We start from the raw sequence: 104,547 nt of genomic DNA on the forward strand, positions 1-104,547 counted from the left end.
AAGTCTGTTTCCTTACGGGAAGTGGCTTTAACATCATGACTTAGCCCAAGCAGTTGCGCGGATTAAGTGAGATCCTGTGCATAAAACCCATAGCTCACAGTGTCTCTCACATGCTAAGTACTTAAAAATTACTAATTGGAGTTTTGTTTTCAGTTCCTGGCATTTCAGTTGGTTAAATGAAAAAAAAAAATGAGCCATGAGCCAGGTTATGGGTCAAATCTAGGAATACATTCTGTGCCACAGAGCAGTGTGGCAATTCGATAGTTTCCAATGACCTTGTCCTCATTAGAGATTTTCTCTAACTAAAGGAGCTAGAAAGCCCAAGGGAAGAGCTGCTGAACACCACTGACCCTGGATAATTTTCTTTCCTATAGCCCGTTACAATCCCATTTAGAACCAGAATTAAAAAAAAAAAAAAAAAAAGAAGAAGAAGAAGAAGAAGAAAAAAAAAAAGAAGGTTCAGAGAATCCAATTTCTTTCTAGCCCGAGGGTGGTCTTTGGGAGGTGGAGAAAGACCTCTGGAAGGGCAGTGAAAAAGATCAGACTAAGCAAGTCTAGTTCTTTATTGTAACGTGAGGCTGGACGCAATAACACTTCAGTGGAAGGAGGCACAGAAACTCGCCCAGACTCTGCAGCTTTTAATGTGCTTCTCTACAGTCGAGGGAAACAACAACAACGCTGTGTGGACACAAAAAGGCAGCTTTCAAATTTTGATTATTCACTACCCTAAGAATAAATTGGTCTTCCGGAATCCAGATGCCCACCGAAGAGCATTCAATATTATTTCTACCCTTGTCTTTACAGCAGTAGAAGCAATTTAGTGGTACAGTTGTGCCATCGGACTGACCCGGTTTAAAATTCAGATGGAAATGTCACTTTTTTTTTTTTTTAAAGGAGTCATGAATCACAGAGGTTTTAAATCTACTTTTTAGGGGCTGACAGTTTGATGGCTGAAGTCACTTATATGTCCTTAAATAGAGGGAGCTGAAACAATGATAATTTTTTTTTTCCTGAGACACATAATTTTAGAACTTGAAGATTATTTAGTCACTTTCCAACTATTCAGTAAAATTGATTTTTGTGTATTGACCTTATATTCTAGAACCTTGCAACATTCAACTATTGATTCTACTATCCTTTTTGCATATTCGTTAAAAAGTTCTACATACACAGTCATGCCATCCACAAATAAATACAGCTTTATTATTTCCTTTCCAAACTCTATGCCCTTCATTTATTTTTTTTATTGCCTTATTGCACTGATTAGGACCTTCAGCATGTTGAATAGAAGTGGATTAAAGCAAAAACCCTGGTTTTGTTCCCAAAATTTTCCCCAGGTCTGATGTTAATGTAGTTTTTTGTTAATTCCCTTCATCAAATTGTAAAAATTCTCTCTCATTACCAATTTGCTGAGAGTTTTTGTCATGAATGGGTGTTGAATTGTTTTTTTTTTTTCCCCTCCAAAATTTTAAGCAATGTGATTGCATGATTTTTCTCCCTTATTGTTTAAATGTGGCTAATTATTTCAATGAACTTTTAAATATGAAACCAACTTTGCTTTGCCACTTTGGGATAAACCCCATTTGGTCATGATGTATTGTAATATTTGTATGTTGCTGATTTGGTTTGCTAGCATTAATTTAAAGATTTTTGTTTCTATTTTTGTAAGGAATATAAGTCTGTGCTTTTGCTTTCTTTTAACATTTCCTTTTGATTTTGCAGAGTAATGCTGGCCTCAAAAAAATGAGTTGGAAGCAACCTCTCCTTTAAGTCTTTGGATAGACAAATAGATACTAGATATGGAGATATTAGCCAATTTAAAGTCAATGGCCAGTAATTTAATCATCTCTGTCCCTTCTGCATCTGTTTGTGCTGAGTATTGGCTTCTTGTTATGGATCATAGTTTCCCACTTCACTACGTGTCTAATAATTTTTTTATTATATGCTGAGCTTTGTAAATGTCACACCGTTGCATGTCTGGATTTTTCTTTCCTCCTTTGAAAACTGTTTTTGAAATGCAGTGATATTATTATGAACCCATCTGATTCTTTCATGACTTCTTTTTAAGCATTGTTAAGTTGCCTTAAGAGTAGCCTATACTCTAGGGCTAGTTTAAATCTCTCTCACATGAGACAACTCTAAGGTGTCATACTGAGCTGTGGCCTTCCTGGGATCTCTACGGATCATCACAGGTGTTCACATGTTGTTCTTTCCACCATACGTGGTCAGAACTCTGCCTTTCCCCAAACCAACAGGAGCTTCGAGAACTGTTCAGCTGATAGCATCTGGAAGTCATTCGCTTGGCCTCACACAGAGTTTAGCAGTTGGCAAGAGAATCAAGGGAATTCCCATGCACATCTCTGGAGCTCCTTCTCTACATAGGCCCTTCCTTTCCAACAGTCCGTCCTGCAAACACCTGGATCCCAAGTTCCCTGAGCTCCAGGATCTGTCCCCTCCAGTCAACAAGCCCGTCCCTGCTTGGGCCTCCTTTCCTTACTATTCAGCCTTGAAAGTGCCTCCAGGCAGAGAGCCAAGTGATAGGAGAGTTCTCCTCATTCCTTTCCTTTCTCTCAAGAAGCCCAAGCCAATGAGGTCCAGTTATCTACTCTTGGGGACAAGTCCAGGACCAGTTACTCTGACAGGCCAGAAGCAGAAGTGCACTTCACAGGGTCTTAATAACACATGAGTATTACATTGGAATTTAACTCTCATTTATGTGAGTCCTCTAGCACGAAGTCCTGACTAGTGGTGCTGATAATTACTCCTCTCCCTCACCTGCCCACCCTTCAGTTCACAGTAGCAATACATCCATGTTTAGGAAATTATTTCATTATCACGTATCTGCAAATACACCAAAATCCACTGAATTGTACATTTTAATTTTTTTTTATTTTTAAAATGATTTTATTTATTTATTCATGAGAGACACACAGAGAGAGGCAGAGACACAGGCGGAGGGAGAAGCAGGTTCCATGCAAGGAGCCCGATGTGGGACTCGGTCCCAGAACCCCTGGGATCACGCCCTGAGCCGAAGGCAGACACTCAACTGCTGAGCCACCCAGGCGTCCCTGAATTGTACATTTTAAATGACTGAATTATTTACGATGTATTTATATGTATTTATATTTCAGTAAATCTTTATTTTTTTTTAAATGCATTTGGTTTCCATTTGCAAACCAAGAGCTAAGCTTAGAAGTGTCACCCAGAGAGTTCTTTCAGTACAGAGAAAAAACTATCTCCGTTTGCTATTTAAAAAATCTTACGCAAAAATGATTTAGTACTGGGGAAAAGCAATGTATGACAAATGGGAAATCTCACTGCTTTGGAGGATGGTGACAGCAAGATGAAATCAAAAAGAGGAAAGCATGTTAATTAGACATGAACTTCAATTTCCCCTTCAGCCCAGAGAGGAATGTGCATTCTAATAAGGTGAGGGTGGGGTGGGGGGGGTAAGCAGATGCCAATGGCACCCTACCCATTGCCCCTCACTCTCCTAGAGTTTACCGCGGCTTCGGCAGACAATTTCCATAAAGACGGTGGCCATTCCACCCCCAAGTGCCTGCATCTCTTTCCCTTAATCAGAATGGTTTTCTGGGCTGCTGGAGTGTTCTTGGCTTGCGACGACAGGTGGGAAACTTCACAAGACTCCTTCCTGGAAGCAACCTTTAATCAGTGAATGATGGGAGTTGGTGGATCAAGACCCCTTCTTGTCCCTCCCTCAGTGTAAGAATTCTCAACTTTGTTTCCAACAGGGTCTATGGGGATGCTCGGTAAGGCCGAGCTCTGGTTTCCCTATAACGGTAGGCCCCTGATGAGCCCGGTTTTGTTCTCTGTCTCCTCTTCTCCCTCCTTGCAATCACATCCTCATCCTTACTGCATTCCCTGCACCAAGCAGGGGGACACTGCAGGCAGGAAGCACGTGCCTGATACCCGGTTGAGGTCTCAAGGGGGGAAACTAGGAAGGTAGACAGAGGACTCTGCGCTAAGACGGACCAGCCTAACGTAACAAAGCATGGATGGGCGTCATCGGACCAGATACCCAGTTGTCCTCCTCAAGCCTCCTTCACTTTTTGTGCATTAAGCTGATAATCCACAAAACTGCCACTTAGTGCATTGGAAGACCCCCAGCAGAGCTTGCTAGCAGGCCACTGGGCCAGGGGGCTAGATGGGGCCGTGACATGAATTGGGAGGCAGCTAGCTAGGAAAACCTGAGGGCAAATAGAGCTAGCTGGCAGGGGTAAGGTAGTTGCTCCCCCTGAGGTGTATCATCCAAGCCAATGTCACAGGTTGACTTGCCATAGGATGCCACCAGGGCTCCAGGGGCCAGACCCACAGGGCCATCTGCCAGAGAATGGTGGGGAATGGTGCCCACACACACCTTCCAAAATCAGTGGGAACCAGGGACCCTTCTCCCACGTTTCCCTCCACTAATAAATCGCAGCCCCATCTTTGCTGTAGGAGAGGGAAGGTAAGCTCCCTGGGGGCTGAGCATCTTTATCCAGGAGTGACTGAGATGAACCTAAGCACACGGTCTACTTCTGTGGGTCCCACTAACTTGGCGACCGGGTGATGGTTAAAAATTCTATTTCTCCTTGCTACCAGCAGGCGGCGACCAAGGTAAGAGGATTCCCACACAAAAATCCTACTCTCCTGGCTTAACCTGTTTCCCACCTGAGTTACATGGTGAACTCAACTGTGTACAAATGGAACGGCTGGTTAGTAGACTCTCCATTTAATTTTAACAAGTAGACTGTGCTATCTCCCAAATGTTCGCTTATTTTGACTAATTACTTTCAGGTTATTTCCAACACTTACCTATTATAAACAGTGCTCCGGTGAGAAGAACATACCTGAACTATCAACTTTCTACACAAATTTCTCTATCTGCAGTTTACAAGGTTGTTGTTGTTGTTGTTGTTGTTGTTTTTTAATTTCTGTAACATAAATTTCTAGAGTTACATTGCTGGTCAGTTTGTAGTTTGTTGTTTTTGACTGTTAACTGTGAAAAATTTCAGACATACACAAAAATAGAAAGGATAGATCTTAAAACCTGTATGTCCCCATGACTGAACTAGAACAAATGTGAACACCTGGCAGCCTGGGTTTATATCTCCTCCCGTTTAACTTCCCCTCCCCATCAGGAATTATTTTGAGGATATAATCACTATGCCACTTCAGCCACATATATTTAGGATGCTTCTTTAAAAGATACATACTCTCAAAATTATAGCAATCATGCCATTATCTAAACTTTGAAAATGATTTCATAATCCATTTTGAGATGAAATAAGTAGTTTTCTGAACTTTTTTTTTTAATATTATGAATGGGTGTTGGATTTTGTCAAATTCCTTTTCTACTGATATGATTATGTGATTTTTCTTCATTAACTTGTTGGTCTGATGGATCAACTAATTGACTGTGAAGACTGGGCCAGCCTAGCGTTCCTGGGACGAGCCATTTAGCTGTGGTGCATAATTCTTTTCCTGCATTGTTGGATTTAATATCTTGTTGAGAATTTTTACATATTTTTTTAAGATTTATTTATTTATTTATCAGAGAGAGAGAGAGAGAGAGAGAGAGAGAGAGAGAGGCAGAGACACAGGAGGAGGGAGAAGCAGGCTCAATGCCAGGAGCCTGACGTGGGACTCGATCCCGGGACTCCAGGATCGCGCCCCGGGCCAAAGGCAGGCGCTAAACCGCTGGGCCTAAACCAGGGATCCCCAAATTTTTACATCTACGATCAGGAGAGATATTGCCTGCACACCAATTTTCCTGCATATTAATGAAGCTGAGCACTTTGTCAACTTCATTATGTATTGGCCATTTGGATTTTTTTTTTAATATTGTGTGTTCAAGCCTCCTAGCCATTTTACAGTAATAGGTTGTCTAGCTTATAAATCTGTAGCAGTTTCCAAAAATATTGTGGATATGTCTTTGTCAGAAATACACATTGTTGTAAATACCTTCTCCTATACCATGGTTATAATTTCAACCTTTTATTGATGCATAATATTCATAGAGTACAGTGAACAGATATGTACGGTCTAATGAATTCAGAGTTATGTATGTACCTGTGTAGCCACAACTCAAACAAAAATATAAGACATTTTCAGTGGCACAGGAAATTCCTTCATGTATCCTTCCAAACGACAACTCCCCCTAGAAGTAACCATTATTCTGACCTTTACTGTCATAGGTTCATTTCGCCATAATTCTTAACTTTAGGCACATCAAAAACATGTACATGCAAATATACTCCTTTGTGTTGAGCTTCTTTTCTGCTCTATGAAATTTAATCATGATACTTCATTATTTCACTGCAGTTAGCATTCATTTAATTAATATAGCGCAACCTAATTCTCCATCACATTGCAGTTGGATTTTCAGATTGGAGCTAGCTTGGAGTATAGTAAATAAAGCTGCTATCGATATCCTTTACATGTCTTCTGATGGAGTTGAGTATTTAAAAGTTGTTCAGTCATAGGGTAAACTAAGGCTTAGACTTAGTAGCTCATATCAATTTTCAAAGTGTTGGTAATAATTTTCAGTTCCATCAGCAGTGGATGAGAATTCCACTGGCTTCTCTCCTTTCTAGCACTATGTATTGTCAGTCATTTCATATTTGCCATTCAGGGAGGGGTGTACTGGTCTAACGGGCATCCCTCTTACAACTAATGATGCTATTTACTTTTCCATAGTTCATTGGTAATTTGGACTTCTTTTGAAAATGTCTATTTAAGGCCTTTTGCTTGGGCTCTCTTTTTTATTTCATTTACAGAACTTATTCATATATTTTGGGTATGAGACATTTTGGAAATGCCTTTTTTTTTTAAATCTGTGGCATATATTTTCACACTTTTAAGGTTGTCTTTTATTGAATAGAACTTCCTAGTTTTAAGGAAGTTAGTGTATCTATCGTTTTTTTTAATGGTTATTGTGTTGCCTATCCCCAGCCATGAAGATATTCTCCTGATTTGGGTAATTTGTGATTTCTCTTTCTCTTGATCATTTCTTGCTAGGCATTTTGTTAGCTTTTTCAAAGAATGAGCTTTTGTTTTTGTTAATTTTCTCTATTGCATGCTTGCTTTCTATTTTTATTATGTACTCTTTTATCCATCCTTTGGATTTATGCTGCTAATTTTCTTCCTATATATTTGAGATAGAAGCTTAATCTATTTTCATAATTTCATCTAATATATGCATTAAGATCCAGATGTTTTTTCTTAAAACAGTGATTTAGCTGCTTCCCACTAATCATTTCAATATTCATTTTCATTTAAAAATGTTATCTGATATCCACTGAGGTTTCTCCTCTAATCCATATGGCATTGAGAACTGTATTACTTAATTTCCAGGTATTTTAAAAATTTTCTAATTATCTTTCTGTTGCTGAGGTCTAGTTTAACCCACTATGGTCAGAAAATAGACGATTTCTGTCCTCTGAAATTGTATTTGCTTTATGGTCCAGGATACATTCCATTTTAGTAAATGTTTCATGTGCACCTGAAAAGAATGTGTATTTTGCTATTTTTGATGTAATTTTATCTATATATCAGTTCTCATGTTGATTGATTGCATTGTTAAATATTCCATATTCTTGTTGCATTTTCTTTTTCCCACTTACTCTATCAGTTATGAGAGTGTGTTAACATGGTTGTGGATTTATTATCCCTTTTAATTCTACCAACATTTTTAAAATATATTTTCTTGTATGTTATTAGATATACATCTTTAGAATAGCTAGGTATTCTTTTTAAAATTAACATTTTTTTCATTATAAAATATCTCAAACTCTTTATTGCATCTTGCCTCACTCTCTACTTTGCCTGATATTTGTATAGATCTGTATTATTTCATTTAAGTTACTGTTTCCGTGGAGTAGCTTTTCTTTCCACTCTGTGCTTTTCAACCTTTCTGTGTCCTTATATATAACGTCTCACAGATAGACTTGGGATTTTACCCTGGCTACTTATCCTTGGTGTCCCTGGAACTTCAATATTTTCCCTAAGCCCGAAATCTGTTGAATGCTCAGCTCAGCTTTTCTCCCTTTCAGCTATTACTTTTGCTTTTGGAATTTCCAATTCCCTCAAGAAGAAAAATCATCACAAACACAGGCTTACCTCACTCACCATGTTTTTCTCCCCTTTCCTGGATACTGATTCCAAAAGGCTACAAGTCCCCATTTAGTAATTTTCTAGTATTTTCAACTTTTAAAACATTTTACCCAATTTTTCTAGTTGCTCTCAGAGCTTCCATGATCTGAACAGAATCCAGGCAATTATTACTGAAGTGTGATTTCTTGTTGCTGATTATTAAAGGGGTGAGTCCAACGTGTTCCCATTAACAATGTTTTCTGTAAGCTTTAATTTCTCCTCTTAGATTCATTTCTCCTTCCTTTTCCTTTCTTTTTGTTTACATTGCTGTTCTCTAACTTCTTTGGATGCTTAGCCTATTTTTTCTTCGTTCTGTTTGAATAGCCTAACTGAAGGCTGTACACTTCCCCTAAAAGCAACCCACAAGTATTTAGTACAATCACAAAATTTGAGCTGCTCAGTACTTTTGGTTCCATGTAATTAAATTATATTTTTGATCCATTGGTTATTTCAAAAGCTGTCACATAATTTCCTAGTTATCTTATTATTTTCTAGTTTCATTTTATTGTAGACAGAAAAAATCACCTTCTGATTTTAGTCCCTCGAAATTTTCTAAGCTTTTTTAATGGCCTTGCATTTGGTCAGATTTTGTAAATGTTTAGAACATACGTGAAAAAAAAATTCTATTATTATTGAATATAGCATTTTATGAAGGCAAATTGGCTCCATTTTTAAAATCACTTGTTCAAATGATCAATAGTTTCATTAGCCCGGTAAAATTTTGTTTATATGGTAGTTTTGGTTAAGCTGGAGCTATAATTCCCAGAAGTCTTTTCCTTATACGGTGTCCGGTTAGATTTGCAAAAGAGACAGAAATGAAGTTGCTGCTATTTCTCTCTGGAGTCTTTGCAGCCTGATAGATGAGGGACACAGACAGGAATCTTATCTCACTCTTTGCCACTTCATGTCCCGATCTTCCTGACCAGGAAGGGGCTACAAACTCACAGAAATCGCTATACAGAATCAATGGCTTTCCAAAGGCTTCTTCATTTGTCCTCCTTCCCAGTCTCATTTTAGCTGCTGAATATCCATACGTCCTTTAATTTGTCCACCAATAGCAGTGTTCCAGGAGAGGTGAATACTTCCTTTCTCTGACCCTCCAAATCTCTCTTCCAAACCATTGCTCCCCACTTTCTTCCACAGTTTCAAAAGGCCTATTTCCTAGATCAAATTCTTTACAATATTTTGTCCTGATTAAATCCTGAAAATCTGTGTATTCCTCCTACAATGTGTCTTTCATACATAGAATGTGATGTATTCACCTTAATTTCTAGCCAGTATGCACTTTTCTTGAATATACTGGTAAAGGAAAATATATTTTATTTCATCCTCTTTCTCTTTTTTTAATTAAGTAGAAACTACAAGTTTAGGGCTTGTAGTTTTAACATATAAGATTACTTCTGCACACTGCAGAATTAGAACAGTTATACAAACTTGGAAATCCTGAGTCTATATGCCCTGACACATGTCCTTGAGGAGTTGGAATGACAAGTTTGAGAGTTGTTATGAAAAAAGTGCTTTAGGCTAGGGAAAGTGGCATTCTTAGGAAATTCTTGAGACTTATACCCACAAAAATGTAACCTGAGAGATTTTTTTAGAGCTCCTTTCCCAAAGATTTTGTTCCTGGAGATCTGGGATAGGACCAAGGGTTATGCATTTCTCACAAATATCCCAGATAATTCCAATGCACATGGTTGTGGGTTTCTTGTTCAGAAAGATGAGATTTTATTTTGAATATATCTCAACATACTATTTTCCTCCCTGGGGCTTTCTGTTCACCTTTATCAACCTTCCTAAGTAATAAAAAAACAAAAAGGCAAAAAATGAAAGTACAGTTTTCTCCAAATTTTCTGGACCATGCAGTCTCTTACTTTAAGGAATTTGCATCTTTAAATGTGATAAACATGTAATCTGGTGAATTAAACATGTTACACATAATGCATTTAATGCTTCTAAACAAAAAGAGGCTTAAAAACCTCTTAGAGCGCTATAATTCAGACAAATTATATCAACATTTTACTGTAAGAATAAATTGAATTCATGTCAAAGTATTACTTTATTCATGGCATGAGTCTGAATCTCTTGAGATTTATGTACATGTTACTAAAGAGCAACTTTCCCTGCATAACCCCATACACATCTCCTTGGCGGATGAAAAAAACAAAAGAAAGAAAAGAAAAAGGAGGAATTATTTTCTTGGTTAACGCCATGGCACAAAATCACCCATAGGGAATACATTCCTAGTCAGATATTTTGGGGGGGATGGAAAAAGGTATCTCATATACATTGAACCGTGCTATTCTTTTTAATATTCTCATGAATTTTTACATAATGCTGGAATAATTGACATACTTGAGTTATCACACATAAGGCAGAAGAGTAAAAATTTGTCTAGAAAAAGGATAACGTAATAGTTATAGTGAATCATGGTAGCAGACTTCAAAGACTAGCCAATGGGTACTTCTGGAAATGCTCTTTTCCTTATTAACATTCTTCGATAACATAATAACTATTGCTAGTTAAAAAAACAACTATTAAAGAGAGGATCTGTCAAAACAACAGATTCCCCTTTTGAGCGAGCAGCACAAACTCTTCACCCTCAACTGGAGGCAATCAGCAGAGATTCAGGGCTACACATAGCACCGGACAGTACAAAAGCACTTTGGAATCAAAGTTTTCTTTCGACATGTGTCAGTTTTCAGCTTGAAACTTCTTTGGCTTTTCTCTCATCCTAAGATGGCCTAGGACAGACACTCCTCTTACTACCACTCTGCACCAGGCTGCCTCACAAATGCCTCTCCCGGTGGAAGCATGCATAGCTTAAGGAGAAAACTCTATCTCCTTCATCTTTTGTCCTCTTCTTAATCTTCTTCTTTCCATCTTCTCCTTGATAACTTGCTTAATGGCTTAGGTGAAGAATGTTAAAGCCAAGAGGAGTCATGAGATGCAGCAAAAATAAGACAGTGTCCCATCTCATTAAGATACCCCCTTCTTGATGGATTCCTCTAAAATAAATGTTTTGAAGTAGATTCTGCTTCTTGTGTGCAAAGGAAAACTGATGGAGGCAAGGGTTAGAGATGACTTTTGAAAGAGTTATGTCTTCTTTTTTTTTTTGTTTTTGCACTTGAAACTATTTCAAGTAAAATCTCAAATGTGTCCTGGAACATTTCTGAAAAAATGCGTATGGGTTTTATCAGATGATAAAAACATCAACTTATATTTAGTAGTTAGGTGCTCTTAATGCAGCCCTCCCACAATAACATGAGTTTAATTAGATAAGCCAAATCTACCTGAATTAATTTGGCTTTAGATTTTGATTAGCAAGTTTTTAGGAAAGTGAGGAATACTTGTATTTCATTTTAAAATCTTGGTAGAAACAAGGAGAAATTTCTTGGTAGAAAACTGAAACATGAATACAAAGTATTTGCCAATAACATTTTAAAAGGAAATCTATACCAATCAAAGGAACTGTTTGTCTCAAAATTATTTCCTCTTTGCTGATTTTTCCATACATTCTAGAAACCTGAAACTTGAGTTGGTCTAAGATTGCAGTGTACAGATAGCTTTGTGACTTCAATGTGTCTTTATTTATTTTAACACTCTAGGTATATAAATACAAACTAAAACTTATATCCAAGAAACCAATTTCCACACCATTCCCTATTTTTATTAGCACCCAGGAAGAAAGCAATACGTATGAGCTGTGCAGAGGGACAACACTGTAGAAACACAGAGTTTGATATGACAAGCCAAAGATACTGCATCTGTGGCTTATTTCGTAGTAACATTGACTGGTGTTCTCAAGCCACATAGGTCTCCTCCTCCTATGAAATCATTCTTTAATAATGAGATCATTTTAAATTACACAAACATGTTTTTTTAAATAAAATCTACCCAGTGGAAGACAAGTCATTACTCCCAATATTGGGAGTCTGTCTCATGGTTTTATAAAATTCATAATCCTCATTTCTATATGCTTACTATTGACCATTAGTTAATACTATGTGCCAATACTTAATACTGGCAATTCTACAAAAATGTATTAGTATCAAATAATGAAACTACTTTAAAAAATATCTTGTGATAAAGTTTCTTCTTTTGTATGCAATTAAAAAAACACTGTTCTAAAAAAAAAAAACACTGTTCTTTTGGAACTGAAGTATAATTTGAAGCTGGAGATGCAAGTACTATATCTGAACGTTATCTTTCACTTTATAGTGTTAAAGATATATATGAAGTATTTTTTAAGAGAAAGGGGAACTGATGGACATGTGCCATAGGCCTAAGTATGAGAAAAATAATGCAATTTTTTTTTTTTTTTTTTTTTTTACTTAGCTATCAAATCCATTATCCCTTTCTTATTTGGTTGATCTACTTTTGGTGTTAAACTCTGTGACTGATGTTAAATTGACAAAACAAGCTAGTATTTGAGATGTTACATCACATAGATGGACAGCACAACCATTTCTTGTGTGTCAAAGGCATAGGGACAAGGCACTGAGCATTGTATGAAGTGATGCATCAATAAAAAACAGTGTAAACCCATTAAAAGATTCAAGATTACCTGAAACAGAGAAATCTAATTTCATAAATAACTTGTACCTAACTTATACAAAGAGCTAATAATGCTCAAACAGGCTTCATGATGCAAAATACGCATTGTAGAAGAAAAATGATTTTTAAAAATAATTCAACAATTTTTTTTTTTCAGATTAAGGTCAATAAATTAATCAATATTCATTGTCCTGCATTTGTTAGCTACTAAGAAAACACATGGACTTCTCTATAACATCTTTCATTTACTTAAAGAAACGAAGCAACCTAACAACTTCTTAATGTGTTTTCCAGATAAGGAAATCCAGCCTTGAAACTACTGTTACCAAAATGTTGTCTTTAAAGAATAGAGTTAAAAAAAATAAAAAAAAAATAAGGAACAGAGTTGTTAGTCTTTTGTTGAAACCCCAATGTTCCGTCTCTTGAAAAAAAAAAAAAATCAATTCTGCCTTGACCTGGAAGGGGAATCTGGGATTCTGATGGAAGTTTAACTTAGGATGATTTCAGGAACAAACCCCTGCCATGATATTTATCCAACATTTTTTTTAAGATGTGAGTTTTCTTAAGTCATCTGATTTTGGTTTTTCATTCACATAGTCTATGATGGCAGGATATACATGGCTCAGTAGGCCTCTTCACTTCCTTTCTTTTTGTCCCAACATTTTTTCTTGATGGGAAGGAGTTATAAAACAACCCAACAGAAGACCATGAAAATGTGCAGATGCCCTGGAATGTGATGGGACAGCCCAAGTTCAGTGTTTAATTCTAAACTGCAACATTCCATGATTTCCCAGTATTCTGATTCAACATGCCTTTCACAATCATTTCTAGAACTCCAGAAGACAGTATCTGGGGAGAGCTCAGCCAATGAAGTAGACAAGTGGTTTTCTTCCAACCTCACAAACTTGGCCTCTGCAAAAGTGTACAGAAACTCTGAATGAAAAAAGGAGGAGGAGGAGGAGGAGGTGGGGTGAAACTGACACATGCCTCTGGCCTCTGGCCCAAAACCCAGGGAAAATTGTGAAGCCAGACAGGCAACCAGTTGCTTGCTTCATTATGTTGATTATACTGCTGATTTAGCCAGTTGTACTTTGTTTTCCTGAATTATGACTTGTTTGGCAAGTTCACTGGAATTAATTCTCAAGTTCTCTTTTAATTTATTAAGCTCAAAGTCATGGAGAATCTTGATAGTCATTAACTTTTCTCGCTTAATTCTGTCCAGAACATCTTTTGGAACATCAGGGATCATCCAGGCCAACAAAAATTTAACTAAAAACACAACATGCTGGAAGAAACATAAGAGAAAATCAAGAACACTGTTAGAATTATCAAATGTTTAGCAGGAAGTTCTTATAATTCATTCATTCAATAAACTGTGCTCAACACAGAAGGTATGAGGAAAACGCAAAAAGATACAGTTCCTGACCTTGAACTTTCCCAAAAAGACAAACATTAAACAAATATATACTAAAATGTGTAATTACAGAAATTTCAGTTGATCAGGATTATTGAATATGCTCTTTATCTATGCTCACTTCTGAAAACCTAATAAAATATTTGTAAGGGGATTTTAAAAAATCGTCTAACTAACAAAGACAAAAGAAAGGAGGGAACAGTGGTAAAAGACTCAAGAGAGGGGAAAAAAGCTGACACTTTGGGGCCCCTGGGTGTCTCAGTGGTTGAGTGTCTGCCTTCGGCTCAGGTCGTGATCCCGGGGTCCTGGGATTGAGCTCTGCATCAGGTTTCCCGCAGGGAGCCTGTTCTCCCTCTGCCTAAGTCTCTGCCTCTCTCTGTGTAAATAAATAAATAATGAATAAATAAATGAATAATAATTTATTATTATGAATAAATGAATAAATAAATAAAATCGTAAAAAAAAAAAAAAGAGAAAGCTGGCACTTAAACTTCAATTGGTGATATGATGGTGGTAAAACCCAGTAAGTCAAAAGCCAACTTTGTTTTAGATCTCAGTAAAGCTCAGGAAAGATGGTCCTAAGGACTTTGAAGTGGTTGGGTGGAGTTGAAAACAAGAGGATTAGCCAACATTTGGCAAAAGGAAAAGTTGAATTTTCAGGAATTCTCTTCCATCATCATCCAGGTATTACTTATCTCCAACCTTCCCCTGGCAGCAACTGAGTTAATTTACTTTGTGCAGAAATCAAAACAGAAAGCTGTGAACTCAGGAGCATCAGAGACAGTGGAGGATGGAGGAGAGAAACCAAACTGAAAACAGGGCAACTAAGTGAAATTCAGTGACTCCTAAGATCCCGAGTTTTCTTCTATCTTGCTCAGCTCTCAGAACACAGACATAGAAAGGAGTTCGGAGGCCTTTGGTCTGGGGAAAGTAAGTAGTCTATGAAATTAGAACTGCAGATACCAAAATTTTGTAGGTTTCAAATGAAAAGGTCCCCTCACTACCTCATCACTCTATGGTGAAAGCCACCAAGTGACATTCCTCCTGTATGCACACAAAGCCTATAATCAGTTTCATTCATTCATTCTTAACTACGAGCAGATTGCCTATAATCAGCAAATACACAAGAAAGTCTCTAATGCAAAAGAAAAATATTGAAACAGACAAATAGAAACTAAAAGGAGACAGATAATAAAGGAGCAAAAGTACAGCAGAAAAAAAGACAAAAATATGGGACTCCTGGGTGGCTCAGCAGTTGAGCATCTGCCTTTGGTTTAGGACATGATCCTGGAGTCTTGGGATCTAGTCCCACATCGAGCTCCCTGCATGGAGCCTGCTTCTCCCTCTGCCTGTGTCTCTCCTCTCTCTCTCTGTGTGTCTTTCATGAATAAATAAATAAAATCTAAAAAAAAAGAGAAAATATGAGTTCATATGAGTTCATCTATTTATAGGAGAAAAAAATAATTACAATTTCAAAACAGGAAGTGTAACACCTGAATAATAGATCTTCAGAAAGACAGAACAGAGAAAAGAAGAATATAATAAAAAATAGTATGTATAAGCAAATTTCCTCAACTTGAAGGGTAGGCATGTTTTCAGGTTCACAAGGGCTCAGAGAGGTGTCCAGAAAAACGAGTATTATCCAATAACAAGAAACAGTCTTGTGATGTTTCATAAAAGAAGGACTAGTGAGAGAATCCTTAACTCATATTGATTAATAAAAAGATCATAAAGACTGGGGAATTGGAATGGTGTTGCATCTTATAACAACACCAACACTGACAGAAAATAGAGCACTGTCTTCAAAAATGTCAGAAATACCTAAATCAGGTTGGTTGAAAAATTTTCAGGGAAAATGACTTTCAATCTTGAACTGTAAACCATTGGGGATCCCTGGGTGGCGCAGTGGTTTGGCGCTTGCCTTTGGCCCAGGGCGCGATCCTGGAGACCTGGGATCGAATCCCACATCGGGCTCCCGGTGCATGGAGCCTGCTTCTCCCTCTGCCTATGTCTCTGCCTCTCTCTCTCTCTCTCTGTGACTATCATAAATAAATAAAAATTAAAAAAAAATTGAACTGTAAACCATTTACTCATCTATGAGGAAAGAAAAGAAATGTTCAACATTCAAGGTCTCAACAATTGACCACCCGTAATTTTCCTCAGAAAATTACTGAAAAATGAACTTCATCAAAAGAAACTCGTAAAAAAAAAAAAAAAAAAAAGAAACTCGTAAACCAAGAATGGGAGAAACACAAACTGCAGAAAATAGTTTTCCCAACAAGAGAAGGTAAAGAGAAGTTCTAGGATCCTGGTGAATCAGACCCTGGGATGACTGAAGACATTAATAAGAATAATAAAGAAAAATCAAGACAGCCCTGGTGTAACTGACCAGACTGAAAGGTGATCTAAAACTTATGATGGAAAATATGGGAATGGAAGAGCGATGGAGTCGAACAGAACTGAGAGAAAGAGAGAGAGGAAAAATATGGGGAGGGGTACACGTAAGACTGCTCTCTTTTTCATCACGTAGAATTTGTGTGTGCTTGCATTAGACTTGGCTATCACTGAGCCTCGTGGCACAGTGAGAAAGGGCCTGACCTTTATTTCTCTCCCTTTCTGGACCTCACGTCTTCTGATACGGAATGACACTATGAAACTTACCCAAATCCCCGCTCTGCATTTGTTCTCTTTTAATGTGTACCTTATACACTAATAAGACTAGATATTCCACAAAAGGGGAAACACTATATAGTGGACAGAGCAGAGGCTTGGGAGTGAAACACCTAGCATTGAAACCCAGCTCCAATATTGGCTGATTATCTTTAAACCCGCTGTAATTCTGTTGAGTCTCAGATTCATTTTTTTTTTCAGATTCATTTTTCAAGAGTGAATAATAAAGTTTAACTTACAAGGTCATTATTATAGTGTCTGGAACCAGTATGTAATAGCTGTTCGGCAAAATCAGTGAGTTCTCTTATCCTTTTCCGACCCCGAGGGAAGAGGCTGTATTTTTTCTGTTCTCTCTATTACCTTTGTATCTTCAACAATAGTAGGTGAGTAACAGGCAACAATCCATTGTGCTGAAAACATCCCTAAGTTGCTTTTCAGGACAATGAATCCTTCCTTCAAAACAATTCGCTGAGATAATACTACTTTTCTGCTGAGCAGATACCTTTAGAAATCTGAAGGGAAAACACAGACTAACTGGAATGCAAGTTAAAGAGAAGCTTACTTCCATAACGATGATGAAGGTCATCTTGGCAGCGAGGACGTGCCAGTACTGCATATTATGAAAATATTTCTGTTCATGATCAGGAGGGTATCTGTAATCTCTGTACCTGAAAAAAAAAACAGAATTAAATGCAAAAAATTAACTATAGCTTCAAATAGAAGACCTACCATAAATTCTTATTATTTCTTGTAAGAGACACTTTTAATTGACTACAAAAGTAAAGTCGTAGGAAGTAACTGCTATTATGATACATTTCTTTTTTGTACAGATAAAAATCATGGCCACATGTTACTTATATATAGTGGTTTGGTGCAGCAGGAGACACAAGTGAAACTTCTCTCCTGCCCTTCAAAGTCAAATTTCCCAAAAGAATTAGCAAAACTCCACTCCCTCTCTTCCTACTCTTTAACACACTTAACTGAAACACATTGTCTCCTGTCATTAAACTGAGGAAATATGCTAATCCTCATCTTTTTTGGTCTTTTGAGACTAAGACTTGAAATTGTTGACCATTTCTGTTTTTTTAAAACTCTATTTTCTTTTGGCTTATCTGACACTGCATTGTTTTCATTTTTCTTACTATTCTTCTGGACTTTTCTTAGTGCTCAACTTTGTAAGCTCACTGTTCTCTACAAAGTTGCTAGGCATTGATTTCTTCAGAGATTTAGTCCAAAGAGGAAGTGATGAAATCAAGAACTGACACCTGTCCATGCTCTTACACACTATACTATGACTTCTCTGTCTGCAAATCTAAAAATTTAACAATGGTTTGGTCTACCTGTGTGTCCACCAACATTGTGCTGTCTCTTTGCTGTTTTGCAGATGAAGTAGCTCATTTAAGGTTTACGTGGTCTTGATGTACTCTCTCTACATATGTATACGTGTATATATATCTATATATATGTTATGATCTTTATGTATATATATAATCTTTATATCATATATACTTATTATATACAATCTTTGGATCATAGAGAAAAAAGATCCTCACAGTGTATAAGACGTTGAGTGTTGAAACAAGTTCACAAATCTAATCACATGCTTCCTGCATGGAAGAAACCCTTTAAGTGGGATGGGTAGTGAATTTATCATCCTACTTCTCCTTTTCTCACTCTATCTCTTTTAAGAACTCTAACTCTTTTTAAATTCAAGTATGTTACATGCATATATAATAAATCTCTCCAGTAAATTTAGGAAACAAGAAACAATTCAAAATTGATATTATCTTTATCCATAATACTCTCTTACTTTTGTTCATTCTACTTTTCCAAATAAGATCCATATGATGAGTGAATTCTAAAGCTGATGCATTCTACCCTGGATATTTATTGCCCCAAGTAAACCCTTCACATTGCAAGACATGGAGGAAATGGAGAACTTAAAAAATACATTTTACAAAGCAAAAGTAAAAGCTAAGAAAACAAGAGGAAACCTGCAAGTGGTGAAGTCCCGTTTTTCCCAAGGTGCAGTGTGGTTTGGAAAATCAGCTATCAGGAATGTTGACAGGCTATCATTGACATATCCTCTCATGGGCTCAGTGGCATCCTTTGAGTAGGCATAGTAGTAAACTAAACGGGGAATGATGTCCGATGTAAATGCAACAATAAAAGCCTAAAAGACAAGGCAAGAGGGAAACCTTGAGCTAACAATTTGGTTTTTAAAATCTGTGATTTGCATATCTCTCAGTCCTATAGGGATGCAAATGCAAATGATTAAGATGCTATTACAAATCACGTTTATGTATGAGTCTCTCTCCTAAAACATGAACTAGTCCTTTTAGAGTGTTATGATTTGTATTCCAAGATTTCCCAGCTAACGAGTGGCCTAGTTGAAAACTGAACCTAAATGCATGTAGCTCCAAAAGCTATTCTCTTTCCACCATGGCTTGTTATTTCTTATTATTTGTTTCACAGCACATTTCTACTGTCCTTAACCAAATTTATTTGCCTGAACCAACACCTTAAGCTAGGACAGTGTGTGCACATGAGTCCTTGCATGCGTGTACAAATGCACACACTGGTAGGTGGCTGGTGGGAGGCAACGGAGACAGAGAAGATCATGCCATGGTAAATTTCCCACAGTTCACTGCAATTAATTTCAGTATTTGATCCTATAGGAATGCTATTTTCCCATCCTTCCCTAAGCTCTGGAATAGTATAAAGAGCACATTTCTTTTAGGTTAGGTAATTCCACTTAAAACCATCTGGTGGGGATCCCTAGATGTCTCAGTGGTTTAGCGCCTGCCTTCAGCCCAGGGCGTGATCCTGGAGTCCCGGGATCGAGTCCTACATCAGGCTCCCTGCATGGAGCCTGCTTCTCCCTATGCCTCTGTCTCTGCTTCTCTCTTTCTGTGTATCTCACGAATAATAAATAAAAATCTTTAAAAACAATAAAACCATCTGGCTCTGCCTTCTACATTTTTAGTGGTAGGTTTTTAAAAAAACTTTTAATATTACATCTACAGCTACTGGTCCATTCAGGTTTTCTATCACTTACTGAATAAACAGGCAGTTTTTATTTTTTGAAAAGGTGACAATTTCAAATAGATTTTAAAATTAATTGGAATAAAGAAACATAATGGTCTCATAATTTTCTCACCTGTATCTTATAACTCTTTTTTTCTTAAGATTTTCAGAGTTTTGTTTACTTTATATGTCTTTTCAATAAGCCAAATCTTGATTCACTTAGGAATTATACTGCTTTTTATTTATTTTTCAATTTTATTATTTCTGATTCTATCTGTATTAATTCTTTCTTACTACATTCTGTTGATCAGTTTTACATTTTTAAGTTTCTGAACTCATGCTCATCTCATACTTTCAAGTTTTCTTTTTAATAATAAAGGCATTTATTGCTATGAATTTTTCTGTAACTGTGGTTTTAGCTAATTCCTATAGGTTTTCATCATTTTAATTAAGTGCTCTTTATAATTTCAATTTTGCCTCCTCTTTATACAATAAAGCTTACTTAGAAGTGAGAGTGTTAGGTGGTTAGATTCTTTTATTATCTTTATTATAAACTTAATTTTTATACCATTATTGTATGTAAATATATATTGTAAACATTTCTGCTTTGGGGAATTTAGTTTTATCATCATTATTTATCATCATAAGTGCTCCATAAACATAACACATAAATGTTGTATATTCTCTATCTGTAGCATACAACTTCATGTATAATCAAGCTTTAACTGTGTTATTCCAATCTTTTTATACCACTACATCTTTTCTGTCTCCTTTGTCATATGCTGTCAAACTGTATCGTGGTTATTTCAAGGAGACAGGTTTTACAATTTTCCTTGTATTTCAGAGTTTGCACGTCATAAATTTCTCTATGTTGTTTAGTGTACAAAAGTGTAGGGAATGGGGGCACCTGGTGGCTCAGTCAGCATCTGATTCTTGATTTTGGCTCAGGTCATGATCTCAGGGTCATGAGATCAAGCTTGGTGTCAGGCTCTGTGCTGGGTATGGAATCTGCTTAGGATTCTCTCTCTCTTTGCCTCTGCCCTGACCCTGACCCCCCATTCACTCACATTCTCTCTCTCTCTCTCTCAAAAAAAAAAAAAGTATAGGGATGATTTATTGTTATGGATGTCATCATGAGGAAATCAACATAAAGACTGAGTTAAACACCATTCACGTCTCCCCATCCCCAAGAAAACAAAATAAAATACAAGGCCATCCAAGCAAAATAGGTCCACTTACATTAGTTGCAACAGAAAGGACAGTCATTCCATAAAGAATGTCTTGCCAAACACCTATGCTATGAGCTTTAGCAGCTACAGGTCTCCTGTACTGAGTTGTAAGTTTCCAGGCGTCCACACGGATCTCTATAATATTATTCAAGAGAGCAAGGAGAGGAGCCAAAGGAAAAGAGGCCACAAATAAGGTAACAAATCCAAACTGGATAACTGTAGGGAAAAAAGAAAAATTACTGAACTCATTATTGTGAAGGAGAAAAAGGAGAAAACTCTGCCCAAATCCTGCAACATCCTCATTTTGGAGGGATCTACACCACCAAAATGCTCCAGGCCTCCTTCCATTTGCCCACTTCCTCCTCCTCACTGGAAGCAATAGTGACTTAGCTGCTTGCTAGAACAGAAAGGAGAAACTGGGCACATACAGCTCAGTTCTGTCCTTGCTTTCTTTTGACATCTACTTGCCTGAGGAAAGCATCTCTTCCTGTTAGATAAGAGATTCTCTTTACTCTTCTTAAACGTAGCCTTTTATTATGGGCTACATTTAGATCAATGTTGGTCTAGTCTTTACACTGGTATTGGCCTATTAGTGGGGTAATCAAGTTTTTCTATCCTGCTGAATCTTTGAGGTGAGGGATAATGACTGATTCATTTGTATGCCTCCAAGAGCCAGATGTGTTGGGTAGATAAACATATTCAACTACAAGCCTTATGAACAAATACACTGTTTAAGGTTTGAAGACACTAACAGGTGAAAAGGCAGTGCAAAGGAAGATACTTAAGAATAAATCAGAAAATGAATCATCTAAAGCATTAGAAACATATAAATTATATGTGGGCCAAGAAAGTATATATTTTTCTGCAATGAGGTGTTTGTTAAGGTCCCGATCCTCTATACTATCTTGACATCTTTCTAAAGAAATGTTATTCTCTTTCCTCATTAAGACCTAACACCAATGTAAGTTAGCTTCTCTTCCCATTTTATATAGTCCTCTATTTTTAGATGAATCTCAACTGTTTCTGGATTTCAGCTTTTCTCACAGGAATTTCTCAAAAGAATTAGTCTTGCCATTTACTAAACCAACTGAACACCTCTAGTAAACTAAAAGAAAATTCAGAGGAAGTGTTCAGTAGAAACAGCTTGGTTCAAATCCTACATTTGCAGGTTCAAATCCTACATTTTTTATTTATAATCTTTGTGGCCCATGGCACAAACTGACCCATTCAAATTTCAGTATTCTTTAAAACAAAATGCAGTGAATAAGGATTACTTGTGGAATGTTTCAAGATTAGGGATAATGTACATAAAGCATCTAGAATAAACTAACTCAGCTATGTCTCAGTAAATGGTAGTTAATTTTCTTATGAAAACTTTATTTTGTTATTTAATTTCAGTGATAATCCCAAATTCATTTATGCACAAGTAGATTTGATCCTTATACAATTAATTAAAAATTGCATCCCATAAAGCAAAGACTACCCAATTTTACAACCAGCTATATGAAACAGACTTCTCCTGACTTGTCCTATTTATCTATTTCAATCCAGGCATTATGTGTATGTATCACAGTGGAGAATCAGTAACAATTTTAGGTCATTTTTTCATTCCACCATGCTTCTATGGGCCTTGAGAGTAAGTTGAGAAAATTATCCTCCTTAATTCACCAGACAAGCAGAGAAATAACTAGAGAGGAAATATTTAAATGGACTTTGTAAGCAGTCTCCATCATCATCCCTCCTAAAATTCACCTCAAAATCTCTTCTCTGTTCAATCTTTAGCATTTTTTATGCATTTCTTGTGCTCAATGTGAACTTCCCCTGCACAACTGTTTTTAGCCTGGTTCTTTTGAGCCTAAATGTATGTCAGGAAATGTCCTTCAACTTATTCTCTCTCTGGACTGTCAGTGAGGCGAACAGGAGAGTTATGCAAGCTAATTTGAGACAGGGGTTGAGAAGTGAACCTTACTTTATTTGGTTCAATAATATTCACATTCAATTGATAGGAAAAATATCTCTAACATTGGTGTTTTGAAACTAAACTTTATTCTGCATTCTATCTAGTAAGAAATATGTCCATCCACCTGTCTTTTCATCCACCATCCAATGATTTATTGGACACCTACTCTGTGCAAGGCAGGAAGATACAGTAGGAGCTGAAAAAACACTTAATTGACTCAGCCTGACTCTAGGTTTCAAGACAGTGGTTAAAAATTACCTGTTTCTAAGTACTCATAGAATAGTCCAAGAGATCCAAAAGTTTCAAGGTCATGATCTTGCTCCCATCGACTGTACAGCTTTTCAGAGTTGGTCCGAGCTTTTCGACGTCTCCACCAGTTCAGAACCATACTGTCAGAAGTGATAAAAGTAAATAAATGATTAGAATTTAAAAGAGAGGGGTCAGATAATCAAAGTGTTAGATCTAGAAATTGGCAGTAAGAGAGGTTAAGTAACTTAAGGTCACAAAGCAAGGAGAAGTATGACTACAGCTAAAGTCGAAATAAAAATCTAGTTGTTCTTCTTACAACACCTGCTGAGGTCAAAGTTCTTTATTGGGGTGATAAGAAAATAAGACAACCCTAACTCTCCCCATGGAAATATATTTACTCAGATATGGTTTTGTTAAAAAGCATGAGGAGGAGAGGGTCATCATAGGACTGCTTTTTTCTAATTTACTAACCTTTATGTTGCCATGATACTCAGAAGGATGCTCAAGGAAATGAGAAATTGGTTACAAGAGAAAAACATAACAAAGGACATATAGAGGCTTATCAAATATGTGAAAATAAATGCAGTAATCCTAAACAAAATGTCGCCTAACTTATTTCCATATATTTATAAAATGATGTATCATGATAATGCTGGATTACTTTAAGAAACAAAAAGACTTTTTGATTAGAAAATCAATGTAATAAATGAATTAACAGATTGAAGTAGAAAAACATACGAACATGTTGACTAATGCAGAAAAATAGATTCAAGTACCTATTAAAAACTATTTACAATAAAAGAAGGAAATTACCTCAGTCTGATCAAAAACATCTACCAAAATCCTGAACATCATTCTGAACAGGGAAAAGTTAGAAGCATGTCCTTTAGAACCAAGAACAAGGTAGGTCTGTGCATGATCACATTCAAGAATCTATTAGATTCAGCAAAGGAAACCACCAACAAACTAAAAGATAACCTACTAAATAGGAGAAGATATTTATAAATGACATATCTGATAAAGGGTTAATATCCAAAATATAGAAAGAACTTTTACAACTTAACACCCAAAAAACAAATATCCCAATTTTAAAATGTCAACATGAATAGTCATTGCTCCAAAGTAGACATATAGATGGCCAACAGACACATGAAAAGATGCTCAACATCACTCATCTGGGAAATACAATCAAAATCACAATGAGATATCATGTCATACCTGCCAAAATGACTAAAGTAAAAAACAATGAGGAACCCTCTTGCATGGTTGGTAGGAATGTAAACTGGTTCCGTCACTGTGGAAGACAGTATGGAGGTTCCTTAGAAAAGTAAAATGAACTACCCTATGACCCAGTAATTGAACTCCTGGGTATTTTCCCAAAAAACACAAAAATGCTAATTCAAAGGGATATATACTTGTACCCCTATTTTTATTGCAGCATTATAATAGCCAAGTTATGGAAGAAACCAAAGTGTCCCCTGATAAATTAATGAATGGATAAAGAAGATGGGGTAGGGGTGCCTGAGTTGGTTGAGTGCCTACCCTTGATTTTGGCTCAGGTCATGATCTCAGGGTCCTGGGACCAAGCCCTGTGTTGGGTTCCATGTCCAGCAAGGAGTCTGCTTGAGATTCTTTCTCTTTCTCTCTTTCTCTTTCTCTTCCCCCCTTCCTTTTGTCCAATATACCCACCTTTTGTGCTCTTTCTCTCTCTAAAATAAATAAGTCTTTAAAAAATATGTGATATGGGGCAGCCCCGGTGGCCCAGCGGTTTAGCGCTGCCTTCAGCCTGGGGTGTGATCCTGGAGACCCGGGATTGAGTCCCTCGTCAGGCTCTCTGCATGGAGCGTGCTTCTCCCTCTGCCTGTGTCTCTGCCTCTCAGTCTCTCTCTCTCTCTCTCTGTGTCATGAATAAATAATAAACTCTTTAAAAAAATGTGATATGTGCACACATGTGCACGCGCGCGCGCACACACACACACACACACCATGGAATATGAGTCAGCCATAAAAAGAATGAAATCTTGCCATTTACAACAACATGGAAGGATCTAGAGAGTATACTGCTAAGCAAAAGTCAATCAGAGAAAGACAAATACCATATAATTTCATTCATATGGAGAATTTAAGAAACAAAACACACAGATAAAGGGAAAAAAGAGAGAGAGAGAGACACACACAAAAAAAACCAGACTCTTAACTGTGGAGAACAAACAGATGGTTACCAGAGAGGAGGTGGGTGAGGGGATGGGTGAAATAGGTGAAGGGAATTAAGAGTACACTTATCTTGATGAGCACTGAGTAATGTATGGAATTGTGGAATGACTATATTGTACACCTGAAATGATTGTAATACTTTATGTTAACTACACTGGAATTAAAATTAAAAAAGAAAAAAGAAAAAAAAAAAAAAGAAAAAAGAAAGACATCTTACTTGAATAAAGTAGCACTATGCAGAGCAAACTACAAATTCATGGTCAATTTAATAAATAATTTTCCACAAACAAAAATAATCTATGGGAGATGTTAGCACAGCAAACTGAAAAAGAAAAAGGCCAAACAATTGGAAATGAAGAGAAGAAATCTCTGACTCAGATTATTAACAGTAATGTGAATGAACTGTCTGCTCAGAAAACCCAAATGAAGTTAAATAAGAATTATTAGAAATAATAATGGAGTTTTCAACATATTTAATACACACAAAACACAGGTAGGAAACATAAGTTTTAAAAAGATACCATTTACAATAGTAACTAAAATTGAAAGTACCTTTAGATGGATTTGACAAAAGATCTGCAAGGCCTATATGCAGAAGTTTAAATCTTTATTTAAAGCCATTAAAGTCCAAAATAAACGTTCATGAAATAAAAAGACCTCACATTATAAAAATGCCAGTTGTTTTTATTGAAACAACTGAAATGTCATTTCAAACAAAAAAAATTTTTCCATATGGGGTCTGATAAGATATTTCTAAAATTTGTAGAGAAAGAGAAAAGACAAAAAGATAGCCAAGATATTTCTATAGATGAATAAGCTGGTAAGACTTGGCCCACCGGAGGTCCAGACTTATTACAGAGCTGTATTCATTAAGAGTGTAGAATTGGTCCAAGGATAGACAAATCCTGGAACAGAATGGAGACTTAGTAATAGCCCTGCACTTGCTACATGGCATAAGTGGCACAGTACACCATGGAGACTGAAGAAGAGGAACTTCTCAGAAATTGGTAAACACAATTACATATATGTGTGTATGTGGAAAAGAAATTAAATTTGAACATAGCAAACAGAAAAATCTCTTCCATGTATAAACAAACTTCAAAAGAAAAAGACAATGTTAAAATGTTAAAAATTTAGAAGCAAATGAGAATACTTTTTTGATCTTGGGGTAGGAAAGGATTTATTAAATAAGACTTAAAAAATGCTAACCCTAAAAAAAAAAAAAAAAATGCTAACCCATAAAAATTGGTAAATTCTGCTGCTTTAATAGTATGTACTTTTGTCCATCTACACCACAGGTTCCACAGAGAGTGATTTAGCCCACAAGGGTATATTTGCAATGTCAGAGACTTTTTTGGTTGTCAGAGCTGGGGAGAGGGTGGGCTACTGGCATCTAGTCTGTATAGTGTCTAAAGATGCTGCTAAACCACTTGCAATGCAGAGGACAGGTCCCCGACAACAAAGAATTATCTGGATCAAAATGTCAACAGCGCTGGGGATGAGAAAAAAAGACGAAATTTACGTTGGGATAAAATATATGCAACCCATATGACCAAAACCCAACCAAAAATACAGTTATAAGGTATTCCTAGAAATCATTTAGAAAAAGATAAATCGGTACAAAAATGGCTTTTCACCTCTTCACTGAAGAGGAAACACTTGTGCCAAAAATGCTCGTTTGTGTTATCAGTCAGGGACAGGCAAAATAAGACCAAAGTGAGATTATCATTCATACCTTCCAAATCTGCAAAATTTAAAAGACAACAAGAAGTACTACAGCAAATATATATTAAAATGAACATGTAGGATGCCTGGGTGGCTCAGCGTTTGAGCATCTCCCTTCTGCTCAGGGAGCAATCCCGGGGGTCCTGGGATCAAGTCCTACATCGGGCTCCCTGCATGGAGCCTGCTTCTCCCTCTGCCTATGTCTCTGCCTCTCTCTCTCTCTCTGTGTCTCTCATGAATAAATAAAAATCTTCAAAAAATAAAATAAAATGAACACTTATTTGCTGCTTATATCCAAACAGAAAGACAAAGAGGAAGGGCACAGAACCCCTGAGAATTTTCAGACCATATAAAAAAGATGGGCATTCATGGAACTGGAATCACAAAGGAAAGGGGATCACCCAGTTCAAGCAAGAGGCATCTGCCAGGAATCCCAGGAGAACTTCCCTGTGCTCCATTCGGATTCCTAACTCCTCAGTCCCCGCACAGTAACCAAGATCTTAAATTTAACAATAATCACTTCCCTGCTTTCCTAAATATGGTTTTGCCATCTATGTGATCCATTGTCAGTTAATTACTAAATGAGCTGTAAGGTTTACAATGGGGTTTGCTATTTTGCAGATGGAGGTCTAATTGTTCCAGCACCAGTTGTTGAAAAGACCGCTCTTTCTTCAATGAACTGCTTTTGCACCTTTGTCAAAAATAAAATGGCCATATTTACGTAGATTTATTTTTGCAATCTGTTTCATTAATCCAAATATGCATCCAGTCAGCAATCCCACCGTCCTGATTCACAAAGTTTTACAGTAAGCCTGAAGATCGAGTAGTGCAATTTTTCCAATTCTATTATCAGAATTGTTTTGCCTATTTTAATTCCTTTCCCTTGTATATAAATTCGAGAATCTGCTTGACTATATATATATAGAAAGAAATTCTGCTGATGTTTTGATTGGAACAACAAATCTATAGATCAACTTGGGAGATAACCAGCATCTTTATTAAATTGAGTCTTCCGGTCTGTGAACACAATATTTTTCTGCATTCATCTAGATTATTTTTTTTTCCATGAGGATCTGTAGTTTTTAACATACAAATCCCATATATTTTTTTAGATTCATATCGAAGTATTTCATTTTATTTGGGGTGCTAACTACTTCTGTACTGATCAATGTTTCTTGCAACCCATAATTTTGTCTTGTGTTCTTTTCTTGCTCAACTACACCTTTCAGTTCTTTTTCTAGTGAGGGCCTATGAATGTTAACTCTTGTTTTTCATGTCTAAAAGTTGTCTTTATCTCACCTGCTCTTTATACAGTAGTTAAACTGGTTCTAGACATCTAAGGTACACATTTATTTTATTCAGAATCTTGAAAATACTGTTTTCGTATCTAATGCTAAGAGTAAGAAATCTGTGGACACTGTAGATAATAGTCCTTTTTTCTTCTGAAATATTTTAAGATTGTTTAGCACTCATGAAATCTGGAGTTTCACCATAATGTAGCTGGGTGTAAATTTAATTTTATTTACTTTACTTTATACTATGAATTCTTTTCATTTCTAAAACTCATGTTTTTCTTCATTTCTGGAAAATTTTCAGCAATTACTTATTTGAAGATTTTTTTTCCTCCACCATTTATTGAATTCTCTTTTTTTGGAACTACTAGCAAGTTAATATAGAAATATCTTAATATACCACAAAATAGCTTCCTGTCCATTAATTTTTAAAATTTCATTGTCACTCTGTTGTGTTGTACAATGTGAGAATTTCTCAGCACTATTTTCCAATTTTATAATTCATTCAATTGTGTCCAGTCTCTAATTGATATCATCTATTGTACTCTTTACTTAAAACACCATGTTTCTTTTATGTGTAACTGATTCTTTTTCAAATTAATTTGCTCTTGTTTCATTTATATCTGTTTATATTTAAATCATTTCCTGACCATTTTATTTTTATTTTTATTTTTTTTAAAGACTCTATTTATCCATAAGAATATACAGAGAGAAGAGAGAGAGGCAGAGACACAGGCAGAGGGAGAAGCCGGCTCCACGCAGGGAACCTGACGCGGGACTCCACCCCGGGGTCTCCAGGATCATGCTCTGGGCCGAAGGTGGTGCCAAACCACTGAGCCACCCAGGCTGCCCTTCCTGACCATTTAAATGGCATTATTACCTCCTTTTATGTTTTTAGGCTTTGCCAGAATCTTTCTAAAGATCACTTTCTAAAAATTAATTTTGCCAGCTGCCTTTGTAGCATGAAATCTCATCATAAGTTTTGGAATTCTGGTTTGTAGGCTTAATTTTACTTGCTTCTTTCTTCTTTTACTTCCCTGTGTGTCTGTCTCTTTTTCTCTCTGTGCATATTTACTCTCACTCTTGTGTTTGGTTTAGGGGTCATCCCCATTCTGCCTCCAGGTTCTCAATCTAGAGCTGGGACTTAAAATAACAGCTTAGTTATTTCTGTACGGCAACTGGGATGTGGTATATCAGATACTGCTTGCAAAGATATGTCATTTTCTTCCTTTGTCAGCACATGAAATAGAACCCTGGTGTGAGCTGTGGCTGAGCTGTGGGGAGAGGCAGAAGCTGACCTGTGAAGGAGGCAGGAGCAGGGGGTGGGGTGGGGGGTGTTTTCAGCCTTCTTTCATGGAGAAAGGAGAACAAACCCAATCCCTAATGTCAAGAACAGTTACACCGGCCAAGCCCCGATCTTAAGTGGAGCACTTTAGTCCACTTGATACTTGTAGGTGCTAAAACCTGATGCTGTCATTTCCTAACTAGGAACCCTGCAAGACGACAGGCTTATGATTCTTTCTCTTTTTACTTCTGGAAATTTTCAACTTAGATTTGATATCAACTATCATTTTGGTTTTCCCTTTTGAGAATGTGTTCATTATTACTATTCTTTTGGAACAGGGAGCAATCCCTTCACATAATAAAACTTTATGCATGACCAATTTTTGTGCCTACGTGTGTCCATGTCATGTGGACAGTTTTATAGTGTTCAACTTTCAGCAATCTTGAGAAATAATATGCAACACATAGAATAATGTACAGAGGATATAACATTTAGATTTCCCAATGGAATTTCCTTTGGAGAGGGGGATAATACTTGACACTCAGCTTCACTGAAGCAATAAAAATCCATATCTATAAGCCTATATTACTTTAATGCATTCCTGACTTGATTAAAAGTGAGTTTTTGCTCTGGGCTTAACCATTTGTTAACAATGATACCATGGGAATCAAAGAATTCTATCTTCTTCTGAAGGAAATCCCTCATGGTTACTTAAATCAACAAAAATTTCTAAACCATACATACGGATAAATGGCTTCTTTAATGTTTCCAAAGATCTGTTTTCCAGTCATGATGATGGTCAACTGGGTTGTCAATTCTATTAGACAGCCTCCAGGGTCACACTAGTCAGAAGCAAGAAGAAAAAAAAAATGAACGATGGAAGATAGACTTTTGCAACAAAAGAGATCTCAGACCTGAAGACTACAATCTGAAGATTTTAATGGGAATGGATACTAAAGGGATATAAAGAGATCCTTGACTCAGTAGTTTCAAGCAGAATCACTAACCAGTTACGAGATAGCTGCATTAGATTCAGATTGCTGGGTCTCGTTCTTAGAAAATCCTAAATCTTTCTGTCTGGGCCAGGGCTAGCAGTTGTTATTTTCTCCATGTGACTTGGATGCACAGGCAGGTATGGAAACCACTGATGTGGTCTAGTCTAGGACTCATGGTGGAGCCCTTGTTATATTTCTGGAACGCTGTCACCTATTCTTTTCAGGAAGCCTTCAGGATTATAGACTCACTTATCCCATTTCATAGGTCATATTCTATTCCTAAATAATAAGTACAAAATAAGTGCTTGACCAAAAGGAACTGGAAAGTCCACCAGATGATAAGATTGTAAGACCAATACTCTCTGTGGAGAGTATCAGTGTCTTAGACTTCTCTTAAATCTTGATAAAAATCTGAGTTAGTACTGGGCACACAAAAAAGTATAATATTGAACTCCTGAAGCCACAATCTCTCAAGAGAATTCTTACCTCTTCACTTCTCCACACATTAAACATATATGTGTATTTTCCGGGATAGCCCACAAACTTCCCTTTAAAGAAAGCTACGTAGAAGCAGGACGAGTAAAAATTCACAAACTGAAACAGGAACATTTTCAAAGTAAGACTGCTCTCATATTCCTGGTAAGTTCGAGGAATTTCTGTTAAGTAATAAAACACCAAGGTTAAATTATGCATCTTCCTGTTTCTCCCCGAATTTCGTATTGTCTGGGACAAGTCACAGTATTAGTCATATTATTCTAACAGCCTATTGAAATATGACCCGCTCTTTGTCCTAACAGACCAGCGTTAAGTAACTACAGATTTGTGCTCGGCTGTTAGAGACTCCATACTAACCTAATCACCGGAGAAGCCTAGGAAGCAGTCATTACTATTTTTAGAGAGGTAAAATACTTGCCTGGAGTCACACAAAACACGGAATTCAAACCCATATCAGGCTGGAGAGGCTTATGCTCACCCTGTACCCTCGCTGATACCCTGTGAACATATCAGATCTCTCTCTCTCCTTCTTGTCTGTTGTCAACCACGTTTAAACAACGTAAAGGGCATCTTCAAGGACAGAGGATGATTTCCAAGCTACATTGTGTTTTCCTCTCATGAATTAAATGGTTATACCAATTTTGAAAATACTGTCATACAAATGGTGGCAGCAATAATACATTTTCTCTCTCCTTTATTTAAAATGCATGACCAAAAAAATAAAAAAATAAAAAAATAAAAAAAAAAATAAAATGCATGACCATGATCTATCACTTACTGAATTCCAAAGATTAAAAAAAAAAACAAATTAGATTCCCACAACATCAGAGAGAAGCATGAGAAGGTGTAAGAGAGTCAGGGAACATGTATTTTTGAGCTGATGATCTCCCAGCACCATAAATTGATCCAGTCAAACTGGTGACAGCTTCAATGATACTGAAATGGTAACACATATTATTCTAAAGACACAGATAATTTCTCCCATATAGTGAAACTTAGCTGCATTCTTACAAAATCTCTACTGCATGTACAAGTGATTTTTATTACTGAAAATTTATTTTTTAGATGCTCTGTTTTCAAGTACTATCTGCTAGATTTTTCTTTAATTAACAGGAAAAAAAGCAGTAACATTGAGTGAGAACTAGCAATCTGAGGATAGCGTTTGATCAAAGTTGCTTCCTAGTGTGTACTCTGGTGCTCAGTAATGAGTGCAGTGATGGTGTGCCGACTTCGAGAAGGGGACCAAGCAGGGAGAAGAGATGCTGAGGCCTGGGGTGGCAGCTCGATTCTCACTTCCAACTTGCTGGGGGCAAGATCAGAAGCCACTGTGCGCTGCGCTCCTCTCCCTGACTGAATCTCCCACTTCAACTCTCACCCCTTCACCATCCCTCACAGCTGTAGAACTTTTCATCATTTGAAAGGAAAAGAGGGGCATCTGGGTGGCTCAGTTGGTTAAGAGTCTGACTCTTGACTTCGGCTCAGGTCATGATTTCAGGGCCGTGACCTCAAGCCCCACATAGGGCTCCTTGCCAGGCATGGAGCCTGCTTAAGATTTTCTCTCCCTCTCACTCTGCCCCCACCCCTGTCACCACGTGCATGCACACTCCTATTTCTCTCTACCTAAAAATTAATTATTAATTAATTTAAAAAGGAAAATAATCTAGGGTCTAAGACCTATGGCAACTGAAAAGAAAAGCACTACGTTTTAGACTTATTCAGGAGGAGCTGATTGTTCTGTTTTTCCTGCCTGTCAAAATCAAGTCACTTACAAAAACCATACACATAAAAATTATCTGTGTCTTGAGAAAAGAGAGGATATTACTTAAAATTCAACCAGTCTGATCCAGGGAAGATTAAGATGAGAATACTCAAAAAGATCTATAGAGTCCTAATTCTTCTGTTTAGTTCTTTTTCTTGCTTCCACCATAATGGTCCTAAATATGGCTGTTAGGGGATCCGGACTACCAGCCTATGCATCTACCTGTAGAGCAAAACTGCCATTGAAAGTGCCTTTAAAAACTGCCTTAAAAAAAAAGGTTATTTTTTGGGATCCCATTTGGGATGGTCCAAAATGGATGTATAGCACTGTTAGGAACATTTTCAGTGTCACACAGATGACCTGGTCAGCTTACCCATTTTTGTAATCCAGGCAGATATCTTTTCATAGAAGAAATTCAAGATCAAGATGATGATAAAGTTCAAGCAGGATCCGGTGAGTGATGTGGTTATCTGGGGAGTGAGGAAACTTTTGACATGCTTCAAGGAAGCTTCACTTTCCATAAAACTAGCAAATGTGGCAAACACTGACAGGCGGTACACAATCACAGCGACCATACACGCGATGACCAGAGCCATCTGGAAATGGGAAACAAGGAGTCAGTCACTCGGTCTCTGTACATCTGCAATGCATGCACATCTGAAGCATACGCTTCTCTTCGTCTCATTATGTTAAGATTAGCACTCTGACTTGGAAAGCAGACCGAGCCGGTCTCTCTCACCAGAGATGTCGGGAAAGAGCCCTGGCAAGGCAAAAGGGTTGGAGGGAAGACAATGCATATGGTAGCAGCTGGGTGTGTCTAAAACATTGCTCATCCTTTAGGCCTGTCATCTACCAAGCCTTGGAAAACTAGCCAGAAGGCCAAATCCTGCCCATGGCCTTACTTGCTCGTGTACAGTTCTTGAGTTAAAAATGGTTTTTTGCTTTTTTTAAAGGTTTAAGAGAAAACAAAGATGATTACATGCCAGAGACTATTTGTGGCCCACAAAGCCTAAAATACATCTGGCCCATTCCCAGGAAACATTTGCCAACCTCTGTCCCACGCTGTAATTAAACAGATAGTGTGAAGGCCATGTCCTTTGCCAAGAAGAACACATTTACTCATTCTATTCTATTTCATTTCCCCTCAGAATGTTGCCATTAGTGGTCTGATATGCCCAGTAGTTTAGACATTTGGATAGATTCTGCATACATTTTAAGCACTTCCCATATTGCAAAAGCACAAAGATCTGGGGATACCTTTATCTTGATGTTTGGAAAATCTGACTGTGAAAGTTGAGGGATCAAATCAAATGGAATGAGTACTAGAAATAAAAGATAGAATCATCTTTCTGGGACCACACTCTAGGTCACTTCTCAAGCAGTGCCCTGAGTTGATTATTACCCCCACCCTTTTACTTCTATCACTTCCCCTCAGTGACTATTACATTGCCTAAGAAAACACACAGTTAAAATTGAAAAATCAATACCTTTAACTAGAAATACTAAATATAAAAAATATGGGATACTATGAACTGCTAAGGTTAATAAGCTCGTGTCAACAGCTGCTAATTATTTGTGCTTCAACATGCTAAACTCTCAGAGGGTAACACTGCTTCTTTTCCTAAGATTAAAGGCCTACTGTGAGAGGACATATATTTGGAAAGTGGAGGACAGGAAACAAATTGGTGGTAGAGGAATCTATTAGCTAAAAGGCATGGAAAAAACCTGACTCCCTCACAATGGGCTATTCTAATTAAATTCTTCAAGTAGAAGCAATACTTTCTTCTATTTATCTTGGCAAGAAAATAAATCGTATATGCTTTTTGTGCATTTTATGTAGATTAAGTGGAGATAAAGATAAATTAATGATATTTGTAAAAAAAAAAAAAACCTATATAGTCTGTAAACAAATCGTTTGTTACACTGTTCTGGCTTCAAGAATTAATGAAGTGCTGGGAGAGGGCATGGGGCAGGCTCTAAGATGAAGCACTATTTTCTCCCCACAGCTCTTTTTCCAAGGTTCAATTATAACACATCCATGTAGATCACATTTTATTTTCCATACGAGCTCTTTTCAAGATAAAAAGATTGGGAAGGGGGAGGAAGGAGAGGGGCTGAAAGAGCCACTGCAGATGAAACTGCTGAGTTAACCCTAATATGACTTCACAGCAATGAACAAGAGCAGTTTTACAAGAATGCTCACCCATAATGTCACCGTAGCTCCTGATAAAAAGTACCATGGAAGACGACTACATAGAGGCATGTATGGTTCCATTTCCTGCAATTTTGAAGAAATCACAGAAAAATTCAAAATCTACCTTCAAAGTTGGGACTCCAAGTATAGTCAAGACCACAAAACCCAGTTAAAGTAGAAACCTCCCTCAGATTCCACTAAAGATCGTGGAATGCTATATTCTAGCAATGGCTCCTCCTCTTCCAGTAGAGACCTTGAGCACTCTTGGGTGATATATTTCACACATAATATGAGACATTATGGATACACACTATATCCTCAGTGTTGACCTAAAGTGGTATTCAGGGCTTGGTCGACAGGAAACAAGGTCAAAACCTGAGGACTGCTGCCTAAGTGGGCGTACTTTAGTGATCTTACAGTTTTAACTCTAACTGAATTGAATCGAACTGCATTGCCCCATAATTGCTACGTATGATATTAAATAGGCCATCATCTTTATATTTACAGGATTGTGTTCCTCCACACAGGTCAGGGGACCAGACCATTCTTTACCTTAGTGTTTTTCTAAGTCATTAATGGAAGATATGAATTACACATCAGCTGGAATTCTTAGCTATATCAAGAGGCAGTTAGAGCCTAGCCAAGAAAAATTACCACGGAGTAGAAAATAGCTGTCAGCAGAAATCTAAATCATGTAATTCTACCTAGAGGATAGGAAGTTTAGGGAGGGTTTTTATACCTTGAGGATTTTTAGGGAAGATTGAGTGCAAAGAGAACTCAACAGAAGGAACAACTCTCTCTCTAAGAGCCCTACTGAATGTGTGTGCGTGTGTGTGTCCAAAATGTACTTGCTTGTGTATGCGGGTTTGTTCGTACATGCGTTGTGTGTCCATGCATATACGTATGTGTTCCCAACACAGACTCAAATGTTAGGTCTCTGGTCATGTTGAACCACTCAAGAAGCGCTGCAAGTAAGTCAAAATACTTTATTTCCAAACCATTAAAGTGGATAATTCACAGATAATCAATCCATACTGTTTTTCAGCTGGTTTCAAATGTAAACATTCAATACACCTTGTTTTTATGGCAATAATTTTAGGCCTGTTTTTAGTTTCTTTTTTACACCAGGAAATGTGAACAGATACATATCATGTCATTATTACGGCAATTTCTCCTTTAATATATTTTCTTATCGTCATCCAGCCACCCAAGTGGTTAATATATTTTCTGAGGTGTTTTTTTCCCCTTTGCTCATTTACTGAGTTTTCGGTAATGTCTTAATAAAAGTTAATAAATATCTAGTGAATGTGTGAGTGCCTAAACTGTGAAAATAATTTTGAGTATTATACTACAAGAATAGTGTCCTGAACACAGCAGGAAATTCTGCTGAAAAGATTATGTTACAGACATATTCTATTCTCCCTTTAACAGCATCAGGCCACACAGATATTGTAGATGATGGAAAGGTAGGGACACTAAGACTATGTGGCCAAGAATCTGGTCTTTGAAGGCAAAGTACCTTGTATTTTCACATTAAAAAAAAGGGGGGTACCAAGGAGTCAAATTACTCAGTCAACAATGTATAGGTGACTCGCCAGAGAGGGATCCCAAATCTAGACTTTGCTGTCCAAACACCAGTGCAAAGATCTTCCCATTATGATAAATTTAAAGGGACCAGGTGAATAAAATTTAGCCTAATAAAACAATCACTCATAAGCTCACTATCTTAATAGAATACCATTTTAATTTGGGCATATTAACTTAGTATCATTTCCATACGTATATATTTATATGCTAAGTCCACTGCATACACATAATTTTCCATTTTCCTTTTATTTAACTTATTACAAAATGATGTTATTTCATGATATGATGCCTTGTACTTGCTTCAAAATAATCTAGTGGCAGGGAGGAGAAAGGGTAAATAAAACAAGACTGTCCAGAAATCAATATTAATTGAAGCTGGTTGATGGGTCCTTCCTGGGGTTCACTATACTTTTCTATCTCCTTTTTTAATATATTTGAAACATATATTAGAAACAAGTACTGAAGATTATAAGATTTATATGTTGGAGAATTTTAAAAAATATTTTATCTATTTATTTGAGAGAGGGGGGGAGTGCATGAGTGGCGGGAGGGGCAGAAGCAGAGAGAGAAGCAGGCTTTCTGCTTAACCCACGAAGCCACCCAGGCACCCGCGTTGGAGAACATTTTAAAGGCAAATTAAAATATATATTATTATTTTGAGGCAACTTTTTTTTTCTTTTAACTGATTTGGATTTTATTCTGATAATGCAAAACTATTATTCAAGACTATGACAAGGTTAGCTCTGGCTTTACAAAATATGTTAAAAAAAAAAAAAAAAGACAGAAAGGCCTAGAGCTGTTGTTTCCAAACCAGTAACCTATGAACAAGTTAGAAATGCAAATGTTCAGGTCCCTCCCCACCCCATACCTATGCAGACTCAGAAAACTCTGGGGTTGGGGCCTGGCAACAGGCCAGTTTTAACCAGCCCTTCCGGGTGATTCTAATGCCGACTAAAGTTTGAGAACCACTGGTCTATAGAACAAGGCCAGACTGGAGGTCCCGCTTACCTTACAGGGTTGAGAATCAAATTGCACACAGTGTGTTCACTGAGAAATGCCACCCCTTTTGGTTCCCTGATCTACCTTAGTCACTGCATTCATCTTCCTGTGTTTACACATAGCTTCAAATTCAGGTCTCAGCTGAAGCTGTTGCTGCTCCTCCTCAAAGTCCACCAGGTCCCACTCATATTCCATTCTGGCTTGTCGCTGTTTCCAAAACTCCAAAAACAATGTGACTGTAGGCAAAGGAATGTATAAAAGCAAATGTAATCAATAGATGAAGAAATAAAGTAAATAACAAAATAACCAGGGTTTTGTTTTTTTTTTTCCCTCTACTTTGGAAAACCATTCGGTTGAATGTCACTACTATGTTGGCTTAAGACCATGTAATAATACTGAAATAACTCATATATAAAAATTCAAGTTAATTTCGTAGCAGTCCATGCAAGAAAAAAAATCTCAGGCAACAGTACTCTCTTTTCATTCAGATAATCTGAACTTATATTTAGACTTAACTTTTTACTAACACCTAGATTTTTTGTTTGCATGTTTTTTTCTGAAATCATTCCTGCAATTATATCAGTTTCTCAGGCTCAGGTAAATTTAAGGAAAACATGAGAGCCATTTCCATAGCACAATCTCTGTCTGTGTCTCTGTGTCTACCTCTGATTCTCTCTGTCTCTGTCTCTGTCTCTCTCTCTCTCTCTCTATATATATATATATATATATAATTTATAATAAACTTTCAATTGAAGCATAACATATCTACAGAAAAGTACACAAAACTGAATAATTTAAGGAATTTTCACAAAATAAACACTCTTGTGTAATCAGCATTAATACAAAAAAATGGAACATGACCAGCAGCTCCAGAAACACTCCCTTATGATCTTCTAAGACATAAGTGTAACTAGTATCCTAGCTTCAAATATTATAGGATAGTTTCTCCTGTCTTTGAACTTTACATAAATGGTGCCATACAGCAGGTAGTTTCTGCATTAGGCTTTGTTTTGGTTCGATTCTTCTAGTAAACTGAATCCATATTGCTGCGTTATTTTCATTGTTGTATGGTATTCCATTATTTAAGTAGATCACAGTTTTTTTTCATTCTCAGGTCCATGGACGTTTGGGCCATTGCCAGGTTTTTTGCTATTACAAATAGTGTTGCTGTAAATATTCTTGTACTATATCTTTTGGTGGGCATATGCATGTCCTTCTGTTGGGTATATATCTAAGAATGGAACACTAACACAATCAATATGGATTTATAATTCTATCACCTGTGATTCAAATTTTATTTCATCTGACTCATTCCCTACCTACTTATATTTTAATTTTTTTAAATTTTTAATTTTTCCAAAGGAGGTTCCACACAAAGTGTGGAGCCCAATAGGGGCCTTGAACTCACAACCTTGAGATCAAGACCTGAGCTGAGATCAAGAGTCAGACACTTAACTGACTGAGCCACCCCGGCGCCTCTTTTCCTTGTTGTTTTTAAAAAATATTTTATTCTAAGACCATTTAACCTGCTTTCTACTCTCTTAAACAAATTTTAAATTTATTTAAGGTATGTTACAATAACTTATTGTTGACTATTGGCACAATATTGTACAGCACATCTCTAGAGCTTTAGATGTGCTATTTATCTTCCGTAACTGAGACTATCCGCCCAATGATTAGTTACTCCCTTTTTCCCTCACATCCCCTAACCCCCAACAATCTCTATTCCACTCTCCTGATTCTATAATTATGACTATTTTAGATATTTCATATAAATGGAAACATGAAGGATTTCTCTGTGACTGGAACTGACTGTAATGTCTTCAAGGTTCATCCATGTTTTCGCATATTGCAGAATTTCCTTCTTTTCAAGGGTGAATAGTATATCAACTATATATACCAACAGTATATGTGTATATGTCTATATCAATTTCTTTATCCATTCATCAATGGACATTTAGGTAGTGTCCACATCTCGCTTATTGTGGATAGTACTGCAATGAATATAGGAGTCCCAACACCTATTCAAGATCCTGATTTCAGTTATCTGGAGTAAATACTCAGAAGGAGTATTGCTGGGTCATATAGTAGTTCTATATTTAATTTTCTGAGGAATTTCCATAATTTTTATGGCTGCACCATTTAGCATTCCCACTAACAATGTAGAAAAATTAATTATAATTTTCCACATCCTCATCAGCTCGAGTCTTTGGTTTTTGGTAATAGCCACCTTGACAGATGTAAGATGACATCTCATTGTGGTTTTGGTTTACATTTCCCTGGTAACTAGTGATAATAAGCATTTTTCATATACGTATTGGCCATTTGTATATATTCTTTGGACATTTGTATATATTATTTGGACAATGTCTAATTTGAGTTCTTTGTCCATTTTAAAATCAGGTTATTAGGGTTTTTCACTATTAAGTTACAGGAGTTCCTTATGTATTTTGAAGATTAACCCTTATTAGATACATTATTTGCAATATTTTCTGCCATTCCATGGGTTGTCTTTTTAACATGCTTTTTGTGCTGCATGGACACTTTTTACCTTGATGTAGTCAGCTTGTTTTTGGTTTTTGCCATCTGGGCTTTGGTGTTAGGGCTAGGAAATCATTTTGCCAAGATCAATGTCATGAAGTTTTTCCTTAAATTTTCTTCCAGAAGTTTTATATAGTTTCAGGTTTTACATTTAAGATTGTATCCAATTTTGAGGTGATTTTTGTGCATAGCATAAGATAATGATTTAGTTTCATTCTTTCACATGTGGTTATCTAATTTATCAGCACTATCTGTTGAAGAGACTATCCCTTCCCCATTGTGTATTCTTGGAACTCTAGCTGAAGATTAGTAAACCATATATGTAGGGGTTTTATTCTGAATTTCATTCTGTCCCACTGGTCGGTATATTTGTCTTATGCCAGTGCCATATTATTTTGATTACTGTAGATTTGTAATTTTGAAATCAAGAAGTGTGATGTCTCTAGCTTTGTTCTTTCTCAAGATTGGCTTGGCTAATTCAAGACTTCTGTCATTCCACATGTCTTTTTTTCAGTTGTTTTTCCTACTCCATAAAAAAATGCCATTGGGATTTTGGTAGAGAATGTACTGAATATTTAGATCTCTGTGGGTAGATGGAAAAATTAATAATATTGTCTTCCAATCTATGAGCATGGGATGGCTTATTATATTATTCCTCCAAATATTTATAAACATAGGTATTCTTTGCTTTGCGTAGTTCCAAAATGCATACATTTCAGTTTCCGTGGGTTAGTTACATAACACCAGTCCCCCAACATGACTCAAATTTCAAGTACCACAGTATATTACCTGTGAACTGTTGCATAAAGTACAAATTTTATTGTTAGTTCTTCAAATCACAAATCACTATATAAATAGCAGATACGTATCATGATTAGTAAGCAATCCCAACACTTTAAATGCTGTTGGTATTTGAACCACTACATATCTGTGATTCCATTAATGCACAGATAGAAATGCATGCATTTGTGTTTTCTCCTGGTATTCCATATCACATCATACGAAAACAGATATCAAAAGATAGAACTGATCAACAAGGATGAAAATACAGCAAGAAAAGTGATGGTAAAACATAAATGGAATTATAGACGAAATGGAAGTCTCTGAGAATACTAACATTGCTGCCATTTGAGAGACTCTACATATACAGCCAGAGAAACTTAGCAAAAGCAACCTACTGACATAAGTGAAGAAAGCAGTTGTGAGAAAGAGGATGATGTCCCATAGGAAGTGATGTTGGCAAAACTTTCAGCTTAAATGGACTCTCAGAGATAGTTCGTTACAACGAAAGCACAGAGGATAAGCTAATGCTCACACCAGATTTTTCTATCCTTGGGATACCTTTCCTACCCTTTTCTCTATCAAAATCCTATTTTAAAAAATTCCAAACAAATCCCAAATCTTCTAAAAGTTATCTCAATTCCTCTAGTCAAGAAGTAATTCCTTCCTTCTCTGTACTCAGCACTTACAATTTAATGAGAGAATGTATTAGACCCTGGCCCAATTAGATTGTGACCTTCTTAAGAACAGGTTATATTTCACTCATTTATTTACTCATTTTTTAAATTTAATATTGACTGAGGCAGTTGACTTTTACTCAATTATTCATTTCTTCACTCATGTACTCAGTAGATACATTGTTACCAGGAGAACAAAGTTTGAAGAGCATAGAATAATTAAGCAGTGTTTTAATATTCCAATCTCTCCCTGAAAAAGATCTACTGCATACTTAGAAGCTGCTTCCTGAAGGTCTGGCTTCCAACCAGCCTGCGTCTAGGTGCTGACTGAGTTCTTCCCCCTTTGGGACACTGACAGGCCTTGGCATACTCCCAAATACTGGGAACTACTAAATACAAAGAAGGCAGTGGGGACAATCACAGAGTTTAGAGAAACAACCAAGAGTTCAGACTGAATTGATCAAAAGATTCATCTCCTATGCCAAATCACATGGTCAGGACTGGGAGAAATAGCTGTTTTATCAACACAGAGAGACAAAGCAAATGAAGAAACATAGGAATAGGTTCCAAACAACATCAATGACAAAACAAAAAGAAAATAAACCTAAGCAAATGACCTTAAGGAAATGGAGATAAATGATTTACCTGATAAAAGAGTTCAAAATAATTATCATAAAGATGCTCACCAAGGTGAGGAGGACGATGTATAAAACAAAGTGAAAATCTGAAGAAAGAGACAGAAAATATTAAAGAGTAATAAACACAAGTAGGAGAGCTAAAGAATGCAATAGTGTATTAAAAATGCTCTCAAAGGCAGAAGAGAGTAAGAAAGGGGCAGAAAACTTACTCAAAGATATAATGGTTGAAAAACCTCCCTAACACGGGGAGAAAAGAATCTATAAACTCCTGGAAGCCCAAAGCATTCCAAATGAGTCCAAAAAGACCCACACTAAGACACACTGTAATTAAATTCTCAAAAGTTAAAGGCAAAGAGAGACTCAGAATGGCAATAGGAAAACATCTTGTTATGTACAGGGGAACCCTCATAAGACCACCAACAAATTTTTCAGCAGAAACTTTGAAGGCCAGAGAAAGTGGCATGATATAGTCAAAGTGCTAAAAGACAAAGACATCAGGAGAAAAGAAAACTACAGGTCAATATTCCTGATGAACAGAGATGCAAAAAACCTGAATAAAATAGCATCAAGTCAAACTCAACAATACATTAATAGGATCATACACTATGACTAAGTAAAATTTATTCCAGGGATACAAGGATGCTTCTACATGCACAAATCAATCAATGTGGTCTACTACATTAAAAAATGAATAATAAAAAAATTATGGTCATCTCAACTGATGCAGCAAAAGCATTTAATAGAACTCACGATAAAAATTCTCAATATGGGTATGGAGGGAATGTATCAACATAGCAAAAGTCATATATGACAAGCCCATACTAAAATCATTCTCAGTGGTGAAAAGCTTTTCCTCAATCATCAGAAATAAGACAAGGATGCCCATTCTTGCCAGTTTTTTTTTTCCCAATAAAGTACTAAGATCCTAGGTAGAGCAATAATTAGCCAAGAAAAAGAAAGAGATGACATACAGTTTGGAAAGGAAAAAGTAAAACTGTCTCTATTTGCAAATGGCATTAAATTATATAGAGAAAGTCCTGAAGATTCCACCAAAAATAGAATAAAGGAATTCAGTAAAGTTTGAGGATAAAAATTAATATACAAAATTAGTTGTTTCTATACACTAACCACCTAACTATCAGAAAGGAATCCCATTTCCAGTAGCATAAAAAGGAATAAAATGTCTAGGAATAAATTTAACCCAGGAAGTGAAAGATATGTACACTGAATACTACAAGATATAGATAAAAGAAACTCAAAAAGACATAAATAAATGGAAAGCTATTCCATGCTTATGGTCTACAAGAATTAATATTATAAAAATGTCCATACTACCCAAGAAATCTTCAGGTTCGATACAATCCCTATCAAAATAACAATGACATTTTTCACAGAAATAGAAAAAACAGTATTAAAATTTGTATGGAACCACAAAAGACCTGGGATAGTCAGAGCAATCTTGAGAAAGAACAACAAAGCAGTAGGCACCACAATTCCTGATTTCAAAGCTATAGTAATTACATTTTGTAATCTATATTACAAAACTATAGTAATCAAAACAACAGAATAGTGGCATAAAAACAGACACACAGATGTATGCATCAAAATCAAGAGACCAGAAATAAACCCATCCATGAATGATCAACTAATATTTGACAAGAGCCATGCATATTCAATGGGGAAAGAACAGTTTTTTCAACAAATGGTTTTGTAATTAACTGGATATTTATTTGCAAAGAAACAAAGCTGAATCCCTATCTATCTTAGACCATATACCAAAATCAACTCAAAACAGATTCTAGACTGATTAAGCATAAGGCCTGACATGATAAAACTCCTGCAAGAAAACATAGTGGTAATGAGCATCTTGACATTGGTCATAGCAATGATTTGTAAGATTTTCATTTTGTTAATGATTTCCTTTGCTGTGCTTTCTAGTTTGATGTAGTCCCATTTCTTTATTTTTGTTTTTGTTGCCTTAGATGTTATATCAAATCTTCTAGTAATTTTAATAATAATTTCTCTCTACTTCTATATACGACTTGAATTTTCTATGAACATGTATTTTCATTATGAACAAAAAGCTAAATAAATAAATAAATGAAATGCACTTCCTATCTGGCAGACAAAGTACTATTTTCAGGTCTCAATGCCTTGAACTAGTGCTGGCCCGTTAGCCTAGAGTGTTTTTTCTTCACATCCATTCCATCTACTCATCCTTTGATTGGGCTTAATTATTTATTAGTGGTTGTACTAAAACAAATATCCTTAAAGTTCTGTTTTCCTAGAATTTGGCCACAATCCTCAAAAATCAAAGGTAAACCAATTCACTCGTGAGTAAACTTCTCGATCTGTGACGAAATGGAAGGTTGCCATGGGTGCACAGTCTCCCTCAATGGGAACAACTGAAAACTATCTATATTTGCTATAATTTGCACACCGATCAGCAGTGAATGAGAGAGGAAGGACTTGGCAGCCACAGGATAAAGATGCAGCTGTACTCAACAAAGTCGGGGTCATCAGAGACCTGCCACTAGGATTTCTCTATTCTCTGTTCTTTGAATCGGGCTCCTCTCTTTAGACATAGCAGCCAAGCCACATTGACAGAAACCCATAAATCCCTCTGCTTCACAGACTGCCCCCTTACCCACATTCTGGTGTCTTTTTGCCTGGGTCGGGTTACCCTTGTTCCCTTGCCCACTTTTCAAATGCACATATTTGTGATTATTAAAGACATATTTTTAAATTGAAAGGGAAAAAAAAGTCTATTTTGGTTTTTTTTTTGCCCAGAGCCCCATATAATTTGGGACATGTTTTATAAGTCTTTGGGCTTCCTCCCAGTAAGTTACTGTTACATAAAATATTTTCCTCACTGGTGGGAGGGACAACTTCATGACACCTCTACTTCTCATGTCAAATGAAAAAGGTGAAATAGTGGGACATTTCCAAGATTAAGGAAAATTCCACTTTATACGGAAGATTTTTAACAAATGGAACTGGATGCTGGAACCAGAATTATACACGGAGAATTTAGACGCCAACACTGATTTATTAGTCCTCAACAGTTGTTGAGTCTTGTTCAACTTTGTAGCCATGATTCAATATCTTCCAACCAACAAATATTTATGTGTATTCTCTTCTGAATTAAGTACTTACTGAGCTGTTTTTTTTTTTTTTTACCATAGGCCTAGGAGACAGTGTGAACTGAATATATACCAAGTTTCAAAACTGATATTATCTGTCAGAGAAATAAACAGATGATTAATAAAGACCTTTTTGGACCAAGGACCAAGGACTACAGACCGCCGATGTAGAATCCAGCAGTGTACCAATGCTAGTAGACACAAAGGTCCAAAGCCACCTTTGGTATATAAAATATTCCATCTGTATAGAACACAAAACATGGATAAAGTCTTTTTTATGTGACTACTTACTCACCCCAAATCCCCATGAAAATTGCAAAGAACACTGTGGACTCGTTATCAAATAAGTAGGAGATCTGTAAAAACAGCAACAACACAAAAAATACTTAGTATCAAATCTGACACAAAGAGAAATCTCGAGCCTTTTTAATTGTACCACAACACCAGACATACCTTTGAAGCCAAACAAGTAGTATTTAGTCTCCAGTAATCACACACTAGATCACAGAGTGGGCACATGATAATCTGACCTCCAATCATAGGGTCACAGATCTCAGTGCTGAAGAGGGAACAGCAAAGTTATTTTATTTTATTTTTTTTTAAGATTTCTTTATTTGTTTGTTTGTTTGTTTATTTATGATAGACACAGAGAGAGGGCCTCCATGCCAGGAGCCTGATGCGGGACTCAATCCCGGGACTCCAGGATCACGCCCTGGGCCAAAGGCAGGCACCAAACCGCTGAGCCACCCAGGGATCCCCAGCAAAGTTATTTAAAAAGTGATACGTTTCTGGGTGACAGGACAACTGTTTACATGGCTTCTCACATATGGCAGAGGGGCAATAAAGCAGCAAATTCTGTAGAGGGTCAAGTCATGCTTTGAGAAACAGAATCTTTAGGGTTGATCATTAAAAACAGATTTTCCATAAAGCTCCAGGTGAGGGGCAGCTGTTAACATTTGGGGTTTTTCAAAAATATCAATTATCTGCTGCCAGAAGGAAACATTTTGAAACAAATGCCAGGGAAGTAATAACAACCATTTAATTTAGTATAACAGCAAGATGTTTTCTCTGGGCAATTCCGTTGTACTCACCTGCTTGAGTTACCATCCATTGATAGTAAGCCGTAAATGAAACAAGCTAAGCCCACGACAGCTGCAAAGGACAGCATTTCGGTGTAAAATCCAAGAAAGACAAAATACATGGCGATTTTTTCTCCAAAATAATTCCTATGAAAGGTAAAAATAAAATCCAAGGTTAGAAGAATGATACCTTCCAGAGAGCCTTGGTTCTACATTCAGGAAAGACCTGCATTCCTGGCTCCACTGCTTTCTCACCCTGCAATGTTGGTAAAAAGTCACTAAACTCTCCTCACTTTGGTTTCCACCTCATAAAATACAGGGTGATGCTTATCCACAGAATTGGTGTAAGGACTAAAAGAGATAATACATATAAGCTGGAAGCCAACTGAATATAAGTCGTTTTAATTTTGAAACAATTAGGCAACTTGAAAAGCTTCTAAGATATAAGGAGAGTTTAAGGGTATTGAAATAAACCGCGGAACATTCTGCTACGTAACTTCTAGCAGTTAACAAAAATCGAAATCACATTCACGATGTGCATGGAGTTTTGCTTTATTTCTCTAAGATAAAGAAGGTACTCTGACCACCTTAGGCAAGAGTGGTTCAGTGTATATATAGACTCCCATCTTCCTGCGATTTCGGATCTCTGATGGACATTTATAGAATTGTGAGAGGCGTAGCACACCAACGACTTAAAATTGATCGCTTAATAAAAGTTTCATGAAATATGCAGTTCAGATCTTTATAAAGAGGTAAAAAGTTACAACATTACTTGTCATAAATGTTTAAGTCTTACCACCAAGGTTTTTGTGTGTTTCTGTTCCTGATTTTCTTTTTTTTTTTTTTTAAATTTTATTTATTTATGATAGTCATACAGAGAGAAAGAGAGAGAGGCAGAGACACAGGCAGAAGGAGAAGCAGGCTCCATGCGCCGGGAGCCTGATGTGGGATTCGATCCCGGATCTCCAGGATCGCGCCCTGGGCCAAAGGCAGGCGCCAAACCGCTGCGCCACCCAGGGATCCCTGTTCCTGATTTTCTAAACCAAGTTCCCCCTTAAGAAGTCTCTTTAAGAACTAGAGAACATAGTTTTCTCTGTCTCAGAAAACCACACTTTTTTTTTTTTAAACCAGATTAATCCTCCTTATTCACATGGAGTTCAGCTTATCAAATCGGTGAAAACCTTCCACAGTTTCCAAGGCAGTTAGATGTGATCCCATCTGGGTTCTAATAGCATGCAATCTAACAATATAGTACATCACTTAATATTAAATTGTAAATTCCATACATGCTCAAAAAAGAGGGCAACTCTCAACATAAACAGTAAAAACTTAATTTTCAAATATTTATATATTTTCTTATATTCAATACTAATTTTATTGAACCTCAACTCATATCCTTCAGTTTTCAAAATTCCTAATCCTTTCTAATTAAATAGGCATCTCGCTGCTTATACCGTTTTTCATTCCTTTCACTGATGATAAACATTTTCACACTGTTGTTTTCTCTTGTTCGGCTCCTCAAATCACTATAAACTTGAAATTAAATTATGATTCCATCATATTCTCTTGTTAATTTGCCATTCACAAATTCCTTAGGTTCACTTACACTTAGGGTAAGTGAATTTGTCTTTTTCTTTTTCTGCTGAAAAATAGAGCAATTACTTCTATACTGCATAACATCAAAATCCTTTTTTTTTAGAAGTTGCATTTATTTATTTCTAAGAGAGAGAGAGGGAGAGAGCACAAGTGGCAATAGGGACAGAGGGAGACAGCAAAGCAGACAAGGGGCTTGATTCGAGGACCCTGAGAGCATGACCTGAGCCAAAGGCAAATGCTTCACTGACTGAGCCACCCGGTGCCACATAACATCAAAATCTTTTAGTAAAGGATAAAATATTTGATTTGTGGAATTTATCATTCATCATATCTATTTCCACTTGATGTTTTAAAAATTACAATACCAATCCTTTTTTTTAAGATTTTATTTATTTATTCATGAGAGATACAGAAAGAGAGAGAGAGACGCAGAGACACAGGCAAAGGGAGAAGCAGGCTCCATGCAGAGAGCCCGATGTGGGACTCGATCCTGGGACTCTAGGATCATGCCCTGGGCCAAAGGCAGGTGCTAAACCACTGAGCCACCCAGGGATCTCAAACCAATCCTTTTTTAAGTTAAGATGTCAATATTACTGCTCTAGAGTTAACCTAAAAATTCTTTAGTAATTCATAAACAAACTGGATATTTCAACTTTAAGAACTACCCTTTGCTTTCTTTCAAATGTCAAGAATCTTACATGTGACCCTCGACACCTATTTCTGAAAATTTAAATACAGCCTCCTTACTTCCCTGACTTCTGTCTTGCATCCCTCCCTCAAGTATCTTCCATTCCCAGTGAAGTGATGGTTCTAAAGCAAAATCTCAACCATGCCCTTTTCCTCCTTCAAAGGTTTTATCCTTTCTTTTAGCAGTGTTCTGCATGATGTTGCTGAGAAACATTAAAGTCTTGCTGCTTCTACTCCCCTACATGAAGAACTAAATATACAGTTCTCTTCCTCAGCCCAGTGCTCTGTACCTTCTTCTCTCTGCCTGAGAGATTCTTACCTAACTTGTTTACTTAGCAACTTACTACTTATCTTCAAGACACAACTCAAGAAAAAGTAGGTGCTTTTTCATCCCTGCTCTGTTGTTTCATGAGTATCACTCTGTTATAATTACTATACATTTGTGTGTCTTCCTGAGACATTCATATTAGAAAACCATGTCTGGGTTATCTTTGTAGCCCTACTCTCTTGCCTTGTACCTAGTAATGTTTAATAAATGTCCATTAAAGGAATGTGTGCATTGTAATCATGCATCTATGGACAATTCCTTTCATTTTTTTAAGGATGTTTTTATTTGTATCATCTTGCTATCAAGTGCTAACAGGTCTCTAAAGCTTTTCCTAAAACCCATAAAATCAATAAGGAGAGAAAATAAAACCACACCGAATACAGGCCTTCAGCATCATGACAAAGAATATCATGATCTTCAAATTATCTATAAATAAAGAAATAAACCCAGTTTCAGCAGAGCACCTGCCACCTGCTGTCACAAACCTGATGTACAAGAGAGCATTGTAGGAAATTATTAAGAAATTCCAGTACATAAAAAAAAAATTAAGTAGGGTAAAGACATTAGACAAATACAGACAAAATAACCACCTGTGGGGGCTGGGGAAGATGTAACTAAATGTTATAATACTGAACACATGTTGGGACATGGTAATTCAGAGCACTGGCCAAAAGGAAGGAATCTGAAAAATAAGCAAGAGTAGCAGCTTCAGAGAAGCAGTATTTTTTGGAGATGAATCAGATATACAGGGTGGTACTCCCTAAAGGTGTGGCAGTAAAGAGAAAGAAGAAAATAAAAGGGACAGTTAGGCTACTGTAGAAATGAGAGAAATATCACGCAATAACCACAAACCATCATCTATAAAGAAACTGCATGGAATCATAAAGGACTAGCATAAGAGTGCACTTTAACGCTAGAAATTCTGTGAGTTAAATACAAACAGACAAAAGCAGACCATAGCCATACAAAACTATATTACAAAAACCGACAATTTTAAATAATTTCAGCTCATGAATATTCTCCCAAAGGAACATAAGAAATAGTGCAATCAAGTACTATAAACAATTAAATTTTCTTGAATAAATGAGAGTATAAGAAAATGCCAGAAATATAAAAATAAGAAGAGGGAATTGAATAAACAAAACAAGGCATGAAAGAACTCCATAGAGAGAGGAAAAACAAAAAAAAAAAAATCACATAAGGTTATATCAGAATTGGTGCTGAAATTATGAGATACTCAAGAGAGAGAATAAAGGGGAAATTAAGTGAAAAACTAATAAAAGTAAGAAAAACAAGAAACCTATCAAAAGAATGAAAATAACAAAAAAGTAAAAAGAGTCTGAGAGAAATTGATATGAAGATAGGCAAAAAAAAAAAAAAAAGATGAAACATATATACAACTGGAGTCCAAAGAAAATAAAAACACTGGAATCAAAATACTGGAAAAGAGCTAATATTTCAAAACTATAATCCAAGAACACTTTCCAGAAAAAAAAAAAAAAAACAAGAAAGAAGGTATACATTGAAAGGATCCAGTAGGAACCAGGAAAAACAGACTTAGAATAATCAACTCCCAAACATGATGTGTTAAATCCGTAAGATATTAAAACAAATGAGCAAGCAAACAAAATCTCAAAGCTCCCTAGCAAAATGATAAAGTAATGTTCAAGAACAAAATAACTTTCTGCTCATGAGGACACACTGGAGGCACTTCCACAAGGCAAGGACATCCACTATGTCCATTACTATTTAATACTGTTCTGGAATTACCAGCCAATGCAACTGAACAAAAGAAAATAATTGGGGTCATAAGAATTGGCAAATATAAACTATTACTGTATAAAAAATGACATCACGGTGCACCTGGGTGGCACAGTTGGTTAAGTGTCCAACTCTTGGTTTCAGCTCAGGTTGTGAATCTCAGAGTCATGAGATGGAGCCTGGTGTCAGGCACTGCACTCAGCATGCAGTCTGCTTGAGACCCCCTCTCCCTCTGCCCCTCCTGCTCATGCTCTCCCCCTCCGTCTATAAAACAAATATTTTAAACATAATAAATGAGTAAATAAATAAATAACTAAGCCATGGTATCATATCTGGATAACCTTAAAGAATCCATGCTGAAACTAATCTAATGAAGAACTCAAGGTATCAAAATACAAAATTAAGATGCAAAAATCAATAGCATTTAATATAGGAATAATAAGTCAGGAGATAGAAGAGAATACATAATTTATAATAGCCACAAAACTTTTAAAACACCTAGGATTAAACCTAAGAAAATTGCCTGACTTCCATAAAGAAAAGTCTACAATACGCTTGAAAAATCCAAAAGTAGCCTGGAACAAAAACATATCCTTTCCTTGACGTGCCTTTTCCTTGATTAGAATGACTGAACTATCCTCAAACTATCAGGCCTACCTAAGTTAATTTATAAATTTAATGTGATCCCCATGTAAATACCAACAATCTGTTTTTTTTAGTAAACAGCCAGACAAGTTGATGCTAAAGTTTTTATGGAAGAAGAAATGTGCAAAATGTACAAGGAAACACAGAACGTAAAAGCTATGATGAAGTATTAGCCCAGCTAGATTTTAAAATATACTACCCGTAGTACTGCAGAGCAAAACACTAAGCAAAGACGCTACAATTAAAACGGGATGGTACTGATACACGGGTGGCTGGCTCGGTCAGAGGAGTAACGCAGAGCATCTGGAAAGGAACTGAACTGCACACTGAAATCTAGCATTAGATAAAAAGGGGGCACCTCACATCACTGGGCTGCAAATAAACGTCTTAATAAATAGCGTCGGGACAAGTAGATAAAAGTAGATCTACTTCTCACACAACATGTAAGAATAAATTCTAAGTGGATCGGGAGAGAAACTATGCAAGTAAAAGAAGACGTAGGTGAATTGCTCTGTAACTTGTGTGTATAAACTGGCATTTTGTCACTAAAAATCCAAAAGCAATAAAAATTCTGATCAATATTTCTATTGATTTGTGTAAAATAAGAAAATACTTGTACGTAGCAAAAACCATACCACCAACCAAACAAATAAAAAAAAAAAGCCCATAAGCTCCATAAGCTAAGGCAAAATGCATATGACAAATGTGGAGAAAATATTAGGAATACATTTTATAGGTAGAAGGTTACAAAACCTCAGTGTATAAAAAACAACTGAAAAAACACTGAGAAAGAAGCAAAAGTCCTATAGAAAAATGGACAAAAATATGAGTAGAGATTCATTTTTAAAGCTACAAAAATGGCCCTTAGCATACAAAAAGATGTTCGATTGCATGCATAATGAGGGAAATATGAATCAAAACTACACTAAAATACCATTTTTCACCAGTCAGCTACCAAGAATTAGAGAACTTGACAGCATACTCTGTACTTTCATACGTTGTTGGTGGGAATTCTGAATGGTCCCATCCCACTGAGGGGGAATCTGGCAATTTTTAACACAACTACATATGCCCTTACCCTGCAATCCCACGATCTCACACAGATGGGTCTACCCTGGGGGTACACTCCCAACGGCACAAAAATACACACGTACATTGTTACTCACTGAAGTACATGGTTACTTTTCTTTGTAATTATGAAGTACTGGAAACTGCCTAAATGTCCAAGAACACATAATGGTAGGTATAGCATAAAGTGGAAAAATGAATGATGATGTCTCAGTGAATTCGTTTGCTTTGATCTTGAGGATATATTGTTAAGTGAAAATAGCAAAGTGCGGAAGAGTCTATACAGAATATCACTTTTGCTTCACAGGGAGAAACTTCAGGAGCATCCAGGGGGCTCAGTCGGTCAAGTGCCTGCCTTGGGCTCAGGTCATGAGTTTGGGGTCCTGGGACTGAGCCCCACATGGGGCTCCCTGCTCGGTGGGGAGTCTGCTTCTCCCTCCCATTTCCTCCCTTTCTCTCTTGCTCTCTCTCTCAAATAAATAAATAAAAAATCTTCTAAAAATTTGTAAAAAAAAATCATTTCACTATTGAAATGGAAAAGTATAACTTGCTACAAATGGAGGTCATTAAAAGAAGAAGATGAAAAACTTTTAAAAGTTATTAAATTTATGCTAGACACCGGCAATTGATTAAATATCTGAGCTTCCCTTTGTTGTAAAAGGGAATTGGCAAGGGCTGACTAAGCATTATAGGTACACCCTGTGCTGACCCAAGATGCAATGTGTTTGTATATACCTAGGACCATAAATACAAACTTTTGGAGAATCCTAATAGCAGAAACACCATGTTGATAGTTTAAAAATGTAAATGAATTCATACTTTGAATACATTTTGAACAATGCACACTATGTAAACTTTCATTCTGATGACTATGCTTCTTTAAAAATATGCCACGAAAACATTCTCCAAGGGCCTAATGTCTGCAAATGTCCTTAGCGGCAGGTTTGTAACAGTGGAAAATCTGGGACGGCTGTTTTCTGACAGAAGAACAAATAAATGAATTATGCATCATTTATAACATGGCACTCTGTGTTCTATTAAAAAACATGAGATAAATCTGTGTGTATTCACAGGAGAACCAATAATATGTTACTTAGCAAAAAAAAAGAAAGAAAAAGAAAAGAAAATGGCAGCAAAAAGGCAAAGAAAGATGCCATTGTTTTTTCTAAGGAAAAAAAAATGATTGTGTATGCATTTTATGATGTATGCACATAAAAATAAAACTGAATGGATACATCAAATCAAGGGCAGTTACTTCTACAAAGTTTGATACAGGAAGATTTTCACTTAAAGTTTTGCATATCTCTGGAAGCCTGGGTGGTTCAGAGGTTGAACATCTGCTTTCGGCTCAGGTGGTGATCCCGGGGTCCTGGGATCGAGTCCCGCATCAGGCCTCCTGCAGGGAGCCTGCTTCTCCCTCTGCCTATTGTCGCTGCCTCTCTCTGTGTCTCTCATGAATAAATAAATAAAATCTTTTAAAAACTTTGCATATCCCTTTACTATTTGAATAGCTCATAAATGTGCTACTTCTGTCATTTAAAAAATTAAATGACTGTTATTTAAAATAAAACATCTACCCAACAAAGACTTCACACAATGATTTACAAAAAGTAGCAGCTTATATAGGCTACCTTTCATTTATCCTTAAAAATTTCCCCTTACATGCCTTAAATGAAACTGCTGACAACTGTAGGACTGATTTGAATGTATGCATCAAAATCAGTCTCCTTATGAGATGCTGTGCAGGCATAGCGCTACCAGCACAAATCACCCAGTAAAACACGAGATGTAGAGCAACCAGGGGTCTAATCTGATTATTCCTTTACTGGAATCATAGCTGGAGTGTCCTGACATCCTGCATGTATGGAGTATTGGAGTATTGCATGTATCAAAGCAGGAAGCTGCAACAGCAGTCCTCTTGCGTAGCCAATGAATTGAACTGGTCTAAAGAATTGAGGTCATGGAACATGTGCCTTCACGGATCTCTGAGATCTACACACACACACACACACACCTCCATACACAAACTTTCTGCTATCTTCTATAAAACTAGTATGTATAAAGCACTAAGTGCTCATCCCTATGCTAAAAAACATACATATCTCAGTTCATTATTAAACAGCACCATAAGGAGTGCCGTTGTTATTCCTATTTTACAGATGAGCCTCTACGGTTAAATAATTTGACCAAGTTTATGCAGCCCTTCAAGAGGAAGAACTTGGATGTGAACCCAGCCTACCTAAATATCAATGCCCAACCTCTGAACTACCAAGCTACCTCCACATGGTGGTTAGGAGCATTCCTCCAACAGCAAACATCCTGCTCACAAATGAAGGACTCAATGACAGTGTGGCCACAAAACTGAGAAGGTATAATATGTAGTGAGTGAAAACAGTGGTAAGAGAAATGGCATGTGATGCCATTATGAATAAAAATCACATTATCAAAGTTTTAATCAGTTCGAGGCTATGCAAACAAAACAAAACAAAACAAAACAAAACAAAACAAAAACAAAACAAAAACAAACTTACCTAACCAAATCTAAAGGCTGCTCCTTGTAAAAATAGGAAAACCGAGCCCAATTCTGGCAAAGTACATATCTTTCGTTGACAGGATTAGGAGGTTCTGAAGGCTTCCAATACTGACCCTATAAACATTCAAAAAGAAAGTTCTTGAATGATAAAGCAAAAGACGGGGGTGAAGTAAATAAGCACAGCTTTTATAAGGTTGGTGAATGAGGCAAATTGTTCTTTTGCTTTGGACTTGAATTTTCATAGTCCGCTGATGTGCAGTTACCTCCTAAAATCTATGAGAAACTGTAATGATAGTGACCATCATTAAGATCCCCCACTAAATTAGTTAAAAATACAAGTTAAAGTTTTCAGACCCTGGCTTTACTCCCGTTGCTCTTTCCTATAGAAAGCCCTTGCTTCCCTACTCCAATTCTACTAGAATATTCACAGCTCGGGGATTCAGGTTAACTGTATGACCTGCTGGGACTTTAGAAATACACCAGAACTTTTATTTTATAGTTAGAAAAATTATACCCAAGCAAAGTGCAGTGAATGATCCAAAGTCCTACTAGTATGACAGGAATCTCCTCCAGACTTGTCTGGTCCTCACTGGTAATCACTGACACAATTTCCCAGAAAATTTAAAACACGTATCACAAACTTTAGCACCAAAGAACCTCGGTACTGTTTTGTGCATAAGGTTTCCCCCATTGTTACATACTGAGCTGCTTTATTAATAATGTCTCTTTGGGATCTAGCAGAGTAATGTCTGCATAGGGGGCTTCAACACGTTCTTTTAATTGTCCACCTAGGTGAGTGGACTGCTGAAGACGGCGTGAACAAAAATATACAATTTAAAACTAAGCACTTGTGAAAAATCTCGATATGATAAGGTGTAAGATTTTATGTCACCTAGATTCCAGCTTTTTTTCTTCTGTAGCTAATCCTGCTAAATCTTGAAAAATGAAATAAATACTATTTGGGTGTCTTGAAAATTGGTTCCTTAAAGCCCAGAAGGGAAAATCCAGTACCTAACCTTGCATTCAGGATAGAAAAAAAAAAAAAAGAAAAGATAAAAAAAAAGGCAAAACTAACAGTAAGTTACAACTATCTTTAACAACAGCTAAATACCATTGATTTTCTAGTGATCATAAATGACTCTGCTAGAAGGCTGGGTGTACAGATTAAAGTTGCGGGTGCTGAGGATATTCGTTTGGCTTAGTGACATGATGATATTAATAAGAGCAGTAATTCCCTAGAAACAAACCAAATATCATCAAAAACTTCTAAAAGGCAATGAGCCCTTTTGTGAAGAAAAGACTGATAAAATGCATTCTATGGCGTTTATTAACCCGCTATACATCTCACTCCAAATGACCATGGCATTATTTTGCTTTTATAATCCCCCCCCCAAAATTTATTTTGCCTCAGAAGAAAACAAAATGTATGTGGAGGATGGGGAGAAGGTGGGGAAGGATGGTTTCTCTAACACTTAAATTAAATTCTCTAACACATGAATTGACACTCCTGTTAAAAACTGCCAACCATTTTGGAAAATCTGGCTATACTCTTTCTTACAGCAAACATATCAAAGATAATCCACTAGACAGTGCTGAACAGACCTAGTTCTTCAAAGGCATCCCTCCCTACAAAGAAATCATTTATGAAAGGAAGAGTCAAATCGGTGTGGCAAGCTTCATTTTCTTGTTTCAACATATTACCATGGCCACCCCAACCTCCAGCGATCACCACCCTGATCGGTCCCCAGACATCCAGAGGCAAGGCCTTCCACTAGCAAAAAGATTACAACTCACTGAAGGTTCAGATGATGGTAAGCATTTTTTATAGCAATAAAGAACTTTTTAACTAAGAAAGTTTGTTTTTGTTTTTTTTTAGCAATAAAGAAAATTTTTTAGGCATACTCTTATCGCACACTGAATACACTACAGGATTGTGTAAACAACTTATACTATGCAGTGGGAAACCAAAACAAATCACTTTTTAATGAGACATGGAGTGAGCAAATGCTGTTGGAAAAATGGTGCCAGTGGAATTCTGTGACATGGAGTTGCCACAAAACTTCAATTTGTAAAAAAAATGCACAATAACTGCAATGTGCAATAAAGCAAGGCACAAGAAAAGGAGGTATGCCTGCAATTAAAACCAATTACATATCTAATGAAGGAATACATGAATGCATATACATATTTTTTAAATATTTTATTTATTTATTCACGAGAGACAGAGAGAGAGAGAGAGAGAGAGGCAGAGACACAGGCAGAGGGAGAAGCAGGCTCCATGCTGGAGCCTGATGTGGGACTTGATCCCGGGTCCCAGGATCATGCCCTGGGCCAAAGGCGGCGCTAAACCGCTGAGCCACCCAGGCTGCCCTACATATGTGATATTTTTAAAAATAAATATCCATTGAAATCACAGTGTAAAGAGGTATTAACTACGTGTTTCAGCATAGCTGGCAAAGTTCGCAGCTTGGAACTAAGGAGTCTTTGGGGGGAATTCTCCCAACATGAGAAAGAATTAAGCAACCTGTCATCAAAGAGAGCAAAGGGAAGCTTCTCTCTCCCAACACAGCAGCCTCTGAATGTCAGAGAGAAAATGGGCTCAGTATTTCGAAACCAAGCTTACACTTACATCATGGAGTGGATAGGCAGATGAGTAAGTATTAGAAGTTAGCAGTCTTTCAATCCCAAACTTCTTCTTCCCATCTTCTACGCCAAAAGGACACCGTGAGAGAATATAATACACCTATGAGGTAAGAATTGGACACGTTTCAGAATTTTATGCTATGCACATTTTTATCCCATCACAATTTAACAATATCCAACTTTGTGTGAATGTGGATACAGGCTCTGATTACAGAGGGAACCTTCCCTCTGTCGTTTGAAAGAAGACGTAGAGGGTGAGCTTGTGTGGAGTGTGCAAGTAGTTCAGCTCCCGGGCATGAGAGTTCTCTAGTCCCTCGGAGAGAGGCAGGGGTGGATCATGATTTATTTTGCTTCTCCTATCCCACGCTCTTCTCGAAGTCTTGTGCCTAAATTCTTACAATCAGGCCTTCACGTTGGAATCTAGAATCACTACCACCGGCTCAGCTGGGGAACGTGGGATAGAGTTGAAACTTGGCTATGCTGATTACTCCAGTGACTCTGAGGATTTATACAGGGGGTCTTCTTGATATCTGAGTTTATTAACCCAAGATTGCCATACCTCTACAAGCACTTTGCAATCACCTATACCTTTGTACCAGTTTTCTCCTCCATATAGTTTGGGCTCTAATGTCCTCTGCTCTCGTATTTCTGCCAATTCAACCCTAACTGCTTTTTGTCTTCCAGCAACTTTTCAGAATTTCTGCTTTTCTGACTGTCAAATTTGGTCATTGCAGCACTGTTTGTTTTTTGTTTTTTTTTTTTAGATTTTATTTATTTATTCATGAGAGACACACAGAGAGAGGCAGAGACCCAGGCAGAGGGAGAAGCAGGCTCCCTGCAGGGAGCCCAATGCGGGACTCAATGCCAGGACCCCGGGGTCACCACCTGAGCCAAAGGCAGACAGATGCTCAACCACTAGCACCCAGGTGCCCTTTAGCACTGTTTTAGAACCATTTCCCTTTCTCCCTCCTTACATTTCCTAAGTTAAGGAATTGTTGGTTGGAGTGCTGGTTGTTCTCAAAACATCATTAGCTAATCTGGATATTCATTTAAGTGCAGCTTAGGGGCAGCCCCGGTGGCCCAGTGGTTTAGCGCCGCCTTTGGCCCAGAGTGGGATCCTGAAGACCCGGGATCGAGTCCCACGTCAGGCTCCCGGCATGGAGCCTGCTTGTCCCTCTGTCTGTGTCTCTGCCTCTGTGTGTGTGTGTGTCTGTCTGTCTGTCATGAATAAATAAATAAAATCTTAAAAAAATAAGTGCAGCTTACTATTTTATGTTGGTAAATATATCATAATTTATGAAAGCAGTTTTAATTTGTACAACTAATGTGTTAAATATGAATTACTCTGCATACTTAGCATTTCTTTAGGGAAGATTGATCAAAATTAGAACTCTGTCCTGGGGTATTAACAAACTGGAGAATTTTACTCCACCAGAGATTGAGACTTATTATGAAACCATGAAAAATACAGCACGGTACCGTTGAATAAAAGCAAATCTGGACTTAGGAAAGACGTTATATGAAAAGATTATTACAGGAGGGGGAGGGACACTATTTTAATATGGAGACTTGTGAACATCTGCAAAGTCAGGCTGAAAGGGACTTTCTTTTCTATTTATTCATTCACTCATTCATTCATTTGGGTGAAGCAAACCAGGTTCAGGGAGTGTCTTTCTTTGCGGTAAGGAAGGGCTGCTACACCTGCCAGTGTTGGCTTGGGTTAAGGGTACATCAAAGTTTAGGGTCCTGCGGGAAGAAAGTTTAATTAACGTTCAGTCAGTTCAGCTAACAAATACTTTGTTTTAATGGATCAGTGGGGATAAATAGTTCAGCTAGCCATTTAGCAGACCAAGAATGAGAATATGGAGGGCCTATGTCTGACTCTTCTTACTACAAACTAATTATAAAAGGGAGAAACTTTTTTTTGTATATTTTTTATTGGAGTTCAATTTGCCAACATATAGCATAACACCCAGTGCTCATCCCATCAGGTGCTAAAAGGGAGAAATGATAAGGCTAATTATAAATTTAAAGGAACTGAAATTTCCCTGGTGCCGAGAGGAAAAGAGACTTCCTCTACCTCTCTGTTCTTGGGGCATTTCCTTTAGAGAACTTGGCATTTTAAACTCTTTCTCTATCCCTTTGAGATTTATGTAAATCTGTAACAAATGCTAAATAAGCCTCTTGACAGTGTTATAACCCAAGAGTGTTTTCCTTAAGTTTTGTAGGATCCACCCCTTTTAAATGCAAACATCAAGAAAGATAGCATCCCTAGCCCTCAGCCACGCCCCTGTATCTATGGGAGCCATAGCCTGGGCACCTGGCTCCAGCTTATACCTATCTGATTGGCATTGAGATAGGAGAAGCATAATTTCTTCTTGGTATCAAGACAACTAACATAAATAGACACCTCAATCACCACGCGAATTTAAGATGAACTATGTGGCTGTCAAGTCAAACTGGGAGATGGGGGCAGTGGTTATCTAGGAATATACAGGGAAGGGCGATCCTTTACAGTAAGCAGTTTCCCAGAACAGGCAGAGTGGGGGATTCCTTTAATGGTCCCTGTTTCCTAGGAGCACAGGATGCCAGTAAAGTTCAACTTTGTCCATATCGATATGAAAATAGACAAAAAGATCAAAGCTGTAGAGTTGGTCTCAGAAGTAGACTTATGAAGAATATTTAAATACTCAGGTTATGACAAAGGTGGAACTAAAAAAAAATGGTGTGAAAAGTTGAATGTTTTCAATAATTGCTACAAACTGAATGACCACACATATGGTGGGAAAATTACACCATGCACAAAAAAATGAATTCCAGGTGGATGCTAGTTCTGAATGTAGAAAATAATACGACATCAAAAAATAATATAGGAAATTAACTTCATGGGCTGGTGGTAGTTAAAGATTAAGAGTGTGATTCATAAAGAAAAGGCTTGAGAAATCGAGGACTACATTAAAATTAAAAACACCTGCTGTGCAAAAGAAGCCATTAAAAGAAAGGAAAAGGATACTATATGTTGGCAAATTGAATTCAAAATTTTTTTAAAAAAGGAAGTACAAAGTGGACAAGATGAGTAACATATATGATAAAGAAAGGGCTCACATAAGGAATATATAAACAATTTTCTCCCAATCAACAATTTAGGAAAAGATCTAATTGAGAAATAGACAAGACTTACAGGGGCTTCACAAAAGTGCGTATCTTAATAAGCAATAAACCCATAAAAACACATATCAGAGAAATGCAAATTAAAACCACAATGACACATACGCAAATAAATTTCAATACAAAATAATGAAAATAGAATGTACAAAAACTCATTCAAGAGCTAAATTAATCATCCAAATAAATATTGAGCAAAAGAAGCCAGACTCAAAAGAATATATACTGCATGATTCCATTTTTATAAAGTTTCAAAAAAGCCTAATCTCTGTTGGGAATTAAAGTCAACCTCTGCTGAGGATGATGGGGAATAGTGACTGGAGGCAGTAGGGCTTCTGGAGGGCCAGCAAGTCCTTGATGAGTGTGGTGGTTCTATGGCTCTGTTTGTTTTGTGATGATTCAGTGAGCTGTATGTTTACGACTCGGAGGCCTATCGCTATTCATTTTATGCTACAATTTAAAAAGAAAGAAAAAGAAAGATTGGTGAATTCTAGTGTTGAGAAAGAATGTAGGGTACTGAGCACTCTCACATGTTAGGACTCTAAATTAGTGCATCTTTTTGGAAAGAGTGATAGTGTAATATAAAATTTTAAATATGTATGCCCTTAGATCTAGAAATTTTATATCTGGTATTGATTTTGCAGAAAAAATTACAGATATGCTGAAATACATAAATACTAGGTTGAAAACTACAGAACTATTTGTGAATCGGAAAAGTAGGGAACAAAGTCAATAACTGTCAGATTTGAGAATATAGAGACATGTAAGATATTATAAAATCTACACTGGGAAGCTCAGATGTCATGATAGTTGTGGAGATGCTTCGAGAAGTATGAAATTCGATATCAGTGCAAGATGCTCTTGGAATACTTTCAATTTGTACATACATAAACTTTTAAAATGTTTTTAAATTAAAATTCAATTTGTACTACATAGATTAACCTGAGTGCCCTGGATAAGGATAGGAAGGAAGGGACTTTTCCATATTAATCTCCCCAATAACTTCCTCAATACAGCAAAAATGGTTCTAGTCTGCTGTGAAGGAGGAAAAACTTGTTTTAATGCTGAATTAATCTAAGGTATCCACACTCTTTACACAGAATAAGTAAAGATAAATGGATATTGATATTTCTATACCTGGTCAAGCTCCTAATTTGTTCCTCCTGGTTCACTGGCCTTTTGTTAGCTACTTTTTAATGTAACAAGTCTATCTAAAGTACTCTACGGTTTGCAAAGTGCTTCACACAGGAGTCTTTCATTTGATTTTGACAGTAATGTCAGTATTGACTATCATTAGCTCTGTCTTAAGACACAGTAGCTTATTTAGAAAGCAGCAGAGTTATGACTTGAAACCAGGTCTTCTGATTCCATGTTACATGCTCTTTACTCCCTTAGGGGTTGCCTCTTAGGTTTGTGGTGGTGGTGGTGGTGGTGGTGGTGGTGGTATTTTTTTATTCCTGGTAAGAAAAGGAAGAAAACTTTTGGGTTTGTAAATGTATAGTTTTCTATGTAAATTCGAGACATGTATTTTGTTTAATACTCCTGTCTTTGAATTTAACAAGAAAAGATTGAGACACTAGAAAAAAATGATTATTTCAAAACCTTTCTTAGACCCTGAAGGGTACTGAACCTAAAGGGAATATAAGGCCTCAAAGCTGGAAAGAGAGTTAAGTGATCCCCAGTGGGAGGGTGCTGTGATTGCTAGAACCCTGGTGATCACATTAAAAGGCAACAGGAAGAAGAGGTCAAAGCAACAAAGAACCAGAACTTTTCTCCTTCTAAAGTCAGGTCGATAACAATAATACCTGAAATGTATTGTGCACCTAGTGTATTCAGGTATTGAAGTCTTTCATACCTTAACTCATTTAATTCTCAGGGTAACCTGAGAGGTTATGAGGTAGACTTTACTCTTAACATAAGGAAACAGCGGCACAGAGAGCATGATTTTTTAGGAGAAAGGCTTTTAATGGGGAACTTAAAGATGCTAGGACTACAAACAGAGAGGAAATATTATTCAAGACTGAAAATGGTTTTGAGAGGAAAAGGTTTTGAGGTTTCTCAAACGCTATCATCTATCTATGTATCTATCTATCTATCTATCTATCTATCTATCTATCTATCATCTATCTATCTATAAGGAAATCTTAGCATTCCATTTTCACTTGGAATGACCAATATTCCTCCTGCTGTGTACATTTATAAAAACAAACTCTAAATTTATAACACCATTTACAAGTAACTAATAAAACCCAAGCCCTGGCTCTCAGTTAAGAGCTTTTCCCAATATCGCATGAAGCCTCTGTCTTAACTGTGTCTACACTGTAACAACTCTTCGTGTTTAAACAAGTTTGATACGTCAATCAATAGGTGAACAGGTTTAAGTGGTCCAGGTGGAGCTTCAAACCTGCTCAATACCATCAAATATTTATCTAAATGTATGCAGAAACACTGGGCAGACACAGCATCTCCCAAGCACATGTACACAAGCACACACAGGCACACATGCCTCACTTGAACGGATGTGACCAAAGGTCTCTCTACCTACAATTCTGTTTCTTGATGAGGATGGAAAGAAGCTTGACTCGTCTTCAATGAGGAAGAGTTCCTGCCGATGTCTGGTGAATTGGGCAGTGAAATATTCAGGACGAGGGTGCCTCACGTTCTTTGGGAGCTTCAGAGGTCCAAGCATGTAACTAAAGGGGAATGTCTCGGCTGGAGGAATATCACTCTCCTGAATAGGCATTTTGATTCCCAACACTTCAGCGTAAGTAACTAGTACCTCCCAAGGGGCATGGATCTTGACAAAATAAGTCCTCCCATCTTCAGAGTTCTGCATAAAAAGACAGCAAAATAACAGAAAGCATAATGATTTATTTGTTACTAAACTGATTAAAGAAATAAAGTTTTCTAAAATCTCAAAGATGTCATAGCATTTTCAATTTATTGAAAATTTTCAGCAAAACTTCTAAAGGGACAAATGCTCAAAACATATATCTGTATATTATATTTACATATACATGTAGATGCGTAAATTTTGTGTGTATATGTGTGCATGTGATGGAGACAAAGAAAGAATACTCTAAAAATATATTTCAGAGTCCGTGTATACTAGCCCTGCTATAAAATCATATACATTTGTGATTCTGGGCAATCTATTAAGTTATTAGTGACTAACCATGATCCTGAGCTTAAGGTATATGAGGGATACGTACAATGTATAAGATATACGTATTTTTCTTACCCAGCTATGTACAGCTTATATCTAGAGGAAGAATTTTAATAAGTAATAAGGTTCATTACACAGGAGAATGACTAAGTTATAGATTGTGTAGTATAACACATATTTATTAGTTCAGGAAAAAAACAGGGATAAATAAGAACTAGAGAATACTAGAGTTTCATGGACAGGGTGGAATCAGAAATAGGTCTTTAAAAATAATTTTGAAGGAAATTCTAGAAAACCAGTAGATGGTAAGAGGTTTTAAAAAATAAATAAAAGAATTTGCCATTTTCATGAGCAGAGGAAGTTGTCTTGGCTTACACAGTGGGTTGTGCTATAAAACAGCCAGGTTAACTAGAGTGCCAGATTACACGCAGCCTTCAAAATGAGAGATAAAACAATCTTTGTACCCTGAACAGAATTATGTATGTCTATTTTTACAATGTTCCACTCATTATCTTATATTCAGAGCACGGACCTACCTATTTACTGGGAAGACCACAGGCCCTGCCATCTACAAATCTGTACCCAAAAAACTATTGTATAGCTCCCAAACAATCAAAATCAATCCCCAAATCAATTTGGCTATCTGGTCAAAGGCCATAGCTGAAGGAAACGATGCTTAAAACACCAAGACTCTGATACAAATGAACAGCTACACCTACCCTTTTGTCTTCGACTTCCAACTCAAGACCTGTTTTTCTGAGATTTTGTTCAAATTCTTTTCTCCTTTCCTATGGAAAAACAAATAAATAAAATTATGTGGAACACTCTTGTTTGCCCAGTGATAATCAGATGGCCCTCTGCTCCTCTCATGATTGTATATAAAAGTATTTTATGTATTGTCCCCATTTTAGCACTATGTCCTGCTCTTCACTTGTACTGAAATCCGCAATACAACCATACAAATCCAATATACCCAGGAATAGTTTGCACAAAATGTACAAGACCCTATCTGAAAATATGCGCAAAACTTTACTAAATGACATTTTTAAAAAACTTGATAAACAGAGAGATATATCATGCTCCTAGTTGAGAAGACTACTATTACAAACACATTAATACTCTTAAAAAAGAAATGATACATTTAATTCAATTTTAAGCAAAATATCATTATGGCTTTTTAATCTTGAAGAACAGCATAGCTTCACTTAGAAAAAATTTTTAATAAATTAAATTAAAACCATCATTACTTGTGGGCTTCAAAACAATGCACTGACTGTTGAAAAATCTTTTGGCTTTCGTTATAATTTAAATGTGTGTATAATTTAAATATAAAGGATGTGACAGTAACTGAAAATTTAAAAGGCTTTTTGATGATATTATAGAATGCTAACCTTCAAATGGAGAGGTCTACCTTGATATATCTTCAAACTTTACAAAGAGTAAAAGATAATTTACTGTGCTCTTTTTCTCCACTTGCAAAGTTTGCCACAGATGAGGTCTACAGTAGTGGTACAAAGTTTCCTCCCAACTACCCTTTCCTAATCGCCCTTCTTCTATGTTATTAGATTGAGGCAGACTGCAAACTCCCAGAAAATCAAAGGGAAAGGGGGGAAGAGGTGGACAAGAAAAGAGGAGGGACATTCAAAATATGGTTATCAGAACTGAGAAAGTGAACTACTCTTCTCACTCTCGTGTAACAAATGCTTTTGCGAGCTACATGGCTGCCAATTCCCTGAGTTCAACAAAACTGAAGGGCTAGTAGGATTGTTAGTTGATGGGCCATTAAACACTACTTTTATGGTACATTACTATAATTTGGGGATAGAATTCAGGGGTTCAAAAAGATGAAAACAATAATATTTCTACTCCAATCTACTTATTTACAAGCTGAATTTATACCACTATATAAAAACAAGAGAGCAATATAGTCGAAGCTGAACTATCTCACTCTGGAAATAATTCCTGTTTATCTATAAATAAAATAGGTTTAAAGCCCCTCTGTCCATCTCATTAACTGACAAACTTATGATGAGTTTATTTTTTTATCTTTGATAATTACTTGTCAAATTTTGTAGCATATTCATGATGCCTTATCAATTATATAGTTGTACAATTGTTTAAAAAACTCAAAAGAAATAGTTTAAGGCTTAGACTGTCCTGGCTAAGGGAAATAAAAATATTTCAATGTGTATGTATATATTTGTTGCAGCAGACTTACAATTGAACAAACAAAAGACTCCCAAAGGTAAAACTTTTATTTGAGGAAAAATTTAAGTGGTGAAAATGGGATGGAAATTTTAGGTGAAGGAGAAAAATAATGTAAAATTTCAAGTGCTGAAAGAAGATTTCTTCATATAACTTATTTTTTTTAGATGAATGATGGTGAGTGTCAAATCTCCATATTTAAGTTCTATGAATATATGCTAAAAAGTGGTTTAACTGGACCATTAGCAATACATTGTAAATTACCACCTTTGCAACTATTGAAATGTAGGATCAATACCTGTAGATGTGGAAGGCTTTTAGATAGATCAGGGGCGGATGTTCAGGAGCTTATTTTGGACCCGCCAAGTCTGAGACGTCTATGAGACTTCCAAGTAGAGACACAAAATAGTCATGTGGGAGAGAAGAATGGACTGGAAGGTGAACTTTGGAATTAGCACAAATGTCGTTTTACAATGGTGAGACAGGATGTGTCCTTGAAGAAATGTATGCAGGCTGGGTAAAGAAGAGGATTACGTACGGACTAGACCCCGGGGCACTACAATAATAAAAGATCAGGGAGAGGAAAAGATTGAGAAGGAGCAACTAATGAAATAAGAGAAAAACTAAGAAGCTATGGAATTCTAGACTCCAGGTGAAGAGCATACATATGAGAAGGGAATGAGAAACTGGCACATGCTGCTATAAGGTTACTAAGATGAGGGTTGAGACTTGATCACTGATTTATATGAACATGAGCAGAATGGTTGAGGTGATGGCCTGATAAGAAAGGGTTTGAGAGGAAATGGGACAGAAAAGAATTTGAGTGAAGAATAGTACCTGGCAGGGAAATCGAGATCAAGTGAAAGTTTCTGTACTTCGCAAGTGGGAAGCTGAACTGAATGAAGAGGTGAGGCATGACTGCCAGACAGCCTGGAGGACCCAGCTGAGGTCCAAGGGCACAAACACGAGGTAAAAATCTGTAAGTGAACTGCACGTCCTTCTTTCCGCCTGGTTCTGGCACACAGTGGGTGGAAAGGTGGGTTCGACTACAGTTGCTGTTTTGCCATGGAAGGACAACTGAGAAAGGGGCAGGGATTTGAAGGCATAGGCAATAGAGTGATTATATTTGTTGACCATGAGATTTAAGCTGGATCAGCACAAGAAAACAGGGGATAAGGACCAGCACTGAAAAGTCAGATATGTTTGAGAGGTTGGTCAAATAGCTCGATGCCTGGATGAGATGAGAAAGATTTATACTTATCAGTAATGACAAGTTCTAGGGGAGTGAATGGAAGAAAGATAAGTGGAAACGGGTGTTCCAAGAAAGAGGATAGGATGCTAAAACAATCATCTATGTAAGCATTGTGATAAACTTATGAAGGAGTATTGGTGGAGAGAATGAGAGTGAACCAGGAGTTCAAACTGTTGAGAAATAAAAGGGAAGACCCAGGGACAGATTAACAACAGCAGCGAAGCAGGGCAATGATTAACCTGATCAGAGTTAAGTTTGGGAATTTTAGGGATGACATAGGAGGAACCGACTGGGATCAACAATTAAATACAAGGAGAACAGGAATTTATCCATCTCCAGAAAAAGGTCCTAGTGTGAAAACCAACCACCACTTGAGAGGACTCTTGGAGAAGACAATGAGCCTCAATCAAGAGCCCAGTTCCAGGGGGACATTCAAAGAAAAGGAAAATGATAACCCTGGGTGGATTTCAGGTACTTGATGGAAGGGCTTCAAGGGAAGAAAGGGACAGGGTCTTATGGGATAATATCTATTTTTTTAAAATTTTTGCTTTCTATGATATTTATTTCCTACATAAGTATGTTAGTAAATGTGTGTGTGTGCTTGTACATATGGGTTCATTTACTAACTCATATTTCAAATATCCAATATTTATTGAGCATCCACTATACTGCCACCACTGTTTTAGGCATTTGGGTATACAACACTGGACAAGACCGGTCCTTGGTCTCATGAACTTGTTATTTTATGGTGTTGGACCCAGTAAACGGATTAGACAACAAATACATAAGCTTGGAAAGTATGACTGTTATAATGAGAAGAAAACAGGATAAGGAATAGAGCATAATGTGAAGGCTATTTTGGATAGTGTGAATTAGCCCTACATTTTCAAAATGAAACTGCCTGCAAAAAAAAAAATAAAGAAATATTATATTCAGTCATATACCTCAAATTCTGGAGGTCACATTTAATATTGTGGAGCTACATAAAAAAATATACCAGTCACTTGGAAGAACATAAAGAAGGTAGTGCTTGAGGCGGGCACTTGACGGGATGAGCATTGAGTGTTATACTATATGTTGGCAAATTGAACTCCAATAAAAGAATATACAAAAATAATTAAATTAAATTATTTTTTTTTAAAAAAAAAAGAAGGTAGTGCTCAAAATGTCCAAAGAAACAAACTGACTTTACATATCCAATCCATTCTTAGGTCTTCTCACCCACACTCAGCTTTCAGTAACATTTCAGAAGTCTCTCTGACCTTTACAATTTAATTCGATGGGAACAACCCATGGGAACAACCCTGTTGAGCCACAGAAAGTGGTTCTTTTAATGATTCCCACTTCTCTCTTCTCCGTAAGTACTTACTGCCTTAAAGTCCGCTTCTTTCTTCATGTCATCAACATATGAAAGCACAAAATCGATTTGCCTAATCCCATCTCGAAAGAAGATAGAATCTTTGCTTTGTTCATCTTTTTTAAACTGCAGGAGACATGAATGACACAACTTTTACAGTTTTATTTTCAAATGGCAAAAACACAAGAAGAATTAGCTAAAATTTGGTCTAGTTTTCTTTCAGTCCTGAAATGACAGGTGAAGACAAATCACTACAGTTTTCATCAACAGGTTTTGTTTGTTTTAGAAAATTATATTTTATAAAGGAGATAGATACACATATATAAACAAGAAAGACTCAAGATAAAGCTAAGCATTTAACTACATGCATACACAACAAAAATGCTGCAATTATACCAAAACAGAAAATTAACTTATGTATACATTGATCCCAAAATGCATATTCAGAGAGAGGCTTGTTATCTTCATTAATATACCAAGTAAGTCCAATAGATAATTCATGTTTACATACTACTTTGAGGATGTAATTAATCAGAGACCAATTAATGAATCTCACTCCAAGAAAATCAACTTATGACTCATGCTTATACTCTTATTTTCATACAATTGCCAATTTCTAATTCAACTTTTGAAGGGTTAAAATAAAATCAGGGTGCAGTTAAAAAATTCGAAAGCAGTAGCTTGCCAGCTGAGTTTACTACAAGTCAACACTCATGCAGATCTCCCTTCACCCCAGTCCCTAAGTGAGACACCTTTGTTTAAAAATCTGTGTCATCAATTTTCTCAATAGAAAACTGGCAAATTCAACTTTCCCATTAAGCTCCCGCTAGAGATCTTCAGAGGAAATTTCAAGTTCGACTAATTTGACCTTCCTCAGAGCTTATTTTTAGTATATAATACATAATATTTGGAATATCCTGCATATAATACTTAAAGTGATGCAAGCAGATCATGCATGTGGATGTCAATGATCTCTCTAACCCTGTGGTGCAGTTATAACTAACTTAACACAAGCAACTTCCCAATTGTTTCAGCTAACCTGTGAATGGAGAACTGGATGTTTTTAATTTTCATATTTATGAAAATGTCATATTTAATTGTCCTATTTATGTCAGTTTATGAGTTTCTACGGTACTCTATGCTGTTTTTCATCCAAGTCAAGCCTGGGAGACCTCCCCTAAAAAAGGCCTGGCTACAGGTCAGTCACGTATAATAAGACAAAAATCCCATGTTTGACCTGGTCTATGAACAAAGTAACTGTATTTTATTTAAGTGAAGGCAGAGCCATTGTGTCTTGGTAAGAACTAGCTCTTGATGCACAGGAGGAAATGAGTGGGAAAATAAAGACAAAAGACACATCCAGGGAAGCTAGAGTGTCAGCATCAAAATAGTCATTCAGATGTCTGAGTTCCCTGCACCCTAACAAAAGATGCATAATTATACAAACTGTTAACATATTACTGTTACCTCTTGATTTATAGAAGTCACTACAGAAATGAAAAGGAAACAAAGCAAAAAAAAAATCATTTGAGCTCTTGTAAATCATCATAATATTAGCATATTTTATGAAGTCCACCAAAACTCATGGAAGCCAACTAGGGCAGGAAAAAAAAAAAAAGACTTCATTGGACTAAATATAATCAAAGCAAAAAAATTAGAGGAGAAAATCCAATAATCCTTACGCTTTTAGTTTGTAACAGGCAAAATATGCAGGATAGAGATTATTTTTAAAACAATATATATTTACAACTGTTTTTATTGTTTGAACAGTTAAGTCTAGGTCCAAAGAGAAATTCTGATGACAAAAGATGTGCATATAGAATCCAACACAAATCACACTCAGAGTATTTGACTATTAGGTGGGGAATAAACAAAGTAACCAGAAGAATAGAGTCTCCAATTTTTCTGAGTATTCAGTAAAATGGGTCTATATACTTCCCTCCTGAAAGCCAAATGCTACCTGGGAAAACTCAAACTTCTATCATAATGCTGTACACTAATATTAACAATAAAATGTTTAAAATATGGAGAAATCACTGGTAACCTTGTAGAGCACTATGAGGTTCACATCTTAGTGCTGTTACCCAAAAACTGGCTGAAGCAAACAAGGTGAGGAAAACCTGATAATTTTGTTAAATATAACTGAAGGCTATTAAAAAACATCATTCTTCTGTTTTGCTCAAGACATGACATTAAGATAATATCTTGCAAAGTGTATATGTGTTTGTGCTTATATTTGATTTGTCCTTAGAAATGCCAATTTATAATGAGACAAACATCTGGGTACCTTTTCTTTGAATGAGACGGTTATTCTAAGGTTCATAGTCCAGGATTCCCATTGGGAGTTGATAAACTTCTAAAACTCTAGGTAAATTGTATGTATTTGTGTATATGTATGTAATACGTGTGTGGGTATATATATATATATATATGCGCACATACCAAATATAAACATATATACTACATGTAGCCAATATATATAACCTTACGGTATATATTAGTATACGTAGCATATATAAATATGTATACACACCAGATATACATATATATTATGCATAATATATAAATTATATGTATGTGAATAGACATGCATATACATTTTTTAGAAACAGGGTCCACTTTAATCAGATCCAGAAACAATTAAGAATCACCATTCTAAAATCTCAGTTGCCTGGGGACTGGGAATCAGTGACAAAGTCTCTCCAGATCATCAGTGTATGTTGGAATACAAGTGACTAGGGCTATCACTACAGCCATTCAAAGCATAAGCAGCATCATTCAGCACTTGTTTTACCATAAGACGTCGTCTCAGGAACAAATTGAATCGCTTTGCAGACTGTGAAACAATCAACAGAAAGTTAGCAAATCCTCCTGACATGAAAGATTCCAAAAAAAAAAAAAAAAAAAACAGGTTCGTAAATATACAACCCTTCAGTATGATCACTCAGGTGAGTGTGAGTGTGTGTGCGTGTGGTGTGTGTGTGGGGGCATCTAAATTTGGAGGGTAGGAGAAGCTAGCAAGAGAGAAAGAAGAACAAATGTAGGAAGAAAACAAAAAAGAATAAAAGAAAGGGGAAACAAAGAGATTTCAAAGTAAATTTCCCTAAGTTCTTTATACGGTAACTTTAAATAATATATATTTGTGGAACTGAGTTAAAGAAGAAAGGAGAGAGAAAAAAATAATGAAGGAAAGCATGAGAAGAATAGAAATGTAAAGCAAAATATGTATCCAAGTGAGTATTCCCATACATAGCAGGCAAAGAAAGTAAAATTGCTACAATTATACCATATGGTAGGAAGGTTCACCTAATAGCATAAAATATTTCATAGCCTCCCAAAATACCAGGGGAAAGAAAGGAAAAGCCATTCGATTATTTAAAGCTGAATTGTCTTAAATCTTCAGTCACTATGACCATTATTTTTAAAACATCAAGGCAATTACCTAAACACATCTGAGAAAATCAACAACGTTTGAAAGAAAGCCAAACAATGGCACAAAAAGACAACAAGCACTGTGTGTATTTTATAATATAATGAAATTATAAGGATTCTAATAAAATTGTCAATAAAAAGTTTTAGTTCTTGTCATGAAAAGTTTTGCTGAAACTGTTGTCTTCTTAAAATAAGCAAGAGACCTAAGCAATGGTGGCTACTGGAGTGAAAAATCCCTGCTCTATAAACTGAGGCTCCACTGTGCCTTGATGAGATGATACTGCCATTGCTTAAGAACACAACAGACACAAGACGGAGGACAGTCACTGCACAGGGCGTATTATAAACTGTATTGTTCTGCTGGGCTAACATTTTTTCATCTTAGCGCTTTGGTTTTCTTGAGATATTTCATGAGATTCCAAGTTACTGTTAGCTTTTTCCTAAACTCATTACAGAATCATTAAGGGAAAGGATAGAGTTGTGCACTAAGGGGTCATGAAGGACCACACTGTGCCTTTCATGGGCTCTGTGTGGCCTATTTGCTTAATGTGGACTCCTTCCACCATTATTTTTTTTTCAATTTAAAAAGAAATAAATGAATGTATGTGTATACACACACATATACACACTATCATATTTATGGAGGGGTTGTTTCTTTAATTCTGATTTTAAAAGCAATTAAAATATTTCCATTGGCTCCAAAAAGTGTCGTGGGCTCTCCTAAGCATGGTGCCTACTGTGCCTAAAGAATAAGTGGGCCCATGGGGCACCTGGGTGGCTCAGTCAGTTAAGTGTCTGCCCTCAGCTCAGGTCATGATCATGATCCTATGTTGGGCTCCCTGCTCAGCGGGGGAGCCTGCTTCTCCCTCTCCCTCCCCCAGCTTGTGCTGTTTCTCTCTCTTGCTCTCTCAAGTAAATAACTTTTTAAAAAATTTTTTTAAAAAATTACCTAGATGATTGCTAAAAGCCTCCTGCAATAAAAACATCTACTATCAAGTAAGTTTGCAGCTTTCCCAATATGATATCTTCACAATATAAAAACCAATGAGATCAATACCAGTAGTTGGTCCTGAAACATATTGACTCGATAGTTAATATTTTTTTAAGAATTTATTTATTTGACACAGAGAGAGAGAGCACAAAGAAGGGGAGCAGCAGGCAGAAGGAGAGAGAGAAGCTGGCTCCCCCTTGAGCAGGGAGCTCAAAGCAGGGCTGGATCCCAGGACCCCGGGACTATGACCCAAGCAGAAGTCAGACGCTTAACCAACTGGGTCATCCAGGCAACCCAGTTAATTTTTTTTTAATTTTTTCCCAGTTAATATTTTTTAAACTCAATTTTAAATATATTAAAAGATCTCCACCAAAGGATCTGTTTATAAAAAGATAAAATTACATTCTAGGGACAAAAATTATAGAATTAATAACCTTATTATGTATTTCCATCATGTGCTAAATTATGCTTGCTTTTTAAAAAAATGATTAACAGTGAAACTATTTATTTCTGGTTTTCTGGAAGCACTGAATTTTTTAATATAGTAAATCATCATATTTAATGTACACATCTTGCCTTTTTCATAATAGTACCAAAATATTAAAATAAATTTTCATTTATCAAAAACTTTTCATAAAATGTTTTCTCTATGTAACTTCAATTCATTAAATTTAACCAAATTTATTTGTAAGAAGATACTTCAGAGTCCTATCTCTAGGAACAGAGTTGATAATCTGTATTATTGGTATCACATAGTAGGAGTTGTCAACAGCATCTCTGTCTCATTATATATTAGTTTTTATCACTCATCTACATTCCTCTTTATGTATTTCTTTTTTTCTCACACCTTTCCTTGGCCATTTTTTAATGCCTTCGATGGGCCAGCTACCGAGCCATACAGGCACTACCTAGTGTGGTGTGGCAGGCATCACTTCAGAGATTGCTGACTCCAGGTCCTGGCTCAGCTACTAGATCACTGGTAAGAGATTAGCAAAGAGTGAAAGTCCAATATCACAGACAATTCTGGAATGTATACTGTAAATGAATGAAAATCAATATAATTCATGGAGCTGTAATACAATAAGCCATCCGATGCTCTGAATTTCTAAACAAGAAAAAGTCCATTCGCTCTTGAGATTTCAATTTCACATTTAAACTACATTAATCCTTGATGTTAAGGCTACAAGATACTCAACATACAAACTATAAAACTTACTGAGTGGATCCTACACAACTCCTAAATTTAAACAAAAACCATAGTACTGGCATATCTTAATTTCTTTGTGCCAAACACAAAGTATACTCTGTTACACTAATCAGATAAATCCTATGAATTATCAGCAAATGGTAATAAGGACATATAACCCCCCAAACAGAACTTAGGATGAATTTACTGGAGAAGATCCTTCTAATGAAATTTTAAGGATTGATTTCTTAGGAATTCACTGTGAAATGGGATTTTATTTTATGAATCTCTAATACCCTTATGCTTTAGACTTTTCCTAACTATGTGTGTATACCCATTGCTTCACATGAAACTTCTGAAGTTAAATTAACAAAATATATTATTTTATCAATAGGAATATATTTGACAAATTTGGCTTATACACTATTGGCCATAAATATGCAGAGTTCAATTTTAAATACACCACTGACACATTTCCAAAAGGCCCCAAACAGGCACTGCAATTCATTGCTGATGTAGACCAATACGCAGAAATACGGTTTCTCCCTCATTTCCAAAAATTCAAATAATATATTAAAATTATTCATTATCGGTTTTTTTTGTAATAACATATTTACTTATAATTTTTACTTTCTTAACTAGTGTATATGTATATTTCATATATATATATATATATAAGAAATGCAATAACATAAAATGTTTGCTCTAGTATTTCTTTTCTGGCCAACATTATTACTCATTTCAAAATTAAGTCTGAAGTATATTTTGTCATGCATGTTTTAAAAATTTAACTATTCCAGGTATCAAACATAGTGTTTATAGTACTCTAAGCAAAGAATAGAGTGGATCAGAATTTTTATAACAATGAATATTCTAGTGAGGCTTCTGAATATGCTATATTAAATACTTTAACAACTATACGTGAAAAAAAACAGTAAATATTTCCCAATACTACTACCATCTTTTTATGTTAACTGAGACCACATAAAAGGATGCTTACATGTTGAATAAGCCTAAAATCAAAAGATTAAAAGAATGTAGCAGAAAGCCTTTTATATGTTTCCATTTCATACAGGTAAACCTCACTTTTCTCAAGGCCAGTCTGACTTTCTTTGTGAAGACCCTCACATAGGGAGAGCTCTGCGACTTCTGACATTCTACCTCCTTCGTGTCTATACTATTCATGCAGCACAATATGGTGTTTTAGGATATCTCATATGCTTTAATCTTTGCACGTCTGTACTAATAGAGAGAGATCTAAAGGAAAAGTCAAGGGAAAATTCCAGGAACACAGAGCAAAAAGATAAAATCTAAAACGAGAAACAATGTGAGGCAATCCTGGCAAACCCTGTAGTTTAGTATTTGCCAACAATAATTTCCAAAAGAGAGCATATGTAAAATAAAGGAAGGAAATAATCATTATACTGAAGAAAGATTTTTCCTTAGCTGAAAACGAATGCACAAATCTTAGGACAGAAATGATCCTTCACGTGCCATGAAAGATCAGTGAAAGAAGATCACGTTTAGAAGAATGTCCATGCTCTGAGACTTTGAGAAATATTTCAACATTGAGAAATATTTCAAACATGCACACTTAAACAAAAACAAACTGAAAACAACAGATTACCTGCAATGGAATGAGAATCAAAATGGCACCAGGTTTCTCATGAACAACACCAGATTCACTAAAACAGGAGCTGTACCTTTAAAGGTTTCCAGGAAAAGTTATTTTGAACCTACTGAAACAAACTATACTGTGCACTATATTCCTTTTACTCTTCCTTCTCACCTATTTTTGAAATGACTCTATTTTTAACCTCTACTAGCTAGTTCCCTTATTTATATTATTACCCCAAAATAATAAATACACCTCTAACTTATTGGGATCAGATATGAGGTCATAAGTTTACTACTTTCTGGACAATGCAAATACCTTTGAACACCCTAAGTCCTACAGTGCTTATTATTCCACCATGTATTTCATTTCTGTATATCTTTTAAACCCAAGATAATAATTATTTATGCATATATATTAAAATGTCTAATTGAAAGTTGGAAAAATAAGATCAACAAAATATAAACTATTTCTGAACATATTTACCAATAGATGTGCAAGACATATACTGAAAATGAAATTGTTGCTCAGATGGATTAAATATCAAAATAAAGAGATATACTTCATATTCATGTATCAAAAGATCAGTATTGTTAAGATACAGTTTCTTCTCAAATTTTTCTAAAATTCTATGCAACACCAATCAAAATAACCAGTAAGATTTATTATTTTTTAAGATGATTCTAAAATGTATACAGAAATGCAAGAGATGTCTGGGTGGCTCAGCGGTTGAGCGTCTGCCTTTGGCTCAGGTCGTAATCCTGGAGTCCCAGGATCGAGTTCTGCATCGGGCTCCCCACATGGAGCCTGCTTCTCCCTCTGCCTGTGTCTCTGCCTCTCTCTCTGTATCTCTCATGAATAAATAAATAAAATCTTTTAAAAAATGCAAAGAATCTAAAATAAGCCAAACGATTTTGATAAGGGAAAACAAAGTAGGAGTAACCACTACTTTGCCTGATGTTAATACTTCCTGTAAAGCAGAAGTAATCAAAACAGTACCATCCTGGCATAAGAACAGACAGATGATGTGGGACAGAGCAGAGAGTTTAGAAGTAAACTCACATATATACAGTCAACTGGTTTCCCACTGAAGTCCCAGTGTAATTTCTGAGAAAAGGATTGTCATTTGAACAGACAGTGCTGTATTTATATTAAAAATAAATACATTTCAATCCTCATCACAAGTCACCTACAAAAGTTAATTCCAAATAGATCTCAGGCTAAAAGTAAAAGTTAAAACCATAAAACTGAAGACAATCTGAGAAAATCTCTTACTTTGGTGTACACAAAAATCTCTTAGAACACAGGAAGCAAGGATCATAAAAGAAAAAGATGAGAAATTAAGCTCCAAACCCTTCAAAATTTGTTAAAAGATCTGAAGGAAAGTCTCAGACTGGGAGAAAATATTTGCAATGAAAATACCTGACAAAGGTCTTGTGTTCAGAATACATAAACAATCTTAGACATCAATAGGAAGTTAATCAACTCGATTTTTAAAATTATACAAAAGATCCGAAAGGACAGTTCACAGAAGAAGATATGTGAATGGTCAATAAGCCCATGAAAAGGTGTGTAATACCATTATTTATCTGGGAAATGAGAACTGAAATCATAGGATACCACTATCTTCCATTAGATTATTACAACTAAAAAGCTGACAATATCAAGTGCTGGTGCGGGTGCAGAACAACTACAACTCATGCATTACTTATAGGAAAGAAAAATTAGTAACCACTTTTAAAAATAGTTCAGCAATTTCATATAAATGTACACATACTCTTTCATATGACCCAGAAATTTCACTCCTAGGAAATTAATCAAGATCAATTAAAATACATGTCTATAAAAACTATCTGTCTCACTTGAATGTTCCTAACAGTTTCATTTATAATGGTTCCCAAACTGAAAAGAGTATGAATATCCATCAACAGGTAAATGGATAAACAAAATTTGGCATATCCATTCAATGAAATACTATTTAGCAATAAAACAAAATAAATTGATAAAAAACTAAAGATATGTTCAACAAGATTTAATTTACCAATATCATTTGAAATTCCGGATGTATCTCAGCAACATTATGCTGAACAAAAGAAGCCAGACACAAAATAGTATATAGAATTTGATACCATTCACATAGCACTTTAGAAACAAAAAATCAAATCATTGGTTGCCTTAGAGCAGAGGTGAAACAGCAAAAGGACATTTTTTGAGATAAAAGAAATCTGTATCTTGATTGTTATGGTTTGTTAAAAACTCATGAAACTCTACACTTAAAATAGTGCATCTCACTATGTATAATGTATAAACCATAAAGATGATAACTCTTAAAAAAGTTTTTGGTTTAAACAACTAGAAATTTGGACTGTGTGTAGCTGGAATATGAAATATTATATATATATATATATTAAACATTATTCAGCCATAAAAAGAATGAAATTGTACGATTTGCAATGACATGGATGGAGCTACAGAGTATAATGCTAAGCAAAAAATGTCAGAGAAGGGATCCCTGGGTGGCGCAGCGGTTTGGCGCCTGCCTTTGACCCAGGGCGCGATCCTGGAGACCCGGGATCGAATCCCACGTCGGGCTCCCGGTGCATGGAGCCTGCTTCTCCCTCTGCCTGTGTCTCTGCCTCTCTCTCTCTGTGTGTGACTATCATAAATAAATAAAAAAATTTAAAAAAATGTCAGAGAAAGACAAATATATATGATCTCACTCATATATGGAATTTAGTAAACAAAACAAACAACCAAAGGTGGAAAATAAAAAGAAAAACAAACTGAGAATCAGACTCTTTACTCTAGAAACAAACTGATAATTACCAGAGGGGAGGAGGTGTGGGGATGGGTGAACAAGGTGATTGGGATTAAGGAGTATGCTTGTCATGTACATTACTGTACATGTACATTACTGTAATTAAAATAAAAACAAAAACAAATAAATAAATGCAATGTACTATCCTAGACAGGATCCTGAAATAGAAAAAGGACATTAGGGAAAAACCAAGGAAATCTAAGTATGGGCTTCAGCTAATAATAACGTATCAATATTAGTTCATTAATTGTACCATGCTAACGCAAGATGCTAATAACAGGGGAATATGGATATGGGGTGTAAGGAATTTTATATACCAGATTCATAATAAATCTGTAAATCTAAAACTATACTAAAATAAGAAGATTATTTCAAAAAAGCTTACTGTTTAATTTTCACAACTTACTGTTTAACAATATTTGTCTTTAACAATATCAACATAAAAAATGAAATATCATAAATCATTTTAAAATCATTTGGAATCTGAAATTTTAGTTACTAACATATGACATAATGGGGAAATTATTTACAACCCCTATCACAGGCAGGGGGATAACAATAAAACTATAAACAGCTCCGAAAATAATCAAGAGAAAAAGGAAAAACCAAACAGCTTGACAGGAAAATAGAATAAATGAACAGAGTTATCCAGAAAAATAAATTAAAATGACCAACAACATAAGAAAAGATGAATATCCCACTCGAAATAAGAGAAATGCAAATTTAAACCACACTAAGATACACAACTAACTGATGGAGCTCCCAATGGCCATTAGCTATCGCATTACCAGAGAGACAAAAATCTACTCATCACAACATGCTATTGATGAGGCTGTGGGCAAATAGGCATTCTCAGGAACTTGTAGGAAATGCAAAGCAGGAGCACCTGGGTGGCTCAGTGGTTGAGCATCTGCCTTTGGCTCAGGTCCTGATCCTGGGGTCTTGGGATCGAGTCCTGCATCAGGCTTCCCCCCCGCCGCCCCTGGGGAGCCTGCTTCTCCCTCTGCCTATGTTTCTGCCTCTCTCTGTGTCTCTCATGAATAAATAAGTCAGATCTTAAAAATAAATAAATAAAAGAAATGCAAAGCTGAGGGGAATTTGGCAATATGTGGCCAAATTACATATATGCTTATTCCTTTATACAGAAATCTTATTTAGAAAGATAACACTGGCCAAAATATTATAAGACTGTAACAATATTTGGAAAAACAAAAGATTAAAAAACAATCCAAATGTGCATCAATAAAGGGACTGAATGAATACACTATGCTAACCCTCCACAATGTAATACTATGCAACATACAACTGGATAGGATGGAAATCTATATCAATATTGCATGAACTCAGGTTATGTTAAGTGAAAAACAAGGAACAAACAAATACATACGTATGTGTACACACACACACCCATATATGGAAAAGTAAAAGACACATTAAAAGGACAAACCAAAAATAAATAAGTAAACAAAAAATAAAAGGATAAACCAAATAAAAATGATTACTACAGAGGAGTAATAGGAAAAATCAGGAAGAAAATTTTCTCTGAAAATGCTTTGTTTCATAATTTCATCCTCAAATAGATTTACCTTCAAGTGGGGTATATTGCTTGAAGCGGGTACCTTCAAGCAAAACTCCAGGGCTTCTTGCTTGTACCAACCCCTCCAAAGACTTAGACACTAACAATGTGTTCTCATGGCCAAATATTTTGTGAATTTCATAAAGTAAATTATTGTTCTATCATTCTTCTTAAAGAATGGCACCAAAATAGCCTAAGATTTAGTCTCCACTAAACCTTATTTAATCTATGGTTTTCAACTTTGGAATCAAGTAAATGTTTCACACAATCGAAAAAAAAAAGAGAGAGAGAGAAAGAGAGAGAGAGAGAGAACCAAAGAACCAACAAAGCTGCAGTTATTATGATTTGATCAACCCTACATCCTTCATTCTGGAACGTTGCATACTACTGAAAAGCAAAACATCAATATTTTAAAACTGTCAGTATAAGAATATAACTCTATTTCCCCATCTACCCAAACAGCATCTTTTTTTCTTTTTTTCCAAGCAATTAGTGAAAATGTTTAAATCCCTTTACCGACCTCTTAATTGATATTCAACTTTGATTTTTAAATAAACTGTACTTCATGATTTTTCTCAGGAATGTACTTAACAGGTAAAAGAAATGAAGGGATCAAGTATGAAGAAAGAACACTAAACCAGAATTCAGAAACTCGAGTTCTGGTCCAGGATCTGCTTCTTCAGTGGTTGGATAATTTTGGCCAAGTCATTAAACCTCCCAGACCCTTCATTCTTTTTTTTCTCATTTATAAAACAGAGAGATTTAAAATGTAAAGCAGATGGCTATGCTTTATGGGTCATTCTCATTAATTCGTTTGAGGTTACTTTTTCTCCCCATAAGAAATAGATTTTTTTTCCAAAGTAGTAAATTCCTAAATATTACATACAAGCACCTGAAAAATAACTGACATGGAAAAGAGAGCATCACCCTCTCTGACCATAAAAGACCCCCTTTGCACCCATGCAAGGAAGTATAGGAATGATGGCTGCTCACCACTGGTTCTTCTCCGATGAGGAAGCTGGTCTCTCTGCTGCTCAGGGGCTGCTGATGGTAACATGGGGGAGACAGGATGCTGTTAGTAACCGTGCAAGTGGGGAGCATATAACTTTCAACAACAAAAAATTCTAGGTTCTCAATATAGAAACACTAAACCTGCAATTGAGAGGACTAACAAAACACCTGAGATTGAAGGCAAAATCTCTGTGTATATATGTGCACCTGTGCACTTGTGTGTTCTTGCTGCATGTGTGTGTGTGTGGAGAGAGAGAAAGAGCTTGAGAGAGAATAAGAATTCTGAAGGTACCTTCATCAAATCACACACACAAAAAAAGTGAGATGCAAGAAATGGTTAAGAAACTACTATATTACAGAGAGGTAACAGAGAGTGCCACCCTCTAATGATGTGGCGTCCTGAACAGGACCACAAAGAAAGGGAGAATTAATTGGCTATTTGAGGCCTTCCTTTTCGACATTTGTTTGGAATCCTTAAATAAATATTAATATTCATATTAACTAATCTAATTGATAAATATTAATTAAAATAGTTGAATAAATAACATCATCATTTTATTTGATTTACTAAATAATTAAATTATTAAATCAAGCGAATACCTTAGTAAACATACCACCAGGATCCTTAAGGACCTGTACTTACAACCCAAGGAAAAAAAGCCATGCATGGATATAGGTACACACAAAAAACACCTGTAATTAAAGCAATAGCTATGTTGCTCTGGTGTATGGTGGATTTTTAAATCCTCACGTTCCAGGACAGATGGCTCACCACAGCACATGCTCCTGAAACCACACACTATCACTTCTCTGCGGTCCCCACTGACAGATACCACAGGGGCTATGGAGAGGCAGCAGCCAGCCGAAGTGACCGGAAACTCATGTCTATAGACAAGGAATCCACTTACCTGGTTCTTGGAAAAGAATCACAAACAGCATCTCATTATGCCCAGGTGATGCTGGGCAGATGAGTTTTGAAAACAGGAGATAAAAAGTACTATCGACATTAAAAAAAAAACAAAACAAAACCTCAAAGGGCACTTTGGAAACACATCCAAGGCTACAAAAGTTAAGTTGCAAAATGTGCCACACACGCACACACACAAAGGAGCAACAACAACAACAACACAAACCTAATAATTTGTCCGTGTTCTTAAGGAGGACAAGGAAGAGAATTTTGAAAACCTGTTAATTTTCATATTGCAGTATTCAAAATAAATTCCATGAAAAGATGAAATCGGGGTGCCTGGGTGGCTCAGTCAGTTAGGCAGCTGCCTTTGGTTCAGGTCATGATTGCGGAGTCCTGGGATCAAGCCCCACATTGGGCTCTCTGCTCAGTGGGAGCCTGCTTCTCCCTCTGCCCCTCATCCATTTGTGCGCGCTCTCTCTCGCTCTCTCTCTCTCTCAAATAAATAGATAAAATCTTAAAAAAAGATGACAGTCATCTATGGTATTAAAGCTATACTGAAACAGTGGGAAGAACTATGGCAGACTGAGTCTAAGAGTAAACAGTCGCTCAAAATCCTCTTTAACTGATCTGTGTTCTGCCGATGGACCTTGAATGCATTCCGTTAACTCGCCTAAATACATCACATATGAGCTAATGGATATCTCAATCACTCAATTCCAAAACGGCAACCTCAATAAATCGTCTTTATTTCTGTGTTTCTGCCTTTAAGATAATATGTAAATTCATTATGGCTTCACTTTCTGTTGACTCCTCATCACATAATTTTTTTTTTCAATAATGCTAGATAATGGTCAGCTGTTTAACTTACAAGAAGGTACAAAAAAAAAAAAAAAACCTAAAATGTCCCAAAAGCAACCGGGCTGGTCAGTGGACACTCTCTCACTGGAAGAAATACCAACATGCTGCGACTTCCCAATCAAAAGCTGCAGGTGCATCTTCAGTTTGCAAAATAAAATTCACAGAGGTCCCTTCATACTTTTTGCTGAGCATTTCATTGCTTCGTTTATCAATGACCTCAGTCTCAGGCCAAAGGAGAATCTGTGCTGTTCTCAATTCTACATTTCCCTCTTCCAGGGCCATGACTTTCCTGTTCCAGGCTGCCTCTTTCCCTGACCCCGACCATTACGGAATGGAGGGAGGTGGTACACAATGGCATGAAATGAATACATAGATGAATGAATGATGCAAACTTCCAGGAGCCGAAGAAACCTGGCAATATTCTGAAGATCTACACAACCACATAGAAACTACGTAGCAATCCTGAGGATTCCAAGTATAAGAAGCAATTATTTGGAAATTGAAATTTTGGGGGAAAAAGACAGGATTCTTAAAACAGTATTCTTAAAGAAGTAATATTGTAGAGTGATTAAGAGAGCAAGCTCTGAAATCAGCCTGCCTGGGTTCCGAGGCCCAACTCCAGAATATTACAGATATAACAATAAACCAGTTTAGATAGGCTCATTTTAGAGACTCTCCCAAACCTTTTTCTTCAATTATACATGTAAACTTGAGCAGTTAACCTCTTCATGCCACAGTTTCAGTACAGTGAAGTTAAATATGATAACACATGGGACGTTTTCAATAAATGTTGACATTTTAAAGTTAATTTTTGCTTCATTTCTACTAATCGTGTCACAGATTTAATATAGTTATCATGCTACAAATTTTTAATTCACATGCATTTTCTGGATCTCCCCCAAAATTCTAATAATGTTCTGCGATGACCTGTATTAATTGTAGATCAGAAGGTAATACTCTAGAATTTAGGCCTTTTAAAGTTTAAGCAATCATGAAAGCAGAGATTATTCAAAAGTAGATAATTTTAAAATACTGAGTCTACAATTTCTATGTATTCTGTTTTGTAAAAGACCCAAATATTCATAGCTATGAATTTGCTCATAGACTAAATCGAATTATTCTACTCACCTTCGCCTCAATCCAAAACTGGAATGAATATTCTCATGATTAAAGTGTCTTTTTCAAAAGGCTGACTACAATGTAAATTTTGTATTTTTATAGCATTTGGGTAGATAAAAGGAAATCAAGCTAAGCACTGAGGGAAAGCTAAATAAGTTGTATTCACTTATTTTTTTTCTTTTCATGTTGAAATGATTATGGATTTATAGAAATTTGCGAAGATAGTAGAGAAATCCCACGTGTCCACCACCCAGTTGCCCCCAGTGACCAATACCTCACATAACTATGATACAACCTCGAAACCAGGAAACTGCCAGGAGTACAAGGTACGTATTCAGGATTGTGCTGCTGCATCACGTATGTACACTTGAGTAAGAACCAGCGCAATTAATACACAGAGCACTTCTAACCAGAGATTTCCCTTGAGCTACTCCTTTTAAAGTTTTATCCACTTCCCTCCCTCTGTACGTGCATAACCCCTAGCAACCACTAATTTTTCCTCCGTCTCTGTAATACTGTCATCTCAAGAGCTATAAAAATCGAATCATATAGTATATGGCCTTTGAGGGTTGTTGTTGTTGTTGTCGTTTTTCATTTAAGCTCAATGCCCTGGAGATCCATTCAAGCTTGTGTGTGTGTATCAAAAGCTCATTTCTTTTTATTGGCAGGTAGGAGTCCATGCTAAGGCATGTGGCTTATTACAGTTTGTTTAACCAGTCACCTACTAGAGCACAATCAGGTGGTTTCTACTCTGGGCTACTACAAATAAAGCCACTAAAAACACTTGTGCAAAGATTTTTGTGTGCTTATAAGTTGTCATTTCTGTGGGATAAAGGCCCAAGGGTGTGATTACGGAGCCATAGGGTTAAGTGTATGTTTAGTCTTTTAAGACACTGCCCCGCAGTTTCCTAACATGACTGCCCCCATTTTATTTCCCCACCAGCAGTGCATGGGAGACCCAGTGTCCCTGCAGCTTCCCCAGGTTTTGGTATTGTCACTATTTTCCATTTTAAATGGTGTGTTCTCATGGGCGTACAGTGAAATCCAACCTTGGTCTTATTTTGCAATTCCTTAATTGCTGGTCATCCTGAACATCTTTTATTTGCCAAATGCATGTGTTTGCCATCTCTATCCTATTTAAGGTAATATATCATCGTGTACTTTACTCATTTGGGTTGGCTGCTTTTCAAAAATGGGTTTTGCTGTTTCTTTGTAATACCACACACACATAGGGGGAAACTTTTGTCAGATATATGACGTGGACGTATTTTCTCCAGATCTGCAGCTTGGTGGTTCCTCTTACCAGGATCTTCCATAGAACAACAGCTCTTAAATTTGAAAAAGTCCAATTTATGAATTGGTTTTTTATGGATGGATCATGATTTTACATCAGTCTAACACCTCTTTAGCCAGACGTACTTTCCACAGATTTTCTCCTCTATTTTTTCTTCAAAAAGTTGCATGGTTTTACATTTAAGCCTGTGATCAATGTTGAATTAATTTTTGCATAAGGGATGAGGTTTAAGTTAAAGTTCTTAATTAAAAAAAAATAAAGTTCTTAATTTTGCCTATGGATATCCAAATGCTCCAGCACCACTTGCTGAAAAAGATTATTCTTTCTCCATTGAATTTTTACACATATGTCCAAAATCATTTGGGTGTACTCGTGTAGGACTATTCTTGCCATTTCCAATCTGCTTCATTAATCAACACGCCGCTCTCTGCAAATGCCACAGTGTCTTGCTTGCTTAAACTGTAGCCAAAAAGTCAAGTCTTTGAATTGGGTAGAGTGATTCTTCCCACTTTCTTTTTTAAAATCTGTTTTCTCTCTTCTACTTCCGGTGATTTTCATATAAATTTTAGAACACTTCTGTCTATTTCTAGAAAAAGTCTTGCTGAGACTTCAATAGGAATTGCATTGACCTATATACCAATTTGGGCTTCCACGTGTTCACTGCTCAGAGAAATGTAATTTCTGTATGAAATTTGCTTCTTAGTTCCAGGGGGGATTTGTTTTGCTTTGTTTTGTTTTTTGGAGGGGTGGGTTGTGGGTGTTTCGTTTTATTTTGTTTTGCTTTGTAAATTTCTTGGGATTTTCTAGTTAGATCACCATGTCATCTGCAAACTGGCAGGTTTATTTTATTATTTTATTTTATTTTATATTTTAAGATTTTATTTATTTATTCATGAGAGACAGAGACAGAGAGAGAGAGAGAGAGGCAGAGACACAGGCAGAGGGAGAAGCAGGCTCCATGCAGGGAGCCCGATGTGGGACTCCATCCTGGGACTCCAGGATCACACCCTGGGCCGAAGGCAGATGCTTAACCACTGAGCCACCCAGGCATCCCCAGAGTTTTATTTATTCCTTTCTTATCCATATGCCTTTTAGTTTATTATCTTATTGCAAGAATTTTCAGTATTATGTTTAATAGAAATAAATGAAGACATTCCAGTCATGTTTTTTATCATAGGAGGAAAGTGTTCAGCCTTCCACTACTTAATATTATGTTACTGTTTTACTGTTCTTTTTCAGGTAAGGAAGTTCCTCTCGAGTCCTAGTTTTCTGAAATATAGATAGATAGATGATAGAGATGATAGATAGATAGATAGATAGATGATAGATAGATAAATAGATAAAGATATGTAGATATAGACAGGTAGGAGCATATATATATACATATACATACATATATATGTGTATATATACAATGCAGTTTTTTTCTGAAAAAAATAGATAAAAATCATCTGATTTTTATTCTTAATCCTTTTAATATAATGAAGTACATCAACTGATTTTTGGATAATGAATAAGCCTTCCATCAATGGAATAAATTTCAATTGGTATAGTATTATATTTTCATATTCTACTTATTAGTATTTTACTAAGGATTTTTCTGTCTATGATCATGAAAAATATTACTCTGTAGTTTTATTTTTTTGTTATTTTTTTTAGTACTATTTTTGTTTGGTTTAGGTTTAGTACCAGGGTTATACAAGCCTCTAAAATGAATTGGGAAGTGTTTGTTCCTCTTCTATTTTCTGGAAGAGATTGGTGTTAATTATCCTTGAAACAAGTAGTCCTTAGCAGAAGGAATAGGGAAAATTTTACTAGGCATTCTTCAACTATGTTTCAGAGAGATGCTGTTTTTACTCCAAATACTTTATATGAGAAAAGTATGCTAGACACAACTCTAGGTTGAATCTAAAGGGGAGTTTGGAAAGAAGAGTGTCATTCTCCTGAAGGTGAATCAATTCCCCTTTCACTTGTTGCTTTCCTATAAAACTTATAAAAAATATTACTAAAAATTAATACATATGGTATTTCTATAATACTAAGGCTTAAACTTAAATGAGCATATTTCTCAGTGTGGCAAGCCAAATGTAAAGCCTTAAAAATCTAAGCAAAATTGTTTAAAATGAAGGCCTATCCAAAGTTGAAGGCAATGAAGCAATATCCATTGCTTTTTAAACGTGCAAAGAGATAAGGAAGAGAAAAAATATTACTTGATGAAATTGTTTTTCTATTATAGAAGTTTAAATTCATACGTATATAAACTTTATGAAAGATACACACAGAAGCAAAGAAATGAACTGCAATTGAAGGTAACTTGCACACTGCATACAGATCTGTGATGAGTATATTACTATTTGTCAATACAAACAAAATGAAAATGACAATATATTTATCATTTATATTGTATCAGTCAATCTCATATGATAACTTTCTTCAGTCCACTTCAAAGACATACAAACTTAAACTTTTCATGTTATTTATTATGTAGTTACCTTGATTCACTTGCTCATTTAATAAATATGTTCCCTGTGCCACATTATATAGCTTTAATTGTGGAGACTCTGCTTTATGACAGTGGTTTTCAAACTTCAATAGCAATAACAATCACTTAGGATATTATTGTTAAATCATGACTCCATAACCTTATTCCCCAATAATACAATTAGCAGTCTAATATTGGGCCCAGGAGTCTGAATTCTTAAGAAATTTTTAATGTAATTGTTATTCAGGTGGGCTACAAACTGCGCTGTAAAAATCACTGAAGTAAATGATTTTCATAGTTCCCTTGGTTGTTATATTTTATTTCTCTCAGCATTTTGGTTACAGGTTTTATTTTTTTTTAATACTTTATTTATTTATTCATGAGAGACACAAACGGGGGGGGGGGGGGAGAGAGAGAGAGAGAGAGAGAGAGAGAAAGAGAAAGAGAAAGAGAAAGAGAAAGACAGAGACACAGGCAGAGGGAGAAGCAGGCCCCATGCAGAGAGCCTGACGTGGGACTCGATCCCTGGTCTCTAGGATCACACCCTGGGTTGAAGGCAGCGTTAAACTGCTGAGCCACCCGGGCTGCCCCCACTGAGCCACCCGGGCTGCCCATGGTTACAAGTTTTAAAGGAATCTCAGGTCTTCTGGGCATCTTAAGTCAACCTTACCTAGCAAGTCTCTATTTGGTAGGTTGTGTTTTCCAGGGTAGGAATTTCAGTCATTCCTAAAAAACTATTTTTAAAGAGCTTTTTTTTTATCTGGCTGGACATCTCTCAACCCATTCAAGGAAATCACCTCTGTGAGTGCTAAGGTGTCAACTAGAGCCTACCAGAAAAATTATTTTATTCGAAAAATCTTTAGAATGCTTACTCTTGTATACAGAAGAATGTATAAAGTTTATATAAATAAAATAAAGCCTTTAGGTAAGAGATTTTTTTTATTTTTATAACTGTACTTAATCTTATTATTCATTATTTCATTTAATATATGTACTGAATTCGAGTTGGGTCACTTGAACTGTAGGATAGTCATCAATAAGCACTCATTACATACCAATAACTGTAACATGAAAAGTTGTCACATATCCTACCTGCATCATACTCTAGCAAAGCATTAAGCTCACTACTCTTCTCTTACATAGCAAGACTCAGCATATCTGAGTGTTTCACAGGGAGCCTCTAAACAATTCCAAACTTCTATTTGCTCCCTTGTCACATCTAGAAAAGTCAAATATTAAATCTGTATAAAACCTGGCCTTTGCTCTCCTTACCAAAAACATAAATAGAGGACAAAATAAAAAGAGGTACAAAATAACTGAAGTACAAAAAGACTTAAGTATTCACACAAGTTACATTTCTAAGTTTGTCTCGATTTTCTGTTCTGACTTATAGGAAGCTAATATACATTTAACTTACCTCATTCATTCCGAAAATATATTCTGTTTCTATATTGGATATTCTCTCTAAATTAAATGAGAAAAAAAAAAGAGTTAGAATGGCCAACTGATCAGAATAAGTTAAAAGTCTGCAAGAGGAGAAAACAGAATTTCCAAAATCAAACAAAAAAGTTCAAAGAAAAAATACTAGAGGTAAATATCCAAGGCCTTCCTGGAGCTAAGTTGTTCAAAAACAGCTTCCAGTAGAAGTCAGCACCGAAAACTGCATATAATCAGGGGGAAAAGCAAATAGTAGTATTTAGGATATAATCTCACTAAGAAATAAAATTAACTCTGATAAATGCAGTTATTAATCCATAGCCACAAAACAGCCGAGAGGAAAATATCCAACAAGGATGCCCACTGCTACCTTAGTTTTCATTGTGTGAGATATTGAACCAAACTATATGCAAGGAAAGCACTAATGGACACTACCAGTTCTAAATAGGCCAAATTATTTTCCTCATACACAGGTATTCTTGTGATAGTTATGTCTTGAGTCACTGGGACTGAAACACTTATTCAAACCTGTTTCTGACACTAAAAAAATAAATAAATAAAAATAAACATAGAAAATTCTTATTCTGTAGTGACTCCAAGTTGGGAAAACACTGAAAAATATTTCTCAACTCAAAAACTTCCCACAGAAAAACATTTCTTTGGAGAAAATCACAGTGGGAGTAGAATAAAGGGCCATCTACAGTAAGTGTAATTTTAGGAAGCGTTAGTACATATTCTGAAAATACAGAAAAAAAAATAAACCTACCATTTGTATATTTTCTTTCTTTTCTCTCATTTCTTTTTTCTTTCTTTTTTTTCCTGTTCTTTTCTCCAATTTTTTTAATTGTGGTAAAATACACATAACATAGACTTTGCCATCCTAATCATTTTTAGTGCACAGTTCAAAGTATTAAATATATTCATAACATTGAGTAACCGTCACCATCATCTATCTCCAGAACTCTTACATCTTGTATAACTGAAACACAATACTCATTAACAATATTTCCTCATTCTTCTTTCCGCCAGCCCCAGGCAGCCACCATTCTACTCGGTGTCTCTGATTTTGACTAATCTACGTACCTCATGCTAAGTGGAATCATATAGTATTTGTCATTGTGTGAGTGGTTTATTCACCTAGCATAATGTCCTCAAGGTTATTCATCAATGTTGTAACATATGTCATTCCTTTTTAAGGCTGCATAATATTCTATTGTGTGTGTATACCAGGTTTTATTTACCCATTCGTGTTAGCGAACACTTGGATTATTTCCACATTTTAGCTATTATGAATAATAATAGCCCTGCTATCAACAGGGATGTAAAACAAAACAAAAACAAAACATGGCTGTAAAAATATCTCTTTGAGATCTCTTTGAGATCCTCCTTTCAATTATTTTGAGCATATACCTAAAAGTGGAGTTGCTGGAATATAGGGCAATTCTATTTTAAATTTTCTGAGGGGGATCCCTGGGTGGCGCAGCGGTTTGGCGCCTGCCTTTGGCCCGGGGCGCGATCCTGGAGACCCGGGATCGAATCCCACGTCGGGCTCCCGGTGCATGGAGCCTGCTTCTCCCTCTGCCTATGTCTCTGCTTCTCTCTCTCTCACTGTGTGCCTATCATAAAATAAATAAAATTAAAAAAAAAATTTTAAATTTTCTGAGGAAATGCCATATTGTTTTCTACGGGAGCTATACATTCTTACCAACAGTACAGAAAGATTCTGATCGCATTCTCACCAAATCTTGTTACTTTTCAATTTTTTGATAGTAGCCATTTTAATGGGTTTGAAGTGGTATCTCACTTTAGTTTTGATTTGCATTTCCCTAGTGATTATGTTTTTGAGCATGTTGAGCATCTTTTCATGTTCTTATTGGCCATTTTTATATCTTCTTTAGAGAAATGTGTATCCAAATCCTTTGCCTATTTTTTAACCAGATTTTTTTATTGTTGAGTTTTTGGAGTCCTCTATACATTCTGAATCAGATAAAAGATTTGGAAACATTTTCTCCCATTCTGTGGCTTGCCTTTTTACTGTTTATAGTGTCTTTTGATGCACATTTTAAAAAAAATTCATGAGGTCATTTTGTCTATTTTTCTTTTCTCGCATGTGTATTTGGTGTTGTAGCCAAGAAACCACTGACAAATCCAACACCATAAAACTGTTGTTCTGTTTCTTTCTAACAGGTTGATAGTTTTAGGTCTTACATATAGGTTTGATCCATTTTGAGTTAATTTTTGTATATGGTGGTAGGTAAGGATCCAATTTCATTCTTTTGCCTGTGGGTATCCAAATTTAGCAGCACCATCTGTTGAAAAGACTGTCATTCCCCCCATTGAATGGCCCTGGCACCCTTGTAAAGAAGTCACTTGACCATATATGTGACAGTTTATTTCTGGGCTTTCTCTTCATGCTCGCTTCGGCAGCACATATACTAAAATCTGGGCTTTCTCTTCTATTCTATTGGTCTGTGTCTGTCTTCATGCCAGTACTACACTGTTTTGATTACTATAGCTTTGCAGTAAGTTTGGAAATCAAGAAATGTGAGTCTTCCACCTTTATCTTCCTGTTTTAAAATTGTCTATTCAGCATCCCTTGAGAGTTCATATGAATTTTAGGATGGGTTTTTCTATTTCTGCAAAAAAACATCATTGGAATTTTGGCAGGGACTGCACTAAATCTATAGATTGCTTTGGGTAGTATTGACATCTTAACAATATCAGATCTTCCAATCTATGAACATGGGGTATGTTTGCATTTATTTATGTTTTTCAAATATTTTTCAGCAGTGTTTTGTAGCTTTATTTATATATAATCTTTGGTTAGTTCTTAAATATCTTATTCTTTTCTTTAAGTTTTCATTTTAATTCCAGAGAGTTAGCATATAGTGTTATATTAGTTTCAGGTGCACAATACGATAATTCAACAGTTCCATACATCACCCAGTGCTCAGCACTACAGGCGCACCCCTGGATTAAAGGCCTAAATGTCAGACTTTAAACCATAAAAATCCTGGAAGAGAACACAGGTAGTGTGTTTTCTGCTTTGAAAACCTTAGCAATCTTTTTATAAATATGTCTCTTATTCTATAAATAGAATTGTTTTTCTCAATCACCTTTTCAGATTGCTCATTGTTAGTTTACAAAATTGCAACTGGTTTTGGTGTAGTGACATTGTAATCTACTTTTCTTAATGTGTGTATAGGTTCTAACAGGTTTTTTTGTGGACTTTTTAGGGTTTTCTACATATAAGATCATACCATCATGTGTGAATAGAGATAATTTTAATTCTCCTTTCCAGTGTGGATGCCTTTTATTTCTTTTTCTTGCCTAAATGGTAGAGCTAGAACTTCCATTCCTATTTTTAATAGGAGGGGTAAAATTGGGTATCCTTGGTAAATAATAATAGACAGAAATCACATTTAAAAAAAAAAAAGCTCTTTGAGGTTCCTAACAATTATTTAAGGTATAAAGAGTTCCTGAGATCAAAAAGTTGGAGAAGTGCTATCTATAAACTCAAAAGAAATATAGGCATTATGGGAATGTACAATAATGTTCAAAAGCATCTCAAATATCCAGAAATAGTAAAACGGATAAATACAATATGTGTCATTATGACCAATAATATATATGTAATAATACCACTTAATGTATTTAGTTAACAAAATTGAATGAATTTCAATTACATGCAGAAAGATAAATCTACCAAGACTATCATTTAGCAAAAAGGGGGGCAGAAACTTTAATATTTCATTTATATAAAGTTAACTATTCAAAACCCAAATATGCTACTTAGGGATGAATACTTAAAGGCAGATATTGTGACAATTATCCTTGGGTCTCTCACATTTCTGAATATCTTGCAAGCGAGACACTGATTGCCCTTCGCTCTGGATTATCTTTTTAAGAATCTTGGTTCAGTGAACACCCTTGGACAATACAGCATCTCCTTCTGTAGCAAAACGCAGGTTGCTCACAGTCTGAGACTACTGCAGTAGTGACTCCCTCCAGAGCAAAGAGAAGGCATAATTACTGACCAATACAAAAGACTCAAATTCCTTAACTTGGGATTGCTCTCCCGTATTGCAACCCACCGGATCTGCAGGAATTTTGGGGGCCTCTTTGTGTCAATATTGGGCAACCTGGGCCCAGGAAACAGGCACAAAAGGCTGCCATTTTGGCTGCTGTTCATGCTGGGAGTAATAACTGTCCTTTGTCTCTGATCCATGTGTCTTATGTCTTCTACCAGCATCCATGAAACTGTAATGGGATATTCTGTTAGCTTCCAACTACAGTAAAACCTCAGAACTTTGACAGTTTTGATACTGGATTATTACTACTACATTGATAATAATGTGATAGTGGCTAACATTTTTTGAAGTTTCCAGTTCTGTAGAGGAAGCGGTCCAAACTTGAGATAAACGCTATGATGGAGCAGGGCAGGGGAGTAGTTTAATTATGAGATCTGAACATTGGAGGCATTCAACCCCTGTGAGAACATATAAAGGCTGTTAAGGCAGGAGCTGAGGTCAAGAATCAGATGCTTAACTGACTGAGCCACACAGGCCCCCACAAAAAAGCTCTCAAGTCATATTTACATTTACATTGCATAAAAAGCACTGGTCCTTCAGTGAAGAATGGGTTCAAAGGAAGCCCCAGGATGGAGCAAAGAGACAAACTAGTAGTTGCTACAGTGAAGCACCAAGGAGGCATGGCTGTCTGGACCACAGTGGGGGGCAGTGTGTGTGAAGCCATGTCAATGGATTAGACACTTGCCATCAACATTTGGAACAAACTGCTGTCAAATTTCAGATGTGCAAGTTCAGGAACAAAGATTGAGGATTCTCCTAGGCTTGGGCAATTTGAGAAGATTCTATTTAATAAAATGGGTAAGATTATCAGTGGTGGGCAAATACAGGAGAAGCTGACATTGGCTGCCCACAAATACCCTTTCTCCTCCTTCCTCTTTACTAACCAAACCCTGATCATTGGGTGAAGCAATGTGCTCCAGGAAAAACAAAAACAAACCAAAGAACTTATTTCCCAGCCTTCCTTGCAACTTAAGAATATGCGTGCATTGAAAGTTCTCAAGTATCATATAAATGGCATTAATGTCTTAATAGGTTTGTGCAAGCATTAAGTGAGATAATGTATGTAAAGTGCTTCAAGCCGCCATTGACACAGTAGTCAATGAGTGTTAGTTATTTTTTGTTGATAACTGTTATTATTTTGAGGATATATTCTATTATTGATTTTCAAAACTTAAATTCTTTGTGAGGTAATTTTGAGAGTGTCAGATTAAAGATGAAAGAATTTCTATTGTATTCAGATCTTTTTGTTGCAGGGTCCGCTATTAAAAAGTTCATAGTTGCGATAAGCAAAGTATGAAAACTAAACAAACTGTGGCTATAGCTGTATCACTTAACTTTTCCAAGTGCAGGCTTTCTCAAGACTAAATATACAAGTAAAAATTCATTGAAAAATATAAAACATGGTCCAGTACTATCATCAAAGGGCTCTACCCATGAACACGGTCTAGATGTGCTGCTCAAAACTGCACAATGTGGAGACCATCTCCCATTAGATTTTCCAATGAGGAAAAAAAAAAAACAATACAGTAAACTCTTCTAGTAAGTATATAAGGAACAGGATTCCATGGAATACACATTCTGCCTCTCCCTGTATGGTACCTGAACGCTGACTTTGGGCAGGCTTTTATTTTCTTGAGAACAAACACAGTCATTGTGCAGAACTGTTCCAAGTACAGAAGGAAGAGGTGCGGGCCTTAAGCTAGGATTATAAAGTACTTTAGAATTCTGTTTTTAAGAAGAGAGAGTTGAAAAACTGTAAGCACAAACCCTTACTTCCCCTAAGGAATTCTGCATTTAACATAAAACAACTCTTTGGGGGAAAAAAAAAAACAGTTTCAAATTGCTAGCAGAGCTGGATGCAATGTGTTTATCAGAGAGTATGGAGAAGGGACAATACTGTCCCTCCAGGTTATGTCTTACTTCCACTAATTCTCTCTTCCCCTTTTCCCTTTCAACTTGCTGGTTCCCTTCCTTAAAACCAAAACCATCTTCTTCCTTGCTGGTTTTTCATGCTGGATCCGTCCTGACGTGGTCCTGTCAGCGCTGGCCTGCAACCTCTTCATCTGTCCCCTGCCTTAGCCTCCTCCTCGGTCCCACACCACCCGGAATGGAGCCCTCTCTGGGTAGGCCCAGCCCAACTATATCACCCCTCCGGAGGGCGCAAGCCCCCTGACAGCCAGATGTGACACATTTTGTAAAATGTACTTTTTTCTGAAAAGCAGGAAGATTAGGGGAAAAAAAATAAACAAACAAAACAAACAAAACAAAAAACAAAAAAACAAAAAAACAGGTGTATTTCTTCACACACTGCTCACCAGAGCTCTGACAGCCCACATGCCAGAGACACAGACTGTCACACTCACAAAGTATGAGGTTGGCATAACTACACATAATCACCAACCGTCTGTCGGAACAGAAACGTAGCTGAGGCAGGATGTGAAGCCAACAACTCTAAGTCGGCTTCGTGTCATTCCTCTGGCATCCTCCAAAATCAATGGAAATAATTAGACTCTTCCTATGGGCTAGAAACCAGAGACAGGAAGGGTTTAATAGTAAAAGCTACGGAGAATCATAAAATATGAGGGAAAGTAAAGGCAGCCCAAAGACTGAGCTTTGAGGTTTCTCTGAAAGCACGTTGCTAAGAATACACACTTCAACACACCCCGAGCCCAAAATAGCCCTTGCATTTAACCAAATGATCTTCTCAGTTTACACCCCTTCCAGCAGCATAAAATAAAATGCACGCAATCGAATATTCACATTCCTAAAGGAAGTTTGGTTTGGTTCAACACAATGCTTCACGCAGCTGGAAAGATTCAAGCAACCTGACATCCAACTTTAAAAGTGCCTTTCCCAGTGTTAAGCCCTAACGCGGTCTTTCTGCCATGCTGAATGTGTCATAAATCAACTAAAAAGTGAATATTTCAAATCACAGCTTCCTTACAATGTCAACCAGTCGACAGTTCGATGTCAGCAACACTGACATTTTACCAGCAGTGCTTGCTTACATCACTATGTAAACGTTGTTACACTAGGGTGCCTGGGTACTACGGTCGGTTAAGTGACCAACTCTTGGTTCTGGCTCAGGTCATGAGCTCAGGGTTCTGAGATGGAGCCCGGCTTCAGGGTCCAGGCTCCGTGCAGAGTCTGCTTGAGATCCTCTCTCCCTCTGCGCCTCCCACTCGTGCTTTCTCTCTCTCTCAAAAATAAATAAAAGTCTAAAAAAAATATATATATATATATACATCTATTTATTGTTACACTTTGTCTTTACTAGTCATTTAAAAGACTATTAGGTGGTAGGAGAACAGCTAACTGGAGAAGACTGATTGCTTATGTGTTCAGTTTTGAAGAAACTAAACTGAGAAACGTTAACACATCCTAGAAATACCTCATTAAGTATTATGTCTAAAGGGTAAAATGTTAGCATTCTCTCTCTAGGAAGAAAAATCTCATCACATGTAAATCAATCATTTAACTTTCTCCTATTTACCACTTCAAAGGTGATTTAGGAAATACATAATATACAAGATCCAGGCTTGCCTGTATCGATGAATTTACTCGAAGAAATTTGTTTACATTTTAAAACACAAAAACGTAAGTCACTCCTAAAAACTGATGCTGTGGAACCCAGTCATTTTCAGCCTTCTTCAACACACACTTTGGTTTTTATAACTGTGAGGTTAAACTCCAGGAAGAAACCTATATTGAGACTATTTAGAGTGGCTTCCAGAAACCATTGGGTTGTTGATGTTAAAAATACATCCTCATTTTAACGCACTTTTCATTCAACTCCAGTAATAACACAGGTCTCGGTAGTGGGCAGTAAAACCAACACAGTAAAATAATTGACATAATGAAAAATACTTAGAAAGCTGAGAGTGATCTGAGTGGCCAGGACCACCCCTGCTCCTCGGGCCTTGCTCTCACCAATGCCCTAATCCTCTGCTGCTTGGATGCTGGATCCGTGAACAAAACAGGAAACAGGAACGTGGGCTGGATGCAGTCATCAGACCCAACCGTCGAGTATACAGTATTCCACACGAGGATCATTTTCTCCTACCTCCCCTCGAAGCGGAGGCAAAGCTTCAATCACAGTAAGAGGGAATATAGATAAGTCACAAAGGTCTTTGCCAAGTAAAGGGAAAACAAATTAGTTTGGGCAAAGCTCTAAAAATCTTCCTGAGATGGACCTAAGCTGCGGTATGACCTCGTGGCAGAAGTAATACCAATTTGAGGATACATTCTAGTAAACAAAATTATCCTGAGGCTACATTAGATTATATTTCTAACATCTGAAAGAGAATAATGGTCAATCTCTGTCATGCCATAGTGATAGATTTTTTTTTTTTCATTATGCACAGAAAGTCACATACTTCCCATTTTTTCCCTCTTCTCTTCCTTCGGTGAAAAATATATTTCTGTGCCTTCTCATAGGTTTACTTCAGCAGGACTGACGATAAAGACTTCCTGAATGTTTCAAGTGAAACAAATATCTACTAAGACGTCCGGATTACTGAAATCACAACTGAAAGTAATTCTCAGCAAAGTGGCAAACCATTAAGTACAGAAAGGGACTTTCGATTTTAGACCTCTAAAACTCATTTCACTGTGCACAGTGAACCCATCATTTTCATCAACAAACTTATTACACCATTTAGCAGAGCCATTAGTCAAAGCTTAAAGTTTTCGATAGTTTTATTTCCTTCTACCTTAAATCGTTTTTTGATTTAAAGAAAGGGCGATGGCCTAAATGACACACGATCCAGAACACGGTCACAGAATGGGAGAAAATAGTTGCAAATAATACACACAGAATATACAAAGAACTCTTATAATGCAATAATAAAGACAAATAATTTAATTTTTAAAATGAGCAAAGGGCTTAAGTGGGCATTTCACCAAAGAAGATAGATGAATGGCCGATAAGCAGTGGGAAGATACTCGACTGGGGGAAGTCATTGTGAAAATGCAAAGCAAAACCGCACAGATACCACTTCACGACCACTAGATGGCTATGAATAAGACAAAAGCAAATGTCAGGATGTGAAGACACTGCAACCTTTACATACTGTTAGTTGGAATAGAAAATGGAAAACGGGCAGTTTTTCAAAATGGTCAATATGAAGCTACTATATGATCAAATAATTCCTCTCGTGCGTATGTACCCAAGAAGAATAAAAACGTGTGTCCACGCAAAAACTTGTACATGAATCCCAGGCCAGCATTATTTGTGGTGGCAAAAAAAAAAAAAAAAAAAAAAGGAACCACCCAAATGTCCACCAAATTGACTGAATATGGTATATCTGTAACGATGGAGTATTAGGTGGCAATAAACAGGAAGGACATAAGTTACAACGTGGATGCACTTTAGGCCCATTAGGGTAGGGGAGGGAGGCTAGTTGCAGTAGCCCACCTGCTGCAGGGCTGCGCTCACGGAAGCGTCCAGAGCAGGTACATCTGGAGAGTGAATAGATGGGCAAGGGCCTAGGGCTAAGGGGAGCGGATGGGGGATGGGGAGTGGCTACTAAGGTTTCCACTCGGGGTGATGGAAACGTTCTAAAATTACACTTCGGAGGTGATTGCAAAACTCTGGAAGTGCAGTGAAGAGCCCGCCCGAGTGGCACCTGCAGCGGGCGGCGGGCGGCGTCTACACCGCATCCCCAGAGGCCGGGCCGCCCGCCAGAGCAGCCTGTTTCGTGTTTAGATCTAACAGCAAACCAGACCCGAAAGGCGAGTGTCCGAGTGTGCGGACGCTCCCGGACACAGACGTGCGTCCCGAGGCGCAGGTGTGCGCGCAGGTGGGCGCCCCACGGCCCCCCCGAGCTGCGCGGGGACCGCCCAGCCCACGAGCGCCGCGAGTGCAGGTGCCCGAGGGCTCAAGCCGCCCGGACCCCCGCGGGGGCCGCGGGCTCTCGGGGCTCTCGGGGCTCTCGGGGCTCTCGGGGCTCGGCGGGGCGCACGGCTCGGGCCCGCCCCCACCCCGGCCCGGGGACCCGAGCCCCGGCGACCCCTCCCTCCGCCGCCCCCGCCCGCCCCGCCCGCCCGCCCGCGCCTACCTTCCTCCTGCACCATCTCCAGCACGTCTGGGTCGCCCATCTTGGCCAGCTCGTTGATGACACTGACCGACGCTTGGCAGCCGGGCCACTGCGACTGGCGGCGGGGCCGGGCCAGGAAGCTGAAGCGCAGGGCAGGCCGCCCGCCCTGCTGCGCCGCGCCCCCGCCCGCCCTGCTCTCGGCCGGCCCCGCCGCGCGCACCCCCGCGGCCCCCCCCTCCGCGCCCCCCGCCGCCGCCGGCCCCTCCTCCGCCGCGGCCCCGCCCGCCCTGCTCCCGGCCGGCCCCGCCGCGCCCCCCGCCTCCGCGCCGCCCTCCGCGCCGCCCCCCTCCGCGCCCCCCTCCGCGCCCCCCGCCTCCGCCGGCCGCAGCAGCCCCCCGGGCTTCCTCTCCGGCCGGCACTTCCCGCCGCCCGGCTCCCGGGCCCTGCGCCGCAGCCTCCTCCGCCGGTAGCGGGGCCGGGAGCCCTCCCAGTACCGCTCCCGGAGCTCCGCCGGCTCCGCCCCCCGCCCCCGCCCCCGCCCGCCCCCGGGGCACGCTCCCCCCTGTCCCGGGCTGCCCCCCGGCACCCCCTCCCCGGGGCCCGCCCCCTCCTCCCCCTCCTCCCCCTCCTCCTCCCCCTCCTCCTCGCCCTCCTCCTCGCCCTCCTCGCCCTCCGCCCCCTCCCCCGGGCCGCCCCCCGCCCCCGCCGCCGCCCGGCCCCCCGGGGCGCTCGGCCCCATCAACAGGTGCGGCGGGTCGTCTCCCACGCCCTGGGCGCCCCGCCGGCCCCCCCCCTCCGCCGCCGCCGCGGGGCCGTCCGAAGCCGGGTCCTCGGGTCCCCGCCCGCCCGCCGGGGGCTCCTCCATCGCCGCCCTCGCCGCCGCGGGTGGCGCTCGCAGGGACCCTCCCACCGGGCCGCTTTCTGTCGGGGGACGGAAAACCGCCTCCCTTAAGGGCCCGGCCTAGGGCCCCACGCGCCGGCACCTGCCGCGGGGCCACCTGGGGCGCCCTCCCGACCCCCCCCCCCCGCACACGGCGGCGGCACCCGAGGGCGAACCGAGCCGAGGCCGCGCCAGGTGGGCGGTCAGGGCCGCAGCGCCCCGCTGTGGGGGGTCGGGGGGGCAGCCTCCGGGCGCCCCGGGCCACCCCGGGCGCTGCTCCCGTCCGTCCGGTCCCGCAGGCCTGGAGCGCAGCCGAGCGTCCCACTCCCGGTGCACAGGCTGCTCCGAACCCCTAACTGCCAGCGCCCCCGGGGAGCAAAGAGTCACCGCGCCCCGGGGGGACACAGGTGACTGATGGGGAGCTGAGGGCGCCCTGCTGGCCCGAGCCCCAGGCCTGCCGTGCTGAGAGGGAGTGACTGACTGTGGGTCAAGGATGGGCCATTGAGGAATGAGGAGGTGACCAGGGAAGGCTTGACCGCTCTCCTCTCTTCATTTTTATGCAATTACTTTCTTTTTTTTTTTTTTTGTCCCTTTTCTATTGACATTTTGGAACTGAGATTTACCTTTTACAGATTTTCTATTGACATTTTGGAACTGAGATTTACCTTTTACAGATAACGAAACAGCCCTAGAAGGAGATGTTTTGGGGAAGGTCATGCTTAATTGTGGAATTGAAAATCACTTGTTTCCTTCCTTCTTCCTTCCTTTTCTTTCTTTCCCTTTTTCTTCCTTCTTGTCCTCCTTTCTTTCCTTTTCTATACCACGCTGTCGGTTCCCTGTTAAACTTCTAGGAACGGCATCACTTCTGCTCAAGTGATTTGAGACTATTGGCAATTCCTTACTTGATGCATTTGGAAACTGTATTTGAAATGCGAATGTACATAAGCAATAGTTTCAAATGTGATTATAATAAATCATCTGTTATGTGTGTTTGGTTTCTGCCTCTTGATTATTAATCATCGTTTGATTCCAATAAGATGTTTTCTACATCATTTGTTTCACATTCTTCCTTTATACCAGTCCTCTGCTAGGTGCTGTGGATGATGTGTGATTAAGCAGATGGCTACAATCTTTGTTTTACATAGATTAAATAAAAATAAATGCTTTAACATCATTCTTCTATAATTTTATAAAATCATGTTTTATATTTCTCGATTCCGTGCCGTATTTGAAGTGACATACGTGAGAATACATCTCATTGATGATTTTGCACAAAAGTAAATGGAATTTTTGAAGATATATTTGCTGATAGTTTATCAACTTCCTGTAAACTTTGTTAACAAAAATGTGAAGGCTCCTTTTGTTCCTTTAATAAAAGGTCTTTACCTTACCTACGACTTTTAGCTCATAGAAATTTCCTCTGTATCCATATCAATGAAATATTTTATGTTGCTTATCCATTTATAATTTTAGGATCTGTCCATTTCCTCCGTTGCAACGTCCCGCATCTTTCAACAGAATCAACCACACATTTCCAGAACTTTATTCTGAATAATGAATACATGTTCTTTTAATGTGACTGAACACATAGTTAAGTATTGGGTTGGGGGGATCCCTGGGTGGCGCAGCAGTTTAGCGCCTGCCTTTGGCCCAGGGCGCGATCCTGGAGACCCAATGCATGGGTCTCCCGGTGCATGGAGCCTGCTTCTCCCTCTGCCTGTGTCTCTGCCTCTCTCTCTCTCTCTCTGTGACTATCATAAATAAATAAAAATTAAAAAAAAAAAAGTATTGGGTTGGGGTCAAATAGCCCTCCAAATGAAGAAGTTCTGCCTTTGTTTCAAGATTATTTGGTCTTTGTTTCTGTGTTACTATAATCATCTGGTAGTGCCTTTTAAAAAAAAAAATGTGCCTTTTGTTGGTGAGGATTAAGAAATGTACCTGTCGTGAAGATTAAAAGGAAAATTTAGGAGTGCCTGGCTGGCTCAGGTGTAGAGCAGATGATTCTTGATCTCAGGGTCATGAGTTCGAGCCCCATATTGGATGTAGAGGTCACTAAAAATATAAATAAATAAATAAATAAATAAATAAATAAATAAATAAATAGGCAAACTTGAAAATATTTCCCTCTTGTTTCCTAGACTAAGGGCGGTATACAAAACTATTTAAAAAATAACAGAAACACAGCTGTGTTTAGATGGTGATACTATGGAAATTAACCTGACAGATTGAAATAATTGTTTGCCAACTGATAAGTAAAACTATGAATTTGCTATTGGAAAGACACTTTAGGGGCGTCAGCATACAACGTTTGAAAGCCTGAGCTGTTTGGAAGTTAAATGTGTGCGCTTGAGCAACACCTGCATATAAGCAATTTTTTTTTTTTCTTCTAGCAACCTGATTGACTAGCTGATTTTAACTCTGAAGAGGACAAGTTCATGAGCTAGACTCCGGGGCTAGGAAAGGCCTTGGGAAGTCATCAGATGAATTCTCCACCCTCCTGGTATTTAAAGAAAGGACATGGTACCTCCAGTCCATGTTCTAGATCGGTCTGCCTTCTCAATTTCTCTATATATCAAGACTTTAACTCCTAGAATAAGTTTCCTCTTTGGGGCTATTAGACATTTATTATTTTTTAGGCCCTAAAAATGTCACGCGTTCTGTGTTCAGTTGACCCTCAAACAGTGTGAGGGTTGGGGGCATCCACCCCCACACAGTCGAAAATCTTCATGAAAACTTTTGACTCCCCCAAAACTTAACCACCAATATAGCCTACTGTTGACCGGGAGCCTTCACGATGACACAAACTATCCATTAACGCATATCTTGTGTATGTGTTATAGTCTGTATTCTTACAATTAAGTAAGCTAGAGAAAAGAAAATGTTAAACTCATAAGGAAGAGAAAATGCATTTACTGCATTTATTAAAAATCACCAGGTATAAGTGGATCAAACCTGTGGGGCTTGAAGGATCAACTATTTTTTTTTTTTTAACGTCACTCCAATCCTCATGAAATAGCGCGTCCTAAGGTATGGATCTTCGAATCGGGAGTCCGAAGACCTACAATCTGCTCTGGTCTCTGTCCCTTGATTAGCAGAACAGCACAATGACCTTGAACAAGTGATGACTTTGCTTCTTTGAGCCACAGGCCCCCCCATCTGTGAATGTGAAGGCTCCTACTTGCCCTGCGCACCTCCCAAAGCTGTTGTGAAAGTCCAACAAATCACATGCATGAAAGGAGTGTGGAAACAATAAAAACGTAACAAGCATGAGAAAGTTCTATTGAATGACAGAGGTGAAATTACAGATTTTTTTACCAGTAGGGAGGGACACTCGTCCTGGGTGTTGCCTTCCCCCAGAAAATGCTGCTTCAACCATGTCTCAGGAATTTGCAGGCACTTTCTGACTCCATAAAGATTCCTCGCTCACCACTCCCTGGTTTCAGAGGAAGGGCCACATCTCTCTGGTTGCAAAACTTACCTCTTTGAACTTTGACACCTTGACTTTTTTTTTTTTTTTTTTTTTTAGGTCCTGGACTTTTACAAGAACCCTAGGCCTGTTTACTAGCACCTTCATCACAGCCTACTATCTTCCATTCTTTTCTCTCCTAGAAAAAGCTGGCTTCACAGGCCGGCCTCTGGAACCACCGTGACCATCAGAAGGATTTAATACTCAGCACTCACGCACATGCTTGTAAAAGGTTGGTATGTCAAGCCCGCCTTGTTACTAGGGAAATGGCATTGGT

At 37.3% G+C, this 104,547-nt stretch overlaps 1 protein-coding gene across 2 annotated transcripts; it reads right to left on the reverse strand.

Annotated features, from left to right (window-relative positions):
* Window positions 1-11,718: 11,718 nt before the first annotated feature.
* ANO5 (anoctamin 5) lies at window positions 11,719-100,138 on the reverse strand. Of its 2 annotated transcripts, none has more exons than XM_041730719.1 (22): window positions 99,946-100,138; window positions 89,776-89,822; window positions 81,678-81,725; window positions 71,861-71,902; window positions 69,079-69,192; window positions 64,972-65,040; window positions 63,632-63,916; window positions 57,908-58,021; window positions 55,277-55,392; window positions 46,673-46,807; window positions 46,035-46,140; window positions 45,877-45,937; window positions 37,887-38,038; window positions 35,226-35,300; window positions 33,396-33,618; window positions 31,255-31,424; window positions 30,518-30,615; window positions 23,267-23,397; window positions 21,059-21,264; window positions 18,787-18,965; window positions 17,355-17,460; window positions 11,719-13,993 (listed from the first exon to the last, which is right to left on the reverse strand). In XM_041730719.1, the coding sequence occupies exons 1-22, from the start codon at window positions 99,983-99,985 to the stop codon at window positions 13,772-13,774; spliced, it is 2,739 nt and encodes a 912-aa protein (XP_041586653.1). In that variant the 5' UTR covers window positions 99,986-100,138; the 3' UTR covers window positions 11,719-13,771. The 2 variants fall into 2 exon arrangements, with proteins under 2 accessions (XP_041586653.1, XP_041586652.1); XM_041730718.1 differs by having other exon boundaries at window positions 81,678-81,728.
* Between the last annotated feature and the right edge of the window lie 4,409 nt (window positions 100,139-104,547).

This window comes from Vulpes lagopus, chromosome 15 (genome assembly GCF_018345385.1).
Source record: "Vulpes lagopus strain Blue_001 chromosome 15, ASM1834538v1, whole genome shotgun sequence".
Classification (NCBI taxonomy): Eukaryota; Metazoa; Chordata; class Mammalia; order Carnivora; family Canidae; genus Vulpes; species Vulpes lagopus.

Excerpts from the sequence above, each read along its gene's own strand:
- ANO5 (XM_041730718.1), bottom strand. The coding sequence starts at position 99,985 with ATGGGCGACCCAGACGTGCTGGAGATGGTGCAGGAGGAAG. Across the intron at positions 69,193-71,860 it reads TCCTGAGACGACGTCTTATG|TTTAAAAAAGATGAACAAAG; the intron begins GTAAAACAAGTG and ends TGTCTCCTGCAG. Across the intron at positions 31,425-33,395 it reads TGCCTGGATTACAAAAATGG|AAATTCCTCGAACTTACCAG; the intron begins GTAAGCTGACCA and ends ATTACTTAACAG.